We start from the raw sequence: 144179 nt of genomic DNA, 5'->3' as shown, positions 1-144179 counted from the left end.
AGTCTGATTCTGAGACAGTCTGGTTCTGATGCAGTCTGGTCCTGGTTCAGTCTGATTCTGAGACAGTCTGGTTCTGGCTCAGTCTGGTTCTGGTTCAGTCTGGTCCTGGTTCAGTCTGGTCCTGGTTCAGTCTGATTCTGAGACAGTCTGGTTCTTGTTCAGTCTGGTCCTGGTTCAGTCTGATTCTGATGCAGTTTGGTCCTGGTTCAGTCTGATTCTGAGACAGTCTGGTTCTGGCTCAGTCTGGTTCTGGCTCAGTCTGGTCCTGGGTCAGTCTGATTCTGAGACAGTCTGGTCCTGGTTCAGTCTGGTTCTGGTTCAGTCTGATTCTGATGCAGTCTGGTTCTGATGCAGTCTGCTCCTGGTTCAGTCTGATTCTGAGACAGTCTGGTTCTGGCTCAGTCTGGTTCTGGTTCAGTCTGGTCCTGGTTCAGTCTGATTCTGATGCAGTCTGGTCCTGGTTCAGTCTGATTCTGATGCAGTCTGGTCCTGGTTCAGTCTGGTTCTGGCTCAGTCTGGTCCTGGTTCAGTCTGATTCTGATGCAGTCTGGTCCTGGTTCAGTCTGGTCCTGGTTCAGTCTGATTCTGATGCAGTCTGGTCCTGGTTCAGTCTGATTCTGATGCAGTCTGGTCCTGGTTCAGTCTGATTCTGAGACAGTCTGGTTCTGATGCAGTCTGGTCCTGGATCAGTCTGATTCTGAGACAGTCTGGTTCTGATGCAGTCTGGTCCTGGATCAGTCTGATTCTGAGACAGTCTGGTTCTGGCTCAGTCTGGTCCTGGTTCAGTCTGGTCCTGGCTCAGTCTGGTCCTGGCTCAGTCTGGTCCTGGTTCAGTCTGGTTCTGGTTCAGTCTGGTTCTGATGCAGTCTGGTCCTGGTTCAGTCTGATTCTGATGCAGTCTGGTCCTGGTTCAGTCTGATTCTGAGACAGTCTGGTTCTGATGCAGTCTGGTCCTGGATCAGTCTGATTCTGAGACAGTCTGGTTCTGGCTCAGTCTGGTCCTGGTTCAGTCTGGTCCTGGCTCAGTCTGGTCCTGGTTCAGTCTGGTTCTGGTTCAGTCTGGTTCTGATGCAGTCTGGTCCTGGTTCAGTCTGATTCTGAGACAGTCTGGTCCTGGTTCAGTCTGGTCCTGGTTCAGTCTGGTCCTGGTTCAGTCTGGTCCTGGTTCAGTCTGATTCTGATGCAGTCTGGTCCTGGTTCAGTCTGGTTCTGGTTCAGTCTGGTTCTGATGCAGTCTGGTCCTGGTTCAGTCTGATTCTGATGCAGTCTGGTCCTGGTTCAGTCTGGTCCTGGTTCAGTCTGATTCTGAGACAGTCTGGTCCTGGTTCAGTCTGGTCCTGGTTCAGTCTGGTCCTGGTTCAGTCTGATTCTGAGACAGTCTGGTTCTGGCTCAGTCTGGTTCTGGCTCAGTCTGGTCCTGGTTCAGTCTGATTCTGATGCAGTCTGGTCCTGGTTCAGTCTGGTTCTGGCTCAGTCTGGTCCTGGTTCAGTCTGATTCTGATGCAGTCTGGTCCTGGTTCAGTCTGATTCTGATGTAGTCTGGTCCTGGTTCAGTCTGATTCTGAGACAGTCTGGTCCTGGTTCAGTCTGATTCTGATGCAGTCTGGTCCTGGTTCAGTCTGATTCTGATGTAGTCTGGTCCTGGTTCAGTCTGATTCTGATGTAGTCTGGTCCTGGTTCAGTCTGGTCCTGGTTCAGTCTGATTCTGATACAGTCTGGTTCTGATGGAATCTGATTCTGATGCAATCTGGTTTCGATGCAGTCTGGTTCCGATGCAATCTGGTTCTGGCTCAGTCTGGTTTGGTATGCTTCTGGCTCAGTCTGGTTCTGGCTCTGGTTCAGTATTATTCTGATACAGTCTGGCTCTGGCTCAGTTTGGTTCTGGTTTGGTCTGCTTCTGGCTCGTTCTGGTTCAGGTTCAGTCTGGTTCAGGTTCAGTCTGGTTCTGGTTCTGGCTCAGTCTGGTTCAGGTTAAGTCTGAGTCTGGTTCAGGCTCAGTCTGGTTCAGGTTAAGTCTGAGTCTGGTTCAGGTTCAGTCTGAGTCTGGCTCAGTCAGGCTCTAGTTCTGGCTGTGGTCCAGTCTGGCTCCTCCCGTCCTTTACCTGAATCACAGTTTGTTGCTACTGCGCATGTCGCAGGGCAGCCGGCGGACATGCGCAGTACGCGGCGGAAGTGTCGGCGAAGATGGCGGCGGCCGGAGCCAGGGGGCGGCTGAGGCTCAGATTGACCCGGCTGCTGCTGCTGGTGGCCGTGTTAGCGTCAGTATCGACTGTACAGGCCAAGAGGAGTCTGGTTCAAGTCATCACCGACCACAACTGGAGAGACATCCTGGAGGGGGAGTGGATGGTGGAATTGTGAGTGGTCGGGAGCTTGGGGGCAGAGGGAGAGGGGCAGGGGGCAGAGGGAGAGGGAGAGGGGCAGGGGGCAGAGGGACGAGGGGCAGGGGAACGAGGGGCAGGGGGCCGAGGGACGAGGGGCAGGGGGACGAGGGGCAGAGGGAGGGGGCAGGTGGCTGAGGGGCTGAGGGATGAGGGCCAGGGGGCCGAGGGACGAGGGGCAGGGGGCAGGGGGCCGAGGGACGAGGGGCAGGGGGCAGGGGGACGAGGTGCAGGGGGCAGAGGGACGAGGGGCAGGGGAGGAGGGGCGAGGGGGCAGAGGGACGAGGGGGCAGAGGGACGAGGGGGCAGAGGGACGAGGGGCAGAGGTACGAGGGACAGGGACGAGGGGCAGGGGGCTGAGGGATGAGGGGCAGGGGGCCGAGGGACGAGGTGCAGGGGGCCGAGGGACGAGGGGCAGGGAACGAGGGGCAGGGGACGAGGGGGCAGAGGGACGAGGGGGCAGAGGGCAGAGGGGCAGGGGGCAGAGGGGCAGAGGGCAGGGGGCAGAGGGACGAGGGGCCGGGGGGCCGAGGGGTCAGGGGCAGCGGGACGAGGGGCAGAAGGGCAGAGGGATGAGGGGCAGAGGGATGAGGGGCCGAGGGGCAGAGGGGCAGAGGGACGAGGGGCAGAGGGACGAGGGGGCAGAGGGACGAGGGGGCAGGGGGCAGAGTGGCAGGGGGCAGGGGGCAGAGGGACGAGGGGGCGGAGGGACGAGGGGGCGGAGGGACGAGGGGGCGGACGGCCGATGGGGCGGAGGGCCGAGGGGGCGGAGGGACGAGGGGGCGAGGGGCAGAGGGGGCGGAGGGACGAGGGGGCAGAGGGTCGAGGGGCAGGGGGCAGGGGCAGGGGGCAGAGGGACGAGCGGCAGGGGACGAGGGGGCAGAGGGACGAGGGGGCAGAGGGACGAGGGGGCAGAGGGTCGAGGGGCAGGGGGCAGGGGCAGGGGGCAGAGGGACGAGCGGCAGGGGACGAGGGGGCAGAGGGACGAGGGGGCAGAGGGATGAGGGGCAGAGGGTCGAGGGACGAGGGGGCAGAGGGCCGGGGGGCAGAGGGACGAGGGGCAGGGGGCAGAGGGTCGAGGGACGAGGGGGCAGATGGACGAGGGGGCAGAGGGACGAGGGGCAGAGGGACGAGGGGGCAGAGGGACGAGGGGGCAGAGGGACGAGGGGGCAGGGGGACGGGGGGGCAGAGGGCCGGGGGGCAGAGGGACGAGGGGCAGAGGGCCGAGGGACGAGGGGGCCGAGGGACGAGGGGCAGAGGGACGAGGGGGCAGAGGGACGGGGGGCAGAGGGACGGGGGGCAGAGGGACGGGGGGCAGAGGACGGGGGGCAGAGGACGAGGGGGCAGAGGACGAGGGGGCAGAGGGACGAGGGGCAGGGGGCCGGGGGGCAGAGGGACGGGGGGCAGAGGGACGGGGGGCAGAGGGACGGGGGGCAGAGGGACGGGGGGCAGAGGGACGGGGGGCAGAGGGACGGGAGCAAAGGGACGAGGGGCAGAGGGGCAGAGGGACGAGGGGCAGAGGGCCGAGGGACGAGGGGCCGAGGGGCCGAGGGACGAGGGGCAGAGGGACGAGGGGCAGAGGGACGAGGGGCCGAGGGGACGAGGGGCCGAGGGGACGAGGGGGCCGAGGGGACGAGGGGGCAGAGGGCAGGGGCAGGGGACGAGGGGGCAGAGGGACGGGGGGCAGAGGGACGGGGGGCAGAGGGATGAGGGGCAGAGGGTCGAGGGAAGAGGGGGCAGAGGGCCGGGGGGCAGAGGGACGAGGGGCAGGGGGCAGAGGGTCGAGGGACGAGGGGGCAGATGGACGAGGGGGCAGAGGGACGAGGGGCAGAGGGACGAGGGGGCAGAGGGACGAGGGGGCAGGGGGACGGGGGGCAGAGGGACGAGGGGGCCGAGGGACGAGAGGCAGAGGGTCGAGGGGCAGGGGGCAGAGGGGCAGGGGGCTGAGGGATGAGGGGCAGGGGGACGAGGGGCAGGGGGCCGAGGGACGAGGGGCAGGGGGCAGGGGGCCGAGGGACGAGGGGCAGGGGGCAGGGGGACGAGGTGCAGGGGGCAGAGGGACGAGGGGCGAGGGGGCAGAGGGACGAGGGGGCAGAGGGACGAGGGGCAGAGGTACGAGGGACAGGGACGAGGGGCAGGAGGCAGAGGGGCAGGGGGCTGAGGGATGAGGGGCAGGGGGCCGAGGGACGAGGTGCAGGGGGCCGAGGGACGAGGGGCAGGGAACGAGGGGCAGGGGACGAGGGGGCAGAGGGACGAGGGGGCAGAGGGACGAGGGGGCAGAGGGGCAGGGGGCAGAGGGACGAGGGGCCGGGGGGCCGAGGGGTCAGGGGCAGCGGGACGAGGGGCAGAAGGGCAGAGGGATGAGGGGCAGAGGGATGAGGGGCAGAGGGGCAGAGGGACGAGGGGCAGAGGGACGAGGGGCAGAGGGACGAGGGGCAGAGGGACGAGGGGCAGAGGGACGAGGGGCAGAGGGACGAGGGGCAGAGGGACGAGGGGCAGAGGGACGAGGGGCAGAGGGACGAGGGGCAGAGGGACGAGGGGCAGAGGGACGAAGGGCAGAGGGACGAAGGGCAGAGGGACGAAGGGCAGAGGGACGAAGGGCAGAGGGACGAAGGGCAGAGGGACGAGGGGGCAGAGGGACGAGGGGGCAGAGGGACGAGGGGGCAGAGGGACGAGGGGGCAGAGGGACGAGGGGGCAGAGGGTCGAGGGGCAGGGGGCAGGGACGAGGGGCAGAGGGACGAGGGGCAGAGGGACGAGGGGCAGGGGGGCAGAGGGACGAGGGGGCAGAGGGACGAGGGGGCAGAGGGACGAGGGGGCAGAGGGACGAGGGGGAGGGGGCAGAGGGTCGAGGGGCCGAGGGGCTAGGGGCAGAGGGTAGAGGGACGAGGGGGCAGAGGGACGAGGGGGCAGAGGGACGAGGGGCCAGAGGGACGAGGGGACAGAGGGACGGGGGGCAGAGGGACGAGGGGGCAGAGGGCCAGGGGGCAGAGGGCAGAGGGACGAGGGGGCAGAGGGACGAGGGGGCAGAGGGACGAGGGGGCAGAGGGACGAGGGGGCAGAGGGACGGGGGGGCAGAGGGACGGGGGGGCAGAGGGACGGGGGGGGGCAGAGGGACGGGGGGGGCAGAGGGACGGGGGGGGCAGAGGGACGGGGGGGGCAGAGGGACGGGGGGGGCAGAGGGACGGGGGGGGCAGAGGGACGGGGGGGGCAGAGGGACGGGGGGGGCAGAGGGACGGGGGGGGCAGAGGGACGGGGGGGGCAGAGGGACGGGGGGGCAGAGGGACGGGGGGGGCAGAGGGACGGGGGGGGCAGAGGGACGGGGGGGGCAGAGGGACGGGGGGGGCAGAGGGACGGGGGGGGCAGAGGGACGGGGGGGGCAGAGGGACGGGGGGGGGCAGAGGGACGGGGGGGGGCAGAGGGACGGGGGGGGGCAGAGGGACGGGGGGGGCAGAGGGACGGGGGGGGCAGAGGGACGGGGGGGGCAGAGGGACGGGGGGGCAGAGTGGCAGAGGGACGAGGGGCCGGGGGGCCGAGGGGTCAGGGGCAGCGGGACGAGGGGCCGGGGGGCCGAGGGGTCAGGGGCAGCGGGACGAGGGGCAGAAGGGCAGAGGGACGAGGGGGCGGAGGGACGAGGGGGCGGAGGGACGAGGGGGCGGAGGGACGAGGGGGCGGAGGGACGAGGGGGCGGAGGGACGAGGGGGCGGAGGGACGAGGGGGCGGAGGGACGAGGGGGCGGAGGGACGAGGGGGCGGAGGGACGAGGGGGCAGAGGGACGAGGGGCAGGGGGCAGGGGCAGGGGGCAGAGGGACGAGCGGCAGGGGACGAGGGGGCAGAGGGACGAGGGGGCAGAGGGTCGAGGGGCAGGGGGCAGAGGGACGAGCGGCAGGGGACGAGGGGGCAGAGGGACGAGGGGGCAGAGGGATGAGGGGCAGAGGGTCGAGGGACGAGGGGGCAGAGGGCCGGGGGGCAGAGGGACGAGGGGCAGGGGGCAGAGGGTCGAGGGACGAGGGGGCAGATGGACGAGGGGGCAGAGGGACGAGGGGCAGAGGGACGAGGGGGCAGAGGGACGAGGGGGCAGGGGGACGGGGGGCAGAGGGCCGGGGGGCAGAGGGACGAGGGACGAGGGGCAGAGGGCCGAGGGACGAGGGGGCCGAGGGACGAGGGGCAGAAGGACGAGGGGCAGAGGGACGAGGGGGCAGAGGGACGGGGGGCAGAGGGACGGGGGGCAGAGGACGGGGGGCAGAGGACGAGGGGGCAGAGGGACGAGGGGGCAGAGGGACGAGGGGCAGGGGGCCGGGGGGCAGAGGGACGGGGGGCAGAGGGACGGGGGGCAGAGGGACGGGAGCAGAGGGACGAGGGGCAGAGGGACGAGGGACGAGGGGCAGAGGGACGAGGGGCAGAGGGACGAGGGGCAGAGGGACGAGGGACGAGGGGCAGAGGGACGAGGGGCAGAGGGACGAGGGACGAGGGGCAGAGGGACGAGGGGCAGAGGGACGAGGGGCAGAGGGACGAGGGGCAGAGGGACGAGGGGCCGAGGGGACGAGGGGCCGAGGGGACGAGGGGACGTGGGGCCGAGGGGACGAGGGGACGAGGGGGCCGAGGGACGAGGGGGCAGAGGGCAGGGGCAGGGGACGAGGGGGCAGAGGGACGGGGGGCAGAGGGACGGGGTGCAGAGGGATGAGGGGCAGAGGGTCGAGGGAGGAGGGGGCAGAGGGCCGGGGGGCAGAGGGACGAGGGGCAGGGGGCAGAGGGTCGAGGGACGAGGGGGCAGATGGACGAGGGGGCAGAGGGACGAGGGGCAGAGGGACGAGGGGGCAGAGGGACGAGGGGGCAGAGGGACGAGGGGGCAGAGGGACGAGGGGGCAGAGGGACGAGGGGGCAGGGGGACGGGGGGCAGAGGGCCGGGGGGCAGAGGGACGAGGGGCAGAGGGCCGAGGGACGATGGGGCCGAGGGACGAGGGGCAGAGGGACGAGGGGGCAGAGGGACGAGGGGGCAGAGGGACGAGGGGGCAGAGGGACGGGGGGCAGAGGGACGGGGGGCAGAGGGACGGGGGGCAGAGGGACGGGGGGCACAGGACGGGGGGCAGAGGACGAGGGGGCAGAGGGACGAGGGGGCAGAGGGACGAGGGGCAGGGGGCCGGGGGGCAGAGGGACGGGGGGCAGAGGGACGGGGGGCAGAGGGACGGGGGGCAGAGGGACGGGGGGCAGAGGGACGGGGGGCAGAGGGACGGGGGCAGAGGGACGGGAGCAGAGGGACGAGGGGCAGAGGGACGAGGGACGAGGGACGAGGGGCAGAGGGACGAGGGGCAGAGGGACGAGGGGCAGAGGGACGAGGGGCAGAGGGACGAGGGGCAGAGGGACGAGGGGCAGAGGGACGAGGGGCAGAGGGACGAGGGGCAGAGGGACGAGGGGCAGAGGGACGAGGGGCAGAGGGACGAGGGGCAGAGGGCAGAGGGACGAGGGGCCGAGGGGACGAGGGGACGTGGGGCCGAGGGGCCGAGGGGCCGAGGGACGAGGGGGCAGAGGGCAGGGGCAGGGGACGAGGGGGCAGAGGGACGGGGGGCAGAGGGACGGGGGGCAGAGGGATGAGGGGCAGAGGGTCGAGGGAGGAGGGGGCAGAGGGCCGGGGGGCAGAGGGACGAGGGGCAGGGGGCAGAGGGTCGATGGACGAGGGGGCAGAGGGACGAGGGGGCAGAGGGACGAGGGGGCAGGGGGACGGGGGGCAGAGGGACGAGGGGGCCGAGGGACGAGGCGCAGAGGGTCGAGGGGCAGGGGGCAGAGGGGCAGGGGGCTGAGGGATGAGGGGCAGGGGGACGAGGGGCCAGGGGGCCGAGGGACGAGGGGCAGGGGGCAGGGGGCCGAGGGTCAGGGGGCAGGGGGACGAGGTGCAGGGGGCAGAGGGACGAGGGGCAGGGGAGGAGGGGCGAGGGGGCAGAGGGACGAGGGGGCAGAGGGACGAGGGGCAGAGGTACGAGGGACAGGGACGAGGGGCAGGAGGCAGAGGGGCAGGGGGCTGAGGGATGAGGGGCAGGGGGCCGAGGGACGAGGTGCAGGGGGCCGAGGGACGAGGGGCAGGGAACGAGGGGCAGGGGACGAGGGGGCAGAGGGACGAGGGGGCAGAGGGGCAGGGGGCAGAGGGACGAGGGGCCGGGGGGCCGAGGGGTCAGGGGCAGCGGGACGAGGGGCAGAAGGGCAGAGGGATGAGGGGCAGAGGGATGAGGGGCAGAGGGACGAGGGGCAGAGGGACGAGGGGCAGAGGGACGAGGGGCAGAGGGACGAGGGGCAGAGGGACGAAGGGCAGAGGGACGAAGAGCAGAGGGACGAAGGGCAGAGGGACGAAGGGCAGAGGGACGAAGGGCAGAGGGACGAAGGGCAGAGGGACGAAGGGCAGAGGGACGAAGGGCAGAGGGACGAAGGGCAGAGGGACGAAGGGCAGAGGGACGAGGGGGCAGAGGGACGAGGGGGCAGAGGGACGAGGGGGCAGAGGGTCGAGGGGCAGGGGGCAGGGACGAGGGGCAGAGGGACGAGGGGCAGGGGGGCAGAGGGACGAGGGGGCAGAGGGACGAGGGGGCAGAGGGACGAGGGGGCAGAGGGACGAGGGGGAGGGGGCAGAGGGTCGAGGGGCAGAGGGTCGAGGGGCAGAGGGACGAGGGGCTGGGGGTAGAGGGACGAGGGGGTAGAGGGACGAGGGGGCAGAGGGACGAGGGGGCAGAGGGACGAGGGGGCAGAGGGACGAGGGGCCAGAGGGACGGGGGGCAGAGGGACGAGGGGGCAGAGGGCCAGGGGGCAGAGGGCAGAGGGACGAGGGGGCAGAGGGACGAGGGGGCAGAGGGACGAGGGGGCAGAGGGACGAGGGGGCAGAGGGACGAGGGGGCAGAGGGACGAGGGGGCAGAGGGACGAGGGGGCAGAGGGACGAGGGGGCAGAGGGACGAGGGGGCAGAGGGACGAGGGGGCAGAGGGACGAGGGGGCAGAGGGCCAGGGGGCAGGGGGCAGAGGACGAGGGGGCAGAGGGACGAGGGACGAGGGGGCAGAGGGCCAGGGGGCAGAGGGACGAGGGAGCAGAGGGCCAGGGGGACGAGGGGCAGGGGCAGCGGCAGAGGGACGAAGGGCAGAGGGACAAAGGGCAGAGGGACGGGGGGGCAGAGGGACGGGGGGGCGGAGGGACGGGGGGGCGGAGGGGCGGAGGGACGGGGGGGCGGAGGGACGGGGGGGCGGAGGGACGGGGGGGCGGAGGGACGGGGGGGCGGAGGGACGGGGGGACGGGGGGGCGGGGGGACGGGGGGGCGGAGGGACGGGGGGGCGGAGGGACGGGGGGGCGGAGGGACGGGGGGGGCGGAGGGACGGGGGGGCGGAGGGACGGGGGGGCGGAGGGACGGAGGGACGGGGGGGCGGAGGGACGGGGGGGCGGAGGGACGGGGGGGCGGAGGGACGGGGGGGCGGGGGACGGGGGGGGCGGCGGGGGGGGCGGGGGGACGGCGGGGGGGGCGGACGGGGGGGGACCGGGCGGGGGGACGGGGGGGGCGGGCGGGGGGGACGGGGGGGGGACGGGCGACGGGACGGGGGGGGGACGGGCGACGGGACGGGGGGGGGACGGGCCGGGGGGGGGGGCGGGGGGGGGGGCCGGGCCGGGGGGGGGGCGGGGGGGGCGGGGGGGCCGAGGTGGAGGGGGGCCGAGCGGGAGGGGGGCCGAGGGGGAAGGGACAAGGAGGCGAGTTGATGAGACGTGAAGAGGTGAAGAGGTTGTGAGGACGAGGAGATGGGGATGAGGAGGGGAGAGCAGAGGAGGGGACAAGGAGAGCAGAGGAGGGGACAGGAAGGGACGGATGAGCGGGGACAAAGTGAGGAGGGGACATGGGGAGGAGGGAAGAAGAGGAGAGGAGGGGACAAGCGAGAGTGGGGAGAGGAATAGGAGGGTGGGGAGGAGGAGGATGAGGAGTGAGGCCAGAGGGAGCGGAGTATGTGGGACAGGAGGAGCGGGTTAGGAGGAGGAACGGGGGTGGGAGGTTTAGGGGGAACGAAGAGGGGGGGGGGAGAGGAGGGGGCGGCAGTGGAGGAGAGTGAGGTGCTGCGGTATTCCTGTGTCATTTACAATGGTTATGCTAATGAGAGGACGTTACCGACACTAAAAATTCATTGAGCCGTATCCACACACAAGGACCAGTGACAAGCACTCAAAGCATCCGAGGGCAGTCGCTGTCAATAATCACCCCCAACCCTACACACACACACTTCCAAGTGCAAGGAATTAAAAAGCAAAAAGGGGAGGTAGTGGGGTTGGGGTGTTTCTGATGATGCTGGATGTGCATGTGTTAATCCATGTGTTTACTTTAATTTCCAGCTATGCCCCCTGGTGTCCTGCCTGCCAACATCTTCAGTCTGAATGGAATGAGTTTGCAGAATGGAGTGATGACCTGGGTGTCAATGTTGCCAAAGTGGATGTAACCGAGCAGCCAGGTATTTTCCATCACAAATTGCACGTAAACAGCATTTTGCTGTGGGGAACAAAGCCTGACTCCAACATTGTGCAAAAGAATCAACCTTCAGAAGTGACATTATCAACACAGATTTTAGCACATGGAGGAGCTATTTTTTCCAGCCAATATTAAGCCATTGTTTCTGAAGGTTGTAGGGTTTTACGTTTTCTTTCAGCTGCAAGAAAAGTTATCACTAATTCTCTGTGTAGATTAGCAGGATACTTCAAATCGTTTTGGGTACATTCTTCTGGTTTCTCTTTCCCATATTTTATTCTTAATGTAATCCATTTGACGAATATTCCTGTTAAAAAGATGCTTTGTGTATTAAAGTAGTTGCTACATTAAACCACAGAAATTAAGAAATAAATATTCTTTTTGTACTGGGCCAAGCAGCTTAAAGTTTCACAAGCATTGTTTTTATCAGATATCTGGTAAGAGTCTTACTTTTAAATCAGTTGCTTGTATGCAATGTTTTTAAACATGGTACATTTTCTTCACCTTAGAAAAAAATTGTGTTTTAATGTTGCTAGTTTATAAAACCCAATACAAAACCGTTAATATGAGGCCGTCTTACTATTCCTTAATTTGTATAAGTCATATGTTAGAATAAAACTTTCAACCTCATGTTGAAAAATATGAGTAATACTGTAATAATAATCTTTATTAGTGTTGCAAGTAGGCTTGCATTAACACTGCAGTGAAGTTACTGTGAAAATCAGCGCCAGGGTCCCAGGTTCGATTCCCGCTTGGATCACTGTCTGTATGGATTCTGCACATTCCCCCCGTATCTGCCTGGGTTTCCTCCGGGTGCTCCAGTTTCCTCCCACAAGTCCCGAAAGTCGTGCTTGTTAGGTGAATTTGATATTCTGAATTCTCCCTGAGTGTACCCAAACAGGTGCTGCCGTGTGGCGACTAGAGGATTATCACTGTAACCTCATTGCAGTGTTATTGTAAGCCTACTTGTGACAATAATAAAGATTATTATTATAGTAGTCGCCATACTCCGACACCTGTTCGGGTACACTGAGGGAGAATTCAGAATGTCCAATTCACCTAACAAGCACGTCTTTCGGGACTTGTGGGAGGAAAAGGAGCACCCGGAAACAACCCACGCAGACACGGGGAAAGCGTGCAGACCCCACACAGACAATGACTCAAGCCGGGAATCAAACCTGGGACACTTACGCTGTGAAGCAACAGTGCTGCCAGCTGTGCTATTAAGCTTCTTGTAGAGCAAAATTATTGTAGAGTACGATTCTTGGGGAAACTGTTAGGAGTTGGAAAAGCTTTCTGTACGTGATGTTTTGTAATCTTTTGTAAGCAGTTATGCTCCATGTGTAAACTTGATATAAAATCACTTAATTACTTTTGCTGTGATAAGTATTTATCTTTTGTTTTAAAACAGGTTTGAGCGGTCGTTTCATTATTACTGCTCTTCCTACGATATACCAGTGAGTATATAATTCTTGGTTACAAGTGGGAGAGAAGAATACAATGTTTATTTGTTAGCATTTTTACAAACATTTTTCAATGCCCTATTTAAAGTTTTTTTTTTTGTATAATGCATCTGCAAATATATAAATCTTTAAGCACCTTTTGGATGCTGCAGAGCATGTCTTTGAATCTTTTGCCAAATGATTTTCTTATTCTTAACATTAAAAATGACTTCTATAGTTGAGGCTGCACTCATGAGTAAGAATGTGATTTGGGTCATAATGTGATTTTTCATCCACAATATCTGATGGCATAATTTTGCCCAAAGTCGAACTGAAATCATAATTGCTGCATAGGTTTCTCAATCTTAGGATGTCAGATACATATCTTTGACTATAAACCACAAATCAACTTTATCAAAAGTAAAAAGTAGCTGGTTGAAGGAAATCATTTGATCAGAGAATGCTTTTAAAAAAAAAAAAAAAATTCAATTCATTTTTTCCAATTAAGGGGCAATTTAGCATGGCCAAAACACCTACCCTGCACACCTTTGGGTGTGGGGTAAAACCCACAAACACGGGGAGAATGTGCAAACTCCACACGGACAGTGACCCAGGGCCGGGATCGAACCTGGGACCACACTGCCGTGAGGCAGAAATGCTAACCACTGCGCCACCGTGCTGTCCGATCAGAGAATGTTCTGAGCTCTGAGCTACAATAGCAAAAGATGTGATATTTTGCTAACTCTGCAATACAGAACGTGGGGCCAACAATCTGTAACATGTTTCATACGCAAGCCTTTTAACTATTGTGAAGTCTTTAAGTAGCCTTCTTTATTTCAGTGAGCCATGTGTAACTTTCAAAAAAGCAAATACATCTTCTTGTCTGGGAAAGATGCTGTAAACCAATCCCTACAATGAGAGACATCTTGTGAGATCTTTTCCAGTAAACAGAACTGGATTACCTTATCAAGGAAACATTTGGGGAATGGCAATCAGCATTTGAAAGATGCAAAGGTACTTGGTGGTCTTTTGAGCAACTGTCTCTGATAGCCTGGCCACAAAGAATGTGATAGGCATCTGAAGCAATCAGTCCGATGACAAGCAGCTATAAGTCTGAAGAGGTTCAACAATCAGAGCTGTTCAGATTATTGTTTATAGTCACCTCCTCTGAGAAACCTCAAAAGGACTTCATGCCATATTTTCAACCACAGGATAAGACTGGATTCATTCCCAACTAGTTAATGTTAGTCTGCAATAAGCAAAATGAACACTCAAATGAATTGCTAGAAATATATATATGATATTTATTCTGCAAAAACTATCCATCACAGGATCTTAAGGTTTGCTTGGCTAACTGGCCAATACTGTTATCTGGTTCATGACCCCTAATTGTGAAATGTTTTAAATTCATGTCTTGTCCTGCTTGTAGCTACTCCAACCTGCATTCCATGACTATGAAGCACTATATGCAGTTCCAGATTCTTCCCGGGTGACCGACCACTTGCCTTACTAGGTGTCATGACCGTGCCCTATATGTCACCCATCTTGCTGGGTTTCACCTTCTGAGTCATTGTCCTGTTAACTTGTTAGGATCCTCCGTTCCCAGCCTTTGTGCAATTAAAAGGGGTAATGTCTCCATGCCATACCAGGCAAAGCTCTTCACTTAATTTTGCAGGACTACCGAGTCATGGGTGTAACTCCTGATGCGCACAGCCAGCTACTTGAAGTCCGAACATGAGAGTTATTGGACACTGGTTTCCCCTACCCACATTCCTTTTGAGACGGGTGTGTGGCTTGCAGGGGATCAAGGGTACCAGCTCTCTCAAACTTCTCCCATATGCCCCAAATGATATTGTCATAAAAAGCACAAGAAAATTGCCTTTAGTGCCATAATATGTTGCTATTTGAGGGACATCTTTAATATTACTACAAGTGTAGCTAATTAAAAACAAAGATTTCTCTTTCAGTATTGTAATGTGTTACCGGTTTACAATTACGCTAATGTGTGTTGACAAGTGAAATATTGGGATAATGAGCACAATTGCAAGATAATTAAGTAAATATTTGAGCAATTTAGATTGCAGCTATTTTAAATGGCATTTGTAATTTAGGTTACTTTAACAATTGTATTAGTTTTGTCCAGCTGTGAAATAATGAAGAAGTCTATTAACTTAAGTATTCCTAGGTTGTTTCCTTTTTCTTTTTCAGCTGTAAGGATGGAGAGTTTAGAAAGTATCAAGGCCCTAGAATGAAGAATGACTTTATTGACTTTATAGATGGAAAGAAATGGGAAGCCATAGAACCAATGTATTCTTGGTTAAGACCTTCCTCTTTTTTGTAAGTTGAAATAATCCAGTATGTCATTAGTACTCTAGCAGTGCTTATGATTTACTTCACACTTTTAATGTTTAAATCATAATTTCTTAAAATTGTAAGTTAGATTACAAAATATCACTGGCAATTAAAATTGAGATGTATTTTATTGTTTCCCAAGGTCAATTATCATTTGGACATGATGAGAATCACTGACTCTTTTGTGGCTAATTATATCTTTAAAATTTGTTGGATTGGTCTTGGATGTAAATAATTAGCATAAGTTTATAATTAGAATTTGAAGATGAATTTAAAATTAAAGATAATTATTTCAAAAGTGCCTTGCAATTACTTTAAAATTGTGGTGTCTCACGCATAAAGAACAGGAAATTTATAAAGATCAGTTGTTTTGAACGTCAGTTTGCTTCTCTTTGGTTACTTCCAGCGGAGCTAACTAAATTACATAGATCAGTGCGGATTTTAGCTGGCAAATTGACATATGATCAATCCGGTTATTAAAATTTATTGATGAAGTTCCATTCTTTGGTTATGGAGTAAAAGTCTTCAGAGTTAAAAGGGGCACTAAAATCAGGTTTTGTATGTTTTAATTTCACTGTTCAAGATAGACTACTCCCATCAATCGGTTGACTTTTAGTCAATGGCATAATGTAAAAGAATGTGGACTGAAGGAATGGGAGATGGTGGTGACAACTATGGGTGAACACCAAGCATGGAAATGGTGGAAAATACATGGATATTCTAAAGCACTATGGACAAACAGCTTGCAATTAACATAAATGAGAGGTCTAGTTTTTTGGGGGCAGAAGTTAGAATTCATTCCCAAGTGGTGGGTAAGCTTCCAGAAGCCAGATCACCTGAGCACTCATCTCCAACGAAGTGAGCTTTAAATGTGCCCAGCATATCAGAGAGCTTGTGTTAGTTTATGAGCATTTCCTTTTAAGATTCATTTTGCTACAGTCTGCACATCCACACGTCTGATCTGTAATTAGGTAAGAACAATTATTGTTTAACGAAATTAGGTAGGAGATTTTTGTTTTCGCCAGAAGCTATTCCGTTTGAAAGTTGGAGTCTTCAGAATCATTTGGATGGAATTTGGGAGCTGTTATGGGCGAGGCGTTTTCCGAACCCCAAAATGTATCATGGAGTTCAACCAACCTCTCCCTTTAATGGATTTCTTGCTTTTCCTAGCACACGGCTTTTTCCCTAGGTGTGGGATTACAATTATGGACACGTGGGTTTTTAAACACAAAACACTATTTATCCATGAACTCAACTTAACGTCTTAAATAAACATTGGATCACTTAACACCCCTTACTTCAAAGATAACTCAGAAAATATAAATAATTCCTTAAATGTTCCTTCAAACTTCCAAGAGACTTAACACCTTTAAACAAAATCACATCAGGTTAAAGGCTTTACTATTATAAGTTTAATTCACCCAATCCAGAGATAGTCTATCATGGCAGAGATCCAGCTCACTGCAAAACAGACACACACCCAGCTCTTTTCCTCCAAACTGCAAAACTAAACTGCAAAATGGCTGACCTGACCTCAGCTCCACCCACTCTCTGACATCACTGTTTTCTTAAAGGTACATTGGTTAAACATCCATGACTTAAAGGTACTCTCACATGACACCTCCCCCCCCCAAGAAAAAAGAACCCATCAACTTCAAGATGGTTTCATTTTTCACTTTTGCACCATTCACTAAGAAATGTACTCATTAAATATACCTTTTCATTTTTTAAATAAAACAACACCTGCAAACAGGTATAATAATATAGTCCATTTTTCTTTGTTCTTCTTCCTCCAACCGAAATCCTTCTCGATTGACAGTCTCTTTGAACAAAGTCTCTGCACGATCCATCCATTCCTCTACTCCTCGGCATTTCTCTTCAGAATCAGATAATTTAGTTCAATCTTACCACAGAGTCCCTTGCAATTCTCCAATACAGGAGCATTGGTGATCACAGCTTTCAGGCAGTCAAATGCCTGTTGAAAATCAGTCAAATGCCTGTTGAGTCCGCTGTCCATTGACATTTTTCGTTTCTTCAGCAATTCCATCAGTGGAATAATCATGCCACAAAACCTTTGCACAACTGTTCGATCAAATTCATTCATGTTAGAAGATCGCATTATTTCCCTTCGTCTTGAGGGTATCGGAAACTCCGCAAGGAAAGTGATTTGAGCTTCTCCAAATTCACATTCGGCTAGGTTCATCATCAAACCCGCCTCCTGAAGCCAATCGAAGAACTCCATACGATGTTTTAAATGTTCTTTCCATGTCTGGAAGTTGGAAATAAAAGCAGATTGTCCCACTTTCTCAATGCAATCCTTCAAGGTGGGACAGGGTAAGAGTCCGTTCTTGTAACTGCATTCACCTTTCTATAGTTCACAAACAACCGTTGGGTACCATCTGGTCTAGATACCATCACTATGGGTGAGCTCCATTGATGCAACCCACTTCAATTATGCCATTCTTCCGCATACTCTCAATCTCTTTGTTAACCTGTGCCAATTTTAAAGGATTAAGTCTATATGGATGTTGTTTGATAGGAACAGCATTTCCCACATCTACATCAGATATAGCCATTTTAGTACTTCCCAATTTATCTCTACAAACTTGCCCATGTGATATCAATAACTCTTTCAGGTCAGTTCGTTTTTCCTCTGGAAGGTACATTAACAATTTATCCCAATTTTTAAGAACATCCTCATTTTCCAATTTAATTTGAGGTATGTCAAATTCACAGTCATCTGGATTTGGTTCGTCACTTTGAGTTAGAATCATTAAAACCTCCTCCTTTTTCTCTCCTTCCCTTTCAAAGTACCTTTTAAGCATATTCACATGACACACTCGGTGAGTCTTCCTTCTGGTGTTTTTACCACATAATTCACCTCACTTAATTTCCATTCAATCTGATACGGTCCACAAAACCTAGCTTTTAAAGGCTCCCCTACCACTGGTAACAACACTACAACTTTATCTCCAATGGCAAAACTACGAACTTCGGATTTCTTCTCCGCTACCCGTTTCATCACATTTTGTTCAACTTTTAAATGTTGTCTAGCCAATTCACCTGCTCTATTTAATCGTTCCCTAAAATTTGACACGTAATCCAATAGTGTAATTTCCGATTTCTCACCCACCAATTTTTTCTTAATCAATTTAAGTGGTCCTCTTACCTCATGACCAAAAATTAGTTCAAAAGGACTAAATTTGGTAGACTCATTAGGTGCATCCCTAATTGCAAACAATACGAATGGAATTCCTTTATCCCAATCCTCTGGATAATCTTGACAATACGCCCTCAACATTGTCTTTAATGTCTGATGCCACCTTTCTAACGCTCCCTACGATTCTGGATGGTACGCAGTTGATTTAAATTGTTTTATTCCTAAGCTATCCATAACTTCTTTGAATAACTTTGAAGTAAAATTCGTTCCTTGATCCAATTGAATTTCTGTGGGTAGTCCATATCTAGTAAAGAATTTAAGTAACTCCTCCACAATCCTTTTAGCTGTAATATTACGTACTGGAATGGCCTCTGGAAAACTAGTAGACACATCCATTACAGTCAAAAGATATTGATTCCCACTTTTTGTTTTAGGAAGCGGTCCTACACAGTCGATTAGGACCCTTGTAAAAGGTTCCTCAAATGCTGGAATGGGTATTAAGGGCGCTGGTTTTATCACTGCTTGAGGTTTCCCTATCACTTGACATGTGTGACATGATTGACAAAATTTAACTACATCTTTATGTAGTCCAGGCCAATAAAAATGTTTCTGGATTTTAGCTTGAGTTTTCCTTATTCCCAAATGACCTCCTACTGGTAACTCATGTTCAACTCGCAACACCTCCTTTCTATACCCTACCGGCAATACTACTTGATGAACTTCTGGCCACTTTTATCTGCCTGCATATGTATAGGTCTCCATTTTCTCATCAAGACATCATTTTTACAGTAATAACACTCTGGTATACTCTCAGATTCCTTTTCCGTATATGCTTTCTGATATATCCGTTTTATTTCCCCATCTTTCTGTTGCAACTCCGCCAATTTTCCTGAACTAAAAATATCCGCCTCATCCTCCACCTGTTCTTGTTCTTTTTCAACCATCTGATCAAAAATCATTTCTGATAATTGCACTTCAACTTCATCTTCACTCTTTGATTTCTCCTCTTGCATTAACCTGTGACTTTGCGACCTTGTTACTACACAATCCGGAAAAATCCCAGGATATTCGTCCTTCAACACTTCAGTTGACTGATTTTCCACAGGCTTATCAACCACAGTAGGCATCACTCCCACCTGCGATCCAGCTATATCATTGCCCAAGATAAACTGTATTCCTGGACAATATAGTTTATCTATTACTCCTACTACCACTTCACCACTCTTCACTGGACTTTCCAACCTTACCTTATATAATGGAACGCTACTCCTCTGACCCTGAATTCCACATATCACCACCTTTTCTGGCAACATTCTTCCCAAACTACATAATTCTTCATCTCTTACCATTAAAGATTGACTAGCCCCTGTATCTCTTAAAATTGTAACTTCTTTACCTGCTCCCCCTGTAACATATGAGTAAACTTTACCCACACAAGTAAATTCTTTAAAGACATCTGGCACCTTCTTAACAATTACTTCTTGAACAGGCTGTACAATCGTTTGCACCTCCTTCGCTTCCCTTGGCCTTTACCACTCTAACAAATCCCACTATCTTATCCTGTTTTACCACATCAGCCTTCCCAGTGCTTTTCTTCAACCACCAACACTGTGACTTTACATGGCCTAGTTTATTACAGTGAAAACATTTGAAACTATTCATTTCTTTTCCACCCTCCTGGATTTCTTTTTTAATCTGAGGTACACTCTCTTTATTGTCTCCCATCAGATTACCTTTACCTTTACCACTTGGGTATTTCTCATGTCCCCAGTTTCTATCCCTCACCGGCTGAAACTGATGTTGGAAACCAATCTTTGATTTATGAACTAATTCATAATCATCTGCCATTTCCTCTGCTAATCTCGCAGTTTTAACCCTCTGTTCTTCCACATGAGTTCTCACTACATCAGGAATTGAATTTTTAAACTCCTCCAAAAGTATAATTTCTCTGAGAGCTTCATATGTTTGGTCTATTTTCAAAGCCCTTCTCCACCTCTCAAAATTACACTGTTTGAGCCTTTCAAACTCCATATATGTTTGACCAAATTCTTTCCTTAAATTTCTAAACCTTTGTCTGTAAGCTTCAGACACTAACTCATATACACTTAAGATGGATTTCTTCACCTCCTCATACGTTCCAGATACCTCCTCCGGTAGTGATGCAAACACTTCACTAGCCCTACCTATCAGCTTTGTTTGAATCAGTAATACCCACATGTCCTGTGGCCATTTCATTTGTTTAGCTACCTTCTCAAATGAAATGAAAAAGTCTTCCATGTCCTTCTCGTCAAACCTTGGCAATGCTTGGACATATTTAAATAGATCCTCACCGCGTCTTCGACTCTGACGCTCTGTTTCATTATCCTCATCCATCTCCTCCAACTGTACATGTCCCTTTACGTCTGCCAATTTTAACTGACTGTCATGTTTCATGGCCATTTTCTGAAGTTCAAACTCTCTCTCTTTATCTTTTTCCACGATCTGTATCTCCCTTCCTTTTCTTTTTTGTTCTGCTAGGGCTATTCTTTCTTTTCTCCTTTCTTCTCTCTCCTTTTTTTCCCCCCTCTCTCGCTCTTTCTTTTTCCTCTCTCTCTCTTTCTCTTTTTTCTCTCTCTCACTCTCGTATGCCAGCTGCTTTAATTCTTTCTCATGTTCCATTTGTTTAATTTGCAACTGAATTTTTGCCATTTCCAATGAGTCAAACTCTATCTCAGGCAACTTTAAATGCTTAACCACCGGCATAATTCCCTCATCTTTTCGCATTTTGTCAGATAATGTTAACTGCAATGTTCTTGCCAAATCTAACAGTCTGCTTTTTGTTTCTGTCCGTAAAATACTACGTGTGACATTCTCCACCCCCAAAAACATTTGAGCCTCTGAAAGAGCCATTGTTCACAACACTCTCCCCACTTAAACTAAAATACCACACCGGAAAAGCAACAACCCTTCACTGTCTTTGAGTTCACAAAAGCCAATTTAATAGATAGACTTTTATCCCCCTCGAGCCCCCAATTGTTATGGGCGAGGCGTTTTCAGAACCCCAAAATGTATCATGGAGTTCAACCAACCTCTCCCTTTAATGGATTGCTTTTCCTAGCACATGGCTTTTTCCCTAGGTGTGGGATTACAATTGTGGACATGTGGGTTTTTAAACACAAAACACTTTATTCCATGAACTCAACTTAACATCTTAAATGAACATTGGATCTCTTAACACTCCTTACTTCAAAGATAACTCAGAAAATATTGCAACAGTAAATAATTCCTTAAAATGTTCCTTCAAACTTCCAAAACATTTTGTAGTTTTCAATGTTCGTGCAATCAAATTAATGTTGCTTAAAATAGGGTTTCTGTTAATAACTAAGAATGCAAAGGACAAAAAGCGCATTCAGTCTGTCCAACTAATTTAGTCACCTCGGCATATTGCAGGATTTGACCTGTAGTCAGCTGGCTGTTGGAGAAATATCCCAAGCCTACTTGTGAAGACACTAGGATACTTTGGTAGAAACTGTTTATTGCAGAACTTGTTCTCCACTACAAACAACAACCCCCCCCCCCCTCCCCCCATCTGAGTATAATTAGCTAATCCTTTCTAAAATGTTGCAATCCTAGTTTAATGTTATTCATATCCCTGTTGTAATTCTGTTGCAGGATGACTAGCATGTCAGCATTATTTCAGCTGTCCATGTGGATTCGTGTAAGTTATTTTAATTTCGATTCTAGGGTTAAGAATTGTGACTGCGTACTACTGAATCGTAGTTGTTGCAATTGGGATGTCTTTTTGTACCTGTGCACTAGGTTTTAGTCGTGTGTACGTGGGCAGCTAAATCTCTTTGCTGCTCATAGTCTCCGTCCCTTATAGCAAATATTCTGATTTGTCATTTCATGGGTCTGAAGTGGATGCCTTGCACTTCCACACATTAAGTCTGATCTGCCAATGTTTACCCTGTTTTAATCTGTTACCTTGCAACCTCCTGCCACCATCTCTGCCATGTATTGTGCCTCCGAACTTGGTGTAACCTGCAAACTTGGATAAGGCCATATATAATATGCATAAAGCCAGTTCTCTGGGGAACAACATTTGTCGCATCCTATCAATCAGCGAACATTCTCTTTTACTGTCCCTCCACTTTTCTCCCAATCAATCACAATTCATGTTATTAGTGTTAAAAAAAATTATTTGAAAGATAGCAAAGAGTAATTATATGCATTTTGGGAAATATTTTGATGAATTCTAGTTGATATTTAGAAGAGATTAAACCGCTTCCTGGCCAATGTCATTCTCGCCTGCGATAATGTACTTGGAATGATTGTAATTTCTGTGTGAAAATTCCTTGACTCTTTTGATGAGAATCAGCAGCACAAATTAGATCAAAAACTTAGTAGTGTTGGGAACTCGACCTGTACATCCTCCTGCTCTTGTGTGTGCCACTTTGGTATCCTTGTGTTGTGCCCCGATGTTGAATGCCTTATTTTCCTTTACATACTCCAGCTTATTTTTGGCGAGACAATGCGTAGATCTGTTTATTGCCAGTGCCTGACTCAGTTATATTCTTTTGATGGATTTTGGTGGCAATATTTTAATGGCAGTGGAATGCTTGTTTATTTTTCAGCATTGTCATAATTACTTCACTGAAGTTATCGGCATACCGGTTTGGGGATCATACGGCATTTTTGCTTTGATAACACTTTTTTCCGGTCTTGCACTTGGACTGGTAAGATTTATAAATTTATTTTTTATTTTTATGGAATTATTGTTTTTAAGCCATCATTCAGGCTTGCAAAATGTTTTCAAGTTGTTGATATAAGTTTTGGCAATGGATGGAATTGTGCAAAGAACTAAATTGCAAGTGAAAGAGTTCAGGTTACACATTATGGTTTCCGCCTTATTCCTACTGTTTCAGTGGCCGATAAGTTATTTGCAACTTATGAATGGTTACATCAGAAAGTCACAGAAGTAAGCATCTCAATATTAAAATAATGCTTTTGGCATAGTGTACTGAATCAACCTGCTACAGTTCTTTTAGTTGTGATAGAATTGAGAGGAGGTGGCATTTTCAGTATTTTTATTGTGTTTCAGCAGTGACTGTCCATCTTAAGATCTACTTACTGGCAAAAGTTAGAAGCAAGTCTAATTTAGAAAACATTTACCTACTTGTAGTTAAAGTCAATATTCTTGTGACTCACCTGCCCCTTTGAATTGTTTTGAGATGTGATAGTTAATAGCATCAACTAGTGCTACCTCGTCAGCCACTTGGTGAACACCATTGTGTGTGTTATTAGCAAGATATTGAGCTGCTGAGATGGGCATTATTAGGAAATGCACGGATATTTTTTCAAACTATTATCAATGAGTGACATATTAGAGCTATAAATGTAAAACTAATTTTTATAAATAGTTCTGAGTAGGTATGGTAATTGTTAGGATTAAGACCAATTGTTGCATCATCACTTTTGTTGTGTTTGGTAATCTTGTATCTGTAAAATGTGATTAATGGTGATGCCTGAGGGTTGTAATAAAATGGCGTGTAGCTACTCTATGAATAATTTGGCGTCTTTGGCTTGACAGCTGCAAGGGGAGTTTTGTAAGATTAATGATGAACATTTTTTTCTTTTCGTCAACTTGCAGATTCCTTTGAACTGGCAAATATGCTTCTTAAAAAATCTGCAAATGAAGGAGGCACATCAGAGAAAGGATTTAAATCAGTTTCAAACTATTTTCAACCCTACTCCACATAGTTGTCTCTGATAGGAACTATGTAGAGTTGGGAGTGCCTCAGTACTCAGAAGTATTTTATCTTGATACCTGTGACCAATGGATGCTGTGTGCCACTTAATTTAGTTTTTGCCAAGTTGGATCCAGCTGTAAATGACTGAAATCTTGAACCATAGGCAGGCTAGCAATATGCTATATGTGTCCTTCCTTAACAGTGGGGCAGGTTCTAGCCAGATTATTAGTGACAAGTCTGGCTTTGCATTTTCGTATGGTCAATCGTATGTTGTTGCCAATCCAACCTGCTCTATGAGCAGAGGATATTAGGCAGCAAACCAGGTAAGGTGACAGAAGCAGAACTGTCTTGGATAGAAAAATTTCAGCAATGTAAGTGAAGACCGAGTATCGGTTAATGCAATTAAATTATATCATATCATAGTGAAATCACAAGCAATTATCTAATAATGAAGTGGTTAAACAAATTCGCACAGACTTCATGTTGTATAATGCTTACCTAGCAGAAACTAAAACTCATGCTTTAAAAAGTGGTTAACTTTTGGCATAGCTCACCAAAGTAAAGCACTGAAGGTGATAGCTTGTTGGATTTCAGTTTTAAAAAAAAGTTCTGCATGTTTCAGATTCTGGTCTTTGTGGCAGATTGTGTGTTACCATCTCGACGCTATAGGCACCAACCACATTGTTCTCAAAGTGAGTCCATCTTTTCTTTGTAAAATGTTTTCAGTAATGTTTGTGTCCTGAAAATGGATGCCATTTGTAAATAAAAAGTTCTATGCCCTTTGAAAACAATTATTTATTCTGTATGCCATCATAGACTGTTCTTTAAGCTGCAAGTGGTTTTGAAGCCAAAATCTTCCTTCTAGGAACAGCCTGTTAGTTCTGATGAAGAGGGTGAGAATGTCAGATTCGGGCAATCTAAGCAATGGACTTCTAAACTCTTGTAGTTAAAATTGTAGTTCAAAATGCAGTGTATTAAACTGAATTCACATCCACAAAGGTGTAAAAGGAGGCAAATATATCCCCAAAGTTGTCCGTAATTTCTTGTTGCCGTATTTTAAAATGGCTGGTGGTGGTAGTCAGGTCAAATGTTTTCTGCTGCCCCCTGTTCCCCCAGTGTGAACATGAATATTGGGCTTTGGTTATCAGAGTGGAAGGGGTACAGTTTGAAAGGTGATTCCTAGATGTCCTGATCTTGTCGGAGTTGTCATCTCAACTGTTGAAATATTAGGAGAGATGAACTTTGGACCATTAATCTTTCCTCTTGTTGCTAACTTTCCGTTGGTTCAATTGCTCTGTTTTATTACCTTTGCTCTCGAGTCGCCAGGTATCTTTATGATACCGCCTCGAGGTTCAAGTCCGAGTAATGATCAATGACCCAATACACCGATTAGTAAGATTCAAATCCAAGCACATTTATTATACACAGTAATCGCTACTCATGCACAAATTCTACGTCTAAGCTACTTCTATAACTAACAGGCTTATACTTAACTTCAGACTGGCCCACCAGGTCATGGGAACAAATGGCCTTTCGTTTGGGTTCTGAGTCTGCGGGATTCGAAGTTGGTACGGATTGGTAGCTAGGAGCGCCTATCTCGTAGCGAGCGTTGAATTAAGACTTACTTCTGTCGGTGGTCACTGCACCAGTCACGGTCAATGTTGGTTCGTGTTGCTGGGTGAACCGGGCAGGACGAAGAGGTGAAGAGAGCGAGTTGAACTTGGGGCTTAACTCTTATAGTCCCCAGGGGCTTCCCGCCTTTCGGGGTGGACCCTGGTCCCAAGTGATTGGACTTTGTCCCAATCGCTTGGTTCGATTTTCTCCAATACTGGAGCGGTTCCCTGATCGATGGGCGGTCTTGAGGTGCTCGTTCACCTCCTTTGTGTTGGCTCCTGCTGGCGCCGGGGCGTCTGGCTTTGCTTTGTGTGTCCCAAATGTTACTTATTGTTCCCGGGGGTTGCTCATCAGTATGTAGATGGCTGCTACATTGTTATGCTGATGGTCGCTGGTATCGATGTTGTCTGGCCTTTTGCAGAGTTAAATACACAGCAAACCCGCACCTGCTGGTTTCTGTCTATGTTGGCTGACTTTCCCATTAGCCTTTGCCATTCGCCATTTTAAATCGGGAGCTGGCCAATTTAGGTGGCTACACTCTTGACTTTGCTTTTTTGAATTATTTGTAAACATAATGCAAGAATATGGGTGCAGAAAAGTTGACAATAAGTTTCTGAAAAAGGATAGGCTAATTGGCCTTTTAAAGATTAATTTACCTGCTCATAATATTCCACTTGCATGGCCTTTTCTAATAATTTACACAACGATTAAAATGTGTTTAGTGCCCCTTGCGCCCTTGGTTTTGGGCAGCATGCTAATGATCCCATATACAGGATATTTATGCAAGGAATTTATACACTTATTTCAAAAAAAACGTTTTTGTAATTGTTGCCTTTCAAGATGTTTGATCTTGTGAACAATTTTCACTGTCTATATTTCAAGAAGAAATTTTTCACTGGGTTTAAAATTAAATGAAATGAAAATTGCTTATTGTCACAAGTAGGCTTCAAATGAAGTTACTGTGAAAAGCCCCTAGTCGCCATATTCTGGCGCCTGTTAGGGGAGGCTGGTACGGGAACTGAACCGTGCTGCTGGCCTGCCTTAGTCTGCTTTCAAAGCCAGTGATTTAGCCCTGTGCTAAACCAGCCCCTGAGAAAGTCAAATGGTGTTAACAGTACACTGCATGAAGCTCATGGGTGTTCCATTATGTAATCAAGTGCATCCTCTGTTATCCCTTAGTACCGTGAATTTATATTTTTGATTTCATAAAAGTTGAGTGAAACTTTTCCAAATGTATTTTTTTTTTTAAAGAAAAAGTGCCGCTAGCCAAGCGGTTGAAGCCAAAGGATGGGCAGTTCCAGGAAGAGGATGATGAAACTGAAGATGACCTGTGCTCACAAGCAAAAGAAAACAGTAGTCAAACATTTGAAAAGGCTGTGCTGAAGGATTGTGGAGATTACTTCCAGGACACTGTGAGAAAACGTACTATGGAGTCCACCAGCAGAACTGATGACTCCTGATTCTAACAAGACAAAACCAGGAGGATGACTGAAGCTGCAGTGTTTCTGTAAAACGTTAAACAGTGGATATATGAGCCAAGGCAATATTAAAATGAGAGATTAGCTGTGGTAGGTAGCAGTGTTGTATGAAGCTTGCTTTGGTTGCTGCAAAACTGAGAAGTTAGTGAAAATTACCTTTGCATGCTCCTTTAAGCCTTCCAGACTTCTTGGCTATTTAGTTGCTATGCCTGCCGAGTCCTTTAGTGTGGTGGAAGGCTTGAGGTGAAGCAATTATAAAATTACTGCATCTCTGCAGTATCCTCAACCCAAGTATTATAATTCAATTTCCAAGCTATTTGCTTTTCCAAACACCAGCTCAAAAGATGTCCTGTTGACTAATTGTCCCTGCTGATAAAGCAGCTAATTTCTGCAGTGCCCAGAAAGCTGCAGTTTTTCAAATGCTCCAGGAGAATGCTCCATCTTTTCTAGACCAATTCTGTTTTGCTTTTATTTCCATAGAAAAGCTGATTTTGCAAAACTGCAAAGTAGCTATTGATGAACTCATTTAGAATTTCAGCTGATCAGCCAATACTTGGATTCAAAATACCCATTTCAATTGGGTCGAACCAAACCTTTTTGGCTTTCCACAATGCCCTACATTCGGTTAAATTTGTTATCCTAGGTTCAAAATTCCTGTTTATCTGTCCTCAACGGTGATCAGAAATGAGTGTTCAAAGATTCAAGTCCTGACCATAATATAAACACTTTGTCAGCATATCAAACCAGACTATTCATTTCTGAACATTCAAACTAGAAACATGAGGGGCAGTAGTAGATCAGCTGGTCCATCGTGCCATCCAATTGAAAAGATGGCTTTTTAGAAATCCAAGTGAAAATAATTATTGCTAGCCTGAATTTCAATGAGTTCTTCAAGCATTTTCTCATTTCATTGCAGGTTATGAAGGACTGGAGTTTTTAGATTTTATTTATTAAAAAAAATATAGGTACAGTATCCCTCTTGGCTCAATGAGCAAATGACCAATAGTACACTGCATTGAGCTACATAGACTATAAGCGTCTTGGTCTTTGGTGAGTGACCTGATCTGTTTGGAGCTCAGGGTTTTGGTTGAATTGAGCGCTATCATTAGCTTCAGTATCCTTTTGTTGAGGAGGGGCAAAAATCAGCCAGGCTTTTGTAATCGCTAGCAGTGATTCCTATCTATTGGGAACAGTTTGGGCTTGACCGTAATGGCCTACGCTGTCAAGTAACTTGTTGACACTTGGGGTTCAGGCTCAGAGATATGAATAACGCCCACAAATTAGATATTTGAAGAATGCTGGAGCCTCTAGAAATATACTGAGCATGCCGCTGAGAGGTGTAATGAGAGAACCTTTTGATCAGGTGAAAGATATGCTGCCTTTTAATCTACTGTTTAATGGGACTGGTATGTTTAAAGACCAAAAGTTTCCATTTCACTGTACAAATAGTACCTCAAAAATGTTTAGCCTCTCACTCAGGCACTCAGCAGTGCTTTAAAAAAAACCTTACAGTTTGAAGAGGGCATGTGTTTTCATTTAAGGACTTGCGGTTTATTTTGTATTGGGGAGAGCACCAACTGGTTTACAGTGTTTATTTGTGTACAGAAGTGTCCCTTTTTTTTTGTAGAATGGATTCAATATTATGACCTTTTATATTTTTGATTTAGGGACTTAAAACTCTTAAAACAGTGCCATAAAAATCTGGTGTACTGGTCAGAGCTGCTGCTGAATTCCTTAAATTCTGCTCCTTAAATAATGCTCCCATGTATGCAGGCAATAAACATCACAAATGTGACCCATACACTGGATTTATTATATGTTTTGTTTGCTATGATGTGCCGTTTTTATAGCAACATCAGATATATTTAGTTGGCAGAAGTACGTGTGAGTCTGTTGAACTCATTATTGGACATAATGGAATAATAGACTAATTCTAAAGTCCGTTCATTATTTACAACTGTGAGAGCATATCTGCACAGGTGCTAGGCTCCTCAAGTAGATTTTTCTTTTTTTTTGAGGGGGAGCTTCTGTTTTAAAAAAAAACAACTTTGATGAAAACCATTTGTAAATAGTTTTGTTCCAACCATATTGTTGTAAATTTGTAGAAGGGGCCTAACACAACAGATTATGTTAGATTGACTTGTCTTTTTCAAAGGTATCTGTGCTGAGATTGTAAGGTCTTTTTTTGTCACAAATTCACATAAAGCTATTTCTTCCAATTACTTATTTTTTGCTTCTTCTTGTTCCTTTAAATTCTGTAATGCTTTTTTAAAAAAAGTCAATTTTAATATAAGTTTGCATTTAATTACTGGAAGGAAGTGGCAATGCAATATTGGGCTAGGAAAATCTATTGGCATCGCAGCGAAACAGACTAGGAATGGTGTCCTCACAATCAGCGTCGCAGTGAAGCAATCTGGAAATGGTGTCCTTGCAGTCAGTGACGCAGTCATGATTTTAAAACGTTTTTTGGGAAAGACGGTGTGATGATATACATAAAGCAATTCTGTATATAATATCTTCAATCTCCAACCAGCAGGTGGCAGTGTAAGTCTACCATGTGGCACTGTGCCTGGGAGAGTTGGGAGTAAGTCGTGTTGGTAGCTAGACATATTTTGCAATAGCTCTATAATAGTTAGTGTTCGTAGTTTGTTATTTATTTATTCCAGTTATCTTTACCACGCAATTGTTCCATAATAAATTGTTTAAACTAGATGTTCTGTAGTGCATCATTCATATCGGCCAGTCTACAGAACATGACAGGCGGGATTAGCTGAGAAACAAAAATAAGTGAAAGTCAAGATCATTATAATAAAGTAAGGGACGTTAGAGTATGCACGATAGGTCAATAGTATAACATAAGCATAATTTTTTCTTAAAAGGATTAAATAAGGAGCTTAAAGAGTGGTCATGGCAGAAGATCATGAAAGTTTAGATGTCCCTGGTGACCACGTGTGCAGGAATTACATCCAACCTCTACTGGTGCACCGCTATTCGGAACTGAGTAGATTCACTGCGGAGCATTCGCGATGTTGAGCAAGTTGTGGATAGCGTGTTCAGTGTGGCGGTCACACCAGAAATGTCGATAGAATAGGCAGAAAGGGCATGGGTAACCACCAGGCAGAGTAGAGGAAGGCAGGTACTGCATGAGTCCCCTGTCGGCATACCCCTTTCTAACAGATGTATCGTTTTGGATACTGTTGGGGAGATAACTGCAGTAGTAGCCAACTTCATGCACCATGGATGGGTCTGCTGCACAAGAGGGGAGAAGGAAAAATGGTAGGACTATATTGGTACGGGATTCAATTGTAAGGGGAGCAAACGCGTTTCTGCAGCCGCAAAAGAGATTCCAGGATGGTATGTCGCCCTGGTGCCAGGGTCAGGTGTCTCTGGCTGCGGGGCATTGGTTTCAACGATCCAGGTAGAAAAAGGAATGAGATCCTGTAAGCAGAATTTAGGATGTTGGAAGTAGATTAAAAACAGGACCCAGAAGGTAGTAATCTCTGGATTATTTCCAGTGCAACATGCTAGTGATGTATAAATAAATAAATAATCTTTATTGTCACAAGTAGGCTTACATTAACACTGCAATGAAGTTGTTGTGAAAATCCCCTAGTCGCCACACCGGCGCCGTTCGGGTACACAGAAGGAGAATTCAGAATGTCCAAATTACCTTACTGCACGTCTTTCGGAACTTGTGGGAGAAAGCCGGAGTACCCGGAGGAAACCCACACAGACACAGGAAGAACGTGCAGACTCCGCACAGACAGTGACCCAAGCCGGGAATCGAACCTGGGACCCGGCCGCTGTGAAGCCATAGTGCTAACCACTATGCTACCGTGCTGCCCACAAGGTTAGTCCAGATGAATACATGGATGCAGAAGGGAGGGCTTTAGATTTTTGGGATATTGAGCCTGTTTTGGGGGACAGTGGAACCAGCATAAGGTGGATGGGTTGTACCCGAACCAAACAGGACCAGTGTCCTTGCAGGTAAGTTTGCTAGGGAGGGTTTAAATTAACTTGAGAGAAGTTGAGGAGAGGGAGATGCACAGCCAAAATTAGGAGAGACAGCAAGTGAGTCAGGAAGGCATAGAGGTTATTGGCCAGTTAAGTCACAAGGGAATTTGGCACTATTTGATGGTACTTTAATGCAAGGAGTCTGACAAACAAGGCAGATGAGTTGAGGGCACAAATAAAAACATGGGGTTATGATGTCATTACTGTCACTGAGACATAGAGGAGCAGGATCGGGAGCTCAATATTCCAGGATATAGGATCTTCAGGCAAGACAGCGAAGGAGGTACGTTAAGATCCCAGACTAGACCCAACACATGTTAGGACACCGGACAAGAACCCCAAACTTATTTTTAATTTGTAAATCTGCGGGGAAAGGTGGTTCGCACCAGGAGGAATTCCACTGACAAATAGGGATATATTAAAACAAACATTTTTTAACATCGGATTAAACTACATTAACATCACAGAAAATAGCTTACAATTAACCGGTAAACAATTCTTAACAATAACAGGAAACACTTTAACGGATACCTTCTCTATCTCCAAGGTCAAAATCCCCTTTAAATAAGTAAGCAAACAAAGGATTATTTGCCGGCCTCTGGATAAATGAGTTCTTTTAAAAGGTTGCTTGATGAGAGAGAGATTCCTGTCTGTCAGATGAATGCTGAATCTGATAGCCTTCTGCAAAAGCTGTTGTTCAGGTCACTGCTTCCAGAAACTAAACTAAAACTACTGCCTGCTATAGACCTGGCTCCTCCCGTTGCTTACATCACCTTTATCCCACTCAAATCCCATGACTTACTTAAGCACAATTTCTGGATAGTAGATAATTGGAGGCAAACAAAAACCCATTAGGGGTCTCATAAACATAATCATGGTTTGAAAGAATAATGATCACACTTTTACAACATATTAATTATACTGTTTGCGACTTCCGGTGACGGCGGGCGGGAGGCGGCCGCACAATGGAGAGCCCCCGCTCGGGAACTGCAATTTTGGGGCTTTAAGCCCGGTCCCAGGGTCCGCGGAGGCGGCAGAAGAAGGGAGAAGGCACTGAGAAGACACAGGAGGAAAAAAAGAACAAAGAAAAATGTCGAGGGTGACAGAAAAACGGCCGAAGAACACCCAGCTGGAGGTCCGTCGGGGAGTGGAAAGGTCACCAGGAAAAATGGAGGCTGGAGCACCAGGGAAGGCCGCACTGCTTACGGCTGAAGAAATAACCAAGGTGATGGCTGCGGAATTTGAAAAGCAGTTGGCGCAAATTGCGAAATGCATGGAGACGGTGAGGAAGGAGATGAGGGAGGCTTTGAGTGTGCTGGTGGAGGAGGCGGTTTCCCCGGTGAGGACGGAGGTGGTGAGCCCAGTGGCGGAGGTGCGAGAGCAAGGGGAGGCGCTGAAGGAAGTGGAGGAGACGTTATTGCAGCACGGTGATCAACTTACCTCGATGGGGAAAGAGATGCGGAAGGTGATGGGCACGAACAAGAATCTGCGAGGAAAAATGGAAGACCTGGAAAACAGATCCAGGCGACAGATTTTGAGGATTGTGGGGCTGCCCGAAGGAGTTGAAGGACCGAAGCCGACTGAGTATTTTGCCGCGATGCTGGCAAAACTACTGGGGGAGGGGGAGGACCCCTCCCGATAGGAACTGGATTGGGCTCATCGGTCGTGGAGGCCTGTACCAAAGGCGAGTGAGCCGCCAAGGGCAGTGACTCTGTGCTTCCGTAAGTACAGGGTGAAGGAGAAGGTCCTGAGCTGGGCCAAGCAGAAGCGGGTGGTGCAGTGGGCTGGAGCTGGTATACGTGTGTACCAGGACTTTACGGTGGAGCTGGCAAGGAGGCGGGCTGCCTTCAACTGGGTGAAGAGGGCACTGTACATTAGCAAGGTGTGGTGCGGCATTGTATATCCTGCGAAGCTGAAGGTGACTTACAAGCTCAGGGACTTTTATTTTGGACGGCAAAAGCAGCGGAGGAGTTTGCGAAAGCAGAAGGACTGTGGCAGAACTGACAAATTGAGGAATGGCCATGTGCCGATGTAACCTCATGACTGTATTTTCTTCTCTTTTGTATCACTGTGTGCGGGTGTAGAGACTAAAGGAGCCAATGTGGTATATATTTGGACAAGGGAAGGGACGGGACTTTCACTCGAAATGAGAGTTCTTTGGGGTGTAGGTGGATAGGCGGGGTTTGTGTGCTAAAAGGGGATCTTTGGGCTTTCCTGGGGCTGGGCAAGTGGGAAAGGGACCCGGGCGGGGGCCTCCACGCTGGCCGGTGTGTGCCGGCCAGTGAACGGGAATGAGGTGGGGGGAGGGGCTGTGGCCATCGGAGCCTGGCAGAACAGGGTCCGAGTGGTCTGTCCGGGGTGGAAAGTTGGGGGGGAAGGAACCGAAGGTAGGGGGAGGAGTTTTACAAGAGGCAGTGGATGGGAGGAGCTGGAGGCCTGGGGTGGTGTGGGGGGGGGGGGGGGGGGGGGGAGCTGTGTAAGATTAAGTGACTACGGGTAATCCCTGATTTATTTTTGTCATTTGTTTATGTAAACATGCGGGTTGGGGGTTGGTGGGTAGATGGGATCGTTGTTGTTATTATGGGGACTGACATATCTTGCTGATTATTGTTTATTGTTGATGTAAATGTGGGAGAAAATGTGAAAATGGAGGAGAATTTCAAAAAAAAAAAATTATCCTGTTTGCGGCCACAAAGTCTGCCTGTTGTTTAGATATAAGATGGAACAATCACGTTGCTGAGAATTTTCTAAAGAACCCCCTAACAGTCTGATAGAAATAAAGAGCAGATATATAAGAGAAATGTGAAAGTAATAAGGTAGTGATCGGGGATTTAAACTTCCCCAACATTAACTAGGGTAGTCAAAGTGTGGAAGGTTTAGAGAGAGCAGAATTCTTAATGCGGCCAGGAGAACTTTTTATGCCAGTTTGTAGAAAGTCTTGCAAGAGAGGGGTGGTCCTTTTAGGTAACAATGGCAAATGTGATATAAAATAGTTACTTTAGAGATATTAGTTACTGTAATGTAAAAATAGGCCGGTCTGATTCTGTTAGTTCACAGACAAAGGATTTTAGAACGCATGGCAAAGCAAGGGGCAGGGGTGTCCAGATAACGAGGAGAAAAGGATGCTGGGTAATAGGGGGCCAGAGGAAGGGATGAGAAGTGAGCCAATCAGGATGTATGGCCAGGTCAGGAGGGGTATAGGATGACCTATGGGAATCGTGTATGTGAAACTTGATGCCATTTGAATGTATTTGCAGAAATCCCTTTGACTCCTTCTTCATTCGTTTCCTGGGGTCTAGGAGACTAGTTGTGTCCTGTGCCTGTGTGAAATGAATCAGACTTGCAAGTCAAATAAAATAACTAATGCTATACCTGCAAATCCATCTCGACTTTTATTGAGGCCAGACTGACGGGTAAAGAAATTTATATTTGTCAACAAAGCTGGGAAAGTGGTTGAAATAACAATGGGGGAGCATTTTTCAGACAGCGAAAATAGCTCTTTAAATTCAAAATTGTTCTGGAAAAAGCTAAGGGTGGACCAGAAATCAAAGCTCTAAACTGGGGGAAGGCCAATTTTAATAAAATCAGATATGATTTGGTCAGAGTGGACTGGAAGCAAACACTTTTAGGTAAATCTGTGATAGAACAGCGAGATGCATTCAAGAAGGAAATAGGGAGAGTACAGGGCCAACATGTTACAATCAAGAAAAAGGATCGGACCGACAAATCCAGTGAACTCTTGATATTGAGACATGATAGCACAGTGGTTAGCACTATTGCTTCACAGCGCCAGGGTCCCAGGTTTGATTTCTGCGCGGAGCTGCACGTTCTCCCTGTGTCTGCGTGGGTTTCCTCTGGGTGCTCTGGTTTCCCCCCATAAGTCCCGAAAGATGTGCTTGTTAGGTGAATTGGGCACTGAATTCTTCCTCCATGTACCCGAACAGGTGCCGGAATGTGGCCCCGTATCTAAGGAAGGATGTGCTGGCCTTTGAAATTGTCCAGAGAAGGTTCACAAGAATGATCCCTGGAATTAAGAACTTGTCATATGAGGAACGGTTGAGGACTCTGGGCCTGTACTCGTTGGAGTTTAGAAGGATGAGGGGGGATCTTATTGAAACTTACAGGATACTGCGAGGCCTGGATAGAGTGGACGTGGAGAGGATGTTTCCACTTGTAGGAAAAACTAGAACCAGAGGACACCATCTCAGACTAATGGGATGATCCTTTAAAACAGATGAGGAATTTCTTCAGCCAGAGCGTGGTGAATCTGTGGAACGTTTGCCGCAGAAGGCTGTGGAGGCCAAATCTCTGAGTGTCTTTAAGACAGAGGTAGATAGGTTCTTGATTAATGAGGGGATCAGTGATTAAGGGGAGAAGGCAGGAGAATGGGGATGAGACAATATCAGCCATGATTGAATGGCGGAGCAGACTTGATGGGCCGAATGGCATAATTCTGCTCCTATGTCTTATGGTCTCATGGGCTTATTATTGAGCCTTTGTGGCAATATATTAAACAGCACCCTAATGCAGTGGTATGACTGTGATAAGGGTAAAAAATGTTCATTCCATTTGGTCAGTGAAAGTGTTACTGTGATGCTTATTTATTTTGTTGAGATTTAGCTACGCATCAGAGCTTATGAGCCGTTCCTTGTCTTGTGTCAGTCCCCTGGCGGAAGAGGCCAGTTTGCTTGCACCACGGAAGCACCTCTTTTACCAAGAGGCAGAATGCAGCAGGTGAACCCCATGTGTCCAAGCTCCGTTGCCTGGCTGACTCCGCTGGCCACAGCATTGAGCTGAATATGGGCACAGTTGAGTTTGGGCTGCCTTGAACCACGTTAGCGGAACTTTTTCAATGTCAGGATAGGCAGCCATTCTCATCCTCTTCCTTGCTGGAGAGAATGTCTGTTTGCTGAACTGTTCCAAGATGTTGTTCTTGGTTTTCAGAATGGTGGACAAACTTCTTCATGATAACTGCTTTTAGCTTCAAGCCACGATTTTCTACTTGCCCTATCAATGTCGCCTTCTCTCTTGGGAGCACTTTTTAACTTTCTCTCGGGTTTCGCCATACTTGTGTGCTTTAGACCATTTGTCATTGAATCCCTACAGTTTAGAAGGAGACCATTCGGCCCATCAAGTCTGCATTGACCCTCCGAAAGAGCACCCTACCCAGTTCCGCTCCCCCACAACCCCATCTTTGGACAATAAGGGGCAATTTAGTATGGCCAATCCACCTAACCTGCACATCTTTGGACTGGGAGGAAACTGGAGCACCCGAAAGAAACCCACACACACGGGGTAAACATGCAAACTCCACACAGGCAGTCACCCAAGGCCGGAATTGAACTTGGGTCCCTTGTGAGGCAGCAGTGCTGACCACTGTGCTGTCGTGCTGCCATTATTTGCACATCACTTCACAGAGAAACCTCTGTGAAATGATGGCTTCTCCAGTGTTTTATATTTGGTCAATCAGTGCGGTAGTTAAACCTACGTGGCCAGGTGACCATAGAAGCATCTCTTCTGCCAAGAGGTAGAATGCTGATGAGAAATGGGAGCAAAGAATAAATCCTTGGGGGACACCAGAGGTAATGATGTGAGAGCAAGAAGTGAAGTCATTACAATTGATTCGGGAAGATTGATTGATTGCAACTTGACAATGGCATGGTGTGATCAACTATGTCAAAAGCTTCACTAAGATCGTGAAGAATGAGAAGGGAAAGTTTCCCTTTGTCACAGTCACACAGGATGTCATTTGTGACTTTGATATAATCTGCTTTGGTGCAGTGGCATTCCGTGATTAGATTGATTCAAATATATAGAGTTCCAGGCAAGGTGGATATGGATCTGGGAGATGACAGCACATTCAAGGACTTTGGAGCGGAAAGGGTGGTTGGGGGTCAAGGGATGTTTTCTTTTGAAGCGGGGTGATGATGGAAGATATAAAAGAGAGACAAACAACACCTGAAGAGAGAGAACCATTTACAATATTGGCAAACGTGGGAAGCAGGATGGGAAGTTGAGTGGTCATCAGTTTTGTGGGAGTAGACTCAAGGTGGCAGGTGGTGGGTCTCACGGACACAAGCTCAGAGAGGGCACTAGGGAAGATAGGATAGAAACTAGAGAAAGTTGCCAGTTCAGGCTGAGGGCAAGGATGAACTTTAGAGGAAGTTTAGCCTGGTTAGCTTGTGGAAGAGAAGGAAGTAGCAGATTCAGCTGATTGGGTGGTCACAGTCTTAGAATATAATGGGAGAAGGGAAGGACATTAATTGGACATTTGTGAGAGCTGAAAATGGAAGGGGGGGGGAGCGAGGGAGGAGGGGGGGGGTGGGTGGGTGCACATGTTTGGGGTCCATGTAAGGTAAAAATGACAACAACTCAATCTGGGACATACTCCACTATTCCAGGAGCCTGAGAGAAGTAAAAGATAGATCAACACTGCTGACTTTCTAGTTTCTTCTGAAAATAGGAGTTGAGGACTGCAATAATTTGAGTCAGTATTAAGGGCAGTGGGCTATTAACTTCCTAATAGAAAGATGATTTGCGTTGCCGTCCCTTAAATTTGTGTTGAGCTTGAATGCAACAATGCATTCATTGGAGGCAGAGGGCAGAGAATTTAAATTGTCAGTGCTACGTGTAAGTTAAGTAGTAAACAGGTCTAGGGGCTGGTTTAGCACAGTGTGCTAAACAGCTGGCTTGTAATGCAGAACAAGACCGGCAGCGCGGGTTCAATTCCCATACCAGCCTCCTCGAACAGACGCCGGAATGTGGCGACTTGGGGCTTTTCACAGTAACTTCATTGAAGCCTACTTGTGACAATAAGCGATTATTATTATTAAGGTTTTTTTTCTAATTGTGAACAGGCCAAAAGATATTAGACGAGTGCTCCCTAAGCTTTTGAAAGGCACACGGCACTGCATCATTAACTTAAAATACAGCGTACAACATTGAGGAAGGACACAAAAATCACTGTCTCACTACTTACTGATTTTTCTTGATTGCTTATAATTGAAAAAAAACCTCTTCTATTGTAAGTCTTTTGGATGTCTTTTTTTGGACTATGTACTGTGTGTTGAAGCAATATTCACAGTTATCCTCTAGAGGGCACTGGTGTGTTACAATGTCCACAAATGTTCTGGTAAAGTCCCACTTTAAGGAATTTGTATTACAATATTCGATCTTGACAATAATTGGGGCGTGGGGTTGAGTAACATCTTATCCCATTACTAAATAAAGATACATGTTCTTTAATAAATGTTATTTTCTGTTTCCATTGCCATCCAGATTTGCGGAGTGGAGGCAGATGTGAACTTATTTGTAAATATACAGCCCAGTTAAAGTTGTGCATTTTATAAACAGCATTGAACATATCCAGTCCAGTGGACCATTAAGTATGTAGTTTGAGATTATCATCTTGGTATTTGTAATTCTCATGGTTGATCATGAAGAAAAGTTTTCACATAAAACACTACGGCAGATTTCTCTGATTAATGTGTTTGTCCATTAAGTAGCTGAACTAGGCTGACCTAGAGGATCTCTGATTTGATCTATGGCTGTGGTGAATTGGAAGATCCAATGAAGATCTCAATTAAGGTGGTCTATGAATGCTACAATTGGTCTTTTCGCCTCTTATTAAGCTGGAAATGTTCTCAAGTTCCTGCTCCTGATTGCTAGTCAGTGATCCTTGCTGGAAATGCTGATGTACCCTCACTGTTTGCAGGCAGAGCTCTCAGCTCAGTGAACATCATGCCAACATTCACTCTCAACTCTCAAACCAGAGAATGCCCTGTTTCGAACTCACTACCTTCAGGAGAGCAGGACAAAAACTAAGTAAAACAACTTTCATTGTTTATTCTGTTTACCTTTGGCACCTGACAGAAACTCTGCTCCCTTGCCGCCAATTCCCCCCCCCCCCCCCCCCCCCTCTCCCCGGTCACTCGCGAGCTGAACTGAGCTGTTTGCAACCTTGTTATTCTATTTGATCATGAGCTGAGCTTCCAATGCTATCTGGTGTATGATAATGTGTGTGCTTATAATCCATTGTGATGTAAGGGTGCTCGTCCACGCTATAATGTATAGAGTCACATGGTATTAGACTGAGGCAACATTCTAGAAGCAGCTGGTGGCAGTAAGTGATGGTTGGAAGCAGCTACCTGCATGGTGAGCAGCACCATGCACAACAGTAACCTGGGATCTACAAATAATTAAGGACTAAGAATAAACGGTTCATGTTTAAATCAAGATCTCAGCATTGTGACATCTAAAGTAACCCATTTTAGACCACGGTGCTCTGCACTGGCACCATAACACAACACCAAAAAACACTATTAATTATAAAGATACCACATTTTCCATCTTTAATTATAGCCCATTCCACCTACCATCTGTACATCTGCTAAAACCCTCATGCTTTTGTTACTTCCAGTCTCAACTCCATAAATTTGAGTTCGTACAAAAACTGGTAGCCTGTTACCTAACCAAGGTGTTATGGAGATCTTAATCATTCTCTTCACATGAGTTTTCGGTCACCTCTCCTAATGTCTCTTACTTGGCTTTGCATTGATATTTGTCTGCATTCCTGCGAAGGACCATTTTACCTCTGTAAAGGCACATTATAAATGCAAGTTATTGTGATAATGCTGATGTAGCTTTATATTTTTTTATAAACAAGTTATTTTATAAACTACAGCAACATGAGTTTGTCTTCAATTTTACTTCGTTTTTGTAGCCCAACTCTTGCTGCCATATTCTATTTAGTTAAAAATGATTTATTTTGGATTCCAGGCCTGTTTATTTTTAACATAATGCTTGAGCTGCTCACTGTTTTCACTGTTCCCTCCGCAGCTGGAAAGCTGGAATGATTAAGATCTCCATAACATCTTGGTTATTGGTTGGCAACATAATGGCTGGACTGCCCTTAGTCTTCCACCCTGAGAATGAATCATGTTGGCAGTTATACTAAAGATCTGGCAGAGGTGCCATTGGTTGGTTGGTTTAATTATGATTCCAGGGGGTTGAACGGGTGTTCTGATAAATATTGGAAACTTTACAGCTGGAGTCAATTCAGTTTGAATACACTAAAGAAACTGGAGGATCAAAGAGAGCATGAAAGAACAAGACTCAGGGCGGAGCCAGGGAGATTAAAAAAAGGGCGAGAAAGAGCGAGACTAAGAGAGGATCTGTGAGGATAAAAGAGGGCGAGAAAGAGTGAGACTGAGAGTGGAGCCGGGGAGATAAAAGAGTGTGAGAAAGAGAGAGGTTTAGAGTGCAAAAGAGAGCGAGACTGACAGTGGAACTGGGGAGAAAAAAAGAGTGCGAGAAAAAGAGAGGTTTAGAGTGCAAAAAAGAGAGAGACTGAGAGTGGAGCTGGGAAGATAAAAGAGCATATGAAAGAGCGAGTCTGAGTGTGGAGCCGGGAGGATAAAAGAGGGCGAGAAAGAGCGAGACTGACAGTGGAACTGGGAGATAAAAGAGTGCGAGAAAAAGAGAGGTTTAGAGTGCAAAAAAGAGCGAGACTGAGAGTGGAGCCGGGGAGATAAAAGAGTGCAAGAAAGAGAGAGGTTTAGAGTGCAAAAATGAGCAAGCCAGAGTGGAACTGGGGAGATAAAAGAGTGCGAGAAAGTGAGAGGTTTAGAGTGCAAAAATGAGCAAGCCAGAGTGGAACTGGGGAGATAAAAGAGTGCGAGAAAGTGAGAGGTTTAGAGTGCGAAAGAGAGCGAGACTGACAGTGGAACTGGGGAGAAAAAAAAGAGTGCAAGAAAAAGGAGAGGTTGAGTGTGCAAAAAAGAGAGAGACTGAGAGTGGAGCCGGGGAGATAAAAGAGTGCGAGAAAGTGAGAGGTTTAGCGTGCGAAAGAGAGCGAGACTGACAGTGGAACTGGGGAGAAAAAAAAGAGTGCAAGAAAAAGGAGAGGTTGAGTGTGCAAAAAAGAGAGAGACTGAGAGTGGAGCTGGGAAGATAAAAGAGCATATGAAAGAGCGAGTCTGAGTGTGGAGCCGGGAGGATAAAAGAGGGCGAGAAAGAGCGAGACTGACAGTGGAACTGGGGAGATAAAAGAGTGCGAGAAAAAGAGAGGTTTAGAGTGCAAAAAAGAGCGAGACTGAGAGTGGAGCCAGGAAGATGCAGGAAGGATGTTCCTAATGGCGGATAGTCCAGAACCAGGGGTCACTGTTTAAGGATAATGTGTGTAAACCATTTAGGACTGAGATGGGGAGAAATTTCTTCACCCAGAGAATGGTGAGCCTGTGGAATTTGTCGAATTCGCTACCACAGAAAGCAGTTGAGGCCAAAACATTGTTATCAAGAAGGAGTTCGATATCGCTTTTGGGGCTGAAGGGATCAAACAATATGGGGGGAAAGTGGGAACAGGTTATTGAGGTGGATGATCAGCCGTGATCATAATGAATAACGGGGAAGGCTCGAAGTGCCAAATGGCCTTCTGTTCCTTTTTTTTCTACGTCCCTCTGAAATTATTGCCATGAATGATATAATCATTGTTCCAGTTCAGTAAATTTTAATATTCACTTATTCCCTCAGCCACTTAACATTTATTATGAAACAAATGTAATTTATTTAAATACGTGACAGCTGTCCTCATTAAGATGTATCGAAACACTCCAAATGAACAGCAGGAAAATGTATCAAGCTGATCCCATCAGTTGACAATGCAACCTTTTACACCATTCAAACACGTAACTGTGCTATCTTCCAGGAGAGGCAATAGGAACAAAAAAAACCTGATCAATTCAAGAAAAACTAGGAACTTCCTTTCTAACTTCCTACAGTTAAGGAGACTGCATTATCGATACTGGATCAGAAGCACAAACTGCCCCATGTAGCTAGAAAACGTCATTTCTTTCGGGGGGGGGCTTAAAATAATTTGTCATTTTCACCACATTATAGGCTGTGTATTCAACAGGTGAACTGATAATTTGCAGGTATGAGAATAGTACTTATTAAACTTAACAATGTCATCTAAAAGTCCATTTATTTTTTCTATGTGCACGGCATTCAACTTAGTTATTAACGTAGGTTTCTTTCACGACCAATGTAGGTCAATCGTAGAATAACTACAGTGCAGAAGGCCATTCAGCCCATCAAGTCTGTACCGACCCTCTGAAAGAGGACCCATCTACCCTGCTCGACACCCTAAGGGGCAATCCACCTAACCTGTACATCTTTGGACTGTGGGAGGAAACTGGAGCACCCGGAGGAAAGCCATGCAGACACGAGGAGGACGCAGACATGGGGAGAATGTACAAACTCCACAAAGACAAACTCCACACAGACAGTGACCCAAGGCTGGAAGTGAACCCGCGTCCCTGGCGCTGAGTCTGCAGTGTTTACCACCAAGTCACCATGCTGCCCTATTTAAATGTAAATTAGAATGCAAGAGCTACTCAATAAATGTAAATTGCACAGCTACAAGTCAGAGCAAGAGCAAGAAACTGAAATCCTGTTTGTGAGGAGCTGTTTAAAGACCTGTTGCTGTGCTTTGCACTTTTAGGAAAAGTGTACCTTGCAGCAGCAACAGCTCCACCACTTCCAATTCTTTGACCTACAGTGGCTGTAATCTGCTATGACAGATGTATTTTAGCCTATGCCACAATATATACGTCTTTGAAAGTAAATAAAGTAATTACATTGATTTATGTTATATGGACTCTAACACTAACCATGAATTTGAATTTCCACAAGGTCATTTGTTCTGCTGCTGAGCCAGGACTCTCTCCCATCAGCGCCATCTAGTATTGACTCTGTCATAAAACGCAGACCAGTTCATTTGTATATTTATTGCCATTTCAGTAGCACAACTCCTGTTTAACGTTGGAGTAGGGGGCTCGGAAATTAAGAGTGTAGTCTTTTAAAAGGTCAAGAATGGTTGAAGAATGCAGCACCAGATTTGGGAAATAGCAGTAAAGCCTGTTTGTTAAACTGAGTTCACTGTCAGTAGCTGCGTTTGACGGTTTGTAAGCTTTTGTGGTACTTTTGTAAAGAATGCCTTCAGATAGAGGAACGGGCTGAGGCTCCCAAAGAAGGGAGCAGGGCTTTCTGCAACAGAACAGATTCCACAATATCAACGATGTACAGAAACAGTCCGAGCATAAATCAGAAAAAGGGGCAAAAAGGCTGCTTGTTGCCCTCAGGTGAAATCTGAAGGAATATTTCTCCACACTGTTTAGAGAGTAGTGTCAGTGTGTCATCTCCCTTAGTCACAGAACTGAGTGATCAGAACTGAAAAAACTTCCACAATCCGATGAGGGCAGGTGAAACAGCAGTGTGGTGCTGCCTTCCCTGTGGGCACGAACGCACAGTTCACCTCAGATTAACAGCTACACAAGTAACTCTTCGCACTCCACTGTGGGGAGGGGAGGGGAGAGGGAGAGGGGGGAGAAAGAGGGGGGGGGAAAGAGGGGGGGGGAGGGGGGGTTCACAAACTGGCTATCCTGCTGTCTTGCATTCTCCCCTAACTTACTTCCAGTGTACAAGTTAAAAGCAGCAGATCTATTATATTGACTGATCCTGCCAGAGGGACATTTATCAAATCTTAGCTAAATTATTCAATCTTGCTGCAGGAAAAAACAGGCACAAAACATCCACTAAAAACGGGGGACCAGAGTCGCACAATGCAGACACCAGAAAGCTAACCTTTAAAGAGGACCAGGCCGGAGATCCGCTGTGTGATCATTTCAATTTAATGGTGGGAGATGAGGACATTGGTTATATGGTGAGGGTGGCAGGTTAGTGACAATCGCCATAACATCCTGTGAAGCAACAAACCTCCATAATCTGTCTCCTTCATCCCAAGCTGGTTTAGCACAGTGGGCTAAACAGCTGGCTTGTAATTCAGAACAATGCCAGCAGCGTGGGTTCATTTCCCGTACCGGCCTCCCCGAACAGGTGCCGGAATGTGGCGACTAGGGGCTTTTCACAGTAACTTCATTGAAGCCTACTTGTGACAATAAACTATTATTATTATTATAAGCAGGCTATGCTCATCAGTCTGAGCTTCTGCTCTTCTTTGTAGATCCGTGACAATGTTATACAGAGGATAACAGAGGAGGAAACGTGCAATGAAGTAAACGATGGAAGGAGGAGGTGAACTTCATTGCAGTGTTAATGTAAGCCTACTTGTGACAATGAAGATTATTATTAATTAAACATTTTTAGTGAATAGTCATGTCAATGATGATGGAGGAAGTGGATGCTGAGGGCAGGAGGAGTTTCTGGAGTAAGACCCTGTTTCACTGACCAGCATCCTTGATGCCAAAGTCCCACATCCTTGATACCAACCCAGGTGCCATCTGCTTTCTCACTCCAAAGCATCAGCCCAGAAACTTGCACTTAGGGTTGAGTAATGGAGCAGGGATGATTGTCCGGTGGAATAAGATAGTGTCGGTATGATTAAGAGCACGTGGAAACTGGAGAAGTGGGAACTGGGTAAGGATGTGGCACGTTCCCACTGAAGATAGAGGGTACAATTTGAATTACTTCAGTGTTTTGGGAGTTAAACCTTAAAAGGAAGGATGTTTGAAGAACATCACAGCTGTGCGAGTTTGCAGATTGGTCCCTCAGGATGTGCAAGTTGCGACTCCACAACCAACAGCTCTCATTTGAGGTAACGAACATAGAACCATAGAAATGTTACAGCATAGAAGGAGACCAATTGGTCCATCTTGTCCATGCCTGTTTTAGCACAGGGCTAAATCGCTGGCTTTGAAAGCAGACCAAGGCAGGCCAGCAGCACGGTTCAATTCCCGTACCAGCCTTCCTGAACAGGCGCTGGAATGTGGCGACTAGGGGCTTTTCACAGTAACTTCATTGAAGTCTACTTGTGACAATAAGCGATTTTCATTTTCATTTCATGCCAGCCCGAGGACACCCAGGTCTCCTTTCTAATCCCACTCCCAATGCCCATTCCATAGTCCTGCAGTTTACAGCACTTAACGTACAGATCTAGGTGCTTTTAAAAATAATTTAGAGTCTCTGCCTCCACCACCAACTCGGGCAATGAATTCCAGACACTCAATACCCTCTGCATAAAAAAGTTCTTCCTCATGCCCCTTCTACACCTTCTGCCACATATATTGAATCAATGTCCTAGGTTCTAGAATTCTCCATCAAGGGAAACTATTTTATTCTGTCTACTTTGCATCTTCTCTATATCTATAACAACCTTGTTGGCTTGAACCGCTGCCTTTAAGGACCTGTGCATCTGTATGCCAAGGTCTCTCACTTCATTTACCCCTCTCAGTACATTCCCATTTATTGTGTACTCGCTTATAACAGTTTGACCTCCCTAAATGCAGGACCTCACATTGCTCTATGTTAAATTCCATCTGCCACTTTATCATAGATTATCATAGAATTTACAGTGCAGAAGGAGGCCATTCGACCCATCGAGTCTGCACCGGCTCTTGGAAAGAGCACCCTACCCAAGGTCAACACCTCCACCCTATCCCCATAACCCAGTAACCCCACCCAATACTAAGGGCAATTTTGGACACTAAGGGCAATTTATCATGGCCAATCCACCTAACCTGCACATCTTTGGACTGTGGGAGAAAACCGGAGCACCCGGAGGAAACCCACGCACACACGGGGAGGATGTGCAGACTCCGCACAGACAGTGACTCAAGCCGGAATCAAATCTGGGACCCTGGAGCTGTGAAGCAATTGTGCTATCCACAATGCTACCGTGCTGCCCATCTCCCACTCCACCAACCCATCTATTTCATTTTGGAGATTATAGATATCCTCTACACTGCCAACCACTCAGCAAATCTTTGTGATGTCTGCAAATTTCCCAATCTTGCCCCACGCGTTCACATCCAAATCGTTAATATATAATACAAACAATCAGGGCCCCAACACCGAGCCCTGTGGAACACTATTTGAAACAACTTTCCATTTGCAAGAGCAGCCATTGACCATTACCCTTTGTTTCCTGTTACTAAGCCAACTTTCTATCCAGTTTGCCATATTGCCCTGTATCAGGTGGGCTTTCACTTTCTTGGCCAATCTGTCATGTGGTACTTTGCCAAACACCTTGCTGAAATCCATGTACACAACATCCACTTCACTACCTTCATCAACCCTTCTTGTCACTTCCTCAAAGAATTCAATCAAATTTGTGAGGCAAGATCTTCCTTTAACAAATCCATGGTGACTATCCCTGACTAGTCCATGCCTTTCTATGTGACAGTTAATCCTATTTCTCAGGATTGATTCTACTAATTTGCCCACCACCGACGTAAGATTAATTGGCCTATAATTGTTTGGTATTTTCTTTGATCCTTTTTAAACAATGGAACATCAGGGCCAGGATTCTCCAACACCCCGCCGGGTCGGAGAATCCCCGGGGGGGGAGGCGCGAATCCCGCCCTGCCATCCCGACGCTGGCTGCCCTATTTTTTGGGCGGCAGCAGGATTCCCGCCACGCCGGTCAGGGGCCGTTGACAGGCACCCCCGGCGATTCTCCGGGCTCCGATGGGCCGAGCAGCCGTCCAGTTTTGGCCAGTCCCGCCGGCGTGAATTACTCACCTCACACATGGCGGGACCTGGCAGGTGAGTGTGTGGGGGCAGTCCTTGGGGGGGGGGTTCCGACCCTGGGGGGGCCCCCATGGTGGCCTGGCCCGCGATCGTGGCCCACCGATCTGCAGGCCGGCTTGTTCCGTGGGGGCACTTTTTTCCTCCAGGCCCCTGTAGGGCTCCGCCATATTGCCCGGGGGCTGGCACGGAGAAGAGAACCCCCACGCATGCGCGGGAATACACCGACCGGTCTGCGCATGTGCGGAAATATGCCGGCCGGTCCGCACATGCGCAAACTCGGCGCCAACCCCTTCGCCATCCACCTAGTCCCCGAAATTGAGGAGAATTCCTTACTTTCGGGGGCTGTTGACGCTGGAGTGGTTGGCGTGGTTTTCCCGCCAGCGTGGGGACTTAGTCCCCAGAAGCGAGAATCCCGGCCCAGGGAAGCTTTTTCATTGTTGCAAGCATCATTGGAGTATGTGGCACTGTATTCATTGGTGTTAATACTGTATCGGTTTAAGAAAAATATAAGCACTATAATAATAATCTTTTATTGTCACAAGTATGAAGTCACTGTGAAAAGCCCCTAGTCGCCACATTCTTTTAAAAAAAATAAATAATTTTTATTCAAATTTTCACAAAATAACAACAAAGTACAGAAAGAAAAGAACAACTCCCAGCCCCCCCCCCCCTCATATACATAAATAATAAATTAACAGCCTCCATCAACACAAAGGCAAATATACACGCCCACTCAAGAAAAACGAACCAGCCCCCCCCCAGGGTTGCTGTTGCTGCTGACCATCTTCTAACGTTCTGCCAGGAAGTCTAGGAACGGTTGCCACCGCCTGAAGAACCCTTGTACCGATCCCCTTAAGGCGAATTTCACCCTCTCCAATTTAATAAACCCCGCCATATCGCTGACCCAGGATTCCACGCTCGGGGGCCTCGCATGCTTCCACTGAAGAAGAATCCTTTGCTGGGCTACCAGGGACGCAAAGGCCTTTTTCACCTCCTGCACTCCCGGCTCCCCTGCAACCCCAAATATTGCGAGCCCCCAGCCCAGCTTGAACCTGGAACCTACCACCCTTGACACCGTCCTCGCTACACCCTTCCAAAAGTCCTCCAGCGCTGGGCACGCCCAGAACATGTGGGTGTGGTTTGCTGGGCCCCCTGAGCACCTAACACACCTGTCCTTGCACCCAAAGAACCTGCTTATCCTTGCCCCGGTCATGTGAGCCTTATGCAGCAACTTAAATCGTTGGCTGAGACTCGTGCAAGAGGAGGAAGAGTTCACCCTCTCCAGGGCATCCGCCCACGTCCCTCGTCAATCTCCTCACCCAACTCCTCCTCCCACTTACCCTTTAGCTCCTCCACCGAGGCCTCCTCCTCCTGCATCACCTGATACGTTGCCGAGATCCTCCCCTCTCCAACCCACACCCCCGACAGCACCCTGTCCTGGACCCTGTCCTGGACATTTTGTTTTATAATGTCCTTGTGAAGTGCCTTGGGCCTTTCGTTACATTAAAGGCACCACATAAAAATAAGTTGTTGTTGTTGCACTTGGCAAATATTTAATCTTCAGTATCATTTGGAACCCTGGGTGTTGCTCTCAAGTGAGCCGTATTGCATTTAATTTGTAGTGACAAATGCGCCCTTTAAAGCATTTTGACATTAAATCAAAATGTCAGGATGTCAGGCTTGCCTCTTAGCAATGTAACAATGTCTTACTCGGTCAATATTTACGACTCACGAAGTTGTAAGGTATATGTGGCGGCCAAGGTCTTCAGGTCAATAATCAGAATTAGAATTTTAACGCGTCTATACTTTATGTGGAAGACGCCTTTTGCTTTCACTGTTGATGCGCGTCTTCATTTATTTTTTGCCTTTTACTGAATAAACTTGAAGTAAGGTATAGCCGTACATCAGTAAAAATATTTTTGCGTCAATTCAAATATAGTTGACTGATGTTGAATGATATTTGAATGCATCAGCGGGCAATCTGAAACCCCTGGGTGAGTCATCTTGGTTCTGACGTAAATTGCTGCTCCAGCACCATTTGGATTTCGGATACAACAAAATTAGCTATCTTTTGAAGCCCAGGCAGCCTGTATTAAGCCACTTCTAATGTTAAGAATTTGCCCTTCCTCCTCCTAGTGCTCTCTTCTCTGTGGTGAAGAACACTTAGACTTCTCCATCGTTTCAATGTGTTAAAATGAGAACCAAATTCCACATATCTACACCTTGCACCCTTTGCATACAGTGCCCAACATTGCACTATTATGGTGGACTATTATAACGTACATTTACCTCAGTACGCTCCAACTTCCTGTTGTTCCTAATTGTCCTGCGTAGACTCAAATGTCTCCATTCATCAAATTGATCCTGGGTCTTCTAAAAAAAGCATTTTGCAGCGTCATCATTTTGCAACACAAATGATGCAACAGACTTCCTCGTAAATACAAGTGGTGGGGAAGCATAACCTTACATCAGGTTAAAAAAATATTTTTGCATCAATGCAAGTGAAGCGATTTGCTGTCTAATGCTAAATGACATTTGAATGCATCAACAACACGTCTGCATCTCCCTGAGTGATTCTTCTGAGGGCTGATGTAAATCACTGTTATCAGCTGTTAAAGTTATCCCAGTCACAAGGCTAAACTCATTGATGCATATTGTTAGGGGCTACAGGGAATAGAAAAGTCACTTTCTTCAGCCATCAAGGAGCTGGGAACAGACAGAGTATGTGGTGCTGCGTGGGGGTTGGCATGCTCTCGTCTCTGTAAGTAATAAAATGAACTTGCTCATTAGTGAAATTAATGATGCCTCAGCATAATTGGAAGGACTGACAGCATCACAAAAACCATCATATAATGAAGGCTAAAAGGAAGAATCAACTTGGCAATTGAAGGTTGCTTAATGATTGTGTTACTGAACTAATAATCTAAGGAATGTGTGGGGACAGGAATGTGCAGGGACAGGAATGGATGTTGCAGGTTCCGGGGTTTAGGTGTTTTAGTAAGCTCAGAGAAGGAGGCAAAAGAGGGGGAGGTGTGGCGCTGCTAGTCAAGAGCAGTATTACGGTGGCGGAGAGGATGCTAGATGGGGACTCATCTTCCGAGGTAGTATGGGCTGAGGTTAGAAACATGAAAGGAGAGGTCACACTGTTGGGAGTCTTCTATAGGCCTCCAAATAGTTCTAGGGATGTAGAGGAAAGGATGGCGAGGATGATCCTGCATAAGAGCGAAAGTAACAGGGTAGTTATTATGGGAGACTTTAACTTTCCAAATATTGACTGGAAAAGATATAGTTCGAGTACATTAGATGGGTTGTTTTTTGTAGTGTGTGCAGGAGGGTTTCCAGACACAATATGTTGACAGGCCAACAAGAGGCGAGGCCACGTTGGATTTGGTTTTGGGTAATGAACCAGGCCAGGTGTTGGATTTGGAGGTAGGAGAGCACTTTGGGGACAGTGACCACAATTCGGTGACGTTTACGTTAATGATGGAAAGGGATAAGTATACACCGCAGGGCAAGAGTTATAGCTGGGGGAAGGGCAATTATGATGCCATTAGACGTGACTTGGGGGGATAAGGTGGAGAAGTAGGCTGCAAGTGTTGGACACACTGGATAAGTGGAGCTTGTTCAAGGATCAGCTACTGCGTGTTCTTGATAAGTATGTACCGGTCAGGCAGGGAGGAAGGTGTCGAGCGAGGGAACCGTGGTTTACCAAAGAAGTGGAATTTCTTGTTAAGAGGAAGAAGGAGGCCAATGTTAAGATGAGGTGTGAAGTTTCAGTTGGGGCGATGGATAGTTACAAGGTAGCGAGGAAGGATCTAAAGAGAGAGCTAAGACGAGCAAGGAGGGGACATGAGAAGTATTTGGCAGGTAGGATCAAGGAAAACCCAAAAGCTTTCTATAGGTATGTCAGGAATAAGCGAATGACTAGGGAAAGAGTAGGACCAGTCAAGGACAGGGATGGGAAGTTGTGTGTGGAGTCTGAAGAGATAGGCGAGATACTAAATGAATATTTTTCGTCAGTATTCACTCAGGAAAAAGATAATGTTGTGGAGGAGAATGCTGAGACCCAGGCTAATAGAATAGATGGCATTGAGGTACGTAGGGAAGAGGTGTTGGCAATTCTGGACAGGCTGAAAATAGATAAGTCCCCGGGTCCTGATGGGATTTATCCTAGGATTCTCTGGGAGGCCAGGGAAGAGATTGCTGGACCTTTGGCTTTGATTTTTATGTCATCATTGGCTACAGGAATAGTGCCAGAGGACTGGAGGATAGCAAATGTGGTCCCTTTGTTCAAAAAGGGGAGCAGAGACAACCCCGGCAACTATAGACCGGTGAGCCTCACGTCTGTAGTGGGTAAAGTCTTGGAGGGGATTATAAGAGACAAGATTTATAATCATCTAGATAGGAATAATATGATCAGGGATAGTCAGCATGGCTTTGTGAAGGGTAGGTCATGCCTCACAAACCTTATTTAGTTCTTTGAGAAGGTGACTGAACAGGTAGACGAAGGTAGAGCAGTTGATGTGGTGTATATGGATTTCAGCAAAGCGTTTGATAAGGTTCCCCACGGTAGGCTATTGCAGAAAATACGGAGGCTGGGGATTGAGGGTGACTTAGAGATGTGGATCAGAAATTGGCTAGCTGAAAGAAGACAGAGGGTGGTGGTTGATGGGAAATTTTCAGAATGGAGTTCAGTTACAAGTGGAGTCCCACAAGGATCTGTTCTGGGGCCGTTGCTGTTTGTCAATTTTATCAATGACCTAGAGGAAGGCGCAGAAGGGTGGGTGAGTAAATTTGCAGACGATACTAAAGTCGGTGGTGTTGTCGATAGTGTGGAAGGATGTAGCAGGTTACAGAGGGATATAGATAAGCTGCAGAGCTGGGCTGAGAGGTGGCAAATGGAGTTTAATGTAGAGAAGTGTGAGGTGATTCACTTTGGAAGGAATAATAGGAATGCGGAATATTTGGCTAATGGTAAAGTTCTTGGAAGTGTGAATGAGCAGAGGGATCTAGGTGTCCATGTACATAGATCCCTGAAAGTTGCCACCCAGGTTGATAGGGTTGTGAAGAAGGCCTATGGAGTGTTGGCCTTTATTGGTAGAGGGATTGAGTTCCGGAGTCAGGAGGTCATGTTGCAGCTGTACAAAACTCTGGTACGGCCGCATTTGGAGTATTGCGTACAGTCCTGGTCACCGCATTATAGGAAGGACGTGGAGGCTTTGGAGCGGGTGCAGAGGAGATTTACCAGGATGTTGCCTGGTATGGAGGGAAAATCTTATGAGGAAAGGCTGATGGACTTGAGGTTGTTTTCGTTGGAGAGAAGAAGGTTAAGAGGAGACTTAATAGAGGCATACAAAATGATCAGGGGGTTGGATAGGGTGGACAGTGAGAGCCTTCTCCCGCGGATGGAAATGGCTGGCACGAGGGGACATAGCTTTAAACTGAGGGGTAATAGATATAGGACAGAGGTCAGAGGTAGGTTCTTTATGCAAAGAGTAGTGAGGCTGCGGAATGCCCTACCTGCTACAGTAGTGAACTCGCCAACATTGAGGGCATTTAAAAGTTTATTGGATAAACATATGGATGATAATGGCATAGTGTAGGTTAGATGGCTTTTGTTTCGGTGCAACATCGTGGGCCGAAGGGCCTGTACTGCGCTGTATCGTTCTATGTTCTATGTTCTAAAGCTCAGGATAGGAATTTGATCAATTAAATTGCTTAAAAACGCAGGAATTTAAAAACAGAATCGACATCAGTGAAGTCCAACTGGTTCATGAGTGTCCCTTTGGGAAATAAATCTGCTGTCCTTTCCCTGCCTGGCCTATATGTCACACCGATTCCACAGCCATGTGGTTGGTTTGAGCTGCCCTGCCAGACTGGGTCTGCACCGAGCAGTGAGTGAAACAACATAGTGCAGTAACCTACTTGATCTCTTCCCTATTAACCTGCTGGTTGCAGGAAGGTCTCTCCTGGTAGCAAAAGGAGTGAAATCTGCACAGAGATTGTAAAAACAAAGGGCTAAATTCTCCGCCTTGTGCTGCCAGTAGTGGAGTTACCGATGAGGTGGTGAATCCAGCATTGTTGCCGACCCGTTTCCGATGCTCCACACCCCGCGCTGGCGTCGGGATCGAGGATCTCGCCCTGGATGCAAATGGATCATTAAGACCCATTTGCATCCGCTTAGTGGGCCGGGCAGCATATTCTCCGGGCCTGCGTGATCCTCTGGTCCTCTGGGCTGGGAGTTACGTGGGATGAGAATAACTACTGTTCCTGACAAACGTGGCCCTGACCCGGTGGAACAGGCGGTGGACCAAGAGGGTAACTCTTGAAGGGAGTTTCCTCCAAAGTCCAACTGAGGACCCCCCCCCCTCAGACCCCCTAAATAAGGAGACCCCCCACAGAGACCCCTTATAAAGAGAGTCCCCACAGATGGCGAATGCAGAACCCTCTGTGGCAGAGAATTCCAAAGATTCACAACCCTCTGAATTAAGTAATTTCTCCTTTCTCAGTCCTAAATGATCAATCACTTAACCTGGGACTGTGCCCCCATATTTTGGATTCCCCAACCAGCAGAAACCATCTTTTAGTATTGACCCTTTCAATCCTTTTCAGAATCTTGTATATTTCAATGAGATCGCTTCTCATTCTCCTAAACTCCAGAGAATATCGACCCAGTTTACTCAGCGTTTCATCATTGGGCGATCCTCCCTTCCCAGGAATCAATCTAGTGAACCTTTGATGTATCCCTCCAATGCAAATATATCCTTCCTTAAATATGGAGACCAAAGCTGCACATTGATGTGGTCCAAACAAAGCCCTGCACAAATGTAGCAAGATTGTGTCATTCCTGTACCCCAATCCCCTTACAAAAAGGCCAACAGGCCTTTGCTATACCTGTATGTTAACTTTCCGTGTTTCTTGTATGAATAACACCTGAGTCCTTCTGAGCATCAACATTAAAAAGTTTCACACCTTCTAAAAGATGTTCAGCTGGGCAGCACGGTGGCACCCCACTGTTGCTGTAGGGAAAGGACGTCACAGGGCTTCTCTCGCTCAATCCCCTTCAGCTGTCGGAATTCCATATTTTAAAACAAAACGCTGCTCTCTTGAAAACAACCACTTTTTTGGGTTGCTGAAGACTGCTCACTTTGCTTCTTTTCACAATCATCTCCCAGCATAGTGCATACTCCAGGAGGCCTTACATAGCCACTCCTTCAATTCAGCTCCCAACCTCTCTTTAAATATGTTTTTCTATTTCATCTTTTTCCATTGTCCTTGTCCGTCTTCCTTGTCATACACCGAGATCCGCACACAAGGCCCCTTTATGCCTGCTTCGCAGAATACTACAGTAGACACAAAACATAGTTTAAAAATAACATTTTCTTCACACTGTAGACTCTGCAGCCCCTCTGTGTAATCCTCTCAGCTTAGATTTCCACTTAGCTTTGTATCTCCAGTGCTCCCGCTGTCGTTAGCTGGGAGAGTGCAGATGGTCAAAATGACGGTCCAACCGAGATTTCTGTTTGTATTTCAGTGTCTCCCAATTTTCATCCCGCGGTCCTTTTTTAAGAGAGTTAATAAAATCATCCTGGGCTCTGTGTGGGCGGGTAAGTCCCCGCGAGTGAAGGAGGTGATGCTCGAGCGGAATCGGGGGGAGGGGGGCTTGCGCTGCCGAATTTGAGTAATTATTACTGGGCGGCCAACATAGCCATGAAAGGAAGTGGGTGGCAGGGGTGAGGGCGGGGTCGGCTTGGGAGTGGATGGTGGCAGCTTCATGGAAGGGGCACCAGTCTGGGGCGTTGATAACGGCACCTCTGCCGTTCCTGCCGGCGAGGTACTCCACCAGCCCCGTAGAGGTGGCGGCCTTGAGGATCTGGGGTCAGTGGAGGAGGAGGTATGCTGGAGCAGTGGGAGCATCGGTCTGGTCCCCAATATGTGACAATCGCTGGTTTGCCCCGGGGAGCTTGGATGGGAGGTTCCGAGTATGGCGAAGGGTGGGAATTGAGAAGATGGGGGACTTGTTTTTAGAGGGGAGCTTCCCTAGCTTGAGGGTGCTGGAGGAGAAGTTTGGGTTGGCAAGGGGGAACAAATTTAGATATTTACAGGTGCGGGACTTTCTGCGCAGGCAGGTTTCATCCTTCCCACTCCTGCCACTAAGGGGGATCCAGGATAGGGTAGTGTCTAGGGGATGGGTGGGAGAGGGGAGCTTCTCGGACATCTACAAAGAACTCATGGGGGCGGAGGAGATGCAGACCGAGGAGCTGAAGCGTAAGTGGGAGGAGGAGCTTGGTGGTGAGATGGAGGATGGATCATGGGAGGACGCGTTGAGCAGAGTCAACACGACCGCAACTTGCGCCAGGCTCGGCTTGATCCAATTCAAGATGGTCCATCAAGCCCACATGACAGTGGCCCGGATGAGTAGATTCTTTGGGGTGGAGGGCAGGTGTGTAAAATGTGCGGGAGGACCAGCGAACCATGTCCACATGTTCTGGGCGTGTCCAAAACTTAGGGGATATTGGCAGGGGTTTGCAGACGTCATGTCCAGAGTTTTGAAGACAAGGGTAGCAATGAGTCCAGAGGTGACAATTTTCGGGGTGTCGGAAGACCCGGGAATCCAGGAGGAGAACGAGGCAGATGTTCTGGCCTTTGCTTTCCTGGTAGCCCGGAGACGGATACTGCTAGCTTGGAGGGACTCAAAGCCCCCGAAGTCGGAGACCTGGCTAACTGACATGGCGAGCTTTCTCAGCCTAGAGAAGATTACGTTCGCCTTGAGCGGTTCACTGTTAGGGTTTGCCCGGAGGTGGCAACCATTCATTGACTTCTTCGCGGAGAATTAATCGTCAGTGGGGGGTGGGGGGTTTTAGAGTAGCGTAGAATAGGGGGTCAATTATGCTTGTCTTGGCGGGATGGGAGTCGGTGATTGCACTATGTCTATTGTTCTTTGTACATTGTTTTTATACTGTTGCTGTTTGTAATGCCAAAAATACCTCATTAAAATTGTTTATTAAAAACAAAAGCTTTGTATCTCCAGCAAACTTAGATACATGACTCTCTATCTCTTCATCAAAGTCCTTAAAATAGATCAGTGATGGGAAACATGGAGCTGGCGGGCCACATGTGACCCAATTACACAATAAATGGTAGAAGTCTTGTGAGTACTGACAGGCAGAGAGACCTGGGTGTGAATGCCCACCAATCACTGAAAGTGGCATTGCATGTGGCTACGGCAGCACGGTAGCATAGTGGTTAGCACAATTGCTTCATAGCTCCAGGGTCCCAAATTTGATTCCCGGCTTGGGTCACTGTCTGTGTGGAGTCTGCACGTTCTCCCCGTGTTAGCATGGGTTTCCTCCGGGTGCTCTGTTTTCCTCCCACAGTCCAAAGATGTGCAGGTTAGGTGGATTGGCCATGATAATTGCCCTTAGTGACCAAAAAAGGTTGGGTGGGGTTACTGGGTTATGGGATAGGGTGGAGGCGTGAGCTTAAGTAGGGTTCTCTTTCCAAGGGCCAGTGCATATTCGATGGGCCGAATGGCCTCCTTCTGCACTGTAAATTCTATGATCTATGATTTTATGTGGATAAGGTGGTCAAAAAGGCTGGCATGCTGGCATTCATTGGTCGGACCATTGAATATAAAAATTGGCAAGTCATGTTGCAGCTGTACAGGACCTTAGTTAGGCCTCATTTGGAATATTATGCACAATTCTGGTCGCCACACTATCAGAAGGATGTGGATGCTTTGCAGAGGGTACAGAAGCAGTTTACTAGGAAGTTGCCCGGTATGGAGGGCATTAGCTGTGAGGAGAGGTAAGTTAAACTCGGCCTGTTCTCACTGGAACGAAGTAGGTTGAGAGGCGGCCTGATAGAGGTCTACAAGATTATGAGTGGCATGGATAGAGAGGATAGTCAGATGCTCTTTCCTAGGGTAGGAGAGTCAAGTATTAGGGGACATAGGTTTTTAAAAAATATATATTTTATTGAAGCTTTTCAAACAAAGATTTTCCGTTTTTACAACTTAATAAAGGAATATACATTAAACGTTATTTAAATAATATATTAAACTAACAACAGATGGAAAACAAAATAAACAAAAAGCAAATATCAACAACTAACTAAGAAAAAACAAGAACACGGAATAATCCCCCCCCCCCCCCCACCCAACCCCTCCCCCCTCCCCCCTGGGTTGCTGCTGCTGTCTTTTCTGTTTTTCCATTATCGTTCCGCGAGATAGTCAAGGAACGGTTGCCACCGCCTGGTGAACCCCTGAGCCGATCCTCTTAACGCATATTTTATTCGTTCCAGTCTTATGAACCCTGCCATGTCGTTTATCCAGGCCTCCAGGCCCGGGGGCTTCGCTTCTTTCCACATAAGTCGAATCCTTCGCCGGGCTACTAGGGACGCAAAGGCCAAAACGTCGGCCTCTTTCGCCTCCTGCACTCCCGGTTCTTCTGCAACCCCAAATATAGCCAACTCCCAGCTTGGTTTGACCCGGACCCCCACCACCTTTGAGATCACTCTTGCCACACCCTCCCAGAACTCATGCAGTGCCGGACACGACCAGAACATGTGAGTGTGGTTCTCCGAGCTTCCTGAGCACCTCCCACACCTGTCCTCCACCCTAAAAAACCTGCTCAGTCTTGCTCCCGTCATATGCGCTCTGTGTAGAACCTTAAATTGAATCAGGCTAAGCCTGGCACAGCCTCTCCTCAATCTCTTCCCCCAGCTCCTCTTCCCATTTTCCCTTCAGCTCCTCTACTATCGCCTCCCCCTCGTCTCTCATCTCCCTGTATATTTCGGACACTTTACCTTCTCCAACCCATGCCCCCGAAATCACTCTATCCTGGACCCCTTGCGTCGGGAGCCGTGGAAATTCCCTCACCTGTTGCCTCGTAAATGCCCTCACTTGCATGTATCGGAAAGCATTCCCTGGTGGCAGCTTATATTTTTCTTCCAATGCTCCCAAACTCGCAAACATCCTGTCCACAAACAGGTCCTTCAGCTTCCTAATTCCTGCTCGCTGCCAACATTGAAATCCCCCATCTATCCTCCCCGGGACGAACCTGTGGTTATTCCTTATCGGGGACCACACCGAGGCACTCGTCACTCCTCTATGTCGTCTCCACTGCCCCCAGATCTTCAAGGTCGCCACCACCACTGGGTTTGTGGTGTACCTTTTCGGGGAGAACGGTAACGGCGCCGTCGCCAGCGCTTTTAGGCTCGTTCCCTTACAGGACGCCATCTCCAACCTTCTCCACGCCGCACCTTCTTCTTCCCTTATCCACTTACAGACCATCGACACATTGGCGGCCCAATAGTAGTCACTCAGACTCGGCAGTGCCAATCCCCCTCTGTCCCTACTGCACTGCAGGAACCCCCTCTTTATCCTCGGGGTCTTTCCCGCCCACACAAAGCTCATAATGCTCCTGTCTATTTTTTTGAAGAAGGCCTTTGTAATCAGGATGGGGAGGCACTGAAACACGAAAAGGAACCTCGGGAGGACCACCATTTTAACCGCCTGTACTCTGCCCGCCAATGACAGGGGCACCATATCCCACCTCTTAAAGTCCTCCACCGTCTGCTCTACCAATCGCGTCAGGTTAAGGTTATGTAGGGTTCCCCAGTTCCTGGCCACCTGAATCCCCAGGTATCGAAAATTCCTTGCTACTCTCCTCAGCGGCAGAGCATCTATCCCCCTGTCCTGTTCCCCGGGGTGCATTACAAAAAGTTCGCTCTTTCCCATATTTAATTTGTATCCCGAGAACTCTCCAAACTCCCTGAGTATCTGCATTACTTCTGGCATCCCCTCTACCGGGTCCGCCACATATAGCAGGTAATCGTCTGCATATAGTGACACCCGATGTTCCTCTCCCCCTCTAAGTACCCCCCTCCACTTCTTAGAGTCCCTCAGCGCCAGTGCCAACGCGAACAGTAACGGGGACAGGGGGCACCCTTGTCTTGTACCCCTATGTAATCAAAAGTATCCCGATCTTTGTCTGTTTGTAATGACGCTTGCCACCGGGGCCGCGTACAAGAGTCTAACCCATCTAATGAACCCCTCCCCGAACCCAAATCTCTTCAGCACCTCCCACAAATAGTCCCACTCCACCCTATCGAATGCCTTCTCTGCATCCATCGCCAACACTATCTCTGCCTCCCCCTCCGGTGGGGGCATCATCATCACCCCCAGCAATCTTCGTACATTGGCATTCAATTGTCTCCCCTTAACAAACCCTGTCTGGTCGTCATGTATCACCCCTGGGACACAATCCTCTATCCTTGTCGCCGTCACTTTGGCCAGCAGTTTGGTGTCTACGTTCAGGAGGGAGATAGGCCTGTATGACCCGTACTGCAGCGGGTCTTTGTCTCGTTTCAGAATTAGCGATATCGTCGCCTCCGACATTGTCGGGGGTAATGTCCCCCTTTCCTTAGCCTCATTAAAGGTTCTCGCCAAAAGCGGGGCCAACACGTCCATACACTTCCTATAAAATTCCACCGGGAACCCATCTGGTCCCGGGGCCTTCCCTGCTTGCATGTTCCCAATTCCTTTGATCACCTCATCCACCTCAATCTGCGCCCCCAGACCTGCCACCTCCTGCCCCTCCACCCTCGGGAACTCTAGCTGGTCCAAAAAGTGTATCATTCCCTCTTTCCCCTCCGGGGGTTGGGACTTGTACAGCCTCTCATAGAATGTCTTGAACACCTCGTTCACTTTCCCTGCTCTCTGCTCCATCTTTCCCGTTTCGTCCCTAACTCCTCCAATCTCTCTCGCCGCCCCCCTCTTCCGAAGTTGTTGGGCCAGCAGCCGGCTCGCCTTTTCCCCATATTCATATTGTATCCCCTGTGCCTTCCTCCACTGTGTCTCTGTCTTTCCCGTGGTCAGCAGGTCAAACTCCGTCTGTAGTCTTCGTCTTTCCCTGTATAGCCCTTCGTCTGGGGCCTCCGCATACTTCCTATCCACCCTCAGAATTTCCCCAACCAATCTCTCTCTTTCTTTACCCTCTTGTTTCCCCTTGTGGGCTCTGATGGAAATCAGCTCTCCTCTAACCACCGCCTTCAGCCTTCCCATACTACTCCCACCTGGACCTCCCCATCGTCATTGACCTCCAGATATCGTTCGATACATCCCCTCACCCTTCCGCATCCCCCCTCGTCCGCCAGTAGTCCCATGTCCAATCGCCAGAGTGGGCGCTGGTCCCTTTCCTCTCCTAGTTCCAGCTCCACCCAATGCGGGGCGTGATCTGAAACGGCTATGGCCGAGTACTCCGTTCCTGCCACCTTCGGGATCAGTGCCCTTCCCAAAACAAAAAAGTCTATCCGGGAATATACCTTGTGGACGTGGGAGAAGAAGGAAAACTCTTTACCCATCGGTCTGGCGAATCTCCACGGATCTATTCCCCCCATTTGCTCTATGAATCCCTTAAGCACCTTGGCCGCTGCCGGCCTTCTCCCGGTCCTGGATCTGGACCAGTCCAGCCCTGGGTCAAGCACTGTATTAAAATCTCTCCCCCCCCCCCCCATTACCAAGCTTCCCTCCTCCAGGTCCGGGATACGTCCCAGCATTCGCTTCATGAATCCCGCGTCATCCCAGTTCGGGGCATATACGTCCACCAGCACAACCACCTCACCCTGCAATCTGCCACTCACCATCACCATCATCGCTACTGTCGCTCCTTTCCATCCACACCCGGGGGGAATCCTTCCTTTGTCACCTCACACTGGCTTTGGCCGCAAGAAATTTCCGTTGGGGCTCCCGATAAGAGCCCAAAAGTCCGTTGAAACGGGAGGTGTCGAAACGTGCGGCTTAGCTGGTCATCGCCGCAACCGGAAGTCCGGGGACATAGGTTTAAAGTGCAGGGGGAAAAGTTTAGAACTGATGTGAGAGACAAGTTTTTTGCACAGAGGTTGGTAAATATATGGAACGTGCTGCCTGGGGAGGTGGTGAGAGCAGGTACGATGGCGGCATTTAAGGGGCATCTCGACAAATATATGAATTGGGTGGGAATGGAAGGATACGGCCTCCGTAAGTGCATACGGTTTTAGTTTAGGCAGGTACTATGGTCGGTGCAAGCTTGGAGGGCCGAAGGGCCTGTTCCTGTGCTGTATTGTTCTTTGTTCATCCAAGTTCTGAATGCGACCCACAAGAATCTTGCTGATCACTGCCCATGCGCAGGGTTGCCACATTCTACAGATTAATGTGCACGTAGGTTTTTCTGACTGGCATGACTGAAGTGACACACCCATAAAGCAAGGGCAGGTGAAGTGAGTGCATGCTGATTGAACACAACATCGACTGTGAGAGTCATGCACTCCAATCAAGCATAAATATTTCTTCCCTTTTTATCATTTGAAGTTGGTGATAGTTCTATTGATATATAAATAATTAAACATTTTCTATAACTTGTTATGAAATATTCAGCATGTATTAAATGAATTTAATCTTGTTCATGGGTCATGTTTAGGGAACAAGCCTGATTTCAATCTTGTAGCCTATTGAGATGAAGGAGGGCCACTGAACAGCTTAGGTAGCCCATCACTGATATAGATTGTAAATAGCTGAAGACCCATCACTGATCATTCAGAACTTCACTAGTCACAGCCTACCAACTTGAAAATGCTCTGTTTATGCCTACTCCTTGCTTCCTGTTCATGAATCGATCCTCTAAGAGGTGGGATACACTGCATTTAACGTTGGCGGGGAGGGTCGAAGTGGTGAAAATGAATATTCTGCCAAGGTTCTTGTTTATCTTTCAGGCTCTCCCGATCTTTATACCAAAGGCCTTTTTTCGGAAAGTAGACACGATCATTTTGGACTTTGTCTGGGCGGGGAAGGTGCTGAGGTGGGGAGGACCCTGCTACAGAGACAGAGGCAGTAGGGGGGGGGAGTTGGCGTTGCTGAACCTGCTTCAGTATTATTGGGCGGCGAATGTGGACAAGGTGCGGCGGTGGTGGGAAGGAGAAGGGGTAGAGTGGGCTAGGATGGAGGAGGAATCGTGTAGGGGTCTAGTTTGAGGGCTATAGTGACAGTAGCATTGCCAATGACTCTGAGTAAGTATTCAGGGAGCCCGGTGGTGCAATCCACGGTGAAGATATGGAATCAGCTGAGGAGACATTTTAGGGTGGAAGGGATGTCGGTGCTAACGCCGCTGTGCAAGAATCATGGGTTTGAGCCGGGGGTGTGGGGGGGGGATGGATAGTGCATACAGGAGGTGGAGAGAAGTGGGGCTGGTCAAGGTGAGGGATGTGTATTTGGAGGAAGGGTACGCCAGTCTGGAGGTGCTGTAGAGGGTTCCATCTCTGCTACTCCACTACTGGGCCGATATCTGGGGTTTGAGTATCTGTGTGTGTCTCTCTCCAGCTGGCACTGAAACGTCAGAGGCCAGGGGATGCCGCACTGGGACACCTCCACGGGAGAGAGCACTGAATCAAGCCTGCCGTTTATCCCTAACCAGAAGCCTGAGGCTTATATCACACAGATATCCTGACCCCCACCAATGCCCAGGTGATTCTCTCTCTTGCCGGTGGTACAACACCCACCCGGTTCCTACTTCCCTGGAGTAGCTTTCCCAAGAGAGAGAATAGGACACTGCTGTTTATTACCTAACCAGCAGCCTGTCCTGAGTGAACGGGTTCGAATCGTTCAAGATGACCCCAGATTCTCGACCCCGGAATTAAGGTGAGGAATATCTTAACAATGACTTGGTCAGAGATCGCTGGTGAGAGATTGAAGAATTTAAACAACTCCAATTATCAGCAAATCGAGATTTATTGCAAAACCCAGGTCAAAATCATCAAACAGAAGAAATTATAATAAAATCTTAAGCTCTAACACAAACTAAGTCTATTCAGGAAGTACTATAACGGACACAATGTAAAATCTTATTGTTACACAATTTTAGCAATGGCACAAAACACAAATCAAGCCCCCTGCCCCAAAGCCTCAACCACTATCAAAGTCAAGGGAGTTTCGCAAGCTGCTGCAGGGTACTTACGGTCACAGGCTGCGGGAGGTCAAGTCGAAGGTGGAGAGGTCAAGCCAACAGACCCTCAATCGAAACACAGCCCCTTTTATATACGTTTTACCTGGCTTTTTCCTGTGTTCGGCCAGCCCCTTTTGCATTGAATCCATAAGGTTTAAAGTTCCCGCTGGTCCTGCCCCCTTTGAGCCGGTCAGACCTGTCAAGATGGGAGTAACTCCCCTAGGTCCGCCTCCAGTCTGCTTTTTGAGATAACGAGGTTGAGCTCCCTTGTGAAGATTTTCAAAGTCTTCCATCTGCTCTGGAGATCGCTGCTATTCTCACTCTCACCTCGCTATGTTGATGGGGTGTTGATTGGATTCTGCTCTGGTGGAGGCAAAGTCATTTACATCTGCATGGGGCTATGACCATCCCATTGTCCTGCTTGCAGGCAGGCCCCTTACAGCATTACCATGCCCCTTTGTCTCTGTTTTTAATCCTATTTCGTTGTCTGGCTTCTTCTTCCTTGTAGCTCCCGGGGGGGGGGGGGGGGGGGGGGGGTTGTAAATACCTATGCCCCTACTCAGCTCAGCTGACCAAGCCTGCTGGGAAATTTGGTTACGTTCCTTTGGCTGAAAAGTGTCCAGTTTACACTCTCTGGGTTTTATTCTTGGGCAGTCCAAAAAGGTCCGAATTGCCCGAAAACCTTACAGTGCTAAGGGAGAGGGTAGAGCTGCCGAGGAGTAGTGAGTTCAGGTATCTGCAGGTTAGGGACTTTGCGCGAAAGGTCTGGAGGGGGTTCCCTAGGTTGGCGGGATACACCCTCCTGGAGCGACCGCTGCTTCCGGATGTGGAAGGGGAGGGAAGAATTGGGGATATATACAAGTGGCTGGGGGAGCAGGGAGGCGAGGTAAATTTCATAAAATTTACAGTGCTGAAGGAGGCCATTGGGCACCAGCCCTTGGAAAGAGCACTCTACGAATGCCCACACCTCCACCCTATCCCCGTAACCCAGTAACCCCAATTAATCTTTTTTGGACACTAAGGGCAATTTAGCATGGCCAATCCACCTAACCCGCACATCTTTGGACTGTGGGAGGAAACCGGAGCCCCGGAGGAAACCCACGCACACACGGGGAGAACGTGCAGACTCCGCACAGACAGTGACCCAAGCCAGGAATTGAACCTGGGACCCTGGAGCTGTGAAGCAACTATGCTAACCACTGTGCTACTGTGCTGCCTAAGATCAAGGAGAAATGGGAAGCGGAGTTGGGAGGGGAGATCAATTGGGGAGTATGGAGTGAGGCACTGCGTCGAGTAAACAGGACCTCCTCTTGTGTAAGGATGAGCATGATACAGTTTAAGGTGGTGCACAGGGTGTATATGACTTGGGCGAGGATAAGTGGGTTCTTTCAGGGGGTAGCAGATGAGTCTGAGAGGTGTGGGCGGGGGCCAGTGAATCACTCGCACATGTTTTGGGCTTGCGAAAAATTGGGAAGATTCTGGGCCGGAATGTTCGCAATCTTCGCCAGGATAGTGGGGGAGAAGGTGGACCCGGACCCTCTGGTGGCGACATTTGGGGTTTCAGAAAATCAGGAGCTCATGGAGAGGAGGAAAGCCGATGCTGTGGCCTTCGCCTCTCTGATTGCTGGAGTGGCGATCGGCATCGCCACCGGAGGTAGTGGCCTGGTTGGGTGACCCGTACGACTTCCTGCAATTAGAGAAGATAAAGTATGAGTTAAGAGGCTGAGCAGGTGGGGGATATTTGTGACCGTGTTTGATGAGCAGTATGTCGCGCGGGGGGGATTGGAAGGGAGAGGTTGACAATGGTGAAAATCTGTACAGACTGTGTAGTTGATTGTGAACGTATTTACATGTGAAGACAGCGGTCTAATGTGAGAAAACAGAACATAACAAACAAAACAAATGTTCCTGAGTCCAGTCTCTGGGGCTTGCGTCTGATCCTGGTCGACCGCCAGAGAGGTGGTGGTGGGGACGACAGCACCTTGCTGAGCGGGATGGAAGCCTGACTGGTGGTATCTTAGTTCGAGGTATCAGGAGGTGGCAAAACAACGGATGGAAATGGAGAAGAAAGCGGTTGCGGGCAGGCAACTTTGCACAGTGCCCGTCTGTTTTGTCGCACAACAGAACCATCAGCCATACGTACAACATACGAGCGGGGCGCAGCCTATCGAACAACGACAGCTGAAGCAGACCAGCCATCATCCAGTATCTTGATCCTGACAGTGTCTGCCGGGGATAACATGGGCAAATCGGTGGCATGGGCATCATAGCCCTGCTTTTGCTGGTTTTGGAGCTGCTGCACCTTCTGCAGCACCGGGAGGTGATCCAGGTTGGGCAAGTGTATGGCTGGAAGTGTCGTCCGCAGGTCCCTGTTCATCAGGAGTTAAGCAGGCGACATGCCAGTGGACAGTGGGGTCGCCCTGTACGCAAGCAGCGCGAGGTAGATGTCAGAAGCAGAATCCGCAGCCTTGCAGATGAGCTGTTTCACAATGTGCACCTTTTTCAACCTTCCCATTGGACTGCGGATACTGTGGGCTGGAAGTGACATGTTTGAAATGGTATGACTTGGCAAACATAGACCACTCATGGCTGTTGAAGCACGGGCCATTGTCACTCATGACAGTGAGTGGGATACCATGCCTGGAGAACATCTCCTTAAAGGCCTTGATGACGGTCCGAGATGTGAGGTCTGAGAGCTTCACGACTTCAGGGTAATTGGAGAAATAGTGAATAATCAACACGCTGTCATGACCATTCGCACGAAAGAGGTCGATGCCAACCTTGGACCACGGGGAGGTCTCGATTTCATGCTGCTGGAGCGTCTCCTTGCTCTGCGCTGGCTGGAAGCGTTGACAGGTCACACAGTTGAGGACCATGTTCGAGATGTCCTGGCTAATACCGGGCCAGTAGACAGCCTGCCTGGCTCTGCGTCTGCACTTCTCAATGCCCAGGTGTCCCTCATGGATTTGGCGGAGCACCAAGCTCTGGAGACTGAGTGGAATGACAATCTGGTCCAGCTTGAGGAGGATACCATCAATCACCGTCAGGTCGTCCTTTACATCGTAAAATTGAGGGCACTGCCCTTTCTGCCAGCCATTGGCAATGTGGTGCATGACAGGCTGCACGAGGGGGTCTTTGACTGTCTCCTCGCGGATACGAACCACCTTCTCATCAGACGCCGGGGCGATGCTAGCACACAGCTGCACCTGTGATTCAATCTGCTGGATGATTTCCAGCGGTTCACTAGGCAGTGTGATGGAGCGGGACAATGCATCAGCGATGATGAGCTCCTTGCCAGGCGTGTACACTAAGTCAAAGTCGTACCTTCTGAGTTTGAGGAGGAAGCGCTGCAACCACGGCAGCACGGTAGCATTGTGGATAGCACAAATACTTCACAGCTCCAGGGTCCCAGGTTCGATTCCGGCTTGGGTCACTGTCTGTGCGGAGTCTGCACATCCTCCCCGTGTGTGCGTGGGTTTCCTCCGGGTGCTCCGGTTTCCTCCACAGTCCAAAGATGTGCGGGTTAGGTGGATTGGCCATGCTAAATTGCCCATAGTGTTCAAAATTGCCCTTAGTGTAGGGTGGGGTTACTGGGTTATGGGGATAGGGTGGAGGTGTGGACCTTGGGTAGGGTGCTCTTTCCAAGAGCCGGTGCAGACTCGATGGGCCGAATGGCCTCCTTCTGCACTGTAAATTCTATGAATACTCTATGAACTGAGGCGTCGTGTCGTTTAGGTCCTTGTGGATAATGTGGACCAGAGGCCTATGATCCGTCTTGACAGTGAATGTCGGCAGGCCGTAGACATAGTCGTGAAACTTGAGAATGGCAGTGAGAAGGCCCAGGCACTCCTTCTCGATTTGCGCATATCTTGTTTCGGTGGGAGTCATGGCCCTCGATGTGTAGGCTACCGGTGCCCAGGATGAAGTGTCATCGCGTTGAAGCAGCACCGCACTGATGCCATCCTTGCTCGCATCTGTCGAGATCTTCATCTCCCTGTCTGGGTTGAAAAATGCCAAGACGGGTGCAGTGGTGAGCTTGGCTTTCAGCTCCAACCACTCTGCCTGATGTGCTGCCTTCCACTCAAAGGCAGTGGACTTTTTTACCAGGTTTCATAGGACCATGGTGTGTGAGGCCATGTTTGGGATGAACTTGCCCAGAAAATTGACGATGCCCAGGAAGCGCAGCACCGCCTTCTTGCCTTCAGGGACCTTCATGGCTTTGATGGCCTTGACCTTGTCCATGTCTGTGTCGAGGCACATGCCCTGCTGAGAGATCTGGTCACCTAGGAACTTGAGTGTCGACATGCCAAAGCAACATTTGGACCTGTTCAGCTTCAGGCCATTAGCGGAATGCCTGGTGGAGACGGGAAACGTGCTCTTCAGGGGTCGTAGACCATGTGATGATGTCGTCCACGTACACACAAACCCCTTCAATGCCCTCCATCATGTGCTCCATGATGCGATGGAAGATCTCCGATGCCGAGACAATGCCAAATGGCATGCGATTATAGCAGTATAGCAAACGGTGTGTTGAAGGTGCAGAGCCTTCTGCTGGACTCATCCAGCTGGATTTGCCAAAAGCCATGTGACGCATCTAACTTGGTGAAAAAACCTGCGTGTGCCATCTCACTGGTGAGTTCCACCCGCTTCGGGATGGGGTAGTGTTCATGCATTATATTCTTATTGAGATCCTTAGGATCAATGCAGATGTGCAGGTCTCCCGAAGGTTTTCTAACACATACTATCGAGCTGACCCAGTCAGTCAGTTCGGTTATCTTGGAAATGATGCCCTGTTGCTGAAGATCCTTGCGCTGTGCCTTCAGGTGGTCCCTCAGCGGAGCCGGGACCCGGCGTGGTGCGTGGACCACTAGCTTGGCATCAGGTCGTAGCAGAATCTTGTATCAAAACGGCAGCGTGCCCATCCCGCTGAACACATCCGGATACTGAGCGAGGATGTCGTCAATGCCGGCCTGAAGATCCACATTGGAGGATGTCGTTGTGTAAACCCGCTGCACGAGGTCAGCTGCTTGTAGGCATGCGCGCCAAGAAGGGATGCCCCGTCTGGCTTGACAATTTCAAAACGTAACCGTGCACGGGTGCTCTGGTTGGAGACGAGTAGATGGCAGGATCCCAGTGCCATGATGACATTTCCGTTGTAGTCCAGGAGCCTGCAGGCTGCTGGAAGGACCTGGGGGGGCTTATTGATGCGTTTGAAATCTGCCTGTGAGAGGAGGTTGGCAGAAGCACCTGTGTCCAGCTTAAACTTCATGGAGCAGTGGTTGACCTGCATCACCGCACGACATTCGTCCACAGAATCCACAGCGAGGATGGATTGAATTTGTGATGAGTTGGATGTGGCATATTCACATTTGGTAATGATGCCCACACAGTAGGCGGAGTCCAGGCATTCTTCCTCTGGATCCGTTGTGCTGCCAGGATCAGAATCCTGTAATCGTTGTTGCACACTCTGAATGCGGCGCCATCGGAATTGGGAGCGCTGGCCCCTGACTGGTGGTGCAGACCTGCACAAGGCTGCATAGTGTCCAGGCTTCCCGCAGTTTAAACATCGCCTGCCTCTTGCAGGACAGTGTTTCTTTAAGTGGGCATTGCTGCAGTTCGAGCACGTCATGACGTCGGCGTCCTGACGCTCCGCGCGTCGTCGCACATGCGAAGTGCGGGTGTTGGCCGCTTTGTTATCTCGTTCGCATCCCGCATGCGTGGGGCCCCGGGAAAAGCACGCGAAATGGCCGCTTTCACCAATGCTGAGGCGTTGCATCCGATAGATGGCCTACACACTCGCTGCCTCGTGGGAGGCAGGTTTCTCATTTTCAGCCGATTTGTACTGGGCATAGCGATTTTTGCCATGCTCAAGCACTGTGCATGTTTCAATCGCAACTGGCAGGGTCATATGCTTGAATTTTAGTAGCTGCTGTCTCAGAGGATCAGAGTGAACTCCAAAAACGATTTGGTCTCTGATCATGGAGTCAGCAATATCACCAAAGTTGCAGGACAGCGCTAGCAGGCGGAGGATAGTTAAGAAGGAGTTGAAAGATTCATCTTTATCTTGTAGACGCTGTTTGAATATGTAGCGCTCAAATATTTCATTGGTGTCTGTCGTGTTAGGTACACTGGTCTAACACTGGCTGCAACTGGATGCAGCTTAGATCAGAAAGATACTCCAGACCTTGAAGTTAGTTCAATCAGGTTTATTGAACTAATAGCACAGTTAGCGCAGTTCTCTGTGAGTTCGACTCTCTGCTAACTTAAGTGTGGTTCCTCTGTCTGACTGAATCAGACTAGCTCGTAGCCACGTGGTGGAGGTGTGAGATTGTAACAACACCCTTGACTGACTCTCTAGGAGTTCATCAGTGGAAAGAGGCAGAGTGTGAGTGCCCCATGTCTTTTATAGTCAGATCCCACCCCTGAGTGTCCTGACTGCTTATTGGTCATGTCCTGTTCTCTGTGTCCATTAGCTGCTTGTCTGTATATCATTATGTGTGTGTCCGCATATCATGACATCTCCCTTTTTTTTAATGTTTGGATAACATATGTGAACGTATTTACACAAATAGGCCAATATTAACATATTTACATGCAGTGGATATGAACATATGTACATGTGAAAACAGCTGTCTAATGCGAGAACACAGAACATAGCAACAGAACAAATGTTCATAAGCCCAGTCTCTGTGGCTTGCGTCTGATCCTGGTCGACCGCCGGAGGGGTGGTGGTGGGGACGACAGCACCTTGATGGGCGGGATTGAAGCCTGACTGGTGGCCTCGTGAGTCGAGGTATCAGGAGGTGGCAAAACAACGGAAGGAAACATCAGTGCCCGTCTGTTTCGTCGCACAATAGAACCATCAGCCAGACACACAACATACGAGCAGGGGGCTGCCTGTCGAACAACGACAGCTGGAGCTGACCAGCCTCCAACAGGTATCTTGACCCGAACAGTGCCTGATGGGGATAACACTTGCAAATCGGTGGCATGAGCATCATAGTCCTGTTTTTGCCGGTCTCGGAGTTGCTGCACCTTCTGCAGCACCGGGAGGTGATCCAGGTTGGGCAGGTGTATGACTGGAAGTGTCGTTCGCAGGTCCCTGTTCACCAGGAGTTGAGCCGGCGACATGCCAGTGGACAGTGAGGTTGCCCTGTACGCAAGCAGCGCAAGGTGAATGTCAGACGCAGAATCCGTGGCCTTGCAGATGAGCTGCTTCACTATGTGCACCCCTTTCTCAACTTTTCCGTTTGACTGCTGATAGTGTGGGCTGGAAGTGACGTGTTTGAACTGATACGACTGGGCAAACAGAGGCCATTCATGGCTGCTGAAGCACGGGCCATTGTCACTCATGACAGTGAGTGGGATATCATGCCTGGAGAACGTCTACTTACAGGCCTTGATGACGGTCCGAGATGTGAGGTCTGAGAGCCTTACGACTTCAGGGTAATTGGAAAAGTAATCAATGATTAACACGTAATCACGACCATTTACATGAAAGAGGTTGATGCCAACCTTGGACCACGGAGAGGTTTCGATTTCATGCTGCTGAAGTGTCTCCTTACTCTGCGCTGGCTGGAAGCGTTGACAGGTCGCACAGTTTAGGACCATGTTTGTGATGTCCTGGCTGATTGCGGACCAGTAGACAGCCTGCCTGGCTCTGCGTCTGCACTTTTCCACACCCAGGTGGCCCTCATGGATTTGACGGAGCACCAAGCTCTGCAGACTGTGTGGAATTACAATCCGGTCCAGTTTGAGGAGGATACCATCAACCACCGTCAGGTGTCCTTTACATTGAAAAATTGAGGGCACTGCCCTTTTTGCCAGCCATTGGCTAGGTGTTGCATAACACGCTGCAAGAGGGGGTCTTTGGCTGTCTCCTCACGGATACGAATCATCTTCTCATCAGATGCCGGGAGGGTGCTAGCACACAGCTGCACCTGTGACTCAACCTGTGACTCAATTTGCCGGATGACATTCAGTGGTTCACTAGGCACGGTGATGGAGCAGGACAGTGTATCGGCAATGATGAGCTCCTTGCCAGGCGTGTAGCCCGGGTCAAAGTCGTACCTTCTGAGTTTGAGGAGGATGCGCTGCAACCGAGGCGTCATGTCATTAAGGTCCTTGTGGATAATGTGGACCAGGGGCCTGTGATCCGTCTCGACTGTAAATGTTGGCAGGCCGTAGACATAATCGTGAAACTTGAGAATGGCAGTGAGAAGGCCCAAACATTCCTTCTCGATTTGTGCATATCGTTGTTCGGTGGGCGTCATTGCCCTTGATGCGTAGGCAACAGGTGCCCAGGATGAAGGAGGACCGCACCGATGCCATCCTGGCTTGCATCTGTCGAGATTTTTGTTTCCCTGTCTTGGTCGAAAAATGCCAATACGGGTGCAGTGGTGAGCTTGGCTTTCGGCACCAACCACTCTGCCCGATGGGCCACCTTCCACTCGAAGGCAGTGGACTTCTTCACTAGGATTCGTAGGGCCGTGGTGTGTGAGGCCTTGTTTGGGATGAACTTGCCCAGAAAATTGACCATGCCCAGGAAGCGCAATACTGCCTTCTTGTCTTCCGGGACATTCATGGCTGCGAAGGCCTTGACCTTGTCTGTGTCGGGGCACACGCCCTGCTGAGAGATCAGGGGCGGGATTCTCCCCTACTCGGCGGGGTGGGGGGTGCCGGCGGGATGGAGTGGCGTGAACCACTCCGGCGTTGGGTCGCCCCAAAGGTGCGATTTCTCTGCACTTTTAGGGGCCAAGCCCTCACTTTTAGGGGCTAGGCCCGCGCCAGAGTGGTTGCCGTCCCGCCGGCTGGCGTGGAAGGCCTTTGGCGCCACGCCAGCCGGGGCCGAAGGGACTCCGCCGTCCGGCGCGAGTCCGCGCATGCGCGGGAGCATCAGCGGCTGCTGACGTCATCCCCGCGCATGCGCAAGGCGGTCACCTCCGCGTCGGCCATTGTGGAGGCTGTTGGCCGAGGCGGAGGGGAAAGAGTGCCACGACGGCACAGGCCCGCCCGTGGATCAGTGGGCCCCGATCGTGGGCCAGGCCACCGTGGAGGCACCCCCGGGGCCAGATCGCCCAGCACCCCGCCCCCCTCACCCAGGATCCCGGAGCCCGCTCACGCCGCCTGGCTCCGCCGGTAAGGGAGGTGGTTTAATTTACGCTGGCGGGCTCGGCTTTACAGCAGCGGGACTTTGGCCCTTCACGGGCCGGAGAATCGCAGGGGTGGGGGGGGGGCCCGCAGACCGGCGCGGCGCGATTCCCGCCCCCACCGAATCTCCGGTGCCGGAGAATTCGGCGGCCGGCAGGAGCGGGATTCACGCCGCCCCCGGCAATTCTCCGACCCGGCCCGGGGGGGAGCGGGGGGGGGGGGGGGTCGGAGAATCCCGCCCTTGGTCTCCTAGGAACTTGAGTGTTGACATGCCAAAGCAACATTTGGACCTGTTCAGCTTAAGGCCATTGGCGTGGACATGGCGGAATACCTGCTGGAGACGGGAAACATGCTCCTCAGAGGTTGTGGATCATATGATGACGTCGTTCACGTACACACAAATCCCTTCGATACCCTCCATCATCTGCTCCATGTTGCGATGAAATATCTCTGATGCTGAGACGATGCCGAACAGCATACGGTTATAGCATTACCTGCCAAACGGTGTGTTGCAGGTGCAGAGCCTTCTGCTGGACTCATCCAGCTGGATTTGCCAGAATCCATGTGACGCATCTAACTTCGTGAAAAACCGTGCATGTGCCATCTCACTGGTGAGTTCCTCCCGCTTTGGGATGGGGTAGTGTTCACACATTATATTGTGGTTGAGATCCTTGGGATCAATGCAGATGAGCAGGTCTCCAGAGGGTTTTTAACCACCACCATCGAGCTGACCCAGTCAGTCGGTTCGGTTACCCTGGAAATGATCTCCTGCTGCTGCAGCTCCTTGAGCTGTTCCTTCAGGCGCTCCTTCAGCGGAGCCGGGACCCGGCGTGGTGCATGGACCACAGGCTTGGCATCAGGTCGCAGTAGGATCTTGTACCGATATGGCAAAGTGCCCATCCCATTGAACACATCTGGATACTGAGCAAGGATGCCAGCTTGAAGATCCACGTTGGAGGAGGTCGTTGAATAAACCCGCTGCACCAGGTTTAGCTTTTTGCAGGCATGCGCGCCCAGTAGGGATGCCCTGTCCGGCTTGACAATTTCAAACCTTAGCCGTGAATGGGTACTCCGGTTGGAGACGAGTAGATGGCAGGACCCCAGTGCCGTGATGGCATTACCGTTATAGTCCAGGAGCCTGCAGGCTGCTGGAAGGACCCGGGGGGCTTCTTGATGCGTTTGAAGTCTGCCTGTGAGAGGAGGTTGGCAGAAGCACCTGTGTCCAGCTTGAACTGGATGGAGCAGCTCGTGGGAGGCAAGTTTCTCATTTCCAGTCGATTTGTATTGGGAATACTGATTTTTTGCATGCTCATGCGCTGTGCATGTTTCAATCGCGACTGGCAGGGTCATAAGAACATAAGAACTAGGAACAGGAGTAGGCCATCTGGCCCCTCGAGCCTGCTCCGCCATTTAATGAGATCATGGCTGATCTTTGTGGACTCAGCTCCACTCTCCGGCCCATACACCATATCCCCGAATCCCTTTATTCTTTAGAAAGTTATCTATCTTTTTCTTTAAAACGTTTAAAGAAAGAGCCTCAACTGCTTCACTGGGCAAGGAATTCCAGAGATTCACAACCCTTTGGGTGAAGAAGTTCCTCCTACACTCCGTCCTAAATCTACTTCCCCTTATTTTGAGGCTATGCCCCCTAGTTCTGCTTTCCCCGACCAGTGGAAACAACCTGCCCGCATCTATCCTATCTATTCCCTTCATAATTTTATATGTTTCAATAAGATCCCCCATATGCTTGATTTTTTAAGAGCTGCTCTCTCAGAGGATCAGAGTGAACTCCAAACACAATTTGGTCTCTGATCATGGAGTCAGCAATATCACGAAGGTTGCAGGACAGCGCTAGCAGGCAGAGGCTAGTTAAGAAGGCATTGAAAGATTGATCTTTACCTTGAAGATGTTGTTTGTATATGTAGCGCTCGAAGATTTCATTGTTGTCCAATTCACAGTGACTATCGAACTTGTCCAGGATGGTCTTTGTCTTGTCCTGGCCTTTGGTGAAGTTAAACGAGTTGAAGAATTTGATGGCTTGGTCACCCGCTGTTGAGTGGAGAAGCGCAATCTTTCTTGCATCAGACACACCCACGAGGTCTGAGGCTTTGATGTACAGCATAAACCTTTGCTTGAATATCTGCCAGTTGGCACTGAGATTGCCGGAGGTCCTGAGCTGGAGAGGAGCCTGAATCTTCTCCATGGTGCCGGGATACATTTGCTGGTCGTCACGGAATGGACTGGGGTCAGCCACCTTAAATTAGTAGTCTCCTGGTATCATGTCGTGTTAGGTACACTGGTCTAACACTGGCTGCAACTGGATGCAGCTTAGATCAGAAAGAGTCTCCAGACCTTGAAGTTAGTTCAATCTGTTTTATTGAACTAATAGCACAGTTAGCACAGTTCTCTGTAAGTTCGACTCTCTGCTAACTTAAGTGTGGTTACTCTGTCTGACTGAACCAGACTAGCTCTTAGCCATGTGGTGGAGGTGGGAGATTGTAACAACACCCTTGACTGACTCTCTAGATGTTCTTCAGTGGAAAGAGGCGGAGTGTGAGTGCCTCGTGTCTTTTATAGTCAGATCCCACCCCTGAGTGTCCTGTCTGCTTATTGGTCATGTCCTGCTCTCTGTGTCCATTAGCTGCTTGTCTGTATATCATTATGTGTGTGTCCGCATATCATGACAGTGTCCACTTCACAGTGACTGTCAAACTTGTCCAGGATGGTCTGAAACTTTGTCTTGTCCTGGCCTTCGGTGAAATGAAAAGAGTTGAAGAGTTTGATGGCTTGATCACCCGCTGTCGAGAGGAGAAGCGCGATCTTCCTTGCATCAGACGCACCCACGAGATCTGAAGCTTCGATGTACAGCAGAAACGTTTGCTTGGATGTCCGCCAGTTGGCACTGAGATTGCCGGAGGTCCTGAGCTGGTGAGGAGCCTGAATCTTCTCCATGGTGCTGGGATACATTTGCTGGAAGTCACGGAACGGACTGAGGTAAACCACCGAGATTAAGCAGTCTCCTGGTAGCATGTTGTGTTATGTACTCTGGGATAACACAGGCTGCAACTGGATGCAGCTTTAACCAAAAGATACTCCAGACCTTGAAGTTAGTTCAATCTGATTTATTGAACCAGTAGCACAGTTAGCACAGTTCTCTATGGGTTCGACTCTCTGCTAACCTAAGTGTGGTTACTCTGTCTGACTGAACCAGACTAGCTCTTAGCCACGTGCTGGAGGTGTGATACTGTACATACACCCTGATTCACTCTGTAGATGTTCATCAGTGGAAAGAGGCGGAGTGTGAGGGTTCAGCGAAGCGAGCAGTGGTTGATGGTGAGCCAGTTGTGGCGGGGACCTGCAAAAGCCTCCGCCAAGCAGCTGGCAAGAGGCTAGAACAATTTGCCAAATATGTGAGTGGGTGTTGCCCATCTCAAGTTGCAGGTAGGTGGCAGGGGAAGCATGAGCAGGCTGGCATTTAATTTCCCTTTGTTTGCCTGGCATTCGGAATGTGCTCCCGAGCGAGTGAGAAACAGGTCTTTCTTTTAATTTAAAAGACAATTCGAGAATCTTGTAAGCACTGGTCGGGGCTGCATCAGGACACAATGAAACAACTGTAGGCAAACTCAAACTTCAGGCCTGAAGTAAAAAAGCACTTGTGACAAGGCATTTTATTGTAAGTTTAGAATTCTCCATGTTTATTCTGTTACAAATTTTAATTACTGCTTGTGTGCAGTTGTCTAACTCAGAAACCAAGGTGGCATCAAAAAGCTTTTTCTAAAGGATCTGAACTCTGTTTGTTGCGACTGATAGTATGAATTTATATTTGCAAATTTTATCCTGGCTTCCTGTGTCATGATTGCTCCATTCCACACTTATGGTCGCAGAGATCTGTCGCTGCTTTATGTGTGTTAAAGTTTCAATCAAGTGTCACACAGGTGTTTACTTGAGTCGCGCAGAGTGACAGAAAAAGTGTGATAGTCAAAATGCAAAGAAGGTGCCACTTCTGTGGTATTGGTCACGGTGAATCAGAGGATGCGCTGTTTCCTACTAGCATGAGTATGATGTAGAGTAACATAAAACTGAGAACTCTTGCTGGTTTAAAAACCAAGATGGTGTGTAGCTTTTACTTTTGACATCAATAATTGGGAGGTGATAAATCAGAGGAAAACCGGGGCCCAAAATGATCAGGGCAATTTCAAATGCATCACTCACCTTCAAAAAAACTGGTGGACTAATATTGAGTAGTTAAGGTAGATGACAACCCATAACTATTTTACACTGTGTGCCTCATTTCCTACTGCAGGATCTAACATTTTCTTAAATGATTCAGTGCAAAAAAACAGTAAAAGCTGGGAAATAAGAATACTGGTCCGAAATGGCCTTGTATAGCTTAAAATGGAACACCAGTAAAAACTGGGCAGTAACCATACTGGTCTGAACTGTTTTTTTTCCTATCAACCTGGATGATATTAGTCATGGGATAGGAACTCGAATTCTGCCTTCGTCTCTAAATTGGCAATAGCACCTGGATCTTGTTTACTGGAGCTTCAGCAGATGGGGGAAGGGAGGTGAGAGGGAGAATGGGTGTACACTCACGTGTGCTTGCTTGGGTGTGTCCGTGTATGATGAGCACTTAAGTGCTTCAATGCCCGACAAATAAACAGAAAAATAAAGCCCTAAGTGAGGGAAAAAATACCAGTTTACCATGTTACAGCTGTGACACGCAGTGGCTGCAGGTTTTACTCCCACACGTTTGAGTTGCTGATGTCGGCCATGTTGCTGGTAAGATTTGTACAGCGGCACGGTAGTGCAGTGGTTAGCACCGCTGCCTCACGGCACCGAGGACCCAGGTTCAATACTGGCCCCGGGTCACTGTCCGTGGGGAGTTTGCACATTCTGCCCGTGTCTACGTGGGTCTCACCACCACAACCCAGAAATGTGCAGGGTAGGTAGATTGGCCACGCTAAATTGCTCCTTAATTGGGAAAAAAAAAGAATTGGGTACTTTAAATTAAAAAAAAAAATTGAAAATGAAAATCGCTTATTGTCACAAGTAGGCTTCAAATGAAGTTACTGTGAAAAGCCCCTAGTCGCCACATTCCGGCGCCTGTTCGGGGAGGCTGGTACGGGAATTGAACCATGCTGCTGGCCTGCCTTGGTCTGCTTTCAAAGCCAGCGATTTAGCCCTGTGTGCTAAAAGTGATTAAAGGGGGAAAGTGATGCTACACCATTAAAAAAGAATCTCCCAAGTGAGCTGTGTTGTGCAAAGTAAGAGGATGAAGTACCTCACCACAGAACGTTAATTCCAGTTATTCCATCAATATCAAATTCTTTGTGTTACTAGAACATGTATTGTCGTGCTCTGTTTCTTCGTCACCAAAATATTCTTAGACAATTAAAATAATTTTATATCAAATCATTTGACGCAGTGGTTAATTTCGGTGGCATAAACATGCAAAGAATTCTAAGCGAGCGACATCCTTTTCACAACTCACACCAGTTTGCACTATTGTGGATTAATAATTTTTCTGCCACCCAAGGATGAAAAAAACAGGTGAAATACCTAAAGTCACAGAGAATTTAGAACATCTGCAAGTAAAAGTTTTTTTAAAAAAAACATGAAAAAAGATAGATGCTCAACAGATGGTCTCGGATCAAATGACTTGACAAACCATTTTTGGCTTTATTCTTGTGAGTTATGTCGTTCTGGTCTCATAACAGTTACATTGATGCCTTTGTGTGCTGGTTAAAGGGGATAACATCTGCAACACCATACATACAGATTGTATCAAAAGGTCAAACATCAAGAATAGGCATTTCAACAACTGTGAGATAAAAGTCTGAACATGTCGGAGCATCCTGCCAGAGTGACATGAAGCAGGGGCTGAGCATTTATCTGTTACAAATCAGCTCTGATTGAATCCATGCCACTGCTATCTCAGCGCTCAGAGCAACAGAGACTGGACCCCGGCTGAGATCTTGATTCCTTAAACCAGGCGTGCTCCAGCACACGGTGAGATGAATGAGAAACCTTTTCTCGATCCACTTATTTTATAACAGACATGTTTTGCAGTTTTTAACCACCGACTTTCATTTCTTTACATTGTTCATTTCTTTGCCTTTACGAGGGTCCGCTGATATGGTGCAAAATTGAACATTAATGGGAAGCAATCTTCTATATTCAGGGTTGGAACTCTTATTTCTGACCCTGATCAGACAAAAAAATGATTTTTCAAGGGAAATCTTCTGATGGAGGATCCTGAAGAATTCAGCAGGAAAACTACGGGGGAACAGCCGAGAGAATCTGTGCAGAAACCAGGCCCCATTCTGTATCAGGCTGTATTCTGTGAGAGTTTAAAAGTCCTAAAGCGTCCTTGAAAGCTATGGAGAGATGGCAAGTGGGTAAGGGGCTAGGATGGTTGAGGTGAGGGGTAAGAGGGTAGGGTGGGTAAAGTGAATAAGTGGGTAAGAGACTAAGGAGGGTAAGTAAGTGGGTAAGAGGTAGGGTGGGTAAGGGGGTAGGGTGGTTGAGGTTAGTGGGTAAGGGGATAGGACTCATGGTAAAGTGGTATGTGGGTAGTGGGGTAGGTGGTATGTTGGCAGGTGGGTAGGGTAGCAGGTGGGTAGGTGGGTTGTGAGTAGTTGGGTCAGGTTGGGAGGGGTCTAGTTAGACTTAGTTGTTGGAGAGTCATATGGTGGGGGATAGTCAGGACAAGTTGTGCGGTTAGTCGTGTGGTAGGGGATCGTCAGATCAGGTTGGGGGAGGGAATCAGGGTTTAGGGAAGGAGTTGGAGATTTGATTATGAGTGATGGGGGGGGGGGGGGGGTCAATTTTATAGTTACCCTGGCATTTAAATTGTGTTTTTTTCTGTCTAACATTTTCTGGGTGACTATCCAAATAAGTAATTTGGAAATGTCTGAAGTCACTGACTCGAATTCAGAGCTGGAGGCTTTTGCAAAGGGTTCCAGGGAGTAGGGGAACTGTACATCGGAAATTCCAACTCCTTTGGCAATTCCCACAAAATCATTGTGTTTTCACTCCCAAGGGGTCTCATCGTGCATCTTCCAGGATACATCCGATCTCTGACCATCCTGAGGTTGGAAGATCTGGATCACTGTGTTACGTCTTCTAATTTCCATAAGTTAGAAATATAGGGTCGCAACTTCCTTGGAATGGCAATCAGTGATGGAGTGTAAAAGGAGTGGAGCGAAGGAGGACACCCCTCCACCTTTTAGATGTCGTTAAGCAGTTGAGTTTAAAGGTCCCATTAAAAGGGAGCAGATAAGTTTCTAAGGTAAGTGAATAGGATGTGGGGGTGAGGGTTTGGACATCGGAGGGGGGGGGGGGGTCGGCTCGGACATTGGGGGGGTGGCAGATAGCAGTAGAGGGTGTCAGACATTGGGGGGAGGGGGAGGATGGGGGGAGTCAGACGTCAGGAGGGAGGGGGAATCGGGGGGGGGGGAGGGGGAGCCAAACATTGGGGGTGCAGGGGGAATCAGACATCGGGGAGGGGAGAGTCGGACATATAGGGGGGCGGCGAACATCGGGGGGTAAGGGGGAGCCATACGTTGGAGGTACGGGAGGGGAGGTCAGACATTGGGGGGGGGGAGGGAGTCAGACATGGGGGGGAGTCGGGGATGGGGGGGGGGGTTGGAGTCTGCCATCAGGGGTTGGGTTAAGTAGGCCAGGGGTGTGGGGCTCGATCGGGTTGGGCTGCGGGGGTATTGGGTCAGTGGAAGAGGAGGATCGTTCAGGTAGTGGGTGTGGTCAGGCTTGTTTGATGCCGGGCCCGGTTGGGTCAGGTTGAGGGAGGGGATTTCTTGTGCGGGTGGAGGCATGGGAAATACTCTTGGGTGGGGCGCTTAGTTGAGGGGGGGCCCTGGGTGTCAGGGGGTCCTGTGTGGGTCTCAATTTGGGTGTTTAAATAGTTACTCTGAAGTCAGAAGTGTTTTTTTTTCCTTCTAACTCTTTCAGAGTAACTACGAGTGTAAAACCGGTGGAACCATCTGAAGTTAGCGATTTAAACGGCTTTGTCAGATGGTTCCCAGCTCAGTGCAATTGTCCAGGGGAAGTTAGTGCTTCTGGACAATTGCTGGGTGAACCCTTACTGGAAACCTTTGAGAGGGATTCCCCAGGGCATTACTGGGGACCCCCCCTGGGGACCCCCCACCCCCACCCCCACCCCCACAAATGCAACACTGGGAAGCCAGGAGGTTATGGGCCAATCACACTTTAGACTCTTCACAAGTATTTCTTGCTGCTCTCCACATGGCTGGTGGACTGATACATTACTACTCAGCACATGACTGCAGCACAACAGCGGATGTGGAACCCTGTGACATATTCATCTAACAATTAGTTCCTAGCTCTTTATGAATAATCTAACAAAACAACAGATCTCTTTGAAAAACAATGTATAATGCCTCTGTATCAATGTAATTCAATCACTAAATCTTTTTCTAAACTAAGTAGATTAACCAGTGACTGTTATAAATAAACTGGACACTTTAAGTGTCTTTTATAGCTTGTATTCTTTTCTCACTTAGGTGGTAGGATATTGTATCTTCATATTGTAGATTTGACATTCATTGCTGTCACTTGGCACTCAGTACAGGCAATGCCATCCCAGGTATTTGTGATTGGATCCTGTACAGGTATAGTTTGTCCTTTCAACCACTCAGGCAGGGATTTAGCAGGTTTGTTGAAATATTGGCCTCCTTCCTGCTACCCGTGCCTGAGTAAGTTGTTGTCTTCCATCCTCCTAGCCACCTGGAGGCAGTATCTTACTTGGCACAGTTGGCTTATACTTTGTTCCATTCAACAGCCCTGTGGGTGATTTCATGTCAGCCGTGAGAGATGTAGATTGGAGTCTTTCTATAAGTCTCTGCATTTCATAAAGGTTCTTTTAACTGTCTGAATGTGTCTTTCCATAAACCCTTTGAAAGTTCACCAAATCGCTTACATTTTCTGGAAATAAATTGTGTTCCATTGTCACATATTACTCTTTCAGGAATCCCTTGAGCTCAGTGAATAGCGATGATTGTTGTAGTTCTCAAACCTTTCACCTCTTGGGTAAAAGGGAACTTTGTGTCGTCGCCTGTAAGTATCAGACACTATTCTTGATTGCGTGTAGATAAATAGGCTCCCACAGTGTGCCATGGTCTGGATGGCACTTCCGTGGCTACCATCTCCTCTTTCTGTTGTGTATTTCTGTACTTCTGGCATGCATTGCACGTCAACACCATTCTTTCAATGCGCTTGTAGCTGCCTATCCAGTACACAGCTGATCTGGCTCTGCGCTTACACGTCTCCTTCTGAAGAAGTTCTTTCTGCATCGTTTTGAGTATGGTTTTCTCGATCCGGCAAGCAGATTACCATTGACCAGCTGCACTGCTGACTGTGTTTGCTGTATCCTATCAGGCCATTCCTGGATCACTTGCTGACAGAATTTCTGTAACTCTTTGTCTTTTCCAATTTTCGAATGTGATTGATAGAGGTCTACAAGGTTATGAGAGGCACGGATAGAGTGATGGGCAGGCACCCTTTCGTTGCCAGGGGAGGTTGTGGAAGCAGATACATTAATGGCATTCAATAAGGCATCTCGACAAATACATGGATAGGATGGGTATAGAGGGATACGGCACTAGGAAGTGCTGAGGGCTTTGGCTAAAGGTGGTATCATGACCAGTACAGGCTTGGAGGGCCGAAGGACCTGTTCCTGTGCTGTATTGTTCTTTGTTCTTTGACTCCATTTTGGTAGTGTTCTGTTCACTTGGTGATAGATCTCCATATCTAGACCTTTTATCTCTTCTTTCTCCGGTGACAACAAACAAGATAGGGGGCGAAATTCTCCGGTATCGGCGCGATGTCCGTCGACTGGCGCCCAAAACGGTGCAAATCAGTCGGGCATCGCGCCGCCCCAAAGGTGCGGAATGCTCCGCATCTTTGGGGGCCGAGCCCCAACCTTAAGGGGCTAGGCCCGCGCCGGACGAATTTCCGCCCCGCCAGCTGGCAGAAAAGGCCTTTGGTGCCCCACCAGCTGGCGCGGAAATGACATCTCTGGGTGGCGCATGCGCGGGAGCGTTAGCGGCCGCTGACGGCATTCCCGCGCATGCGCAGTGGAGGGAGTCGCTTCCGCCATGGTGGAGACCGTGGCGAAGGCGGAAGGAAAAGAGTGCACCCACGGCCCAGGCCCACCCGCGGATCGGTGGGCCCCGATCGCGGGCCAGGCCACCGTGGGGGCACCCCCCGGGGCCAGATCACCCCGGCGGGGGGTCGGAGAATCTCGCCCCTGGTATCTGCTAGCACTCTTTCTCATTCTGGTTTGTATTAACCTCTGCAGTCTTGCTGGTGCTTTACACAGATTGATCTGCTCCAATAGACAATGATCATTATCCACTCTGAACTTTCTCCCATGGAGATATGTATGGAATTTCTCACATCCACACACAACTACCAAAAGCTCTCTTTCTCTGTTGGCACATCTAGTCCCGGCTGATGTTGGAACTGTGGATGCAAATGCTATTGGTTTCCCTCTTGTACCAGGGTTGCTCCCAATCCTTTTGTCGAAGCATCTGCTTGCAGAGTGACTCGTTTCTTTCCGCTGTAGTATGACAGACTTAATTCCATGTATCCTACTTCTTTGGGTTTGTTGAAACACCTGTCTTGTGACTCTGATCACTGGAACTCAGCATCTTCTCTCATCAGCTCTCGTGGATTTGCTGTGTGTACTGACATGTGAGGTAAGAAAGAACTCACGCACTGGACAAGCAAAGGAAACCTCTCAGCTCTTTCTTGTCTCTTGGAGCTTCTATCTCGGAGATCGCTGTGATCTTTTCAGGACTCGGCTTCACTCCATCGGTTGTGTACATCATTATGAAGAACTGGATTTTCTCACCCCCACAATGCATTTGTCGGTGTTTACCATCAGCCAAACTTCCTGGTTCTCTCCATGGCTTCATGTAGATTGTAGTGATGATCTTCTCCATCGATATCATTGATTTGGATATCATCAGCCTTGCTGGCTGCTCCTTTATATCCTCCATACATCTTGTCAACTTTCAGCTGGAACACATCTTGCTTTGTTTTGAGGCCAAATGGTAGACGCAGGAATTTGCAGTTGCCGAAGACTATGTTGTCAACAGCGAAGATTCCCCATCAGACTTCATGTTCCAGTAGCCATTTCTAGCATCAAGCTTGCTGGGAACCTTTGCTCCTGCCAATCTCTTCCAGTGTTGGAATTGGTTAGTGATTCCTCTTTATTGCTTGATTAACATCTTCACGATTCAGGCAAATTCTTAGATGCTCATTTGGCTTCTCTTTCATCATAATGTAATCTACCTCTGTGACTCTGGTGATCATCTTCAATTCTTCACCTCTTGGGATTTCTCATTCAAGGTTTCCTTTTAGTTCTGTTAGTTCCTTGCATGGGGAATGAATTACTTGCTTCTTCACGAGATCAATAGTGATATAATGCTCACACCATCAACTGTCCAATCATCTAATTGACATAGACATAGAATTTGCAGTGCAGAAGGAGGCCATTTGGCCCATCGGGTCTGCACTGACCCTTGGAAAGAGCACCCACACCTCCACCCTTTCCTCGTAACCCAGTAACCCCACTTAACCTTTTTGGACACTAAGGGCAATTTAGCATGGCCAATCCACCTAACCCGCACATCTTTGGACTGTGGGAGGAAACCGGAGCACCCGGAGGAAACCCACGCAGACATGGGGAGAACGTGCAGACTCCGCACCGACAGTGGCCCAAGCCGGGAATCGAACCTGGAATCCTGGAGCTGTGAAGCAACTGTGCTAAACACTGTGCTACCGTGCTGCTCACTCATCAAAACATCCTGAGTACATTTGTACCAAATCTTTCTTGCTTCGGATCAGAAGTTGTTCTTCAACAGATGTACTACTTTCAACTCTGCGTTGGGCCTGGTCCAGGTTGAAGGTGATGTAGTCCAATGCCCAGGCGCATAGGGCATCCATGCCAGTTCGAACATGGAGGTTTGTGAAATCCCACACAGGTCCCTGCTCAAACTCTGGAAAGAGTCAGAGTCATAAAGGTTCACGGCCACCATCACCATAATGACCAACGGGAGTGGGTGCCTTCCTCCAAATCCCTGCGGTGCCAGATGCACCACCACCTGGCACCAGTGGCACACGGTCTTCCTGGTGAGCCAGAGATGTGGGTGGTACACGCAGTCCGGTAGCTTCTCGAAGGACAGGCGCTGATGGTATACACATGGCCTGATGAGGCGCCTCCTTCGTTCTTCCTCCTCGGCCTGGTGGCTGGCCGGCACGTGAGCCTCACCGGCTGGCCTCTGCAACTTCTGGGGTAGCTTTTTCTTGTGCAGGGTCCTCCCTGGGCTGGCCCTGACACGTAGGTGGATAACGAACATAGCTGGCTGTAGTCCGAAATCCATGTCTCTGCGGGGGGAGGGAGGAGAGACAGAGCATGCCAGAAAGATGAAAATTTCCTTGATCATCCAGGTTACATGGTCACCTTGCATTGTACTGCATCACCCTCAACATGTACCCCCCCGCCCCCCCCCTCACCTGGCACCTTCGAGATGATGTTGTCCGCACTGCACCCCTGTCCCCGTCAGTGACTAATACATGCCCTGTGTTGTGGGGAGCCTCTACCCCATCACCCATTCCTGTCAACAGGAGTACTGGTAACTGTCGTAACCGGTGTTAGCAATAGGCCGTGTGGTCCCTGTCCTGTTTCTCCCAGTGAGGTCTACTCTGGGTCTCCTCACTGGGGGAGCCTTGTGCTCTTCCACCAGGAGGGGTGCAACTAGTTGTGTGGCAGAGACGTTCACACTGTGCAGCCACTCATCTCCATGCTAAGAGGCTGGTGTGTGGGCAGGTTCTACAGATGGGGGTGAGCGAGGCATGTGTGTGTTTGCTGAGACCTTACTGCAGTGTTATGTGAAGCCCGGGTTTTACACACAGGTTGTGACAGGGAGCTGGTCACGTTTCCTGGCTGGGGGCAGGATGGATGGGATCAGGGGTGAGGTGGACAGGCAGGGCTTGGAGAGAGCTTGTGATCTTCAGCTGATAGTGTCACTGGTGAGGCTTTAACTCTGATAGGGGCGGTGTTCCAGGGAGGGTTCCAGCGGCCACGAGGCATGTGTCCTTTGTTTAGGGTGAGCTCTGCTAATCCCCTGCTTCCTCTGCTGCGGGGCTGTGCTTCTGAGGAGTGCACTGAGGAGTGCCAACATCTGGTGGGCCGGCCATTCGGCATGGCCACACCCGCCCCATTGATGATACTGCTGGGGTATGAGGGTTTCCAGAGGGGCGAGCTGGGTGGGTTTCCAGAGGGGCGGGCTGGGTAGGTTTTCAGAGGGGTGGGCTGGGTGGGTTTCCAGTGGGGTAGGCTGGGTGGGATACCAGAGGATCAGGCTGGGTGGGTTTCCAGAGGGGCGGGCTGGGTGGGTTTCCAGAGGGGCGAGCTGGGTGGGTTTGCAGAGGGGCGGGCTGGGTGGGTTTCCAGAGGGGAGGGCTGGGTGGGTTTCCAGAGCGGCGAGCTGGGTGGGTTTCCAGGGGGGCGGGCTGGGTGGGTTTCCAGAGGGAGGGATAGGTGGGTTTCCAGAGGGTCGGGCTGGGTGGGTTTCCAGAGGGGTGGGCTGGGTGGGATTCCAGAGGGGAGGGCTGGGTGGGTTTCCAGAGGGGTGGGCTGGGTGGGATTCCAGAGGGGAGGGCTGGGTGGGTTTCCAGTGGGGTAGGCTGGGTGGGTTTCCAGAGGGGCGAGCTGGGTGGGTTTCCAGAGGGGCGGGCTGGGTGGGTTTCCAGGGGGGCGGGCTGGGTGGGTTTCCAGAGGGGCGGGCTGGGTGGGTTTCCAGAGGGGAGGGCTGGGTGGCTTTCCAGAGGGGCGCGCTGGGAGGGATACCAGAGGGGCGGGCTGGGTGGGTTTCCAGAGAGGCGGGCTGGGTGGGTTTCCAGAGAGGCGAGCTGGGTGGGTTTCTAGAGGGGCGGGCTGGGTGGGATACCAGAGGGGCGGGCTGGGAGGGATACCAGAGGGGCGGGCTGGGTGGGTTTCCAGAGGGGTGGGCTGGGTGGGATTCCAGAGGGGAGGGCTGGGTGGGTTTCCAGAGGGGTGGGCTGGGTGGGATTCCAGAGGGGAGGGCTGGGTGGGTTTCCAGTGGGGTAGGCTGGGTGGGTTTCCAGAGGGGCGAGCTGGGTGGGTTTCCAGAGGGGCGGGCTGGGTGGGTTTCCAGGGGGGCGGGCTGGGTGGGTTTCCAGAGGGGCGGGCTGGGTGGGTTTCCAGAGGGGAGGGCTGGGTGGCTTTCCAGAGGGGCGCGCTGGGAGGGATACCAGAGGGGCGGGCTGGGTGGGTTTCCAGAGAGGCGGGCTGGGTGGGTTTCCAGAGAGGCGAGCTGGGTGGGTTTCTAGAGGGGCGGGCTGGGTGGGATACCAGAGGGGCGGGCTGGGAGGGATACCAGAGGGGCGGGCTGGGTGGGTTTCCAGAGGGGTGGGCTGGGTGGGTTTCCAGAGGGGTGGGCTGGGTGGGTTTCCAGAGGGGTGGGCTGGGTGGGTTTCCAAAGGGGTGGGCTGGGTGGGGTTCCAGAGGGGCGAGCTGGGTGGGGTTCCAGAGGGGCGAGCTGGGTGGGTTTCCAGAGGGGCGGGCTGGGTGGGTTTCCACAAGACCAGAGTATTTGCAGGACACTGTCTGCAGTCAGCAGTCTCAACAGCCAGGACCCCCCCCCGTAAGTTGCAGTTAGGTGTTGGGCTTAAATGAACCTGTGCGGCAATGGGGGTCTCAGCCAGGGCACCCCGATCCTGAGAGGGGCATCCCGCATCCATGCAGCTGCAACAAGTCATTCCCCGTGACTCCCTGAGGTCCTGGCATGCACCCCCCAGGAAACCCCAAAAGTGTGAAACATTTGCTTACCTCCTTGCTCCCCCTCAGCGGCCATGGTGCCTGGGCCCCGCTGTGTAAATATTTGCACCAATTCACGCCTGCGTGACTCCCGGCTGAGGAGGTGGACCTTCGCGGGGGATGGAGATTCGGGTTTCCAACCCGTTAGTCATATTAAAAACGCAGACAAATTGCTGGTGCGTGGCGAGTAGCTTGCTGCCACAGATGGCGGCAGATCGGAGCATGGGAATGGGCCTGTTACCCGGCTCCAATCCCGCTTTTCAGCCGCACTCCATTCTCCGCCCAATCGATAAACCCGCTACCGACATCAGGTAACAGATAATCCACCCCTTGGTCTCTCATAGCCTCCATGTTTTCATGCAGAAGGCTGGGAATATAGTCATTATCAGATTCTTTGCAGCGAGATGCCCGCAGTTCTCAATTATTGCCAGGGTAGGAAGTAGTTTATTCAAGTGGGAAAACGGGTGCACGGGTCCCACACCAGCTTTCGAATTGCCGGTAGTCTAATTTTAAGCCAAGAAAATGGTGGCTGTCAGGTGAAACTCACCGTAAGTATTGTAGGAAAACGCAACTCCTAATTGCTCAGATCGAGCAGCCCAGCGCACCTACTACAAATCCTGGAAAACAGTCGGGTCTGTGCCGATGGGCGGCAAGTAGCATTCGTGCCACACAAGTGTCAGGAAATAACCATGTCCAACAAGGAAGAATCCAACCAGCTCCCTTTGACATTCAATGGAATTACCATCAAAATCCTGGGGAGTGACAAGAGACTGAGCAACATGAATACTGTTGCTACAAGAGCAGGTTGGAGCCTTGGAATTCTGTGGTGAGTAACTCGCCTCCTGACTCCCCAAATCCTTCCCACCACTTCCAATGTGCAAGTCAGGAGTATAATGGGATTTCATCCACTTGCCTGGATGAATGCGGCCTCAACAACACCTCAGGCGGCTTGACGGCTTTCACAATGAAGCAGCCCACATGATTGGCACTCCATCTGTTATCTCAGACACTTACTTTGACCTCCAGTGGTGCACCATTGCTACAGTTTATTGCCAGTAACTTCATTGCAGTGTTAATGTAAGCCTACTTGTGACAATAAAGATTATTATTATTATCTACACGATCCATTGCAGCAATTCACCCAGATTCCTTCAACGGCACCTTCAAACCCAAGACCTCTACCTCGAGAAGGACAAGGGTAACTGATGCATGGGAATACTATCACCTGGAAGTTCTCCAAGCCACTATCCATCCCGACTTGGGAATATGCCTCCCTTCACTGTCACTGGGCCAAAATATTGGAACTCTCTCCCAAACAGCCCTATGGATGGATCGACACAACATGGACTGCAGCTGTTTAAGAAGGCACTTCACCACTGTCATAGGAATGTCACTTTAAGAAATGTTTGTCTGCTCAAGTGGCTGCAGTGATGTCAGAGTGGGGATGGAGCTGTGCTCTGGCTCTGCTTTTTAGCTCCGCTTTGAGGAATAGCTTGGGTGTGTCTGTTTTTAGTTTTGTTTTAGTGTTGGAGCTGCAGCCAGCCAAAGAAGGTGTAATTTTGATCTCTCTGCCATCTAAAGACTATCTCTAGATCATTTGGTGAATTCAGAGTGATAATTGCTCTCGGTAGAGAATTTAAACCTAATGTGCTTCTGTAAAGAGGGTTCTTTTTGTCTTATGATGTTACAAGGAAAGATTAAGAGTTACTTAGCACTGTATTCTTTGGGGGATTTATTGGTGTTGATAGTTGATAGTTGTTAAGACGTTTAATGTGGGTTTATAAAGTATTAACTGGTTTCACAAATAAACATTGTTTTAATTTGCCAGTACTGTAGATTTCTGGTGCATCACGCCTGTAGGGTAGGCCCGTGTGTTTCCCCATAACCACAATCTATTCAAAGTTGTGGGTCAGGTGAACTCCATGATATACTTTGGGGCTCTCTAAACCCTGGCCCATAACACCACTAACTTCTCAAGGGCAATTATGGATGGGCAACGAATGTTGTCCCCCTCAATGTCCACATCCAATGGACGAATCAAATGAAGGCTTTCTTGTTCCTGCAATATTATTGATTTTTAAAATCAAAGTCTCTTTAAATGGGCTAAAACGTCAGTAGCAGCCAGCCAAGGGAGAACGCTGCTTCCCTGTTATTTATTGGAGGTTTAAAGAAATTCCTCAGTTTCCCAAGAATGCGTACTGTCAAATTGAACCTAATGAGCTGGAATGGAAACTTTCCCACTGGGAACTGTTTGAATGAGGTGGGTAAGGACATCAGTTTTGGAATAAATGGTTTGTTATTGGGTAATTTGTTCATGTCACTTCTATCAGTGTGTGTAGCCTTATGATAGATACTCCGATAAATCAAGATAAATGTAACTGTGCTTTCAACAACAAAGGCAGATCAATTGCTCTCTGAACCCAGATCATTTTTTTTTTGTTCACACCAAAAATACAGTGCATGAACTTAGCAACATGTATATTCCAAAAACCCTCTTCAATGACATTTTGCTGCTTTCGGATGTTTCGAATTCTGATCCGAGTTGTCTTACGAATTTAGAAAGTAGTTTGTTTTTTAATTATTTGATAGATATTGGGCAGAATTCTCCGTTTGAGAGACTAAGGGAAGGGATCTCCATCCAGCGACTCTGGGATCACGAATTGCGAGCGGGCGGAGAATTGGGCTGCCGCCGGAAATCGGTTTTGGCACCGGGTGTCCAATGGAACGGCACGCTCCGTTGCCAATGGTGGCGTGCTTACATTCCACACCCCGGCGCCAGCGTGGGCATGAAAATCGTACAGTAACGGTCGTTAACACATCTCATTAAGGGGCCCGATCTGGCAATCTCCAGCCTCCCCCGACGCTCCTCCTCCCCCAGGCGGACGTGGCACCGGCACGGTTCACTTGTGGTATTTAAAAATGGGAACCAGGCATTGTGGGTGAGAGGGGAGGCAAGACATGTTTCCTAAGGCGCACCGTGGGCTGCCAGTTGTGCTGCTGGCTGGGATGGATGTCTACCAGGGCTGGACAAGTAGCACAAAGGTGACCAGGAGAAGGGCCGTGGGTTCAGTGTGCCCCCCCGGCACAGGGGATGGCAGGGCACGGCCCGTCATTGCCGCAGCATGAAAGGCAGCCACCTGTCTGCACACATCACTGACTGCCCACTATGTCCTGTAAATGTGCAAAGCGCCATCAGCCATATGGGTGCCCCCTCACCTCCCCAGGAACCCCCATACCCCAACTGGATATGCGTGGTTCAGCCCAGCCAATGGCCCCCAGGACTTGGCACCCCTCAGTGCACCCACCCGAGGCACTGCCCCGTTGCAGGGGAAGCGTCATGCTTCCTGGGTATTGGACGCAGACATGCATGATGTGCAACTGGTGGTGACACACCAACTGCCAATTCAGGGAATGGAACCCCTTCCTCTTGATAAAGGGCACCCCCTGATGGTGCTCGCAAGGGGCCTTGTGTTCAATCGATCACCCCCTGGACCTGGGACGTGCCAACGATGGCATCAAATCCTGCTGCCCAGGCATCCTGGGGGTCTGGTCCAGACTGAAGTTTATATAGTCGGCTGCCCGGGCGCATTGGGCATACTTATAGCGTGGAAGCACCTGTGTTAGGATGTCTGAGGGATCCCAGACAGGTACCCGCTCGGCCCCTGGAAAGACCCAGAGACATAAAGGTTCATGGTAACCGTCACCTTGACGACCACTGGGATTGGGTGTCCTCCTCCAAACCTCAGCAGTGCCAGGTGTGCCACAATCTGGCACATATGCTGCACGGTCTCCCTGCTGAGCGGAGTCTTCGGTGCCACATGCGGTCCGCGTGTCCTCGAGGGACGGGTGGCCTGATGCACCTCCTTTGTACTTCGTCCTCGGCCTGTTGGACGGCTTGCTCTCCAGCCTCACTGGCAGGCCCCTGTCTTCTGGGACAGGCTCCTCTTCTGCAGGCTCCTACCTGAGCAGGCCCCGTGCCTCCATTCTGTGCATCCGCAAAGGCAGCTGCAGCCAGGTAGACAGCGATCATTGCTGGCTGTACTCCAAAATTCATTCTCTGCAGGGGAGGGAGAAGAGAAGACACGTTAGCAAGGTGAGTATTCCCTTGCCCATCCAAATCCAACAAGCTACATGGTGACCCTGAGTTTCACCTCAGCTCCGCACCCCACATGTCCCCTCCAAACCCACCCCCACCTGTTGCCACCAATATGTTAGCCCTCATCATAGCCCTCCACACTGCAGTGAGTGGCACCGAGGAGTGAGTGGCACCGGGAGCCTCTATCCTCACCACCTGTCCCTTAACAGGGGTACCGGACGCTGCTGCAACCCATGTCAGCGATAGGCTCTGCGGCTCATGTCCTGTCTCCCCAATAGGGTCTACTGTGTCTCTCCTCATTGGGTGGGCTGTGTTTGTCCCACAAGCAGGGTTGCACCTGGTTATGTGGTGCTGAAGGTCACCATGCGCCACCAATCGCCTCCATGCTTAGAGGCATGTGTGTGGGCAGGTCCTACAGATGGGGGTGAGTGAGGGAAGTGCGCGTCTGCTGGGAGCGTAGCTGCAGTGTGATGTGGGTCCTGGGTGTGACACACAGGTTGTAACCACCTGACCGGGGGCAGGATGGATGGGAGCAGGAGTGAGATGGACAGGCAAGCTTGGAGACAGCTGATGGTCCTGCGGATTGGGCTAACTGATAGTGTCACTGGTGCAGCCTCTGCCCTGAGAGGGGCAGTCTGCCAGGGAGGGTGCATGTGTCCTTTGTTGAGGATGAACTCTGCTAGTCCCCTGCTTCCCCTGAGTGGGGCTGTGCTTCTGATGTCTGCACTGAGTGCCATACTGGTGAGCCACTGATTGAGCTTGGCCACCCTTGGCTGAGGGTTCCCAGAGGGGCGGCCTGGGTGGGCTCCCAAATGACCAGAGGCTCTGTGAACATTTACAGGACACAGTGAGCAGTCAGCAGTGTGAGCAGCCAGGGGCCTGTAACCAAATGGGTGTGTTTAAAACAAATACTACAGCAATGGCAGCCTGTGCCAGTCCATCCCGATCCCGAGGGGGACACCCGAATCCATGGAGCTGTCAGCAAGTCACTCCCTGCTATTCCCCCCCAGACCTGGCAGCCACCCACTGCAAGCGCTGCAATTTTAAATTGTTTGAAAAACTTTCCTTACCTTCTCTCTCCCCTCAGCAGCCATGGCACCCAGTCCCTGTTTGTAAATACCTGTAATAAATCACACCCACGTGACCTCTGCCAGAGAGGGGCGGAGCATCGCGGAGGCCTGAAGCACACTGGGCGAAACACGCTAATTGTTGTGTTGGGTGTTCTGGATCCGTGGAACACATACAGGTCACCAACACTTGAAATAGTGCAACACTATTTTATTGAATCATTAACTGTTTAACATACTCTGACTGTGGGTTAATATGATACTAGCTTTAACTAAAGACCTTTGCCTTGTCCTAACCAGTCGATGCACTCAGCACATGGTGAATGTCTGTGTTGCAGGCTGTGAGCTCTGTCCACCTAGCTAGCTGCAACTCGAATGAGCGGGAACTCTGATGCCCCCTGTCTTTATAGTGCGTGCGCTCTCACTGGTGATTGGCTGCGGTGTTGTGTGTGTTGATTGGTCCCACTGTGTGTCCATCAGTGTGTGTCTGTACCATGATATACTGGTGTATATTATGACACTAATGACATTTAAATGAATGTAAATGCTGATTTTGCAAGCCACCTGGGCGTGGGCCGCAAATCTTATAATCGCCATCAGCAAAGGATTGGAGCATGGCGTTCCATTCGGCACCGGGCACATGTTATATTACTTGTTGGTAATATGCCGTTACTCTTTGCTTTACTTCCAGAATAGTCTGATGGTTAGATCTCAAAGAAACTATCAATCTTCAATTCAAAGCAAAATAGGTTTAGTGAATAACGAATTAAATACTAATGGGTTTGTTCACTCTTACAGAACTATCACTGGTGATAAAGTAATTCAGAATAAGTATTAACTATATTTAAGTACAAGTATTAACTATGCTATATCTCTCTCTAACTGCTGTCTAGTCACTCCTGGTTCGAAGAGACCCAAGATCCTTTAAGTTCACTTATTTATACATTAATCTAGTGCTGCCATCTAGTGGTTGTCTTACACTATGATGCAGTCATTAATTCTTTATACAACTTATACATCACTACAGCACGTACCTCGTTTTTGGCCGGATAGCTGATTCTCCGCCCGATCGCGGTTCGCGTATGCAGAGTCGCGATGCGGAGAATTCCACCCGCCGCTTTCTGTGGCCAAAACAAGTGAAATAATTTTGCATTAAATAAAAAAGGTATTAAAATTGCTCCTTTTTTCCAATCTGAAATATGTTTTCATTTAGTGACTATCACCTCATGATTCCGTATTATCAGTACTTTTTTGAATACAGTCTCCTCCAATTAATTCTCGTAGATATTTACTGTACGTGCATTCTGGAATGCATTATCTATCATATGTCCAACGTTTTTCATGTATGGAATGATCTGTCTGGACTGTATGCAGAACAATACTTTTCACTGTACCTCGGTACATGTGACAATAAACCCAAATCCAAATCATGTCCGGGGCCTGGATGCCGGCAATAGCTGATCCGGAGCTTGGCCAGGAAAAGATGCTCAACCAACTGGTGCACATCACCCGGCTCAGAGCCGTCGCAGGCAGTAGCTCAGCCTTGGATGAAGTGGTGCAGAAGGCCTCCTTAGGTGACTGCAAAGGGGGAACTTTCAAACTGGGGGGTGCAGTGGAAGGGTGTCATAACCCGCATGAGGAAAATGATTATTGGTCTGCCGGGGGCTGGTGGAGCACGAGCTTCCCAGGTGGTGGGAGGAGGCCCACTCTGATGGGGCTCCTAAACCCGAACATAAAAGCCAGCCCGAGGAGGGACCACCAACATGCTGGTTGTATATAGTTATTGCCATGGACAGACTTTCTGTTAAAGTAAATCTTTATCCTTTCTACCGATCGTTTCCTTAGTCATTAAAATGTAGAGTTAAATTCAACACAAGAGTATAGCTTTGACTTTACACATACGGAAGAAGGTTGGGAAGGAGACAGCAGAGGTACTAATCATGTCTTTACAAATATATTTGGAGCTAGGGACTGGAGAGTAATGAGCGCAACATTCCAGTTCAAGAAAGGGGAAATGGAGATGTCAGGACACTATCACCAGTTAGCCTTGCTTCGACTGTGAAAATTTGAGTTTGTCCCGGAACTAATTAGTCAACGTTAAGAACGCAATAGGCAAATCGGGGGTAGACAGTGTGGATTTGTAAAGAATCGACCAATTTATAGCAGTGTATAGATATGAGGAACGCATTGCTCTGGGAAAGGAAAAGGGGAGGTTGGATGTACATTGTGTAATTGTTTGTGGCACAAACTGATATTTGGAGGTAGAATAATAGGTAGTAGTTTTTGTTTATTTTGCAATAAATTCACTTGATTGACGTATTCACTATATGGGCGGGAGTGGGGGGCGGGGGGCAGCTTAACTTTGCCCCTGTAATCATAGTGCCTTTCACAAGCAAGGTGAACATAACAAATGCTGTCATGGGGGACGCCTCATTACGGGGTATACCCTATACAATGTTCTGAGTTCTCCTCAACTGACATCATAGAATTTACAGTGCAGAAAGAGGTCATTCGGCCCATCAAGTCTGCACCAGCCCTTGGAAAGAGCACCCTACTTAAGCCCACACCTCCACCCTTTCCCTGTAACCCACCCACCTAACCTTTTTTGGGGGGCACTAAGTGCAATTTAGCATGGTCAATCCACCAAACCTGCACATCTTTGGACTGTGGGGGGAAACTGGAGCACCCGGAGGAAACCCACGCAGACATGGGGAGAACGTGCAGACACTGCACAAACAGTGACCCAAGCTGGGAATCGAACCTGCAACCCTGGAGCTGTGAGATGGTGCAGTCATCTCCTGCAGTGATGGTGAGGGATGCCATATCTACCCACTCTACACCTGAGTAAACCAGGATTCTTTTTCCATTTGATTGAATGGCTCTATCCCTTGATGTTTTGCAGTGTGATTGCGACATAGACTGCACTGAGGACAATAGGTTGTATTATGATCCCAGACCAGGCCCCAACGACAGGTAGGATACTGGATCAAAACCCCAATATTTTATTTTAATTTTGTTAGACTCTGAGGAAATGATACCTCACCCCAGAAGTGATTGCATGAAGAAATCGGGACATGGTATATTAAAACAAACTTTATTACTAACACAGCATTAAAATCTTTAACATCACACCTGAAAATAGCTTACAATCATCCCTTAAACAATACTACTCAACATAATGAATACAATATCCTTATTTGCTATCTTTATTCCCACTTAAACAACAAGAAAATAGGCCATCTCAGCTATCAATCCATCCTAAATATCAATGGCACAGAAGAGTACTTGCTTTACAGAGTTATTATTTGAGAAAGAGATCTCTTCACCCTGCATTACAGAACAGATCTGACTCCGGTCCGAATCCCTGCAGAAACTCTGGCTGGATGTCTTCAAAAGCTGTTTCAACTGGCTTGTTTCAGTTCTGCCTTGTCCTCAGACAAGTCTGCACTGCTTTAAATACAGTTAATCTCTTTTAAATAACTTACAGTAAGAGCAGAACTGTTTCACTGTGCTCACCTTTAGCCAGATTAGAACTCAACTAAAAATGCTTTCTCAAAATGCCTCATGCTTTAGCTCCACCCAGCAATGACATCATCTTACCAAGTTGAAAATGAATTAACTTCCCAGGGAACCTCCTTAATCAAAACAAAATTGCATTAGCCCAAGCTTTTACAATTGCACCTCAGACTCCTAAAAGCTTTGTTGTCTTTCAAACCAAGCTTCTTTTAAAAACGAGACTGCAGCAGTCAAACACACTCTAATCCAGGCTTTTAACCATTACTTCGCCAAATACTTATAATCCAATATATCTAAAATCCTACATTCATCACACCTCCCGCTTAAAAATAATTAACCAGTAGTATAAAAAAGATGGCATCATTTTTCCCAAACCTTTTAACTCTAAACATGTCTCATTATTAAACACACCTTATACTATAAGATACAAATCATATTACATTTTAATCATGCAAACGTAAATGTGAGTATCATCCATTTCAGTTTTTCTTTTCCACCTTCAAACATTCCAGTCTTTAAAGTCATGATAAATCATCAGCAATAACGTTTTCCCTTCCTGCTACACGTATAATTTTTAAGTTTAATGGTTGTAACAACAAACTCTATCTGAAGAGTCTTGCATTTCGATCCTTAAATTTTTCCAAAAACGTTAATGGATTATCTGTATATACAATTGTCACCAATGAATTGTTAGCAACATAAATATCAAACTGTAGTAACACCAATACCAAACTCAAGGTCTCCTTCTCGATGGTCGAACATTTCTTTTGATGAATATTTAGTTTCCGAGAAAAATAACCAACAGGCCTTTTGATTCTTTTGTTGTCTTCCTGCAACATCACAACACCAACACTCCCATACTTGCAGTAATTGGCACCTTAAATTGCTTGGCATAATTAGGTGTCATCAACATTGGTGCAGTGGTTTACACAGTTTGCAGACTATTGAATGCCTCCAGACATTTCCTGTGCTTTTTCAGAAGTTCAACCAGTGGGGCACCCACACTGCTGAAATTATGCATTATTTTCTCAGACCCAGAAATCTTAGAACTTCTTTCTTCGTTGATTGTAATTTGAAACTCCCCAATAGCTTTCATTTTCACATTCCATGGGCCATCTGGCCATGTTCAGTTATATGACCTAAGAATGTGACTTGAGCTTTGACAAATTTACTTTTTCGTCAATCCAGCCTCTCTCAGTCGATTGAATAATTATTTTAAATGTTCTAAATGCTCCTTCCATGTTTGACTGAACACCACCAGACCGCCTATGTACACTGCACAATTGTTTAGTCCAGAAATGACATTGTTGGTTAATCTTTGGAATGTTGCTGGCGCATTCTTCATTCCAAATGGAATGACTCTAAACTGATACATACCATTTGGCATCACAAACATGGAAACTTCCATTGCCTTGTCTGATAAAGGTACTTGCCAATATCCTTTAAGTATGTCAAGTTTGGTAATAGAATTCATTTGTTCCACCTTTTCAACACTGTCTTCCAAACGAGGAATGGGATACGAATCCGTAACTGCATTAACTCTTCTATAGTTCACACACAATCGTTGTGTTCCATCCGGTTTTGGTACCATCATAATAGATGAGCTCCAATCGCTACAACTCATTTCAATGATTTCATTCTTAAGCATACTGTGAATCTCCTTTTGTACCTATGCCAACTTTAGTGGATTGAACCTGTATGGATGTTGTTTAATGGGAATAGCATTTCCTACATTTACATCATGCATAATTACTTTTGTACTTCCCAATTTATTCCCACATGCAGCTCTATGTGACTGTAATAACTTCTTTAGGTCACTTATTTTTATACCTCCGGAAGGTAACTCAGTAATTTACCTCAATCGCTTATTACTTTCTCATTGTCCAATCTAATTTGAGGAATGCCAAATTCAGAATCATCTGGGTTTATCTTTTCTCCCTGAATTATAACGACTAACACTTCCTCCTGCTTGCCTTCTCTCTCAAAATACCCTTTGAGCATATTAACATGACACACTGTGAGATTAACTTCTATCTGATTTTCTGATCAAATAATGCACTCACTCTTTCAATTTGATAAGGCGCACTACTAAATTTTGCCTTTAATGGTTCGCCTACCATTGGTAACAATACTAATATTTTCTCCCCACTAACAAAATTATGAATTTTTGATTTCTTATCAGCCTCTTTTTTTATCACACGTTGTGACAATTTTAAATGTTTCCTTGCCAATGCACCAGCTCTAGTTAATCTCTCCCTAAAGTTTGACACATAGTCCAACAACGTAGTCTCCGACCGCTGACTCACCAATTTTACTTTGATCAATTTAAGTGGTGGTCCCGTCACTTCATGACCAAAAATCTATTCAAATGGTTTGAATTTAGTTGATTCATTAGGTGCATCCCTAATTTCAAATAGTAGAAATGGAATTCCTTTATCCCAATCCTCTGGCTTATCCTAACTGCACTCCCTCAACATGCTCTTTAAAGTTTGATGCCATCTTCCCAATGTCCCTTGTGATTCCGGTTGACACATAGTTGAGTTAAATTGCTTTATTCCTAAACTATCAATAATTTCCTTGAATAACTTCAACATTAAATTGGATCCCTGATTTGATTGAATTTCTTTTGACAGTCCATATCTAGAAAAAGGATTTGGTTAACTCCTCTACAACCCTCTTAGCTGTAATGTTTCTTAATGGAATGGCCTCCAGAAATCTAGTAGACATATCCTTTATGGTAAATAGATAATGATTTCCACTTTTTGTTTTAGACTGGGGTCCCACACAATCAATTAGAGCCCCTGGAAAAGGTTCCTCAAATACTGGAATAGCTATTAAATAAAGGTGCTGGCTTGATTACTGCTTGAGGTTTTCCTATTACCTGATATGTGTGACATGTATGGCAACATTCAGCTACATCCTAATGCAGTCCAGGCCAAAAAATGCTTTTGCATTTTTGCTTGAGGTTTCCTTACTCCTAAATTACCCCCTACTAGAACTTTATGCGCCACACGCAAAACCTCCTTTCTATAACCCACTGGTAATATAATTTGATGAACGTCTGCCTATTTCTCATTTTCTTGAATATGTAAAGCCTCCATTTCCTTACTAATACATTTTTTCTAATGTAATAACATTCTGGTATGTACTCAGACTCTATTTCTATATATGCTTTCTATTAAAACTGCTTTATCTAGCACTGCTGGTTAGCACTGCTGCCATACAGCGCCATGGACCTGGGTTCAATTCCGGCCTTGGTTGACTGTGTGGAGTTTGCACGTTCCCCCCATGTCTGCGTGGGTTTCCTCCGGGAGCTCTGGTTTCCTCCCACAGTCCAAAGATGTGCAGGTTAGGTGAATTAGCCATGCTAAATTGCCCCTTAGTGTCCAAAAGGTTAGGTGGGGTTACTGGGTTATGGGGATATGACGGAGGCATGGGCTTAGGTAGGGTGCACTTTGAGAGGGTCAGTGCAGACTCTTTGGGCTGAATGGCCTCCTTCTGCACTGTACGGATTCTATGATTCTATGTATCTTTCTGCTGTAATTCAATTACCTTTCTTGAACTAAAGACATCCGCTTCATCCACCACATACGCTTGTTCTTTAGCAACCATCTGACTAAACATGCGGCACGATCTACCGGCCGCGTTGCGTTCAAGCGAGAGGGCAACATGGCTGGTACATCCTGGGAGAGGCCTCCCATGTGGGATATACCCAAGTCCCGCAAGGCATCGGAATCAGAATACCACCCAAAAGCGGTGTGACCAAATGGCGTGTGCCTGCATAGGTTTTAAACCTAGAATAATTCAAACCATGCGATAGGCTAATGAAACACAGTATACACCACCACAGGAAATGCTGCAATGTATCGTGATCTTGCTTTTCCTTGTACAACCTCATAGTTACAGTTAGAGATGCTCCAATAAATTTTGTCTTTTCCTTACCTCAGCAGACTCTACTTGGTGTTGGCACAATGAGACCAGGAATTGAGGTTGACGCAGTAGCTCAGCTTGGGAAGAAACATGTCAAGGCAGAAGAACAGGGTCAAAGATGGACTGCAGATTTTCACATCGACTTTCTGAATGCACTTTGTCTTCCCACATGTGGAGCTTTAGCCCATAGCCTATGTTAACAGTTTAGTATCCAGGGAGTGCTGTACTGAGGTTGTGAAAGGCACTAGACAAATGCAGGTTTCAAGAGGAAGCAATGTTTTGTCTAATTGTTTCTCAGTACCACACCAATGGAATAAGGGAGTAATAAAAATGCTTTTTAAAAATCATGATGGAAACAGTAAAACCCCTTTAAATCACTTCTGTTTTCCTGGTCTTGGTTTTCTCATTTACCTCAGTAGTTCATTAGGAATCAGTAGTGACAAACCAATGTTTTGTTTAGATACTAATTTTCCTGAAAGATCCCAACTGCTGAGTGTAACCAGAACTTGGCTCGATGTTTATCCAGCAGACATCATTCAACAGTGATACGGATAACTGATAGATCACTTCACAGTGAGGCCGCAGGATAACTGTGTAAGTAATGACACACAGATGTTTATTTCATGTTGCTTGGACACCTCCAAGTGACAGATAACTATATTGAAAATATTTGAATGATGTACTAACAATGACAGGAGTGTACTTTACAGCACAGTGGTTAGCACTGCTGCCTCACAGCACCAGGAACCCGGGTTCAATTCCATCCTTGGGTCACTGTCCGTGTGGAGTTTGCACTTTCCCCTCTTGTCTGCATGGGTTTCCTCCGGGTGCTCCGATTTCCTCTCACAATCCAAAGATGTGTGGGTTAGGTGGGGTTATGAGGTTATGGCCATAGGACAGGGGAGTGGGCTTAGGTAGGATGTTCTTTCAGAGGGTCGGTGCAGACACGATGGGCCGAATGGACACCTTCTGCACTGTAGGAATTCCATAATTCTATGATTCCACATTCAATTATGTGTAATGGGCACAAATTAATTTTGAATGATTGCGAATGACAAACCCTTATTTGTTAACAGCACTCCAGTTGTTGCTGTGAACCAACTGGCTAACAATTTAAGAAGTGCATTGAAAATGTTAGAAGTAATTGGAGAAATCTTTTTTTAAATTCAATATTACTTTATTTTTTAGATAAACATCAGGCTTCTATTCTTGTGATGACAAACAAAATAAATACTGGGTAACTAATATCCCGAGCTGATGGTGTTACCCAATTCACAAATCTTGGTCCCAAACCGCTCCAGCACTGCCATCAGGTACCCCCATTCTACCCGGTCAAACGCCTTCTCAGTGTCCAATGCCACAACCACCTCTGTTTCCTTCCCCTCTGCCGGTGCCATAACAACGTTCAATACCCTTCTAATGTTTGAAAAGAGCTGCTTCCCTTTCACGAACCCCGTCTGATCTTCACCTATCACCTTCGGGAGGCACTTCTCCAGCCTACCCGCCAGTACCTTCGCCAATACTTTTGCGTCCACATTCAGAAGTGATATGGGCCTATACGACCCACACTCCGTCGGATCCCGATCTTTTTTAGCAACAGTGAAATCGATGCTTGCCCCAAGGCCTGTGACAACACCCCCTTCCCTATCACCTCTTCAAACATCCCCACCATCAGGGGTGCCAGCTTATCCTTGAATTTTTTATAATATTCCACCGGAAACCCATCCGGCCCTGCCACCTTCCCCGACTGCGTCCTCCCAATCGCATCTTTTATCTCCTGCTCCACTATCGCTCCTTCTAATGTAGCCCTGTCCCCCTCCCCTAGCCTCAGGTACTCCAACCCATTGAGAAATTCCTGCATCTCAAGGTCTCCCCCGGGTGGTTCTGACCTGTACAACCTCTCATAAAACTCCTCAAAAACATTGTTAATCAGATCCGGCGCTATCATCAACTTCCCTGCCCTATCCCTCACCTGCACAATTTCCCTTGCCGCTGCTTCCCTCCGGAGCTGACCTGCTAATAGATGCCCCATGTTCCTTATCTCCATGTTTGTAAACTGCACTCCTTGCTCCTCTTAGTTGGCGCACCGGCTTCCTGATGGACAGTCGGTCGAAGCTCGCCTGTAGTTCCTTCTTCTTTTCCAGCTTTGCTGGGTCTCCATCCTCTGCATAACTCCTATCTACCTCCAACATCACATCTATTACCCTCTGCCGCTCCACCTCTCCTCTTTGTCCACCCTGGCCTTAAACGAGATCACCACCCCCCTCACCACCGCCTATAGAGCCTCCCAGACGACCGCCTTCAACACCTCACCCGTACAGTTGAAACCTACATATTCCTTAATTACCTTTTCAATTTTGTCACAGAAATCTTGGTCCCCCAAAAGTCCCACATCTATCTTCCACCCTGGCCTCTGCGCTACCCCCTTCTCCAGCACCATATCCACCCAATGCGGAGCATGATCTGACACTGCAATTGCCGAGTATTCTGATCCCTTAACCCCAGCCAACAAAGATTCCCCACCACGAAAAAGTCGATCCGCGAATATACCTTATGGAGAGCTGAGAAAAACGAGTACTCCCGCTCCCTCGGGTGCAGAAACCTCCAAGGATCCACCCCTCCCATTTCCACTATTAGCCTTCGCCCCCCCCGTCGATGGGACCAGCGAGCGCGGCCGTGACCTGTCCAACCTTGGCTCCTGCACAAAGTTCCAGTCCCCTCCCACTATCAGTTTGTGTGTGTCCAAGTCGGGGATGGCCCCAAACACCTTCTTTGCGAATCCCACATAGTTCCAATTGGGGCCATATACACTTAACAGCGCCACTAACCTCCCCTCCAGTGCCCCTGGCACAATCACATATCTACCCCCCTGATCTGCCACCATCTGCTGACCATTACTGCTACCCCTCGAGCCCTTCCGTCAAGTCCAGAGTGAAACACCTGTCTAACCCTTTTTAAGTCTCACATGGTCCTTCACCCTCAATTGAGTCTCCTGCAGCATTGCTACATCTGCTTTCAAACTTTTAAGATGCGCAAACACCCTTGACCTCTTGACCGGACCTCCAAAGCCCCTCACGTTCCACGTGACTATCCTAACTGGGGGTCCCTCACCCCCCCCCCCCCTTCTTATCCACCATCATCATACCACCAGGCCCTGCCCCATAAGCCTGACCCGCCCCTATCCATTATTAACATGGAACCTGTCGTGTTGGGTGTTCTGATGCTCAAATGATCCAACACGGCTGTAGATGGTACAACTCTGATTTATTGTCTAATCAACGGTAACAACTAACTACTGGCTTGGGTACGTGCTTCACCAGCTAACCTGTGGACCCAGCCCTATCACTATCTTAGTGAGGCACTCAGCACACAGTCTATGTCTGATGGCAGCTGTGAGCTCTGTGCTCTGAGCTATCTCCTGGTAGAATGAGCGGGAACTGTGGTGTTCTCTGTTTTATAGTGCATGTGCTCTCACTGGTGATTGCCTGTGATGTTATGTGTGTGCTGGTTGGTCCAACTGCCTGTCCATCAGCATGTGTGTGTGATTGCACCATGATATGCTGATGTGGATATCATGACATCCCCCCCTTTCACAAAGGATATGTGCCTACATGCTAATAAATAGAAATGTGTACTGAGTGCATCTGAGTATGTGTGTGCAATATTTACAACATGTACATGAGGCTAAACTATATACAGAGGAAGGTGTCAGGTGCAACAGAACAACAAGGTTGTACCAATAACAGAACAAATGCAATCAACAATCGACGAGAGAAAACTTCTGGAACAATGAACGACAAGAAAAGAAACTCATTAACAGTACTATAAAACAATTCAGTGAGTCCAATGTACTAACAGGCTCATAAGTCAAGTCTATCAGGTGGGCGACGAATTCGGGTTGACCGCCTGAAGGTTGGGTCAGGATCCACCGGATGAGGAATGGGCCTGGCCACGGGTGAGAGAGGAAGAGGCAGAGTGGCAGGAAGCTCAACAAAGTCGACATCAGGGACAACAGGATGACGTGGCACCAGTACATGATCACGTAGCGAGCGCGGAACCAAACGAAGGGCCCGCCGATTATGGCGGCGAATGGAGCCATCAGGCATACGAACCAGGAATGAGCGGGGAGCCACGTGGCGGAGAACCTCGGCGGTTGCCGACCAGCCACCCTCCGGTAGGTGTATACGGACGTTGTCTCCATGCGCCAGGGCAGGAAGATCAGTCGCCCGAGCGTCATGTGCCAACTTCTGCTGAGCACCTGTTGTTGCATCGTTCGCAATACTGGAGCATGGCCGAGGTCAGGAATATGAATGGACGGCACAGTAGTCCTGAGGGTGCGACCCATCAACAGCTGGGCTGGCGAGAGGCCTGTGGACAGTGGGGCCGAGCGATAGGCCAGCAGGGCTAAACAGAAGTCAGATCCGCCATCAGCAGCCTTGCACAGGAGCCGCTTCACAATGTGGACGCCCTTTTCCACCTTGCTATTCGACTGAGGGTGCAAGGCACTGGACGTCACGTGTGTGAAGCTGTATGAAGTGGTAAAGGAAGACCATTCTTGGCGCGCAAAGCAAGGCCCGTTGTCAGACATGACGGTGAGCTGAATTCCATGGCGAGCAAAGGTTTCTTTGCATGCCCGGATGACAGCTGATGACATCGTGTCGTGCAGGCTTGAGAAGTAGTCAATAAGAATAATGTAGTCCCTGCCGAGTGCATGAAAGAGGTCCACGCCCTCCTTCGCCCAGGGGGACGTGACCAACTCATGGGGCTGAAGGGTCTCAGGGGGTTGCGCCGGCTGAAACCTTTGGCAGGTGGGGCAGTTGAGCACCATGTTGGCGATGTCATCACTGATGCCCGGCCAGTACACAGTGTCATGATATTCAAACACACACATCATGATGGACACACTAACAGGCAAATCAGAGTACACAACACCACAACCAATCACAGACAAGAACACCAACCACATAAAAAGCACGAGCACGACACCTGGTGGTCAGTAGGTCTGGGGAGAAGGGAACAAGAAAGAGCTGTTAAAACACCACAAGCAGGGAGCCCCCCACGTGCAGAGTGCAAAGACCAAACTGTAAATAGCAAGTTTAAATAAAGAAGCGTTGTACCATATGCAACTGTGTTGGCTCATCTGTGTGTCAGAACACCCAACACCACATGGTACAGGAGTGGATCGATACCTGCCTACTAACCTGCCATTCTGGACATGGACCACACCGGCAAACCGCAGCCGATGCAAGTCACGGGGAACCTAGGTACCAACTGGAAGCTCTACAGGCAGCGATTTGACCTGTACATCCGTGCCACCGAAAAACAGAATGTCTCGGATGACTCGAAGATTGCAATGCTCCTCTTCTACGCAGGTCCGCACGCAACCGATGTTTTTAACTCACTGGTGTTCGAAGAAGGCGAAAACCAGGCCAAATATGACACGGTCATCCTCAAACTGGACCAGCACTTTCAAGTTGAAGTAAATGAAAGTTTTGAAAGATACATCTTTCAGCAACGCCTGCAAGGTAAGGAGGAGCTTTTTCAACCCTTTTTGACGCACCTCCGGATTCTAGCGCAGTCCTGCGGTTACGGCACCACTACAGAGTCCATGATCAGGGACCAGATTGTTTTTGGCGTTGCCTCTAGTGGCCTACGCCAGCAGCTTCTTAAAATGAAAAGCCTCACCTTAGCGTCTGCTGTGGAAGCCTGTGTCCTCCATGAAAATGCTACCTGCCGTTTTGCCCGATTTCAGGCGTCCGAGTTGGCACGGAGGGGGTCCCCAGCCGTCGAATCGGCAAGCCAGGCCGCCCACGACGTCGAACGCATCCAGGCCGTCGATTACTTCCCGACCCACGGCCCGGACGACAGCGGCCGCTTCCCGCGCTTTTCGCGGTCTCCCGCACAGGTGCGCGCCAAAAATAACGGCCACAACGAGGGACGCACTGCGCAGGCGCGCCCACCGCAAGATCGCACTGCGCATGCGCAGTGGCGCAACGAACGCCGTGACGTCATGACGTGCGGCAATTGTGGAGGTCTACACTTAAAAGGGCAATGTCCTGCAAAAAACCGACAGTGCCGCAGATGTGCCACGATGGGCCACTACGCAGCCCACTGTCGTGCGGCTCAACCCATTGATCCGGCGCATCCTCGACAACCTCGCAGACGAGTCAGGACCGTCCAGCCCACGCATCAAGACTTCCAGTTAAGTGATGCAGATGACCAGGATGCCTTCCGAGTTTCCGTCATTGATGTCAACAAGGTCAATGCCATCAATCCAGCCGATGAGTGGTGTGCCACCCTGACGGTCAACCGATCGCGCGTCGCCTTCCGTCTGGACACCGGCGCATCCGCCAACCTGATTGCTTACTCTGCAGTCCAGGCCATGAAGGTCAAACCACCCATCACGCCATCCCGGCTCAAGATGGTTGACTATAACGGGAACGTCATCCCGTCCATAGGATCTTGCCAGCTACAGGTGACTCACAAGAGGTACACGGCCACACTCCCCTTCGAAGTTGTCGGCTCATCAAAGGACTCGTTACTGGGCGCACAGGCGTGTAAGGTCCTTCACCTGGTACAGCGCATTATGTCTCTCTCTCCAGATGAGATATCCGACTTCCCGGAAGCTGAGTTCCACGCAAATCTCCATTCCCTCCTCGCTCACAACCAGGAGGTTTTTGAAGGCATGGGGACATTGCCACACACGTACAAGATTCGACTCAGACCGGACGCCATCCCTGTCGTTCACGCACCTCGCAGGGTTCCTGCGCCACTCAAAGACCGCCTCAAGGCACAACTGCAGATTCTTCAGGACCAAGGGGTCCTATCCAAGGTCACGGAGCCCACGCCATGGGTCAGCTCCATGGTCTGTGTAAAGAAGCCCTCTGGCGAGCTCTGTATATGTATAGATCCAAAAGATCTAAATAACAACATCATGCGGGAACACTATCCCATCCCGAAACGAGAAGACCTCACCAGCGAGATGGCGCGAGCCAAGATATTCACTAAATTGGATGCGTCCAAAGGATTCTGGCAGATCCAACTGGACCCGGCCAGCCGAAGACTATGCACATTCAACACCCCTTTTGGCAGATTCTGCTACAACCGGATGCCATTCGGCATCATTTCGGCATCTGAAGTATTCCACCGCATTATGGAGCAGATGATGGAAGGCATCGAAGGGGTACGTGTATATGTGGACGATATCATCATTTGGTCCACCACTCCGCAGGAACACATGCATCGTCTACGACGTGTCTTTACCCGCATACGACAAAATGGCCTGCGTCTCAACCGTGCGAAGTGTGCCTTCGGCCAGACGGAGCTGAAATTCCTCGGGGACCACATCTCAAGGTCCGGGGTCCGTCCCGATGCAGACAAGGTTAGCGCCATCACAGCCATGCCACGACCGGCTGACAAGAAGGCTGTCTTAAGATTCCTGGGCATGGTCAACTTCCTTGGGAAGTTCATTCCCAACCTGGCTTCTCATACAACAAATATGCGCCATCTCGTAAAAAAATCGACGGAATTCAACTGGCACCAATCGCATCAGCGGGAATGGGAGGAGCTCAAGCACAAACTGGTCACGGCACCAGTGCTGGCCTTCTTTGACACGACTCGCCCTACAAAGATCTCAACAGACGCCAGCCAATCTGGTATTGGAGCGGTACTCCTGCAAAAAGACAGCACGTCCTCATGGGCCCCGGTTGCGTATGCCTCACGAGCCATGACCCCTACCGAACAGCGCTACGCGCAAATCGAAAAAGAATGCCTGGGTTTGTTAACTGGACTGGACAAGTTCCACGACTATGTGTATGGCCTGCCACGATTCACGGTCGAAACTGACCACCGCCCCCTGGTCAACATCATTAACAAAGACCTGAACGACATGACTCCTCGCCTCCAGCGCATCTTACTTAAACTCAGGAGGTACGATTTTGAACTGATCTACACTCCGGGGAAGGAACTCATCGTGGCGGACACTCTTTCCCGAGCAGTGAGCACACCACCAGATGCAGAGGGGTTCGTGCGTCAAATTGAGGCACACGTGACTCTGACAGCAGCAAATCTGCCAGCTGATGATCCTAGTCTGGCCCACATACGCGCAGAGACGGCGACTGACCCCCTTCTGCAGCGAGTGATGCGCCACATGACGGAAGGGTGGCTAAAAGGGCAGTGCCCCCAGTTTTATAATGTGCGAGATGATCTCACCAATATAGACGGGGTCCTTATGAAATCGCACAGGATCGTTATTCCGCACAGCGTGCGCCAGATGATTCTTCATCAACTACACGAAGGCCACTTGGGCGTCGAAAAATGCAGACGAAGGGCCCGGGAGGCGGTATATTGGCCGGGTATTAATGAAGACATAGCCAACATGGTGCTCAACTGCACAACCTGTCAGAGGTTTCAGCCGGCGCAACCTCCGGAAACACTTCTACCACACGAGATGGTGACGTCCCCCTGGGCGAAGGTGGGTGTTGACCTATTTCACGCGCTCGGCAGAGATTACATTGTTATTATAGACTACTTCTCAAACTACCCGGAAGTCATGCCTCTCCATGATCTGACGTCGTCCGCAGTCATTGGGGCCTGCAAGGAAACGTTTGCTCGCCATGGCATTCCAAGGACTGTCATGTCAGACAATGGACCTTGTTTTGCCAGCCGTGAATGGTCGTCCTTTGCCGCAGCATATGGTTTCACTCATGTGACATCCAGCCCTCTGCATCCACAATCGAAAGGGAAGGCTGAAAAGGGTGTCCACATCGCCAAGCGGCTCCTGTGCAAGGCGGATGCTGCCGGATCGGACTTTAACCTTGCCTTGCTGGCCTATCGATCGGCCCCGTTATCCACGGGCCTCTCGCCAGCGCAGCTACTAATGGGTCGCTCCCTCAGGACGACGGTACCTTCCGTCCTGGCACCGACAACAGACCATGAGGCGGTTCTTCGGAACATGCAACTGCAGCGTGATCGCCAGAAAGGTCGGTACGACACACGAGCGACGGACCTGCCCCCCCTGTCCTCCGGAGACAAAGTACGCGTCCATCAACCGTATGGTGGCTGGTCAGCACCGGCCGAAGTCCTCCGACAAGTGGCTCCCCGCTCGTTCCTGGTTCGCATGCCGGATGGTTCCGTGCGTCGCCGCAATCGGCGCGCCCTTCGCCGACTTCCACGCTCACAGCCACACAGCACGCACACGCCAGATCCTCAACAGGCTTCCGAGGATGACTTTGTGGAGCTGCCGCACATCACGCCCTTTCCATCGCCACCCATGGCCATGCCTGCACAGCAGCCGGTGGTTCTTGATCCACCCTTGAGGCGGTCAACCCGAATTCGTCGCAAGCCCATTAGACTGGACTTATAATACAGTTCATATGTTTAACAAGTTGCACAATTTTACATGATAACCTGTTGTTGTTTATCGTTCCAGATGTCGTCTGACTGGACAACTGTTCAAGTTTTTTTTCTTCTTCTCTCGTTCGCATTTCTGTTATGTTATGGTACAACTTGATTCATGTGACGCACCCGACATCGCCCCATGTACATAGTTCCGTCATATGCACATGCTGCACACGACACACACACACACTCTTAGATGCACTCACGTCACGATCATATTTATTACCACGTAGGCACATATCTTTGTAAAAAGGGGGGATGTCATGATATTCAAACACACACATCATGATGGACACACTAACAGGCAAATCAGAGTACACAACACCACAACCAATCACAGACAAGAACACCAACCACATAAAAAGCACGAGCACGACACCTGGTGGTCAGTAGGTCTGGGGAGAAGGGAACAAGAAAGAGCTGTTAAAACACCACAAGCAGGGAGCCCCCCACGTGCAGAGTGCAAAGACCAAACTGTAAATAGCAAGTTTAAATAAAGAAGCGTTGTACCATATGCAACTGTGTTGGCTCATCTGTGTGTCAGAACACCCAACACCACACACAGCTTCTCGGGCCCTCCGCCTGCACTTTTCAACTCCGAGATGGCCTTCGTGCAGTTGTTTGAGGACAAGCCGGTGAATGCTGTGTGGGATCACGATCCGGTCCAACTTCAAGAGGACACCATCAACGACGGCCAAGTCATCCCGGACATTGTAAAATTGTGGGCACTGCCCCTTGAGCCACCCTTCCGTCATGTGGCGCATCACACGCTGTAGATGGAGGTCAGCCGCAGTCTCACGGCGAATGTGGGCCAGACGTGCATCAGTGGCCGGCAGATTGGCCGATGTGAAGGCTACCTGTGCGTCGACCTGACAAACAAACCCCTCCGAGTCGGGCGGTGTGTTGACCGCCCTGGACAGAGCAACCGCGATGATGAGATCCTTCCACGGGGTGTAGACAAGTTGGAAGTCGTACCTCTGGAGCTTGAGCAGAATGCGCTGGAGGCGAGGGGTCATATTGTTGAGGTCCTTCTGAATGATGCCGACCAGGGGGCGATGGTCGGTCTCCACAGTGAACTGCGGAAGACCATACACATAATCGTGAAACTTGTCGATGCCAGTCAACAGGCCTAGGCACTCCTTCTCAATCTGCACATAGCGCTGTTCTGTGGGGGTCATGGCCCACGATGGATAGGAGCCCATGATGCGGTGTCGTCCCGTTGCAGGAGTACCGCCCCAATGCCGGACTAGCTGGCGTCAGTTGAGATCTTTGTTTCCCGTGTGGTGTCGAAAAATGCCAGTACTGGGGCGGTGGTGAGCTTGACCTTGAGCTCCTCCCGTTCACTCTGGTGTGCGGGCAGCCACTGGAATTCCGTTGTCTTTTTGACCAGGTGGCGAAGAGCAGTCGTGTGCGAAGCAAGGTTAGGATTGAACTTCCCCAGGAAGTTGACCATCCCGAGAAAGCGCAGCACTGCCTTCTTGTCTGACGGCTGCGGCATGGCTGCCACTTTGTCGGCATCCGACCGCACACCCGACCGGGAGATGTGGTCCACCAAAAACTTTAGCTCAGTCTGGCCAAAAGAGCACTTGGCTCGGTTAAGGCGCAGGCCCTGATCCCGTATCCGTGCAAAGACACGCTGGAGACGACTGATGTGCTCCTGTGGTGTGGTGGACAAGATGATAACGTTGTCTACGTAGACGCGTACCCCTTCGATGCCCTCCATCATCTGTTCCATGATGTGATGGAACACCTCGGAGGCCGAGATGATGCCAAACAGCATCCTATTGTAGCAGTATCTGCCAAATGGAGTGTTGAAAGTGCACAGCTTCCTGCTGGACTGATCCAATTGAATCTGCCAAAAGCCCTTTGAGGCATCAAGCTTGGCAAATATTTTTGCCCGAGCCATTTCGCTCGTGATTTCTTCTCGTTTGGTATGGGGTAGTGTTCCCTCATAATGTTGTGATTCAAATCTTTTGGGTCGATACAGATCCGGAGCTCGCCGGAGGGCTTCTTGACGCACACCATGGAGCTGACCCATGGCGTTGGCTCTGTGACCCAGGAAAGCACTCCTTGGTCCTGCAGGTCCTGCAGCTGCTGCTTGAGGCGGTCCTTGAGTGGTGCTGAGACCCTACGAGGTGCGTGAATGACCAGGGTGGCGTCCGGTTTGAGCCGTATTTTGTATGTGTAGGGCAGTGTGCCCATGCCCTCGAAAACCTCCTGGTTGTGCGCGAGGAGTGAGTGGAGCTGCGCCCTAATGTCTGTATCCGGGAAATCGGACGTGCCTTCTGGAGACAGAGTGTGTACCCGCTGAACGAGGTGGAGGATCTTGCACGCCTGTGCGCCTAACAGAGAGTCATTCGAGGATCCAACGATTTCAAATGATAATGTGGCTTTGTGTGAGTTGTGTGTAACATCGAGCTGGCAGGACACCGTGGCCGGGATGACGTTTCCATTATAGTCAACCAGCTGACAGTGGGATGGCAGAATCGGCGGTTTAACCTTCAAGGTCTGGAAGGCTAACCATGCAAGGAGATTGGCGGAGGCACCAGTGTCCAGGCGAAATGTGATCTGGGATCGGTTGACCTTTAGGGTGGCACACCACTCATCGCCCGGATCAATGCTGTGCACTGGCAGCGGCTGGTGGTTCCGACTTGGGGACATCCGGTTCTTGTGGATTACTGCAACGCGGAAGGGCTCCCTGTCTTTAGTATCGCTAGTCTGCATACTATCTGGATATGACTCAGTGTAGGGGGGCTGAATCGCCCATACGTCCCTGCGAGGCTGGCGGAATTGTTGGGAGTTGGCAGGTTGAGCTGCTCGACAGCAGGCAGCATAGTGGCCCATCCTGCCACAGCGGAGACATTGTCGCGCTTTGGCCGGACATTGCCGCTTTAAGTGGGCGGAGCCACAGTTGCCGCACGTCGTGACATCATGCCGTTCGTTGCGCCACTGCGCATGCGCGGTGTGGTCCTGCGTAGAGCGTGCCTGTGCATCACGTCCCTCTGCATCAACGTTCCCTCTTTTGGCGCGCACAAGCGTGGGAGGCCTCGGAAATTGCGCGAAATGGCCGCCCTCGTCCGCGCCGCGGGTCGGGAGGAACTCGATCGACTGGACCCGCTCCGCCTTGTAGGACCCGTGCCATGCCATTTCGGCCGCCTGGATTTTGGAATACCGGCTGGTCGCGTTCTCATGGAGGACGCAGGTCTCGATGGCAGTCGCTAGGGTGAGGCGTTTTATTTTAAGGAGCTGCTGGCGTACGGTGTCCGAGATGACCCCATAAACTATCTGATCCCGTATCATGGAGTCGGAGGTGGCCTCATAGCCACAGGACTGCGTGAGGATATGGAGGTGTGTCAAGTAAGATTGGAAAGGTTCATCCTTACCCTGCAGGCGCTGCTGGAATAGGGACCTCTCGAAGCTCTCATTGACTCCCACGCTGAAGTGTTCCTCGAACCTCTGAAACACCGTCTTATATTTTGTTTTGTCCTCGCCTTCCGTGAATGCCAGGGAGTTGTAGATGTGAATGGCGTGTTGCCCCGCCGTGGAGAGGAGGAGGGCGATCTTCCTGGTGTCCGATGCATTCTCCCTGTCTGTGGCTTCTAGGATGAGCTGGAAGCGCTGTTTAAACAGCTTCCAGTTTACACCAAGTTTACCAGCAGCGGGCTGATGTTTTCCATGGAGCAGGATGGCGGATTTCTGAAAGGGTGCAGGTAGGTCTCACAGTTGCTGGTTTGCGTCCACTACTGGTATCATGTCGTGTTGGGTGTTCTGATGCACAAATGATTCAACACGGCTGTAGATGGTACAACTCTGTTTTATTGTCTAAACAACTAACTGCTGGCTTGGGTACGTGCTTCACCAGCTAACCTGTGGACCCAGCCCTATCCATATCTTAGTGAGGCACTCAGCACATGGTGTATGTCTGAGTGGCACGCTGTGAGCTCTGTGCTCTGCATTATCTCCTGGGAGAATGAGCGGGAACTGTGGTGCTCCCTGTTTTATAGTGCGTGTGCTCTCACTGGTGATTGGCTGCGATGTTATGTGTGTGCTGGTTGGTCCAACTGCCTGTCCATCAGTGTGTGTGTGATTGCACCATGATATGCTGATGTGGATATCATGACAGAACCCCTTCCCCCCTCCCAAAACCCCCCCTACATTTCCTCTCTAAGAAACATCTCCCAGCATCAATCCCTTCCCCCACTCCTCGCTCGCCTCGTAGGCCCATCGAAACCTGCCAACAAGACGCCAATGTCCGCAGCTCTCCTCTCACCTCACCTCCGTTCACTAGCCGACTTTAGTTAGCTAGCGCGGGTGGCTCCCCCCGCCTTGCTATACCGTCCCCTCCCACCCATCCCAGAGAAAGAAAAAACCAAAACAACAATCCAACCCATACAATTCTCCAAACTAAAATATAACCGTCCCAACACAGAATGCCAATCAACCCAACTAATAACTTGAACTCTGTAACAATGTGAAGAGAAGTAAATTACAATACATGTCAGTAAAAAGAAAGTTATAGCATTTATACATTTTCCAGCTCTCCAATCACAGTCCACAGTCTCTCTTCCAGCTCCGCTCCTCACGTCTGTCCCAAGCCTTCTGCCCTCACGAATGCCTCAGCCGCCTCCGCTGTCTCGAAATAAAAGTCTTTGGCACCATACGTCACCCTCAGCTTCGCTGGGTATACCATACCAAATCTCACCCCATTGTTGTACAGTGCCGCCTTCACTCGCCCAAACGCCGCTCGTCTTTTTACCAACTCCACCGTCAAGTTCTGGTAGATCCGAACTCCAGAACCATCCCACAGCACCTCATGCTCCTTCTTCGCCCAGCTTAACACCTTCTCCTTCATGCAGTACTTATGGAAGCAGATAATTACTGCTCTTGGCGGATCACTCACTTTGGGCTTCGGCCTTAACGACCGATGAGCTCGGTCCAGTTCGTACTGAGAGGGGTTCTCACCCTCCCCCATCAGCTCCGCCAACTTCTTAGTGAAATACTCTGTTGGCCTTGGACCCTCTGTCCCTTCGGGTAAGCCCACAGTTCTTAGATTGTGCCACCTCGAGCAGCTCTCCAAGTCCTCGAGCTTTACTCGGAGTCCTCTGTTGACCTCCACAGCCCCCCGCAGCTCATCCCCCATCGAGGTGAGCTGGTTGCTGTGCTGTGACACGGCCACCTCCACTTCCTTCATCTTCTCGTCCAGCTTTCTCACCTCGGTTGATGTCTTTGCCACAGCTACTCTCACCGGGGCGATTGCCTCCTCCACCAATGACTTCAATGCGACCGCCGTCTCCTTCCTCAAAGCCTCCATGTGCCTCGCAAACTGCTTTTCTAGCACCACTGCCATCACCTCGGTCATCTTCTCCACTGTACGTAGTACGGCCCCACTATGCGGTCCGGCCTCCGCCATCTTGTCACCACTTTTGCTCGTCTTCTCATTCAATGGCTGATGCACTATCAATCAGGGCAGCACGGTAGCACAAGTGATTAGCACTGTGGCTTCACAGCGCCAGGGTCCCAGGTTCGATTCCCCGCTGGGTCACTGTCTGTGCGGAGTTTGCACGTTCTCCCCGTGTCCGCGTGGGTTTCCTCCGGGTGCTCCGGTTTCCTCCCACAGTCCAAAGACGTGCAGGTTAGGTGGATTGGCCATGATAAATTACCCGTAGTGTCCATAAGGGTTGGGAGGGGTTATTGGGTTGCGGGGATAAGGTGGAAGTGAGGGATTAATGTGTGTCGGTGCAGACTCGATGGGCCGAATGGCCTCCTTCTGCACTGTATGTTCTATGTAATTCTATGTAATTATGACGAGACGAGAGTAGAGTGTAATCGAGGCTTTATTAAGCAGGGATGTGTAGCCTCCTGCAGCTGCTGCCGAAATGGCTGCTGCTCAGTGAGCACACACATTTATACCCCACCTACTGGGCGGAGCCAGCAGGCAGGGATCTACCCCCGTACCTGTAGTAGGAGCCTTACCGTATTACATCTCTTATGTGATATAAACAACAGTGGTGACTACCACATTCACCCCCTGTTAAAAACGAATCCAGTGGGGGGGGGGGGGAACTATTTACATGCATTTTAAGGTTAACATTTTTGGGAAAGTTCACAAATTCAGCCGATCGGATGCTTGATCCTTCGGGCTTGCATGGAGTATCTGTACCCTCTCGACCAACGGGTCCGCCTTGTGGAGCTGCACGTGCTTGCGGAGGAGAACGGACCCTGGAGCTTCCAGCCACGTTGGGAGCGAAACCCCGGACGCAGACTTCCTGGGGAAGGCAACGCGACGTTCATGTGGGTTGCATTAGTCGCCGTGCAAAGTAGCGATCGGCTGGAGTGAAGGGCGTCGGGGAGAACCACCTGCCAGCGGGAGACCGGGAGATTTTTGGACCGTAGGACCAGCTGGACGGCCTTCCAGACCGTCCCATTCTCCCGCTCCACCTGCCCGTTTCTCCGGGCGTTGTAGCTGGTTGTCCTGCTCGAGGCGATGTCCTTGCTGAGCAGGTACTGACGCAGCTCATCACTCATAAAGGAGGATCCCCGGTTGCTGTGGATGTAGGCGGGGAAACCGAACAGGGCGAAGATAGTGTTGAGGGCTTTGATGACGTGGCAGACGTCATAACGGGGCATGGGACAGCAAAGGGGAATCTGGAGTATTCGTCGACCACGTTAAGGAAGTATGTGTTTCGGTCGGTGGAGAGGAGGGACCCTTTGAAATCCACGCTGAGGCGTTCAAAGGGGCAGGAGGCCTTCACTAGATGCACACGGTCTGGCCGGTAGAAGTGCGGTTTGCACTCCGCGCAGACCTGGCAGTCTCTGGTGATAGCCCTGACCTCCTCAATGGAGTAGGGCAAATTGCGGGTCTTTATGAAGTGAAGGAACCGGGTGATCCCTGGGTGACAGACAGCGTCGTGTAGGGTCCGGAGTCGGTCTACTTGTGCGCTGGCACATGTACCTCGGGATAGGGCATCGGGGGCGGGGGGGCTCGTTGAGCTTACCGGTAGATACAAAATCTCGTAATTGTAGGTGGAGAGCTCGAGCCTCGACCTCAAGATTTTATCATTTTTGATCTTGCCCCGCTGTGTGTTATTGAACATGAAGGCAACCGACCATTGGTCAGTGAGGAGAGTGAATCTCCTGCTGGCCAGGTAATGCCTCCAATGTCGCAAAGCCTCCAATGTCGCAAAGCTTCTACGATGGCTTGGGCTTCCTTTTCGATGGAGGAGAGCCGAATAGCAGAGGCGTGGAAGGTGAGAGAAAAGAATGTCACGGGTCTGCCTGCCTGGTTGCGGGTGGCGGCCAGAGCGACGTCTGATACATCGCTCTCGACTTGAAAGGGGAGGGTCTCGTCGACCGGATGCATCGAGGCCTTGGCGATGTCGGCCTTGATACGGTTGAAGGCGTGGTCAGCCTCGGCCGTCACGGGGAAAACTGTGGAGTGAATGAGTGGGCGGGCCTTGTCCGCATAGTTAGGGACCCACTGGGCATAGTATGAGAAGAACCCCAGGCATCGTTTAAGGGCCCTGGGGCAGTGGGGGAGGGGGAGTTCCATGAGGGGGCGCATGCAGTCGGGGTCGGGCCCTAGAACTCCATTTTGCACCACATAGCCAAGGATGGCTAAGCGGTTGGTGCTGAACATGCACTTCTCCTTGTTGTACGTTAGGTTCAGGAGTTTGGTGGTGTGGAGAAATTTGAAAAGGTTAGTGTCGTGGTCCTGCTGGTCGTGGCCGCAGATGGTGACATTGTCCAGGTACGGGAAAGTGGCCCGTAGCCCGTACCGGTCAACCATTCAGTCCATCTCCCGTTGGAAGACCGAGACCCCATTAGTGACGCCGACGGGAACCCTAAGGAAGTAGTAAAGGCGGCCGTACGCTTCAAACGCGGTGTACGGGCCTTGTGAATGGGGAGCTGGTGGTAGGCAGATTTCAGGTCCACTGCCGAGAAGACCTGGTACTGTGCAATCTGATTGACTATATCAGATATGCGTGGGAGGGGGTACGCGTCGAGCTGCGTGTACCGATTGATGGTCTGACTATAATCAACGACCATCCTGTTTTTATCCCCCGTTTTCACCACTACCACTTGGCCTCTCCAGGGGCTGTTGCTGGCCTCGATAATGCCTTCCCGCAGCAGCCGCTGGACCTCGGACCTGATGAAGGTCCTGTCCTGGGCACTGTACTGTCTGCTCCCGGTGGCGATGGGTTTGCAATCCGTGGTGAGGTTTGCAAACAGAGAAGGCAGGTCGACCTTCTGGGTCGTGAGACCGCATACAGTAAGGGGTGGTAGGGGCCCGCTTAACTTCAGGGTTAGACTTTGGTGGTTGCACTGGAAGTCCAGGCTGAGCAGCAAGACAGCGCAGAGGTTGGGGAGGATGTAGAGCCGGAAGTCGCTGAACTCTACGCCCTGGATGGTGAGAGTGGCAGTGCAGTGACCCCGGATCTCCACGGAGTGGGATCCAGAGGCCAAGGAGATTCTCTGGTTAATGGGGTTTACCGCGAGGGAGCAGCGCCTTACCGTATCGGGGTAGATGAAGCTCTATGTGCTCCCGGAGTCAAGAAGGCATGATGTCTTGTGCCCATCGACTTTTACCGTCGTCGACGCGGTTGCGAGGTTGTGCGGCCGGGACTGGTCGATCGTGATGGAGGCGAACTGTAGTTGGTGTTGGAAGGCCCCTGGCTGGTCGGCAGGCGATGAGCGGCCCGATGAGGTGCCCGACGAGCAGGGGTCCTGAGGCGGGGAAGATGGCCGCCGCGCATGTGGTGGGCGGCGTTAAAGGTGGCGGTGCCCATGGGCCGCACGAGGCCTGGTGGGGGGAAGATGGCGGCGCCCATGGGCTGCACATGTCCTGAGGCAAGCAAGATGGTGGTGCCCACGGGCCGCACGTGGTCTGAGGCATGGGTTGCGGGGGCGAAAATGGCAGCGCCCACGGGTCGCACATGGGGGGTGCAGGAACAATGGGCCTGGTTACAGCGGCGATCGAGCGGGCCTGGCACACAGTAGCAAAATGTCCTTTCTTCCCGCAGGCCTTGCAGAGTGCGCTCCACGCCGGGCAGCGCTGCCGGGGGTGCTTTGTCTGTCCGCAGAAGTAACACTTGGGTCCTCCGGGGTTGGCTGGCTGCCGCGTGGCGCAGGCGTGGGGTTGGCTGGGGGCGGTCCTTCGTTGTAAAATCTCTGCTTAATAAATTGGAGCACTATCAATTACAACGAGACGAGAGTAGAGAGTAATCGAGGCTTTATTAAACAGATGTGTCGCCTCCTGCAGCTGCTGCTGAAATGGCTGCAGCTCGGTGAGCACACACATTTATACTCCGCCTACTGGGTGGAGCCAGCAGGCAGGGATCTACCCCCGTACCTGTAGTACAGGAGCTTTACCGTATTACATCTCGTATGTGATACATACAACAGTGGTGATTTCCACAACGGCGAGCCCCCGTTTCCTCCCTTCCACGACGCTGCTTTTCGCAACCTTTAACGGCTTATTATTTTTCATTTTTCTCACTCTTCCTTCCTTCTTCAATCTCAAATTTCTTTAAAACTTCGTTCTCTTCTTTTTTTTTTGTATTCCTCCAGAATTTCCCTGGGACCGGGCTTCAGTCTTCTTACCACATTCTAGGCGGGAGCCATCCGACGTGGGACATCTCACCTACATCGCGCCCTGGCTTCGGGCCTGCCGCCTCGGCCTCCGCCCCCGCTGCTTCCTTCAAGTTTTAAGGAGAGAGAAAAAACAGAAAAAAGTTTCTCTCCTTTCCTCCCCGTGCTCTTTGAGCCCTTCGGCTTTCAGGATGCTCCCTGGGGAACAAAGTCGCGATCCCCGCTCCTCCTCCACGTGCAGCCACCCCGCCGAACCCACCGGGACCGATCTCTCCCCTCCCGTCTTTTCCCCCGGCATTTAAGTTTAACGTCACATAACTGGGTTTCCTGCCCCACCACCCGAAGGGCCAGCGGGGAATGCATCTCTGCTGAGAGTGACTGCCCTGCAGCCATTTAGCGCTCCGAGAAGCATTAATTGGCTAGAGATGGGATTTTTGCCCCTAACTCGGGGGACAGTCCTGCCTCAGAGAGCTGCCGGCCAATCTGATATGCTAGCAGCTCTGGAGTCCCCGCAGCAGCAGTGACGAGGATTTGGACGACGAGTAGTCCCCAGATTCAAAGTCCCAGAGTCCAGGACCAATTAAGCGCAGCAGGTCTCATGGCGGCAGAGGATGTGAGGACCAGGGAGGCGGGGAGAGGGGGGTGCAGGTCTTGATGGCCCCAGATGTGGAAAGGAGGCCAGTGAGGGTGGCACTCCCCTTTCCCACCTGAGACATGGGCAGGGTGATTTGCCAGGCTTCCCATCTGCCCCTGAACCCCCCTTGGCAGCCTCAAAATTGAGTTCAGATAGGAAATGGCCGGCAAGTGGTCATTGCCCACTTCAGGGCCATTGGGCCATTAAGAAGGCCCAATTGTGATTACACTTCTGACGTGCTGAGACGTCTTCAAGGTTCTGCCCCTCACATTGCTCCAAAAGCATGTCTAAAGTTATTATCAGCCTTATTTTATCTGAAACAATATTCTTTCATGGATGTAAGCATGGATGGAGATACTAATTCAACTCCCACTATGGAAGCTAGTGGAATTTAAATCCAATTAAGTAATAAACCTGAATGTAAAAACTAGGACCAGAATTTTGCAGAAATAAAAATGGTGGGTGGGACGGGGATGATGAAGTCCCACACCAATTTCCGCCAGAACCCATTTTTGCCAGAAGGATGGGGTTGGTATGAATCACACAGGCGGGAAACCTGAACTCAGCAGGACCATTTGAAATTGATGCTGAATTCAAACCAACCCCATTTTCAGTAATCCAGGGCCTTTCAACTGTAGTGTGGGAGAAACAAATTTATGAGGATGTTGTGAATGCTCTTCAAGGGCAGAAAAGGTCTAATTAATTGTTATGATCAGAAGTTATTTAAATCCTCAGTCCTTTAAAGTAATAAAAAGCCTGCAGCGGTCAGTTACAGTTAAACTAACATCCTCTGCCAGAGTGCATTGATTGGCAGGCCACCTGATGTCATATGGAGAAAAGCATTACCATCTGTTCCTGCAGTTTCAATAGGCTTTGTTGTTGGCATTTCCTTTGGCCAGTTGTTACCGCTGAGCCATTATAAATGCCTGGCTGATTTTCAAAAGGTCAAAAATATCTCAACATGGGTACTAAGTTTACATTTTGATTGACGCTTTTAAGATGCTATTAAAGAATTTACAATGGTTGTTTTTGTAGCATTAGGATCTGTAAGTGGGACTGTGTAAATAGCTCCTCCCAGACTGCTGAGATACACATGACTAGGAGAGGCAAGGGAGATGGTTTCAGCAGTGTAACACCCAGTCATGGAAAGCAGTACATGGTTTAGCTGTACAAAATGCACTAATTGTTATTTGAACATACCAACGTCTCATTAATAACTCCAGAGCTAGAGCAACCAACATACAGCAGTTTTATGTTCAGTGAGGTGTTTGTTGTTCAGTTTTAATCCATTACAGAAAAATGCTTGACGGTAGATGTTTAATTTGGTTAAAGTGCAACCATATCTAAAAATAATAGCTGTTATCTGTAAATATTTATGGCTAAAAGTACTTTTCCACCTGCTGGAAATTGAACATAACATCTCCTAAATATTTTTTTTTGTTGCAGTGAAAGCAATTACTTCTAAAGTACAGTCAATGTTGTGCTGTAGGAAATCCTGCAATCAATTTGTATAGAGCAAACAGAATTGTGATAATAGATCAGAAAATATGTTTTGGTAACGTTGGTGGAGGAATAAATGTTGGCATGCATCCTAGGGAAAACTCTCCTGTTCGTCTTCAAAATAGTATCATGGGATTTCTGGGGGACCTGAGAAGGACAGATGGGGCCCTGGTTTAATGCCTCATCTGTAAGACCATGGGCGTGATTCACAGGAAAAATTTCAAAGTCCACTTTCGGGCATATTTGGCAGAATGTTTCTTGGCGGCTGCAATGCTGAGATTGACACTGCTATTCAAAAGTACCTAGCCATTTTTTTAGACCTCGGGGAGTTTCCCCTCATCTTTGAAAGTTTTCCAGCCCTGGGCAGCTGAGCTCACCAGCAGGACCGGCTCCTCACAGATCAGGCTGTCCCAAACTCTACACACCCCCTTTCAGGACATCTCCCTTCATCCCTCCAACCTTTCTGCAGCCCTGACAAATTACCCCTCCCCCTCATCCCCTTTCATGGGCATGGACCGCAGGCCCTGACCCTTGGCAGTGCAAATCTGGCCATAGGCATCTTGGCACTGCCAGCCTGGCACTCTAGCAGTGGCCCTGGCACCTTGGCAGTGCTAAGTTGGCACTGGCAGGGTGCCTGGGTGGCACTGCCAAGGTGCCAGACTGGAAATGCCAAGGTCTCTGGTGCCGGGGGAGTGCCAGGATACTATATGCCCTGCCGCCGACAAGCCAAGGAGTTCTAATGGCCTGCGAGAACCCTGAGGTACTATTACGACTGGCCCACTATTGTGAAAATCAGTATTAAACGGCACTCATTTGAGGGCTCACAGGCGTAGTCATTGACTCCGGGCACTGGGGTAATATGGCGTTGTGATATTTAAATGAGCCGTTCTAGATCATGCCCAGCGAGGGCATGATCCAGATCACGTTGGGCGTTGCGTGACTTGCGATTGGCCTGGTGCCCAAAGCAATCCCGAGATTCGCCCATCTCTGCACCGGGTGCAATGCAGTGGCTGAATCATGCCCTGTACCCCTGAGGCTCTGTGTACTCCCTCAGTGCTGCACTGGAGTGTGAGCCCCAAGTTTGTGCTCAAGTCTTTGGAGTGTGACTTAACACCACAACCTTCTGACTCAGAGGAGTGAGTGTTACCACCGAGCCAGGGTTCACAGTTTATAGATAGGAGGGGTATTCTGCCAGCATTTGCCACGTGTGAAAATGGTAACAAAGAACACTACAGCACTGGAACAGGCCCTTCGTCCGTCCAGGCCTGTACCGGTCATGATACCACCCTTGGCCAAAATCCTCAGCACTTCCTTGTGTCGTATCCCTCTATACCCATCCTATCCATGTATTTGTCGAGATGCCTTTTGAACGTCACTGTAAAGTCCTGTGAGACAGCAGGAACGTGAATTTCGGCGGGGAGATCTAATTCTCACATTTTCCCTGCCCCTCGCTGGTGAAATTCATTTAAATACATTAACATATGGTTAAATGGCTTCCCCACCATATGTTCTCCCCAGCTAAAGAATTCCCCTCTTGCCAACTTGACTTCATGTCGGTGAGGTTTACAACAGGTATTGAAAAATGCGAAGCACTCATTGGGAACCCGCCTGGGCGCAAAGGTAAGTATTGTCACTGCGGGGAGAGGGACATGCGCTGGTACCCTGACAGGGCCAACCTGAAAGTGCCGGGGCAGGCCATTTAGGGAGCCCTGTGGGGGGGGATGGTGGGGTTGCGCTTGTGGGGGGGGGGGGGGGGGGGGGGGGGGGGGGGGGGGCTTGCTCTGGTGCTTGTGGGGGTGGGGGGAGCTATCCTGGCACATGTAGGGGTAGCCCCCATGCTTGTGGGGGTGGGGTTGCCTCAGTGATTTTGAGGGTGGGGTTCCCCTTGTCCGGAAGTGTGGGGGGGAGAGTATTGTTTTATATCGGAGATCGGAATGTGCCCCGATCTCTGTGGAGCTAGCTTTGCGGGCTCTATCAGGCACCACCCTGCCAGCATGACTGTGATAACCACACCCCCAGATTGTCTGTGCTGAGAATCTGGAGAGAAAACTCGGCTGTTCGCAGGTTTTCTCACACCAGGCAGCAGTCTGCGTACAGAGTTCAGCCCATCGTGTAAAAGTGGACATTCCTGACTATTGTTGGGGGATGTAAGGATGCAGATGAAGAGCTCAATACTAGCTCTACAGCTACAGGTTTCAGACATTTACCTGGATATAAATATGTCATGTGACTCATGTACAACATACATAAATAGCTTAGAGAATGTAGAGGGGGCACAGAACCATTTCTGAATTACGCATTTTTAAAAATGTGTGAAATCTACATTTCATTGACAGGCCAAAGCTCATCATGCTGGCACAGAAAATCTGGGGGTGTAGTTTTCACCATCATGCTGGCAGGGTGGGGCGTCGAGAACCAGCCCACTATCAAACGGGACTTTGCATTTCGACGCCCTGGTGAGGTATAGGCCCCGCCAAGGCCACACTTAGTCCCATTTCCTGCACTAATGAACTCTGCTCGCCAGTGCAGGAAGGGATCGGGGCACCATTTAAAAGTGCCATGGGGCACCCAGGTGGCATTGCCAGAGTGCTGGGCTTGTAATGCCGTAGTGTCCAGATGGCATCCTGCCCAGAGCCCAACCACCCAGAGGCCAGCGATTGCCTGGGAGATCCTCCCCAAGTGCCAGTACACCTAGTCCACATTGGTGGAAACCAGTGCTAAATGGTGCCGGCCAGGGGTCTCCAAGGCGAGGCCGTTAGGTCCCGGGTGCTGGGTAGATCCGACGTAGACACATTCACGGGAGACTAACTGTTTATTTGAATATGCAAATCTGGGTCCCAATCTCAGTGGGCAAGATCCAGATTGTAAAATCTTGCGAGATGTTGTTGGACCTCGCGAAGCGTGATGAGGCCATTAAATCTTGTGATCCCAGCGTCCAGAGTCAAGCCCCCTTGTGCGCCACAATGCAAATGCTGCCCCCCCCCCCATCCTCCCGCTGACAAGGAGAGCACCTTAACTCCTCACCAAGAAGGGGCATGTTCCCTCCCCCATCCAAGAATAACAGGCCACCCTGCCCCCATACCATGTATGCATGAGGGTGACCTGACACCCCCATCAACCCCACTCAGCCACCCCATCAACTGCCTCCCGTCAACCGCCCCCCTCCTCAGACCCCCCCCCCTCAGCCATGCTCCCTTTAGACCCCCCTTAAGTCCACACCCCCAGGCATTGCCAATGGTGCACTCCCCACTGGCAATCACACCCTAGCAAGAACACTCTAGCCTGATGCGCTGGACCCCAAGGGGGGGGGGTTAAGGGATGTTAGCTCATTGACCATGTGCTTCTCTTCCACTGCCAGGCTCGAGGGAGGGTCCCCCCAAGGGTCGGGGGTTGGATGGGCTCAGGCTATGGGTAAGGTGTTGACTCCATGACCCTCCCCAGATGGAGTCCCATGTTTGCACCACCCCTTCCAGCCCTGGGCAACCTGAATATCACTCTTTGCATGGTCATCTCAGGCAGCCCTCTGTTCAAAATCATCATTCTTGCTCAGGGCTGGAAGGGTCTGTCCAGACACGGGAACCCCCCATCCCCAGAGAGGGTCCTGGAGTCAAACCCTTACCTACAACCCAAGCTCACCCAACCCCCAGGACCCTTCCCCCCCCCCCCCCCCAGGACCCTTGCCCCCCCTCCCCCACAGGACCCTTGCCCCCCCCCCCCCCCCAGGACCCTTGCCTCCTCCCCCCCTCCCAAAGCAGCTGCCCCCTCCCCCCCAGCCGTGGGAAGGCACATGAGCAATGGGTTAACCTCCTTGAACCCCCACCCCCCCTTGGGGTCCAATGCGCCGGGACTGCGCTTGTCAATACTTGAACCATAGCACACCAAGTAGCGTTCGCGCTGGTTAGTCAGTCTGGGTAGCTATAGTAGGATTAGCAGTAGTGTCGAACCCGAGTAATAGAAGTGTAAATAGTTTAATAAACGTGTTGAAGTTATCTCCACGTCTGAACCTTCCTTGTCAAGTGCACCACAAGGAAGCCGTTTATGTTACACCTACAACATAACAAATCACATTACTGCAGGAGACCTTCAGCACAATGCCCTCGGCCCAACCCTCTTTGCCTGCCTCATCAATGGCCTTCCTTTCATCACAAATGGGGATGTTCATTAATGATTTCAGTGTTTTGTTCCACTTGTAGCTCCTCAGATAATGAAGTTGTCCATGCTAGTATGCAGCAAGAAAGAGCTAGAACATTATTCAGGCTTGAACTGATAAGTGGCAAGTAACATTCACACTATTAATATTTACAACAGGAGAGAGTCTAACCACCTCCCCTTGACATTCAATAGCATTACCATAATCAAATCCCCCCCACTATTAACATCCTGGGGGTTTCCATTGACAAGTCAAACTTGTGACTTCTACCACTGGGACGGTATGGTGGCACAGTGGTTAGCACTGCTGCCTCACAGCTCCAGGGCCCAAGGTTCAATTCCGGCCTCAGGAAACTGTGGGGAGTTTGCACTTTCTCCTCGTGTCTGCATGGGTTTCCTCCGGGTGCTCCGGATTCCTTCCACAGTCCAAAGATGTGCAGGTTAAGTGGATTGGCCATGATAAATTGCCCCTTCCTGTCCAAAGATTAGGTGGGGTTACTGGCCTATGGGGATGTGGTGGAGGTGTGGGCTGAAGTAGGGTGCTGCTTCAAGGGCCGGTGAAGACTCGATGGGTCGAACGGCCTCCTTCTGCACTAAATTCTATGAAAAATGCAGCAGGCACAGGAAGCACTGCTATCTGCAAGTTCCTCTCCAAGGCACACACCATCCTCAGAATCACAGCATTGTTTATTGCAGAAGGAGGCCATTCAGCCCAATCTGACTGTATTGGCTCTGCAATCGAGCATTATGACTGTGTGCCATTTTCCTGCCTTTTCCCCTTGGCTCTGCATCTTGTTTTTGTTCCAATAATAATCTAATGCCCTCTTGAACGCCTTGCTTGAAACTTCCTCCACCACTCAGCATTCGCTTCCTTCGCAAACCACTTTCAATCTGTTCCATTTCATTCTCGATCCTTTAACTTTTTTAAATTTAGAAAAAAATTTTTTTTTCGAGTACGCGCTTCATTTTTTCCAATTAAGGGGCAATTTAGCGTGGCCAATCCACCTAGCCTGCGCATCTTTGCGTTGTGGGGGCGAAACCCACGCAAACACGGGGAGAATGTGCACACTCCATCCGGACAGTGACCCAGAGCCGGGATCGAACCTGGGACCTTGGCGCCGTGAGGCAGCAGTGCTAACCATTGTGCCACCGTGCTGCTCCTCTCGATCCTTTAACGAACAGGAACAGTTTTTCCATATCTACTCTATCCAACTCCCTGCGTTGAAATTATATCGGCATTTCTTCATCAGTGCTGGACCTCTCTCCCTAACAGCACTGTGGATGTACCTACACTACACAACTTTTCACAGTAACTTCACTGCAGTGTTAATGTAAGCCTACTTGTGACAATAAAGATTACTTTACTGCAGCGGTTCAAGAAGTTGCTCACCGCCACCTTCTGAAGGGTGATTAGGGATGGGCAATAAATATTGGCCTTGCAAGTGACACCTGTGAATGAATAGAAAAAGTGAGCATGTAAATAATGGAAAGCGCATGAATCTGAAAATCTCACAATTATACAAAGGCTCTTTTGTTACTTGTTTCTGTTTAAAAGAACAGTTGCTGAAATGAGTTGGTTAATAAAGAACAGATTTAGATAACAATCATAAATAAAAAGGAACATAACTGCTACAGGCTCATTTTGGGAGAAGTACATTAACTGGATGAAACCTAGTTTCCCCATAGGCCATGAATGCTTCAGCACTGCTATGAATAGCAACTTTTCTATTACATTCGTAGGGCCATTGAGTCTGTAAACCCTCTAGGGACACATTAAATTAGTAATAATAGGTGTTTGCCAGTAACTCTATCAGTAACCACAAACAGCAAATAGGATGAATCTTCCTGACCTCAGGTCACTCAGCAGAAATAAGCACAAGTATATTGAATTGTTATTTGAATGCACCATTAAGGGGCTGGTTTAGCACACTGGGCTAAATCGCTGGCTTTTAAAGCAGACCAAGGCAGGCCAGCAGCACGGTTCGATTCCCGTACCAGCCTCCCCGGACAGGTGCCAGAATGTGGCGACTAGGGGCTTTTCACAGTAACTTCATTGAAGCCTACGCGTGACAATAAGTGATTTTCATTTCATTAACAATTTTTTTGTTGTTGTTTGGAGAAGCCTTTTTACTGATGATGAATGCAATTGACGCTATAAAGGATCAATTTTAATGCTGTACACCCCCGAAGGCTGAGCATGCCAGTAGTTAAAATGGCTCCAGTGACTTACTCTCTTCAAAGGTGATATTGACGATTAATCAGCAAATCTGGCACAGACTTGGAACCTGGAATGGTAAGCCTGTCATAAAGTGTGGCTCATTCTGTTAAAGAAAACACTTTAAGCCAAAGCTTTAAAGATGAGACTGACCATCTTGGGGGGGAGGGGGTATCTGTGCTGGCAGATGACATTGTTTAAGCTGGATAAACTTCAGCAATACATTCGCCGGCATTCAGAAGTTACAAATTCCTTAGAATTTTGGGGTTCCAATCTCTTTGAATTTAGGTCAGACTATGCCCCTATGAGGGAGAACATGTGTAATAATATTGAGCAAATGTAGATTATTAATGTCAGTTAATTGTGCTATTAAGGTTAAGAGCTCATCGGTGAAGGACATGGGTTGATTAAGTACCTTGAGCACATATAAAGAGAGAATTCTGGGACATTTGGTTTTGATTAAGGAAGAGGCAGACATATGTAGGACTGGACTCTCCACCACTCGCTGCCGTTAGCGGAGTTCCCAATGTGGCAAAGAATCCAGCATTGGGTAAAAAACAGGATTGGCACCAGTCCCCCACTGGCAGCGGCATCATGGTTCATGCCCCACACCAGCAAATGGGTCAATTAAGTGATCTCACTTCCTCCTTTTCTCTGCAGAAACCACTTAACCGTCTTTTATTGGTCCAGGGGTTGTCAATCATAGCTAGATGTTTATAAACATTAGTTATTTTTTCAGCTGACTATTTGAAAGCCATTCAAGCGTGAAGGGAGATTAATTAAACAATGCAGATATCTGGGTATGTTGGAAGCTGTCAATCATAGCCTAGTTAAAGCAATTTCACAGAGGTATGAATGAAAGGCTTGCAGATCAAAGATCCAAGGGGGTTTGAGTTTCCAAGGTACCTAGCTATAGAGTTTGTGATTATATTAAATTTATTCCTGGAGTCAACTTATTTATGTCCCTTAAAACTCACATGAGCCAAATATAACTAATTGGATAGTTTCACTCATGGGGGACATAGGAAATGGAATTGGAAATGACTCACAGATGTTGTGAAGCACTACTCCCCAAGCCTTGTTTTAAATCACATTATTGAATTGATCTGGTGGGACCTCTGGCTATAACATAAAAACCATATAAATATGAAAACCTGTGTTTTTAAAGTGCTTTGTAAAATTATTATTTTATGTAATCACCACGCCATTGTTTCACCTGAGCTGTTCCAGCTCATAGACCGTAAACTGGAAGCAGCAGAGATGAAGGTTCAGGGTCTTAAGGTGGCTGATGTTGATGACTAAGTTGTACTGCAGAGCCAGGCTAATGGGTTTAGGTTCACACAGGATGCAACTCAGCAGCAGTGGTATCGCTGCCAGGCTCATGGTCAGGGCGGCTTTAAGAGAAAAATAAAACATTTATGAACAGACATAGAACAAAATGTGCAGAAGTTGCTGGTCACTAAGGATTTGGCTAAACCCTCCGTATTCTCCAGTGACAGAAGACTTATTGAAGTGCCATGGGTAGGAGACAATGGCCCAGAGAAAGACTGAGAGACAAGCAGGGCTGGACACCTCCCTCAGTACTATTGTGGGGCACAGTCTCAGAAGATGGAGAGGTTGCCACCTCATTCACGATTCGTCACAACCCAGAGTTTGTAAACCACTGATCTAGGTCTTTCTTTGAAAATTATTAGAGTTTACACATTTTACCAAAGCACAGACTTAGCATGTTAGGAACTGCTGTAGTGATTCAACCTATTTATGGGGAAGTAAGAGCAATTTTCTTCTACAATCCTACTTTTACTATTACACACTTTCTTAAAATACTATGCACAGGGATATTTATTTTTCATTTACTATTTTGTAAAGGTTTGACTTGGAGCCGAATACAAATTTTTGTACCTGAGTGAAATTTAAGCTTTGATATGGACTAAATTGCTTCAAGTATAAATCACTGAAACATTACCTCTTGTAGATTTGCAGAATAACATGCAAGTTAGAAATTAGTAAGAAAGCATCAAAAATAATGTGCTTTTTCTTATAAGAAAGTGTTACACAATTGCTTTAGAAGAAAACAATACATTATTATATTTTCTTTGCTGAATGCCAATGACATGACATTATTGTAACCAGCATTGCCGAGTATATTTGATAATAGAAACAATATGCTGAAGATTTCTTTGGAAAAATAAATTGTATCCCAATGCATAATATGTTGGATAATCATTAAATGTTTTTGCCCTTGCTCTCTGCCCTTGATATTATATGTTTATTTTCTTAGTTTTTTTTTCATTATTCCTACATCATGTAATGTTAGAAAGCCAGAGCCATATCAGTAAAACAAATCCAATCCCTGTGGCTTAATATCCACACAGACAGATCTGGCATGACTATCTAAAGGTTTTGTGAAATCATTGTACTGCTCATAGGTTATCCTGGTGAGTAAGAACATCAGACACCTTTTCAACTGCTCTGACTTCCTTACACTTCAATCTATGTTTTGAGTGTATTGAAATGTTCTGTGGCTAAATGAGTAAGTGTTTCAGAGAACCAGCACAGACATGAGCCATCTGTTCTGTAAGATTCCATGATTCTATCTTAATATTGGCTGCACTAGCTGAGACGTTCTCCTCAGCACTGCCATCACCAATGAACAAGTATGGTTCTGATCTTGCGTCCATTGGGCGGCACGGTAGCACAGTAGTTAACACTGTTGCTTCACAGGACCAGGGTCCCAGGTTCGATTCCCGGCTTGGGTCGCTGTCAGTGCGGTGTCTGCACGTTCTTCCTGTGTCTGTGTGGGTTTCCTCCGGGTGCTCCGGTTTCCTCCCATACGTCTCGAAAGACGTGGGGCTGGGTTCTCTGTTTCCGGGGCTATGGCCCCATGTCGGCGTGGGAACGGTAGCATTTTACGCCAGAAAAACAGGCGCAAAACGGCCACTGATTCCCTGTTTTGCTGAGGGCTAGCAGGACGGCAGCGTAGAGCACCCGGCTCTAGCTGCTGATATGCCCCGGAGAATTGCCGGGTCCGTGGCCGTGCATGCGCACGACGGCAGCCTGCAGCGGCCGTGCCGTGGTACGTGGCGGCGGCCGCTCGCGGACCCGGTTCGCAAAATAGTCCCCCCCTTCGGCTGGCTCGCGCACCCCGGACCACACCACCACAGTGCCCCCAGCCCCGAATAATGTCCCCCCCCCCCCCCCCCCCCCCGCCTGCGGATTGGCCCTCCCCCGACTGTGGCATCACTGGACTGAGTCTGCAGCCGCCACGCCGAGTTCCCGGCAGGTGAGACCATGAGAGACCCACACCGCCGGGAACTTGGCCGTTCGGGGGCAGAGCATCGGGGGGGCGGGCCTCAAGCAATGGCCTGAGGCCGTGGATACTTGGTACAGTGTACACCGCTTTGGAGGGTGCGGCGCATCGCGAAAGCGGCGCCGCCCCCGATTTCGTCGTAAACTTGGATTCTCCGCCCGGTTGCCGAACGTGATTTTGGCGTCGGTGACCGGAGAATCCTGCCCGTGCTGTTAGGTAATTTGGACATTCTGAATTCTCCCTCCGTGTACTCGAACAGGCGCCAACATGTGGTGACTAGGGGCTTTTCAGAGCACTTCATTGCAGTGTTAATGTAAGCCTATTTGTGACAATAAAGGTAAAGATTATTATCCACCTTAGAGGGCTGGTTTAACTCAGTGGGCTACACAGCTGGTTTGTGATGCAAAACAAGGCCAGCAGCGCGGGTTCAATTCCCATACCAGCTGAGAATTGTGAATTCTCCCGCTGTGTACCCGAACAGACGTGGGAATGTGGCGACTCGGGGCTTTTCACAGTAACTTCATTGCAGTTAATGTAAGCCTACTTGTGACAATAAAGATTATTATTATTATCTGCCTCCTGAGCTGCCTTCTCAAACCCAATACGGATTGCCAATTGCAGGTATGGAACCTTGGGCATAATGCGCAGGCCTGAAGTGAGCTTTCATCTCCACAGTCTTATTACCAAGACTACCTCTCTGTGCCTCCAGAATGTTGGCTGTGTGAGGCCCTGAAGGTTGTAACTCCCCCACTCCCCGAGCCACACGAGGAATCCTAATCTATGTTTCTTTCAAGGTTCAACACCATTAAATCTCCTTGCTAGCCTTTCTGTCTCCACACTCTACAAACGGCAATCACCTCAGTGTGCCAGCCTCACCCAAAGTGCCATCTCAAAGCTATAGCGATCTTAATGGTTGTACACCTGATCCTTTAGAAAAAAAACTGCAATGTATTTAGGGATGTTGCAACCAACCATTCGTATCATGGAGCGACTGACAGCTAACAAATACTCAATTCTGTGTTTCTTCACCTTCTGATCTCTCTCAAATTATTTTAGAATAAAAAGACAATGCTGGAATCCAAAATGTAAGGAGTAAATGCTGGAAATACACTGTAGTTTGATCAGGAACTGACAAAGAGAAGACTTGTGTTGCTATTTTAGTGGAAACAAAGGTTTCATGTACATGCTTTTTGTTTGGCTGCAGTTCACTGTTGCCATGGTCAAGAAATATTCAGTTCCCAAACACAGGGCTTTGTGTGTGTGGTGACCTTGGCCCCAATGCGATCCGATCAACCTTGTGATGTACACAAAGCAATCCACACTGATACACCCAGTTAAATATAAAGGCTGATTTATCATTCTCTCTTCATTCATATTAAGAGGTTAATAGTCAAAGAGAATGAATAAAACACGGCCTTTTGGCATTATTTCTGGCAGAGGTATTTGTCAAAATAGTGCAGTCCAACCACAGCTCTTTGATGCTTGTTCACAAACACGCCAACTCCAGTGTTGCCTTTAACTCATTAGCTTAGTTAATAAAATGGCAGAAAACCCAAGTGTCTTACTCCTGACAGCTTTATGGTGACCATTCCATAGATTGCGTTAAGTGAATCAGGCAGTAAAACTAATCAACCCCTTGTTCCTACAAATCTTTTTAAACCACAAAACTCTGAAGAATTTATTCAAAATTGTTACTGTGCTTCAAGGCCGTGGATAATCAGTGATTGACACCATGAGTTTGCACTTAGTAGTGCCAGCATTGAATTGTATTCGAGATATAAACCTGCATATTGCTATGTTTAAATTTTAGATGAATTTATCTTGGATGTTGTTGAGGATGTATTTGACATCATTATACAACAAGGGTGCGATTTAACCAAACAAAAAGAGCCCATTCCGGATGGGAATTGAGGAGTTGTTTTTTTCCCCCGACCCCAGTGGGTAAGGCCACGCCGAGGCCACACTTAGCTGCATATCTGGCACTGGGGCTCTCCAACGAGCGGAGCTCCTCAGTGCATGAAGAAATCGGGGGGCGATTTTTAAATGACTCCCCACCTCTCAACCCCCGACGTGAACTCTGGACCATCCCAATGACTCAACGTACCTATTAGGAGGTCCTCGAGCCCACCACATACTAGCTGTGCACCTCCAGGTCTGATCCCCGGCGCAGGAAAAATGCAAGCTTGGAACCTCGGCACTGCCAGCCTGGCACCCTGGCAGTGCCCCTGCCAGCCTGACAGTGCCAACTTGGCACCCTAGTAGCACTGCCAGGGTACCAAGGCAGCACTGCCAGGGTGCCAGACTTGCAGTGCCAAGGTGCCCTGGTGGCATCAGCAGTGCCAGGGCACCAGCTTGACCAGAGGCCGAGCACCCGGGGCCTCCGATTGCCTGGAGACTCCCCCAAGTGCCAGTATGCCTGGTCCCCGTCTGTGGGGATCAGTAATAATCGGTGCTTCACTGGGGTCTCATTGGCGAGGCTGATAGATGCTGGGTGGCCGTTCCATCCGGCGTCAGCACAGTTAAGTGGGTTCTTAAACCCTGCGTGCGTGATCTAGAGAGCGACGTCTTGCGAGATCTACCTCGCGAGGTGTAATGGCTGTGGAGAATCCTGAGGGAGGCCTCTCACGGAATCTACTGGCCACATCCCATCCTGATTTGGGCGGGAAGCGGCCTGTAAATTACACCCCAAGTTATATCAAGTCTACAGCACAGAACAAACCATTCAGATCAACTGATCTATGCTCCACACAAGCTTCTTCTCAACTCTCTTCATTTAACCTTCTGAGCATATCCTTCCATTCTCCGTCATTTGTTTCTCTAACGTCCCCTTAAATGCATCTTAAATACCATTCACCTCAATTACACCTCCTGCTTCCAAATTCCATGTTTTACCTCTATTTCGGTAAAGAGGCTTCTCCTGAATTCCCAATTGGATTAATTAGTGCCTATCTTATATTTGTGATCTCTAGTTTTAGATCCCCCATATGTAGAAAATATTTTCTCTACATGTCCCCTATCAAACCCTTCGTCAGTCTTCTCCTGACACATGGGCCAGGATTCTCCGACCCCGCGCCGGGTCGGAGAATCGCCGAGGGGGAGCGAGAATTGCACCCCGCCGCTCCGGCGCCGATTCTCGGGCGCCCACGGGATCGCAGCCACTGGTCGGCGGACGTTGAAAGCGCCCCCCCCCCCCCCCCCAGCGATTCTCCGGGGCCTCAACGAGCCGAGTGCCCGCCGAGTCCCGCCGGCGTAGGTTACATATGGTCCTAGGTCCTACCCGGCGGGACCTCGGAGTTCTGGCTGCGGGGGCCGACCTGGTGGGGGAGCGGGGTGGGGATCCGACCCCGGGGGGGGGGCCTCCACAGTGGCCTGGCCCGTGATCGGGGCCTACCAATCGGCGGGCGGGCTAGTTCCGTGGGGGGCCGCCTATGTTCCTCAACGTTGGGCCGTGGCGCGCCGGGTTTCGGGCGCCGGAACCACTCCGGTGCCCACTAGCCCTCTAGGAAAAGGGGTGAATGCAGAACATTTGAGGATCGTTGACGGCGGAGTGGCTCGCGCCGCTTTTCACGCCAGCGTCAGAACTTGGCCGCAGGATTGGAGAATCCCAGCCATGAGCTCCAGACAGACATAAGCTCACAACTCTGCTATCATCACAAATAAATCTTTATTTCGCACTTTTGCTGATCCCTTTCTCTCTTTTTCATTTTATGGAGATCTGAACTGTGCACAGTTCTCCAAGAGTTATTTTAATATAATACCTTAGTGTTTTATCTGTATGAAATATCCAATCCCCATGCAACTAGACATTTTTTTATAGTCTGCATTTAAATTTGGGCTGAGGCGGCTGACAAAAAGTTTCAGATCTGAGCAGTGTGAGGCTTTGTCGATTTTAACTCCTGTGCCTCATCTACACTGTGCTGTCGGCTGAACACCACGTTTGAGTCGAATGTTGGGTTAGAGGTTACAATCTGGCAACAAAGGAATGGGGTAAAGGCTTAAAGAGGACCTTTCAATCCAAGGAAGACATGTCAAGAGGTGTAACCTTCTGTTGTGAGGATGGAACAACACTCCTGCTCCATGGAGAAACAAAATAATTTCAAACAAAATAGATATTTGAACTTCTTTTGGCTGATAATTGTAACTGCCTGGGTTGCCCATTTTCTGCTGAACAGGCAGGATTAAACTCACTCTTCATATGTTAGTGTATATTTCATCAAAAGGTGAGCTTCTTCGCAACTTCGTACACAAAAATACTGTACCAGTAAAGGTCTGATTTTGCAGCCCAGTGGCAAAACAACAGCAATAGTCACTGACCTCAAAGAAAGCTGTGTACAGAGTGATCGGTGGTTTCCCCCTTTTCCAATGGCAGTTTAAGTCTGACGCCAAGTCAGAAGGGGGTAGTTTACGGGGCTATGTTGGAAAAAGGGAAGGCTCCGCAGAAGGGATCAAGGCAAAGTGGGAAGAAGAGTTGGGAGAGGGTATGGAGGAGTGGTTCTGGTGTGAGGTGCTCTGGAGGGTGAACACCTCCACCTCATGTGCGAAGTTGGGGCTGATACAGTTGAAGGTGGTGTATGGAGCACACTTTACAAGGGCGAGGATGAGCCGGCTCTTTGAGGGGGTAGAAGATGTGTGTGAACGTTGCGGGGCGGCCCCACAAACCATGTTCATATGTTTTGGTCCTGTCCTAAACTGGAGGATTACTGGAAGGAGGTTTTTAAGGGAATCTCTAATGTGGTGCACGAAGAATCGCCAAGCAGAAACTTATAGCAAAGTTCCGCACATATGAGTACGGCCTCAACTGGGACCTTGGATTCATGTTGCATTACATTCACCCCCCACCATCTGGCCTGGGCTTGCGAAATCCTACCAACTGTCCTGGCTTGAGATAATTCACACCTCTTTAACCTGTGATTATCCCTCTCTCCAGTTGCTCCGTTTGGACCTGTGAAGACTTAATTACCTGCAAAGACTCGCATTCAAAGTATCGTCTTGCATCTTTGACTTTGTCTACATATATGTTTCTCAAACCTACCTCTTCATTCACCTGAGGAAGGAGCTGTACTCCGAAAGCTAGTGATTCGAAACAAACCTGTTGGACCTTAACCTGGTGTTGTAAGACTTCTTACTGTGCTCACCCCAGTCCAATGCCGGCATCTTCACATCATTAAATCCTCAGGGCAGCATGGTGACACAGTGGTTCGTGCTGCTGCCTCACGGCGCCGAGGTCCCAGGTTCGATTCCGGCTCTGGGTCACTGTCCGTGTGGAGTTTGCACATTCTCCCCATGTTTGCGTGGGTTTTGCCCCCACAAACCAAAAGATGTGCAGGGTTGATGGATTGGCCATGCTAAATTGCCCCTTAATTGGAAAAAATGAATTGGGCACTCTAAATGTTTTTGTTTTTTAAATTAAATACTCAGTTAGACCTCAATCAACAAGGTGTAACTTTTTCAAGCATTATAAAAATGGAGGTTATTGTGAATTAATTGATTGGTTAAGAATTGCAGCTTTGTGAAACCAATATAGTGCACCCTGTGGAAGAGCAGTGAATCACTCTCAGCGACTTCTGGACTTCACACTATTCTGCGCATGCCTGAATTCCAGAAGTCATGGTGAGTTTCAGTGGAGTAATGACGGCAAGTCTTGACAATTTCACCATTAAAACCACCACAAAATCTGGGCTAATGTTGCCTTGAAAACTCGCCGGCTGTGAGTTTGAAACGCAAAGCTACCTGTCCAGCTTGTCCTTGGGAATGACTAAGGAGCTTTTATTCAAATTATTAGTCACTTTTCTTCATACTGGCTTCATTCAACTAAACCTAAGCTTGATTGTCAACCATTAACATTTGATATTCAATAACATAGATAAATCTTATTTGGTTTTTCTTCAGATTGACTCACTTTATTCTCGATAAAGCCTGACTGGATCAGCTATATTTGTCCTTGGTTCCTTTTGCTATCTGGCAGGAACCCAAGCTTCCCTGAACAGGTTTCATGTTAAAATGATCCTAGTGATCTCTTTATATTCAAAAAGAATCACCCCACAACCTTCCGATGACAAGTCTCCTGCCTGATCAGTGTATCAGGTTGAGATCACAATCCATGGAAAGGACGCGGGATGGATGCAGGTTAAGTCCCAGGCGCCATTTTAATGGTTCATCCAGCAGGCAGCATTAAAATCAAACCGACTACCTCCAAAACATTGTGTTCAGAATTTTTATTTTAAAAGGGCGAATAATCAACCAGCTGGCAAGTTTTGGAAGTATCTACTACGCAAAAGATCTTCCACTGAATGATTTTATGGCTTGCTAGCCACAGTGGAATTTAATTCTACTCTCATAACTGCAACAGACTTGCCTTCAGAGACCCTGACAAAGCTGTAAAAGTTGCTTCTGCTGCTCCTTGACAATTTGGTGAGCAATTTAGCCACTGTCCAACAATTCTCCACACTGCATATTACTCTGTAATGTTGTTGTGTGGCTGTATATCTGGCTGAAACCAGATTGCACTCTCAGATACATTTTAAATGCTTGTTGTAACATGACTGGTCCTTTTTTCCATGTATGGCTAACAAATGTTAGCCGATTTCGGCGGCGGGAGAACAGCTGGTGAGTCAGTTTCAGCAGGAGCATTGCGGAAGGAGGTTGCTGGGAGGTAAGTCAACCTTTAAAAGCACTTGTCTTTGCAGGGGCAGGCCAGTCGATTTCGGCGGCGTGAGAACAGCTGGCTGGTTAGTCAATTTCAGCAGGAGCTGAGAATTTTTCTTTTTTTTTTTAATTAGTTTTTTAGGCGGGATCAGGAAGTCGACCCGTGGACGTCTGGGAAGACCCTCACCAATAAATTCTGGTGGAGAGGAAACCTGAGACACTGCACGTGTAGTGTCTCCCACCCGCCCTCCTCCTCTAACCTAATAATAAAACCATTGGTCTGAGGTAAGTACCATATTTTATTATATTGTTATTATTTTTTATAAAAAATTTAATTTAGTTGTTAGCCAGATCTTGGTAGAAAGTTAGAGGAATGGCAGGGAAGGGAGTGCAATGTTCCTCCTGCAGGATGTTTGAGGTGAGGGATGCAGTTAGTGTCCCTGCTGATTTTACCTGCAGGAAGTGCTGCCATCTCCAGCTCCTCCAAGACCGAGTTAGGGAACTGGAGCTGGAGTTGGAAGAACTTCGGATCATTCGGGAGGCAGAAGGGTCATAGATAGCAGCTTCAGGGAATTAGTTACACCAAAGATTGGAGATAGGTGGGTAACTGTAAGAGGGACTGGGAAAAAACAGTCAGTGCAGGGATCCCCTGCGGTCGTTCCCCTGAGAAACAAGTATACCGCTTTGGATACTTGTGGGGGGGACGACTTACCAGGGGTAAGCCATGGGGTACGGGCCTCTGGCACGGAGTCTGTCCCTGTTGCTCAGAAGGGAAGGGGGGAGAGGAGCAGAGCATTAGTAATTGGGGACTCTATAGTCAGGGGCACAGATAGGAGATTTTGTGGGAGCGTGAGAGACTCACGTTTGGTATGTTGCCTCCCAGGTGCAAGGGTACGTGATGTCTCGGATCGTGTTTTCCGGGTCCTTAGGGGGAGGGGGAGCAGCCCCAAGTCGTGGTCCACATTGGCACCAACGACATAGGTAGGAAAGGGGACAAGGATGTCAGGCAGGCTTTCAGGGAGCTAGGATGGAAACTCAGAACTAGAACAAACAGAGTTGTTATCTCTGGGTTGTTGCCCGTGCCACGTGATAGTGAGATGAGGAATAGGGAGAGAGAGCATTTAAACACGTGGCTACAGGGATGGTGCAGGCAGGAGGGATTCAGATTTTTGGATAACTGGGGCTCTTTCTGGGGAAGGTGGGACCTCTACAGACAGGATGGTCTACATCTGAACCTGAGGGGCACAAATATCCTGGGGGGGAGATTTGTTAGTGCTCTTTGGGGGGGTTTAAACTAATGCAGCAGGGGCATGGGAACCTGGATTGTAGTTTTAGGGTAAGGGAGAATGAGAGTATAGAGGTCAGGAGCACAGATTTGACGTCGCAGGAGGGGGCCAGTGTTCAGGTAGGTGGTTTGAAGTGTGTCTACTTCAATGCCAGGAGTATACGAAATAAGGTAGGGGAACTGGCAGCATGGGTTGGTACCTGGGACTTCGATGTTGTGGCCATTTCGGAGACATGGATAGAGCAGGGACAGGAATGGATGTTGCAGGTTCCGGGGTTTAGGTGTTTTAGTAAGCTCAGAGAAGGAGGCAAAAGAGGGGGAGGTGTGGCGCTGCTAGTCAAGAGCAGTATTACGGTGGCGGAGAGGATGCTAGATGGGGACTCTTCTTCCGAGGTAGTATTGGCTGAAGTTAGAAACAGGAAAGGAGAGGTCACCCTGTTGGGAGTTTTTTATAGGCCTCCTAATAGTTCTAGGGATGTAGAGGAAAGGATGGCGAAGATGATTCTGGATATGAGCAAAAGTAACAGGGTAGTTATTATGGGAGACTTTAACTTTCCAAATATTGACTGGAAAAGATATAGTTCGAGTACAATAGATGGGTCGTTTTTTGTACAGTGTGTGCAGGAGGGTTTCCTGAAACAATATGTTGACAGGCCAACAAGAGGCGAGGCCACGTTGGATTTGGTTTTGGGTAATGAACCAGGCCAGGTGTTGGATTTGGAGGTAGGAGAGCACTTTGGGGACAGTGATCACAATTCGGTGACGTTTACGTTAATGATGGAAAGGGATAAGTATACACCGCAGGGCAAGAGTTATAGCTGGGGGAAGGGCAATTATGATGCCATTAGACGTGACTTGGGGGGGATAAGGTGGAGAAGTAGGCTGCAAGTGTTGGGCACACTGGATAAGTGGGGCTTGTTCAAGGATCAGCTACTGCGTGTTCTTGATAAGTATGTACCGGTCAGACAGGGAGGAAGGCGTCGAGCGAGGGAACCGTGGTTTACCAAGGAAGTGGAATCTCTTGTTAAGAGGAAGAAGGAGGCCTATGTGAAGATGAAGTGTGAAGTTTCGGTTGGGGCGATGGATAGTTACAAGGTAGCGAGGAAGGATCTAAAGAGAGAGCTAAGACGAGCAAGGAGGGGACATGAGAAGTATTTGGCAGGAAGGATCAAGGAAAACCCAAAAGCTTTCTATAGGTATGTCAGGAATAAGCGAATGACTAGGGAAAGAGTAGGACCAGTCAAGGACAGGGATGGGAAATTGTGTGTGGAGTCTGAAGAGATAGGCGAGATACTAAATGAATATTTTTCGTCAGTATTCACTCAGGAAAAAGATAATGTTGTGGAGGAGAATGCTGAGACCCAGGCTAATAGAATAGATGGCATTGAGGTACGTAGGGAAGAGGTGTTGGCAATTCTGGACAGGCTGAAAATAGATAAGTTCCCGGGACCTGATGGGATTTATCCTAGGATTCTATGGGAGGCCAGGGAAGAGATTGCTGGACCTTTGGCTTTGATTTTTATGTCATCATTGGCTACAGGAATAGTGCCAGAGGACTGGAGGACAGCAAATGTGGTCCCTTTGTTCAAAAAGAGGAGCAGAGACAACCCCGGCAACTATAGACCGGTGAGCCTCACGTCTGTAGTGGGTAAAGTCTTGGAGGGGATTATAAGAGACAAGATTTATAATCATCTAGATAGGAATAATATGATCAGGGATAGTCAGCATGGCTTTGTGAAGGGTAGGTCATGCCTCACAAACCTTATTGAGTTCTTTGAGAAGGTGACTGAACAGGTAGATGAGGGTAGAGCAGTTGATGTGGTGTATATGGATTTCAGCAAAGTGTTTGATAAGGTTCCCCACGGTAGGCTATTGCAAAAAATACGGAGGCTGGGGATTGAGGGTGATTTAGAGATGTGGATCAGAAATTGGCTAGCTGAAAGAAGACAGAGGGTGGTGGTTGATGGGAAATGTTCAGAATGGAGTACAGTCACAAGTGGAGTACCACAAGGATCTGTTCTGGGGCCGTTGCTGTTTGTCATTTTTATCAATGACCTAGAGGAAGGCGCAGAAGGGTGGGTGAGTAAATTTGCAGACGATACTAAAGTCGGTGGTGTTGTCGATAGTGTGGAAGGATGTAGCAGGTTACAGAGGGATATAGATAAGCTGCAGAGCTGGGCTGAGAGGTGGCAAATGGAGTTTAATGTAGAGAAGTGTGAGGTGATTCACTTTGGAAGGAATAACAGGAATGCGGAATATTTGGCTAATGGTAAAGTTCTTGAAAGTGTGGATGAGCAGAGGGATCTAGGTGTCCATGTACATAGATCCCTGAAAGTTGCCACCCAGGTTGACAGGGTTGTGAAGAAGGCCTATGGAGTGTTGGCCTTTATTGGTAGAGGGATTGAGTTCCGGAGTCGGGAGGTCATGTTGCAGCTGTACAGAACTCTGGTACGGCCGCATTTGGAGTATTGCGTACAGTTCTGGTCACCGCATTATAGGAAGGACGTGGAGGCTTTGGAGCGGGTGCAGAGGAGATTTACCAGGATGTTGCCTGGTATGGAGGGAAAATCTTATGAGGAAAGGCTGATGGACTTGGGGTTGTTTTCATTGGAGAGAAGAAGGTTAAGAGGAGACTTAATAGAGGCATACAAAATGATCAGGGGGTTGGATAGGGTGGACAGTGAGAGCCTTCTCCCGTGGATGGATATGGCTGGCATGAGGGGACATAACTTTAAACTGAGGGGTAATAGATATAGGACAGAGGTCAGAGGTAGGTTCTTTACGCAAAGAGTAGTGAGGCCGTGGAATGCCCTACCTGCTACAGTAGTGAACTCGCCAACATTGAGGGCATTTAAAAGTTTATTGGATAAACATATGGATGATAATGGCATAGTGTAGGTTAGATGGCTTTTGTTTCGGTGCAACATCGTGGGCCGAAGGGCCTGTACTGCGCTGTATTGTTCTATGTTCTATGTTCTATGTTCTAAAGGTGTTAATAGTCAGCCTTTATCTATTTCGGATAATGTGTTGTCATGTCTATGATACCATGTTTTCCGATATAATTCAATCCTGCCATTTTTCTAAACACAGAATAAAAAGCTCCGTCGGGCAGAATCTTCAGGCCTGGACTATAAGTTGGGAGATGGGGGTGGATGTGAAAGTGATTTCCGCTTGGCTGTAGGACAACTGGCCATTTGTGATTTCACTCTGGTCAGCTCATTAGACACGCATGTGCGAGGAGCATGGTGAATTGTGTGGAGGAGTGGGCAGGAAGTTGATACCCTACCTGGGGCTCCCCCCCCCCCCCCCCCCCCCCCCGCCACCCAAACCCACATTTCCTTCTTATGTGTGTTCCTAGGTTTTGTATTTTGGAGAGGAGAAACAGACTCATCGGCTTTGAGCGAATCTTAGCAACCGGTTTTGGAAGAAGTTGGTTCGATTGGCTAACTGCCAATCGATGCGTTGGCCAGCAAACAGTGTACTGCCTGACAACAATCAGTGATTGGTTCCTGCTAGGTGATTTTCTTCAGAGACAATCTGCCAGAAGCATCTAGACCCTCAAAGGAAGGGGAGCTGTGTTTTCTCCCTCTGTTGCTGGTTGCCTGCTGTCCCTGGGAGTCTGCAGTGAAGGTCAGTACAAGCTGAAGGAAAAGAAAGTCGCAACCTTGAGAAAGAAACGAACTGGAAGACATCCATCTGAATCAAAGATCCTTTATCCTTTTATTTTATTATTTTTTCTCATCCACCCTTTTCCCTCTGTGTTGTTTGTCTGTGTGTGTGTAGAGAGTGGGGCGAGTTAGAAAGGGGGGGGGGGTTTATGAATTAGATAGTAGTTGGCTACTTATAGTTTTTGCCTACTTAATTGTAATTACTGTTAATAATAAAAGGTTACTTGTGTTTAAATTTTACAAACTGGTGACGGTCGTCAATTAATCTCAACCAAAATCACCAGGTATTAATATAAAATCTAATTTCACCTCTGCTGCGACTCCAGGTCAAAGGGGGCCGGAACTGACCATGCACTAGCCCAGGGGGGTCGTAACAGTGTCAGAATGGGATTTGGTGATAGTATCGTGGTGATCGATGGTAGTGATCAACAGCAATAAGAGAGGTGGCAACTAAATTCGAGAACACGGAACCGTATCCCAAGGTATGGAACACTGGAGCCTAAATAGAGCCATGCGTACCTGATAAAGAGATATTGCCAGACCTTAAGTAATGTAGAGTCAAAGGAGATGGGCAGTTCCAAAATGGGTGACCAATCGAGAGAACATGGGCAAGACCCTTGGATAGAATCCACAAGAAGAGAGAACAAAATAAAGAAAAAAACAGTACTTTCATTGTAGGTGGAGGACCCAGGAGACTCAGTTTGAAGGAGCTGAAAGACAGATGCAGAAAAACCTGTAAAACGTGTAAAAAGTGAAAGCAGGTGAAAAAAATCCTGAAAAATAGTCCGAATTGTAAAAAGAAACGTACACAATTGAAACAAAAAGATAACCCTGCTGAAAGAGCAGTTTGCCTGCCTAATGGTCGTAACCCCGTGCAAGACCATACTTGGCGATGTAAATAGTTAAAGCCTAACAAGGAAGATGTTTATGTTTAAATAGTAAGAGGTCTTACAACACCAGGTTAAAGTCCAACAGGTTTGTTTGGAATCACTAGATTTTGGAGCACTACTCCTTCATCACTCACCTGATGAATGAGCAGCGCTCCGAAAGGCAGTGATTCCAAACAAACCTGTTGGACTTTAACCTGGTGTTGTAAGACCTCTTACTGTGTCATCCCAGTCCAACGCCGGCATCTCCACATTATGTTTAAATACACAAACCTCAAGATCTCATCATTGAGCCACCACCACTGCAACATAAAGAACCTATATTGTTTGCATAATATGACACCCACCATGACCCTGATCTCTCCCATGCCATCTGTTCTGTCAGTTTCACGAACCCTCCATAAGACCATTCGCTACCTGAACATCACCTGGACCTGCCACCTTACCGCATCCCACTCCCGTCACTCACCATGGATGTTCTCTCTGCTCCCCAGTACCCTCAGTTCAGCAGTCGTCAAGCTGAAGGCACATCTTGCTCACTTGCCAATAACTTAATTGGGAAGGGCAACTTAATCCTGGCATGCAAATATGTTTCCCAACCTTTGCTGTCAGGAAACATGACATGCCTTCAAACCTCCCTTAACTTAATTACAAAAGTCCATTCCGGCATTGGGAAGCTGATTGGCCTCCTGTTCAGTTAAGTTCCCGCTCCCACCTTGCTTCCTGCTCCCAATAACATAAGAACATAAGAACTAGGAGCAGGAGTAGGCCATCTGGCCCCTAAAGTCTGCTCCACCATTCAATGAGATCATGGCTGATCTTTTGTGGACTCAGCTCCACTTTCCGGCCCAAACACCATAACCCTTAATCCCTTTATTCTTCAAAAAACTATCTATCTTTATCTTAAAAACATTTAATGAAGGAGCCTCTACTGCTTCACTGGGCAAGGAATTCCATAGATTCACAACCCTTTGGGTGAAGAAGTTCCTCCTAAACTCAGTCCTAAATCTACTTCCCCTTATTTTGAGGCTATGCCCCCTAGTTCTGCTTTCACCCGCCAGTGGAAACAACCTGCCCGCATCTATCTTATCTATTCCCTTCATAATCTTATATGTTTCTATAAGATCCCCCCTCATCCTTCTAAATTCCAACGAGTACAGTCCCAGTCTACTCAACCTCTCCTCGTAATCCAACCCTGTCAACTCTGGGATTAACCTAGTGAATCTCCTCTGCACACCCTCCAGTGCCAGTACGTCCTTTCTCAAGTAAGGAGACCAAAACTGAACACAATACTCCAGGTGTGGCCTCACTAACACCTTATACAATTGCAGCATAACCTCCCTAGTCTTAAACTCCATCCCTCTAGCAATGAAGGACAAAATTCCATTTGCCTTCTTAATCACCTGTTGCACCTGTAAACCAACTTTCTGCGACTCATGCACTAGCACACCCAGGTCTCTCTGCACAGCAGCATGTTTTAATATTTTATCATTTAAATAATAATCCCTTTTGCTGTTATTCCTACCAAAATGGATAACCTCACATTGTATTCCATCTGCCAGACCCTAGCCCATTCACTTAGCCTATCCAAATCCCTCTGCAGACTTCCAGTATCCTCTGCACTTTTTGCTTTACCACTTATCTTAGTGTCGTCTGTAAACTTGGACACATTGCCCTTGGTCCCCAACTCCAAATCATCTATGTAAATTGTGAACAGTTGTGGGCCCAACACTGATCCCTGAGGGACACCACTAGCTACTGATTGCCAACCAGAGAAACACCCATTAATCCCCACTCTTTGCTTTCTATTATTTAACCAATCCTCTATCCATGCTACTACTTTCCCCTTAATGCCATGCATCTTTATCTTATGCAACAACCTTTTGTGTGGCACCTTGTCAAAGGCTTTCTGGAAATCCAGATATACCACATCCATTGGCTCCCCGTTATCTACCGCACTGTTAATGTCCTCAAAAAATTCCACTAAATTAGTTAGGCACGACCTGCCCTTTATGAACCCATGCTGCGTCTGTCCAATGGGACAATTTCCATCCAGATGCCTCGCTATTTCTTCCTTGATGATAGATTC

General features: G+C 49.1%; 1 protein-coding gene and 1 long non-coding RNA gene across 3 annotated transcripts; both read left to right on the top strand.

The window, feature by feature from the left end:
- Positions 1–2167: 2167 nt before the first annotated feature.
- Positions 2168–28846, top strand: tmx1 (thioredoxin-related transmembrane protein 1). The gene is made up of 8 exons (XM_072489770.1): positions 2168–2354; positions 10720–10835; positions 12261–12306; positions 14500–14628; positions 21455–21500; positions 22417–22518; positions 24155–24224; positions 26398–28846. The coding sequence occupies exons 1-8, from the start codon at positions 2185–2187 to the stop codon at positions 26604–26606; spliced, it is 888 nt and encodes a 295-aa protein (XP_072345871.1). The 5' UTR covers positions 2168–2184; the 3' UTR covers positions 26607–28846.
- Positions 28847–48866: 20020 nt separating this feature from the next.
- LOC140407900 (uncharacterized) lies at positions 48867–99321 on the top strand. 2 transcript variants are annotated; one of them, XR_011939874.1, is made up of 3 exons: positions 48867–48945; positions 94267–94337; positions 98828–99321. It is a non-coding gene; the product is annotated as an uncharacterized lncRNA (long non-coding RNA). The 2 variants fall into 2 exon arrangements; XR_011939875.1 differs by lacking the exon at positions 48867–48945 and adding an exon at positions 77129–77323.
- The last annotated feature ends 44858 nt before the right edge of the window (positions 99322–144179 follow it).

Source organism: Scyliorhinus torazame, chromosome 2 (genome assembly GCF_047496885.1).
Source record: "Scyliorhinus torazame isolate Kashiwa2021f chromosome 2, sScyTor2.1, whole genome shotgun sequence".
NCBI classification, from domain to species: domain Eukaryota; kingdom Metazoa; phylum Chordata; class Chondrichthyes; order Carcharhiniformes; family Scyliorhinidae; genus Scyliorhinus; species Scyliorhinus torazame.
This window is presented reverse-complemented; position numbering and strand designations above follow the sequence as displayed.

Coding starts and splice junctions, on each gene's coding strand:
- tmx1 (XM_072489770.1), top strand. CDS start 2,185: ATGGCGGCGGCCGGAGCCAGGGGGCGGCTGAGGCTCAGATTGACCCGG. Junction 2,355..10,719: donor GGGGAGTGGATGGTGGAATT/GTGAGTGGTCGG, acceptor TTTAATTTCCAG/CTATGCCCCCTGGTGTCCTG. Junction 22,519..24,154: donor CCGGTCTTGCACTTGGACTG/GTAAGATTTATA, acceptor TGCATGTTTCAG/ATTCTGGTCTTTGTGGCAGA.